Genomic DNA, 144,179 nt, shown 5'->3' on the forward strand with positions numbered 1-144,179 from the left:
TTTTTTTAATGTTTTCTTTTGTTTCTGCAAATAGATTTTTAGAGTTGTGGTCCTGTAGAAAACAATTAATTTTTCTTTATCTATTGATAAATCACGGAGGAGTTAGAAAAGTGCAACAATGTAGATTTCTTTGAATAAAAATAAACTAATGAGATCAAAGAAAAAGTCAATGGGGCCTATTAATAAACAAAAAGGAGAAATTAAGTAAAGAGGAGGACGAAATAAAGGATCCTCTTGTAATTGTCTTAAATGCACCAAACAAAAGCTTTTAAAAAAGTGAGCTAGGATAGATTCGAACCCCAACCGTTTGGGTGAAAGTGGCAGTGCCTTGCCAGTGGCACCTTGAGCCTTTTTGTTACTGAGGGTGCCACTTAAAGAATTTGTATACATTCTTTCTATATATACATGCATGCATACATACTATTGCATAGTTTCGGTTAAAGATTGCGGGTGGCGTACCACCCTGTCCCTTACACGTAGATCCGCCCCTGCTTCCAAAGACCCATGTACTAAAATTACACTAAAGCATTCAAGGACTTCTGTATAGTAAGATTTCTTCTTTTATTGAGTTTGGTAATATGTTCAAACATTCATATTTTCTTTAATTTTATTTTATAAAACATATTTTTTAAAATATTATTTAAGTTATTTATTTATTTAAAAAATTATATCCATTGAGACAAATTACACGCGCAAAGGTATATCGGTAATGACCCGACCGGTCGTTTTGAGCATTTACACTCCTTTCAACTATTTGAAGTCTTGAATAGCTTCATATGATGTATTATGACGTGTGTCAATCGTCGGTTTTGGCTTTCAGGTGTTTCAGAATTAGTTCGGAAGGATGGAGTTCATGTTTGAAACTTTACGTTGGAAGAGTTGACCAAGTTTGAATTTTTAGTGTTCGACCTTGGATCGGAGTTTTGATGATTCCGTTAGGTACGGATGGTGATTTTGGACTTGGGAGTATGCCGGAATTTCATTTGGATATTTTTAGAAGGTTTCGACGCTAATTGGCGAAATTGGAAATTTGAAGGTTTTGAATGTTCGTAGGTTTGACCGGAAGTTGACTTTGATGATATCGGGTTCGGATTTTGATTCCGAAAATTTCAGTAGCTTCGTTATGTCATTTGGGACTTGTGTGCAAAATTTGAGTCCATTCCCGATTGATTTGATATGTTTCGGTGCGAGTTTCGGAAGTTGAAAGTTCAAAGTTTATTTAAGTTTGAATTGAGGTGTGATTCGTCATTTTGATACTGTTATGTGTGATTTGAGGCCTCGAGTAGGTTCGTATTATGTTATAAGACTTTTTGGAATATTTGTACGGGGTCCCGAGTGGCTTAGATGAGTTTCGGACAGGGTTCAGATCGTTTGGAGCCTTGTTGATGTTGCTGGAATTTTTGGCTACTGGTGTCTTCGCACCTGCGCATAAGGGACCGCAGGTGCATGCTTGCGGAAGCATAGAGCTGGTCGTAAAAGCGACCTGGGGAAATCTGGCTGGGGAGGCTTTGCAGAAGCGGTTCGTCGTGCGCAGAAGCGTTATCGCATGAGCGAACTGGGGCATCGCAGAAGCGTCCACTGCTAGCCAAGGCTGTCTCGCAGATGCGCGATCTTCTTCGCAGAAGCGAAGGTTGCAGGTCCGACCTACTGTTCGCAAATGCGAAAATGCTGGTCAGCACCTATAATTTCGAAGCTTTGGTCATTTTCATCATTTTCGGATTTTTGGAGCTCGGTTAGGGTGACTTTGGAGAGGAGTTTTTCACACGACTTGGGGTAAGTGTTCTTGACTCACTTGTGATTATATTTCATGAATTAATATTCGTTTTTGGCGTTCGATTTTTGATTTTCAAGAGAAATCAGAGGAATTGTCTATAGTTTCATAAAATAATTTTTCGAGATTTGAACAGCGATTCGGAGTCGGATTTGAGTGAAATTAGTATGGTTGGACTCATGATTGAATGGATTGTCAGATTTTGTGAGTTTTCATCGAGTTCCGATACGTGGACCCCACTATTGACTTTTCGAGCGGAGTTGAAATTTTTTATAAATTATTAAATTGTAAGCATTGGAGTATATTTTGATTATTTTGCACATTGTTTGACTAGTTTCAGATCGTTTGGCTTGGAATTGAGGAGATAGGAAGACGTTCGGAGGTTGATACGCGTGGAATGGCATTTTTGGAGTATTGTTTAGTTTTTTCGGCATTGGATTCGGCTTGTTCGAGGTAAGTAACACTTCTAAATTGGAGTTGATGGTATGAACCCTGATAATACATGTTATATAATTTTTTTGGAGGTGACACACATGCTAGGTGACAGGCGTATGTGCGCGCACCATAGAAATTGTGACGTAATTGGTTTCGTGGAATTGTGTAGTCAAATAATCTTGGCATTATCCATGTACTTTTATGTGTTAAAGAAATTAGGCTGAGAATCATGTTAAAAATTATGCTTACGCCATGTGCCGATATTTTGGGACCCACAGAGGTCGTATTATTGTTGAATTACTTGTTTAAATTTACAAATATGAACTCAGTCACATCTATCATTTGCATATCATATCTCAGTCTCTGTTGCCATTCATTGATATATCATATTATCATGTCAGGCTGATTTTCATGACATTGAAAGCCCGAGAGACTGGAGAGATTAATGACTAAGTGAGGCCGAGAGCCTGATTGTGAGTTATATTCATGGGATCAGGTTGCACGCCAGTAACACCCCGAAAAATTTCGAAGTGTTTTAAGACCATTAAGAAGATTAGCGGGTGCTAATTATATTAATTTCGGTATGAACAAGACTGATAATTTGAATGATATCAATTGATGATGATAATATATGTATGAGGTACATTAATAATGGTTTATGATCTAAGAAGAGCCTTAAGGCTAAGTCAAGTTGAAAATTATATGATGAGATAAAGTTTCAAGTGAGTTCGCACAAGACCTAACTTCCAACGAGCATAACTCTCAAGATATGAAGATTTATATGGTGTATAACCTATCAAATTAAATCTCTTTGAGTCTAGTTTCCAACGCATCAACCCGTTTGTCATTTTGATATGTATACAGAAAGTTATAGTCATTTTACTGGACCTATGTCATATGCGCGTCCATATGCGTGGCCGCGCATATTTGAGAGTTTCTGCCTCAGATGTGCGGCCAGATGCGCGGCCTCACACGTAGGAGCCCATTAAATAAACCTAAGGACGGGTAGAGAGAGGGGCTAAGTCATTTCTTCAAGACTAGGGCTTCCTCTCTATCACCCATCCGGCCAAGGCTTCCAATACACACCTAAGGTGAGTTTTTAAGTGTGTTTTTATGATTATTCTACTTCTCAAACACTAGTTAAAACAAGGTTTTGTATTGGATTCCATAGGATTTCTTCAAATTCTCAAGAACACCCCAAAAGTTGACCTTCAAGATTTGGTATACAAGAGGAAATCTTTCACCCTTAAACCTACATGCTTGGATTGTTAGTGAATATATGAGCAAGAAATAAGTACTAGCACTTATAAGATGGTGATTGGAAGCCATAATTACTAAACTAGATTTTTGGGTATTGTAGAGATTTTGTAATGAGTTAATTAGTAAAATTTGGTAGATGTGAGTTCATTGATGATTATAACGATGTTAAGAAGGTAGTTATTGGACAAATGATGTTCTATTATATCTTGTTGGTGGGAATGAGGGATTGTTGGATGAAGAAACACCATTACTAGAGGTAGTAAAATGCTATATACTCTAGGTATTTGATAAAATGCCTAAATGATAAAAAATCTGGAAATTTGTTACTAATATTGGTGCACTTGTGTTTCATTGTTGTAGATTGAAATTTGTTTAGTATGTTGGACCATCGTAGTATTATTAAGGGGCCAATTTCAGATTGAGCCGCCCGGAGGTGGCTTCACTCGCGATGATCATTTAAAGCACTGACTTAGTTTCGTCGAGGTAAGTATCTTGCCTAACCTTGAGTGGGGGAATTACCCCTTAGGCATTGAGTCTTATGTGAAAATTGTGTAATTGAAAACTATGTACTTGGTTTATATGTGCATATTATATAGATTGAAATTCGCAGACGCCCTTAAGTATTAAATTAAAAAATTGTTGTAACTTAGTAAATCCCTTATTTGTCATGCCTCATTCCTTGTTTGTCAAGGTTGTTTTTATATGATAATTTGGTGTGGTTGCCACTTAATTTTTATGTGAACTCTGTGTTTGTTTGAGTTGCCATTTTTATGAAAAACACCTTAATTATTGATTTTACCTATAGATCAGTTAATAAGATGAATAAATCAATTTATTTCTTGAAGATGTGATTTAAAGGAGGTATTTTTCCTTGATGAATTACTTCTCAATTCACGTTGTTGAAAATTTGGTATTGAATTATAAAGGTCGTAAATCATATTGAGGCAAAGTGCCAAATTGTGAAATATTATTCGATTGAGTTGTTCACCCCCGAACATTTTATTAAGATGTTGTACACATTATGATCGAGTCGTGGGCTCCTTATGGTGAAAAAATAATGTATTGTTGATTTATATGAAAAGTTATAATATTTGAGCACTTGATGTGCAATTTGTGATATGTTGTAATATTTGAGCACTTGATGTGCAATTTGTGATATGTTGTCATATGTGAGCACTTGATGTGCAATTTGTAATATGTTATAATATTTGAGCACTTGATGTGCAATTTGTGATATGTTGTAATATTTGGGCACTTGAGGTGCAAGTTGTATTATGGTGTGATATTTGGGCACTTGAGGTGTGATTTGTGAAATATTGTGATATTGATACGCATGTGGTGAGATAAGGGTGACTTGAAACACATGGCTAGTAGGGGAACTACTAAAAGTCATACAGTGATATAAGGTCAAGGTGTTGAAACGCATGCGGTGAGATAAGGGTGGCTTGAAACGCGTGGCTAGTAGGGGAACTGCTAGAAGTCATGCGGTGCGATAAGGGTGGCTAAAACGCGAGATGTTATTTCGGAAAAAATAATTTCTTTAAAATTAAATGTGAAGGCTCCTGCGGTGATATAAGAAAATGATATGTTGTGAATTTATTTATGATTTGGGACTACGAGGCGGTACCTCGGGAGTGCCCTGTTGATATTTCTTTATTTATGTTCTTTGTCTTGGGTGATTTTATTTCATTTAATATATAAATTTTTGTCTTCTTCAGTGATGTACTAGTTGACTTTATTATTATGTGTTTTGTGCTCCTAGTTATATTGTGTTGGCTTTGGCTTTTTAGCACGTGAATCTGAAGAAGTATATTTCTGGTTTTTCTTACTGGTTTTCGATGATTGAGTTGATTTAAATAAAAGAAATTATTACGTTTTAAATTAAATAGTTTTACATCCAAATTAGTAGTTATCTGATGCTTTAATTTTAGTGCAAATGTTATTTTCTTCACCCAAATAATTTCTAAAATAAATTCATTTCTTTGTTGATTTCTTACTTGATTTAAAAGATTATAAACTTTATTGAAAATAAATTGATCCTGTGGATCTTATATACATTTATTATTAACACGTGAGTTGTTCGTGTGGTTGTGATAGAAATATGGGCACGAGGTGCCGTGAAAAATATGAAAGTGGGCTGAGACCCTTAATTTTTATGATTGTAAAATGAGGTGGTATATTAGAAAGATAATTGTCTTAAAGAATAATATGTAAATGATTTATATTTGAAGGACTTGATTTATGGATTGTACTTGTGTTCCTTATTCGTCTGAGCAATAATTATGATGTTCTTGTTGCCTTGATGTTATATCACTAGTTGATTTTGTTGTTATCATTGTTAATTATTTTTCAGTACTATTGTATACTGCTATATTGCACAAGTTAGTTGACTAGTGAGTGTCTTGACTGTACCTCGTCACTACTCCACTGAGGTTAGTCTTGATACTTAACGGGTACCGATTGTGGTATACTCATACTATACTTCTGCACATTTTTGTGCAGAGCCAGGTAATGTGGAGTCAGTTGACTGTTCGCTAGCAGTACAGATTTTGCTGTGGAGACTCAAGGTAAACCCGTTGCTGCGTTCGCATGCTTTGGAGTCACCTTCTGATATTGTACTTGCACTATTTTATCTCTATTTCAAAATAGTTATATTTGTAGGCTTTCTAGTAATTCAGTAGAGCTTATGACTTGTACTACCGGTTTTGGGAATTATAAATTTTATGGAGGTTTCCATTTCAAAGGTTGTTAGATGTTATTAAATAAATATTAGGCTTACCTAGTCCCTAAGACTAGGTACCATCACGTTACCCAACTGAGGAAAATTTGGGTCGTGACAACGCCGCAACATGTTTTTATTTATTTATGCCTGGATCTGACTTATTATACCGCTTGGGCTGAAGGAGCCCCTCCGGATTCTACACCCCACACAGTGAGCGTGGTGGATATTATATTGGGATGGAGTTCCCTGTGCATGGAGTTGTCATATATATATATATATATATATTCAAATTCAGGATGGAGCTCCCTGGGCATGGAGTTGCCCTATACATTTATATTTGGGATGGAGTTCCCAGGACATGAAGTTGCCTTATTTATTTATATTTGGGATGGATCTTCCGAGGGCGTGGAGTTGCCTTATTTATTTATATTTGGGATGGATCTTCCCATGGCATAGAGTTTTCTTATTTATTTATATTGAAGGATGGATTTTCCTTGGGCTGGATTGGCCCTATACAATATTGAGTGACTGAATGTTAGTTATTATATATATATATATATATATATATATATATATATAGGATGGGTCTTTCCTGGGCTGGATTGTTCATATACAGTACTGAGTAACTGTGCGCGAGTTGTCAATTATTTTTGGACTGGATGTGCCCTGTACAATGAGGTTAAGTACTCAGAGAGTGTGAGTACATGAGTTCATCACTGTGCTGCATTGCATTGGACATGCATACTTGATATGCAGGCATAGAGAAGTATTTTTCCTCATGCCATCTGATAATGAAAATTTCTTATCTATTGTTGAAAGTTTTTGAGAAAAATCACAGTTTTCAGACTTAATCATATTTTCGGTGATTTCGGCAAAAGATTTGAGTTTTACTGTCATACTTGAAAAGAAATGTTTATTTTTCCGTAACTGTGAACAAGTTGAGCATTTTTATTGTTGAGTTATTATTGGTGTTACTTTTCTTATATTGTTATGAACTGTTCCTGGTTATTGCTGTTGGACTCTGACCTTTATCCCAGCTTGTCACTACTTTCAACCTAAGGTTAGATTTGTAACTTATTGAGTACATGGGGTCGGTTGTACTCATACTACACATCTGCACCTTGCGTGCAGATTTTGGATGTTGATGTTGTTGTACATGGCGTGAGCTAGCATTGAGGATATACCTGCGATCCAGTCACAACTGCTATCACGACCTCAAATTCCCTTATAGGTCGTGACGGTGCCCAGCGCCGCTGCTAAGCAAGCCAACAGTGAACTAACCACGTGATTTCCCTTTTTAATATATTTCCAAGTAATTAAACTTTCCTCAATTAAAATATTTAAGAAACAACAGGTTTAAATAAATAAAACGAAAGCAGTTGAGTGCAATCATAACCATAGTAATAATCCAAAATCACAAGTCTACTAGTATTTGCCAAGACCTGGTGTCATAAGTGTATGACCACTAATAGATTATACAAAACTCTAGCTATTGTCCAAAATAGAAATAGACAGAATACAAATACAAAAGAGAGATTCTAGGGGCTGCAGAATAGCTCAGGAAGCAGCTCACCACTAGGCCTCGGGACAACAGGGATGCAAGCCGATAGGACCACCAGTTGCACCTACCTCAAATCCTGCATGATTCATGCAGAAGTGTAGCGTGAGTACATTAACAATATATACCCAGTAAGTATCAAATCTAACCTCGAAGAAGTAGAGACGAGGGGTGGACGTCGATACTTACTGTGGGATAATAATATAAATACTGAAATGATAAATAAGCAAGAGTTATGTGAATAATAACAATAACTCATTAACAAGCGGGGACAAATGATTCTTTCACAATTAATAAATTTTAAGTAAAATTTATGTCATTAATAGTTATAACCTCACAAGCCACAAAGTTATATCAAGTATGATTAAGTTCCAAGTATTATTAAGCACGATTTATGCCGAGGTCGTACGACCCGATCCGGAGTACGTGTACACTGCCGAGGGACAAGCAGCGCGATCCATAGATGCATCTACATACTATCGAGACGTTCGGCCCGCTCCACAAAAATAGAGAATACTCTACGAATATCTGATTTAAAGGTTATTACAAGAATTATATCTATTAGCCGTTAATTAACCCGCTAAAAACTCAATTAAAGAGGTTCGATCTTTTACAATTCTTTATCAAGTTCCAATATAATTTAGGCACTTTAATTAGCAAGTAGGGTGTAAACATCATAAGTATTTCATGATTTGGGTCCTAAACTACCCGGACATAAGCATAAATAGTAGTTACGCACGGACTCTCATCACCTCGTGCGTACGTAGCCCTCACAATTAGGAGCCAATATTAATTTAAATCTCCTATGGGGTAAATGCCCTCTTACAAGGTTAGAAAAGAGACTTACCTTATCTCAAAGCTCGCTTTCCGGCCTCAATTTTACCCTAAAGCCTCAACTCGGTGCCGAACGATCCAAAACTAGCCAAAGGTTATATAAAATAATCAATACATCTTCAAAAGTTCATGATTTAACTATTTAAATAATCACCCAACCCAAAATGGAAGGTTCCTAAAATTCATCCCCGAGCCCACGTGCCCGGATTCCGAAAATATTTGAAGAAAGTCGTTGCTCATAACCTCACGAACTCAAATATATAATGTTCACCCAATTCTATAACAAATTTCGTGGTTAAATCCCAATTTTATCAAAACCTAGGTTTTCATCTAAACCCATGATTTCATAAATTTAACATGTTAAATCTACCCATAATTTATATTTAACTCACATTGTGTAGAAATTACTTACCTCAAAGTGTTAGCTGAAAACCCCTCTCTAAGAGCTCCAAATATCGCCCAAGGAATGAAATAAATGAGCTCAAAATGCCTAAGTCTCGAATTAAATGAAGTTCTGCCTCCGGCGATTTCTGCACCCGCGATAAAATAGCCGCACCTACGGTTCCGCTTCTGTGGACAAAACCACGCATGTAAGGACCAAGGCCAGGCTGACCCCCCTTCACTTCTGCGCCCGGCTGGTTGCGCCTGTGATCCCGCTCTTGTGGCGGTAAAATTGCACCTGCGATGCTGCCCGCTTCTACGGTTGCTTCCTTCGCACCTATGCCTTCGCAGGTGCGGTCCCTAGCTCGCTTCTGCGTTCACTGGGCTTCCCTTTGTTGGTCCGCTTCTGCAACAAAAGGCTCGCTTCTGTGTGCTCGCACCTGCGGCTGGCCAAGTTCCAAACTTGGTCTGAGCTTCGTCCGATTAACACCCGGGGCCCCGAACATACCAACAAGTTTGAAATCATAAAACGAACTCGCTAGAACCCTATAAACGTGTAAAACAACATCAAAACTAAGAATCACATCCCAAACCAAATGAATCCAAATATGAACTTCAAGTTCTACTAATTACTCCGAACGCGCCGAAATATACTTAGACTACTCGGAATGACACCAAATTTTGCGTGCAAGTCTTAAACCACCAACAGAGCTATTCACGGGCTCGAAATCCCAATTGGACCACGATAACACCAAATTTTACTTCAAACCAAATTTAAAGAACATTAAAACCTTCAAAGAGCCAATTTTCACTATTAGGTGCCGAAATGCTCCCGGGTCATCCAAAACCCAATACGAATATACGTCCAAGTCCGAAATCATCATACGAACCTATTGGAACCATCAAATCCCGATACCGTGGTCATTTACTCAAAACGTTGACCAAATTCAAACTTATCCTTTTAAAGACAAACCAAGGAACCAAGGAACCAAGGAACCAAGTGTTTCGATTTCAACCCAAACCCTTCCAAATTCCAAACTAACCACCCCTGCAAGTCATAAAATAGTAAAAGCACATATGGGGAGCATTATTTAGGGAAATGAGGTTCTAGAAAGCAAAATGACCAGTCGGGCCGTTATATTCTCTACCTCTTAAACAAACGTTCGTCCTCGAATGGGTCTAGAATCATACCTGGAGTGCTGAATAAGTGTGGATATCTGCTCCGCATGTCCTCCTCGGTTTCCCAATTCACCTCCTCGACTGGTTGACCCCTCCACTGAACCTTCACTGTAGAAATCTTCTTGGACCTCAACCGGCGAACCTGTCTGTCAACAATGGCAACTGGCGCCTCCTCATAACCCAGGCTCTCATCTAGCTGAACCGTGCTGAAGTTTAACACATGCGGCCTGTCGTCATGATACCTCCGGAGCATAGACATATGGAAAACTGGATGAACTCCCGAAAGACTGAGAGGCAAGGCAAGCTCATAAGCAACCTCCCCAACTCGTCCCAATACCTCAAATGGACCTATAAACCTTGGGCTCAACTTGCCCTTCTTCCCGAACCTTTCAAGAGAAACTTCTCACCCATCATAAACGGTAAATCACGCGCTTTTTGATACACGTAACTCTTCTGTCTAGACTGTATTGTGAGAAGTTGCTCCTGAATCAACTTTACCTTTTCCAAGGCATCCTTCACCAAATCAGTTTAATATAACTTAGCCTCGCTGGGCTCAAACCATCCGATGGGAGAACGATATTACTGGCCATATAAAGCCTCAAATGGAGCCATCTCGATATTGGACTGATAATTGTTGTTGTAAGCAAACTCGGCCAACGACAAGAATCAATCCCACTGCCCTCTGAAGTCAATCACACATGCTCTGAGCATATCCTCTAAGATCTGAACTGTCCGCTCCGACTGTCTGTCGGTCTGCATATGAAAGGTTGTGCAGAGCTCCACACGGGTCCCCAACTCACTCTGCACTGCCCTACAGAAATGTGAAGTAAAGTGAGGGCCTCAATCTGATAGAATGGAAACAGGCACACCATACAACCGAACAATATCCTGAATATAAATCTGGTCCAACCTCTCTGAAGTATATGGGGTCACAACCAGAATGAAGTGTGCCGACTTGGTCAGCATGTCGACAATCACCCAAACTGCGTCAAACTTCCGCATGGTCCGCGATAACCCAACTACGAAGTCCATAGTAATGCGCTCCCATTTCGACTCGGGTATAGTCATCCGCTGGAGTAGGCCACCTGGACTATGGTTGTCATACTTAACCTACTGGCAATTTAGATACCTCGTAACATACTCAACTATGTCCTTCTTTATCTGCCGCCACCAATAATGCTGCCTCAGGTCACGATACATCTTCGTGGAACCTGGATGGATAGAGTGCCAAGAACTGTGTGGCTCCTCTAGAATCTTTTCCCTCAAGCCATCAACATTAGGGACACATAGACGACCCTGGAGTTGTAGAACACCATCCTCACCAATAAAAACCTCCTCTGAACCACCCTGTAGTACCGTCTCTCTGAGAACCAATTAGTGCGGATCATCAAACTGGCGATCCTTGATCTGCTTGAATAGTGAACAGTGGGTGACAATGCATGCAAGAACTCGGCTAGGCTCTGAAATATCCAACCTCACAAGTTTATTATCCAAGGACTGAATGTCCAAAGCTAGTGGCGTTTCTTCTGCTGAAATGAATTCCAAACTACCCATACTCTTTACCTTGTTGCTCAAGGCATCCGTAACTACATTCACATAAACACCCGGTTTATCAAATCCATAAACGCCGCCAGGGCATTTGTCAACCCGAAGGACATCAATAGAAACTCATAATGGCCAAGTCTAGTCCGGAAAGCCGTCTTTGAAACATCCGAATCCCGAATCTTCAACTGATGTACCCCGATCTCAAGTGAATCTTATAGAACACCCTGGCACCTTGCAACTGGTCAAATAAATCATCAATACGCAGGAACTGATACTTGTTCTTGACGGTAACTTTGTTCAAATGGCGGTAATCAATACACATACACATAGTCCCATCTTTCTTTTTCATAAATAACACTGGTGCACCCCAAGGCGATACACTCGGTCTGACGAACCCCTTTGCTAGCAACTCTTCAAGTTATTCCTTCAACTCTTTCAACTCTTTCGGAGCCATGCAATACAGTGGTATAGATATAGGCTGGGTACCTACAGCCAAATCAATACAGAAATTGATATCACGATCTGGTGGCATGCCTAGAAGATCATAAGGAAACACATCAAAGACCTACCAGACCACGGGCACTGAATCAATCGTTGGAGTCTCTGTAGTAGTATACCGAACATAAGCTAGATAAGCCAAATAACCCTTCTCGATCATGTGTCGAGCGTTCATAAAAGAGATAGTCCGAATAGGCACACTGACAGACGAACCCTTCCACTCCAATCTAGGCAACTCTGGCATCGCCAAGGTAACAGTCTTGGCATAGCAATCAAGGACGATATGATACAGAGACAACCAATCCATGCCCAGGATGACATCAAAGTCGGTCATATTAAGCAACAAAAGATCTGTTCTAGTCTCATAACCACATAAACTAATAATGCATGACCGGTAAATCCGATTGACAACAACAGAATTGCCCACAAGAGTGAACACAAAAATAGGGGTACCCAAGGACTAGCAAGGAACGCCTAGGAAATAAGCAAATAGAGATGAAACATATGAATATGTAGACTCTGGATCAAATAGTACTGAAGCATCCCTACCGCAGACAGAAATAATAGTTCTGATCAATGCATCTGGTCTGACTGGAAAAGCATAGAACCTAGCTGGAGCGCCACCTGACTGGACTCCACCCGACTAGCCTGTACCTGTCTGGCCTCCACCTCTAGGACAACCCCTACCCACCTGCCATCCGCCTCTGGGTGGCCGGAAGACTGGTGGGGCAGCTGGTGCTGTAATCATAGGAGGATGACCCTACTGCACTTCTTTGCCATGAATCCTGGGGAAGAACCTCCGCACATGACTAAGTTCCCCGCACTCGAATCAACCTCTTGGTACGGTGGACTACTGACCTGAAGTCTGACCCTGATGGCTTGAGTACCCACTGGAGGAACCCTGAATAACTGGTGGGCGATAGGAACTCTCTTGCATGGCACTAAAATAGGGTCGCACTGGAGCACCCTGAGGAGGCGGCGATGCTGGATATGCGGGCTTGCTGGACTGACCCCTACCCCTAGCCGGGGCACCTCTAAACTCTCCAGAATATCGAAACCACTTATTCTTTGTAGCCTTCTCTCGGCTACGCTGACGTACACCCCCGATCCTCCGATCTATGTCCACAACTAGCTCGTAAGAAGTCCACATCTCAACCTATCGGGCCATAGTGGCCGAATACCAGTGTGTAATCCTGCAACAAACCTTCACTCTTTATGTGTCGGTAGGTAGTATCATAAGTGCATGGCGAGACAACTCAGAAAACCTCGCCTTATAGTCGATCACTGACATCTAACCCTGTTGGAGCTGCTCAAACTGAAACCGTAACTCTTCCCTCTGGGAGGGCAGAATATACCTATCCAGAAAGATACGGGTGAACCTGTCCCAAGTCATGGGAGGAGACTCTGCTGGTCTGCCAAGAAGATAGGACTTCCACCACCTACGAGCCCTGCCCTCGAATTTAGAGAACCTCGCCTTATGTCGTACAGGAGGATGAAGCCTGGTCCATCTGTCCAATAACTTCTACAGGTTGCCGACCGCAACTGGTATGGGCTTAGGTATGGCTGCTCCAGCCGACTGAGCTCCACCCACGGGGGGTCTAATATACGGTAGTTGCCTGCCCTGGAGCGTGAGCGGTAGGGGTCTGTGATCCCGCTTCCGCCTGAGATGTGGCGGGGTCTGCTGGAAATAAACCAGCATGAGTCATAGAATCCATGAACCACATCATACGGCCCATGACCTCCTGGAATCCCGGTGTGAACATGAAATCCTCTACTGGATCTACTGTTGGCATAACTAGATCAACTCTAGGACGCCCTCGTCCTCTACCACGAGCTGGAACCCTCCCTCGTCCTCTGCCTTGGCCTCTAGCAACGGGGGATGGGGGGTTGCTCCTCCCTGATCTGGAGCATTAGCTGCGCGCGTTCTCACCATCTGTGAGGGAATAATACAAAATACTTAACATAACATCAACTGCACAATAGGAGATGAAGAAAGAGTAGTTTCCTAACACCCTATAGCCTCTCGAAGATAAGTACAAACGTCTCCACACCGATCCACAAGACTTTATTAGGCCTGCTCATAATTTATGAGGCCTACGTGAACCTAGTGCTCTTATACCATGTTGTCATGACCCTAAATTCCCTTATAGGCCGTGATGGCGCCCAGCGCCGCTGCTAGGCAAGCCAACAGTGAGCTAACCATGCGATTTCCCTTTTTAATAGATTTCCAAGTAATTAAACTTTCCTTAATTAAAAGATGTAAGAAATAACACGTTTAAATAAATAAAACGAAAGCATCTGAGTGTAATCATAACCATAGTAATAATCCAAAATCACAAGTCTACTAGTGTATGCCAAGACCTGGTGTCACAAGTGTATGAGCACTAAGATTATACAAAAGTCTAGCTATTGTCTGAAATAGAAATAGATAGAATACAAATACAAAAGAGAGACTCTAGGGTCTACAGAATGGCTCAGGAAGCATCCCACCACTAGGCCTCGGGATAACAGGGATGCACACTGGTAGGACCACCAGATGCACCTGCCTCAAATCCTGCACGACTAGTGCAGTAGTATAGCGTGAGTACATAAACAACATGTACCTAGTAAGTATAAAGTCTAACCTCGAAGAAGTAGTGACGAGAGCTCGACATCGACACTTACTATGGGCTAACAATATAAATACTGAAATGATATATAAGCATCGGTTATGTGAATAATAACAATAACTCATTAACAAGCGGGGACAAATGATTCTTTCACAATTAATAAATTCCAAGTAAAATGTTCTGTCATTAATAGTTATAACCTCACAAGCCACAAAATTATATCAAGTATGATTAAGCTCCAAGTATTATTAAGTACGATTTATGCCGATGTCGTACGGCCTGATCCGGAGTACATGTACACTGCCGAGGGACGAGCGGCGTGATCCATAGTGTCTCGACCCAAAATTCCCACCTTCGGGACCGTGATGGCGCCTAACATTTTACTTGCTCGGCAAGGCAATGTTAGAATAATATTAGCCATTTTAAAATAATTTTTAAAATTTAATTAATAACAAAGAAAGAAATGCGGAAATAAAGTCTGAAATAAAATGAATAATCCATAATAATAATGATGTTTGAATATCATCCCAGAACTGGTGTCACAAGTGCACGAGCTTCTAGAATAATACAAACAAGGGTCTGAATGAAATAAAACTGTCTGAAAGAAATCACACAGCTAAAATTAAGTAGAAGGGGACTTCAAAGCCGCGAACACCGTGGCACTATACCTCAAGTCTCCACTGGTAGCTAAATTCGAGCAAATCTACAGTACGCCGCTGGGACCAACTCTGAAATCTACACAAGAAGTGTAGAGTGTAGTATGAGTACAACTGACCCCATGTACTCTGTAAGCCTAACCTCGATGAAGTAGTGACGAGGCTAAGGCAAGTCGCTTACATTAACTTGTACGCAATAATAATAATAATAATAATAATAATAATAATAATAATAATAATAATAATAATAATAATAATAATAATAATAATAATAATAATAATAATAATAATAATAATAATAATAATAATAATAATAATAACAATAATAATAATAATAATAATAATAACAAGAATTGGAATAAAATAGGTAACTCATTTCAACAGTTAAATCCAACTTGGTAGTCATAGCCAATTATTATTTCAATCAATTTCCGTTACGGCGTGCAACCCGCTCCAACGATATAATTCTTCAATAAATTTCTGTTGCAACGTGCAACCCGCTCCAACGATATAATTCTTCAATAAATTTTCATTGCGGCGTGCAACCCACTCCAACAATATAAACTTAAAATATAATCTGTTGCGGCGTATAACCCGATCCCCCAATATATTCCTTTTCATTCCCGTTGCGGCGTGCAACCCGCTCTAACAATATAATTTAACAACTTTTAAATATAATAAAAATACTCCCATAAATACCACATTCAGTAAGAAATTATTAGGCAACAAAGCACACAATATTTATAAATTATTTAGGAAACAAGTAATGACAAGTAGCAATTAATTGTGAAAATCAGGAGAAAAATAGGCAATTTCATATTTAATATGCTAAATTCCAAGTAGCAATTAAGACACATAAATCAAATAAGCATATAACAATTATTGCATGAATTCAACAACAACAATAACCCAGTAAAATTCCACTAATGGGGTCTGGGGAGGGTAGTGTGTACGCAGACCCTACCCCTACCCCAAAGGAGTAGAGAGCATGTTTCCGAAAGACCCTCGACTCAAGAAAACCAAAAGACAAAAGGACAAAAGGAGACAATATTAGTATCACCACAACAATCATAGGAAATATAGGAACACCATAAAATACAGAAGAAAAATGCAAAGCAAAAGCGATAGCTAGTAAATAGGACATGCACTGAAAAGAGAAGTAGTAAAACACAACATTGTCACTAGCTATCTTAGACAAAAACCCTACCTGGCTAGTCCCACAATGGTACGAAGTAAGTCAAGACTCAACTACATCCTAACCTGCAACTCTAATACTCGACCTCCACATCTTCCTATCAAGTGTCATGTCCTCGAAAATTATTGCATGAATTCAAGAATTAATATTTGACAAGGCATATGAGAGAAACAATTATTATAATAATTAATTCGTGTCTTAAAATAATTTATGATTTTTAAATAATTATGAAAACATTAATTTGACGACGTATAGACACTTGTCACCTCGCCTATACATCGTCTAAATGAATTTCACATAACAATTAATTCAAGGGTTCTATTCCCTCAAGTCAAGGTTTACCACGACACTTACCTCGCTTCGCAACAAAATTCAAGATTCCAATAAACCTTTGCATCGCGAATTAGTGTCCGAGAGCTTCAAATCTAGTCACAAACAATTCAATATACTCAACACGAATCAGAGGAATTAATTCCATATGACATTATAACTTTTCCGAATTAAAATCCGAAATTCATCTCAAAATTTTATAGTGGGGCCCACATCTCGAATCTCGAAAAAACTTATAATGTCCGAACACCCATTCCGAGATGAGTCCAACCATATAAAAATTATTAAATTCCGATGTCAAATGGACCTTCAAATCTTAAATTTCAGTTTTGGAAAGTTTTACAAAAATTCCAACTTTCTTCCATCTAAATTCGAAATAAATGATGAATATAGACATGGATTTATGAAATATAATTATTATATGATAAAGAAAATTTACCCAGTTCGAAATCGTGAAACCCCTCTTTGAAATCTCCCAAATCTGAGACTCAAAACTCAAAAATGAGTAAAAATGGTTAACTCTCAATTTTATTTATTCTGTCCAGCATTTTCGTATCTGCGGACTCGCATTTGCTAGACAAAGCTCGCGTTTATGAAGTGAGGCTGCCAGGCGAAATTCCGCATCTGCGGACTTCAATGTCGCACTTGCGACATCGCAGAAGCGACCAAACGACCGCAAAAGCGGTCTCTTCCGCAGAAGCGCTTAGGCCTTCGCAGAAGCGGTCGCACATTTGTGCCTCATTACTTCGTAGAAGCGAAGGATCTGGCCAGTGCCCAGGTCGCAGAAGCGACCAGCTTCACGCAGAAGCGACTCCTTCTTCGCAGGTGCGAAACAGCAGAACCAGACTTGCATATTTTTACAAAAATGATCTGAAACACGTCCGAAACGCACCCGAGCCACTCGGGACCTCGTCCAATTATACCAACCAATCCCGTAATACAGACTTACTTGGGGTCTCAAATCACATCAAATAACATCAAAATTACAATTCACACCTCGATTCGGATTTATGAATTTTAAACTTTTCAATTTACAAAACTTGTGCCGAAACATGTTAAATGAATCCGGAATGACTTCAAATTTGGCACACGAGTTATAAATGACATAACAGAGCTATTCAAATTTTCAGAATCTCAATCCGATTCCGATATCAATAAAGTCAACTCCGCAGTCAAACTTTTGAAATCTTTAACCTTTATGTTTCTAGTTTTCGTTAAATGGCGATAATTTGAGTTAGGGACCTCCGAATTCAATTTCGGGCATACGCCCAAGTCCCAAATCACGATATGAACCTATCAAAACTGTCAAAATACTGATCTGAGTCTGTTTTAAAGCTCTATTTTATATTTTAATCAATTTTTCATATATAAATTTTATGGAAAATTATACGGACTGCGCACGCAAGTCAAGGAATGATGAATAGTTCTATTTGAGGTCTTAGAACACAGAATTAATTATTAAATTTAAAGATGATTGGGTCATCACACATAGATGCAACTATATACTGCTGAGGCGTTCGACCCGCTCCACAAGAATAGAGAATACTCTATGAATATCTGATTTAAAGGTTATTACAAGAATTATATACGAGGAAGCATAATTTCTATTGGCGGTTAATTAACCCCGCTAAAAACTCAATTAAAGAGGTTCAGTCTTTTACAATTCTTTATCAAGTTTCAATATAACTTAGGTACTTTAATTAGCAAGTAGAGTGTAAACATCACAAGTATCTCATGATTTGGGTCCTAAACTACCTGGACATAAAGCATAAATAGTAGCTACGCACAGACTCTCGTCACCTCGTGTGTACGTAACCCCCACAAGTAAGAGCCAATAATAATTTAAATCACTTATGGGGAAAATTCCCTCTTACAAGGTTAGACAAGAGACTTACCTTATCACAAAACTCATTTTTCGATTTCAATTTTACCCTAAAGCCTCAACTCGGTGTCGAACAATACGAAACTAGCCAAAGGTTATATAAACTAATCAATACATGTTCAAAACTTCATGATTTAACAATTTAAGTAATCACCCAACCCAAAATGAAAGGTTCCTAAAATTCATCCCCAGGCCCACGTGCCCGGATTCCTAAAATATTTGAAGAAAGTCGCGTTACCCATAATCTCACGAACTCAAATATATAATTTTTACCCAATTCTATAACAAATTTCGTGGTAAAATCCCATTTTTATCAAAAACTTAGGTTTTTATCTAAACCCATGATTTCACAAATTTTACATGTTAAATCTACCCATAATCTATATATTTAACTCACATTATGTAGAAATTACTTACCTCAAAGTGTTAGGTGAAATCCCCTCTCTAAGAGCTCCAAAACTCGCCCAAGGAATGAAATAAATAAGCTCAAAATGCCTAAGTCTCGAATTAAATGAGGTTCTGCCTCCAGCGATTTACGCACCCACGATAAAATAGCCGCACCTGCGATTCCGCTTCAGCGGACAAAACCACGCAGGTGCAGACCAAGGCCAGGCTGAGACCCCTTCGCTTCTGCGCCCAGCTGGTCGCGCCTGCGAGCCCGCTCCATCGGTGACAAAATCGCACCTGCGATGCTGCACGCTTCTCCGGTTTCTTCCTTCGCACCTGCGCCTTCTCATTCCTGGCTTGATTCTGCGGTCATTGGGGTGCCTTTTGCTGGTTCGCTTCTGCGAGCTCGCACCTGCAACTGGCCAAGCGCAGGTGCGATTACACCAGAAGCTGGGAGCTTTAGCTGTTGCTCCCAAGTTCCAAACTTGGTCCGAGCCTCGTCCGATTAACACCTGGGGCCCCGTTCGAACATACCAACAAATTTAAAATTATAAAACGAACTCGCTCGAACCCTCGGAATGCGTAAAATAACATCAAAACTAAGAATCACACCCCAAACCAAATGAATCCAAATATGAACTTCAAGTTCTTCTAATTACTCCGAACGCGCCGAAATATACTTGGACTACTGGGAATGACACCAAATTTTATGTGAAAGTCTTAAATCACCATACGGAGCTATTCCCTGGCTCGAAATCCCAATTGGACCTCGATAACACCAAATCGTACTTCAAACCAAATTTAAAAAACTTTAAAACCTTCAAAGAGCCAACTTTCACTATTAGGCGCCGAAACGCTCCCGGGTCATCCAAAACCTGATCCGAACATACGCTCAAGTCCAAAACTATTATACGAATATATTAGAACCGTCAAATCCCAATTCCGTGGCCGTTTACTCAAAAAGTTGACCAAAATCAAACTTAGCCTTTTAAAGCCAAACCAAGGAACCAAGTGTTCCGATTTCAACCCAAACCCTTCCAAATTCCGAACTAACCACCCCTGCAAGACATAAAATAGTAAAAGCACATATATGGAGTCTTGTTTAGGGGAACGGGATTCTAGAAAGCAAAACGACTGGTCGGGTCGTTACAGTTGCCTCTTGTTCTAAGTAGGTTTAGAATTTTTAAATATGTTAATGTATATTTCAAACAGATGACGTAGTTGTATTTCTTTCAAACAGATAATGTATTTGTATTTCACACCAGCTTTGTAAATTCTAATCTTAGAAACTCATGATTTGTACTACTAGTCCTTGGGGAGTGTATTATAGTCAGTTAGGATAAAGTATGTAACATGTTTATAATTAGTAGTACCAAAATTAGAAAACATTTAAGGCTAAACATTAACTACTCGTATAAGGAGTTCTTGGGCATAAAGTTTTTGAAAATTAAGAATAAATTTGTTTATGTCCCCCCCCCCCCCCCCCCCCTAATATTTAGTATCTTGAGATCAACTAAAATTTTATTTATTAAATTTATCCTCTTTATTTTGAACCAAGTCCTTACATTTAGGATTTTGATATCAATTAAAATTTAATCAAAATCAATTAAATTTTCATCTTATATAAATTATCTTTATTTATATCTATCTATATATTATATACTATATTAAAAGCATGAAGCCCCTTAACGAAATGTTGTTCGCCTTTTTTATTCTTTAAAAAATAATTTCACATTGGATAAAAGTCTAAATTAATATTTTTTCTAATATTTAAGTGAAATATATTTAAAACATTGTATTAAATATTTTCTTATTTGAACTAACTCCTAATATTTAAGTTTTATAAATTTATTTACTAAATTTCTAAACATTAAAGGTCACTATTGTAAACTACCATAAGCATATTAGGACAAGTAAGAAAATATCTTTAAATAACGACATGCTTACGTTTACAAATAATAATAATTCTTAGTAATAATATATAATATACTTTAATTTTTTATTTACATATTGTAATATATGGCCATATTAAATCACAAACCCAATTACAATATTTGACAAGTGACACATAGATAAGATACTTAAATTTGTATATTGAAATTAGCAGTAAATTGTACTCTAATTTATAAGATCATTTAAATTATAACTTTCTAAATATATTTTTAAATCAATGCTTATTTAAGTAATATAGGTAGTCAAATAATATTATTCATGCGATTTTTTTAAATTAATTTACATCGATAAGAATTCACGCGCAACGCAAAGTGCGTACTCTAAAATTAGTAAAAATAAAAGAAGCTAATATATTTAAAGTGTCCTTTCTTAAAAAGTTGTGTCCGTTCAATCTAGGGAAGGAGTCTGCCCTATTGATATTGAACGTTTACGGCCATAATCAAATTTTGATTAAAAAATTTAAATATATATTAACTCTCAATATTAATTTATAATTTGGAAAAACTAATTATGGGAAGCCCAAAATTCAAAAATTAAATTACTTAAATACCCCTTAATTAATTTAAATATTTCATTTATAAACTATTCAAATAAAAATACCAATTTATTTGAAGGGATGCAATTCTTCATGTGAGTATTAGTTACTATTGTTTAACCGTTGCTGCCTTTTAAATAAAAACAGTGAAACAGTTGGCCTTAAAGCTAATGAGAGATAGAGGAAACAGATATTCTAATCTAACTCTATACATTGCCAAATAAGCTTTATCAATGGACAATAATGGTAAAATTACGTTCGTTTCTTTACTTGTTTAACGAATAACTATATATAAGATTCAGTAATCTCCTTTATTACTCCTTTCAGTTTGTTTTTCTCTCGATTATTTAATTGATAATTAATTGTTTATAGAAAAAAATTGGTGTTAGTGTTATTTATTTGTTTTCCTGTACTATTACTTTTTCTAACAATATAATGTGATGACCCGATAGGTCATCTAGAGTTTTGGAACCTCATTCTGTATTTTGAAGCCTCTAGTAGCTTCTTTAAGCCTTTCTCGATTTGCGTGCGTAGTCCGGGTATTTTTTCGGAAGGCTTTTATATTAAAAACTAATAAAATATAAAAATTTGCCATAAAAATCCATTTGAGTTGACTTCGGTCAATGTTTTGAGCAAACGGACCCGGATCTATGTTTTGACGGTGCCGGTGGGTCAGTATCGTAATTTGGGACCTGGGCATATGCCCAGAATCAAATTCGGAGGTCCCTAACTTGAGTTATCGCTTTTTGTCAAAAATTGAAAGTTTAAAAGTTTAATGATTTTAAAGAATTGACCAATTTTTGACTTAGTTGATACCGGGTCCGTATTTTGGTTTCAGAACTCGGTATAGGTCCATTACTATATATATGACTTTGTCTGCCAAATTTGGTGAGAAACGGAGTTGGTTTGACGTGATTCGGACGTCCGGTTGTTAAAATAGAAGTTTTAAAATTTTCTTGAAAAAATTATTTTATTTGGCATCCGATTCGTAGTTCTAGGTGTTATTTTAGTATTTTGATCGGGCGAACGAGTTCGTATGACATTTTTGGACTTGTATGCATACCCCGAGGGCTCGGATGAATTTCGGATAGGCTACAGATAATTTAAAACTTAGGAAATCTGGTTTTTCTCTTAGCTTCAGCTGTCATCTGGTTTCTTTCTTCGCGATCGCGAAGATACTCTCGCGATCGCGAAGATACTCTCGCGATCGCAAAGATACTCTCGCGACCGCAAAGAGTGAACTGGGCTGGGTGGGATTTTCTTCATCGCGAACGTGGAGTGTTGGTGGTTTTACCCTCCGCGAATGCGACCAGTTTCTCGCGAACGCATAGCTTTATAGACCTGGGGGGGGGGGGAGCTCTTCTATGCGAACGCGAGCATTGGCTCGCGAACGCAGAGGCCAGGGGGAATAGCCTTCGCGAACGCGAAGGCCACTTAGGCTGCTGCTCATCGCGAACGCGGCAGGCCCTCCGCGAATGTGAAGAAGGCCTAACGCCCAGACCTTTTAATTTTTCAAAAATGGGATTTCTTCCATTTTTCATAGCCCTTCCATTAGAGCTCGGCCTAGGGGCGATTTTGAAGAGAAAACTCAACATCAATTCATAGGTTTGCATACTTTAACTCATTTTCTTCCATTTCTAACATCACCCATTAATTTCTAGCCCTAATCTTTGTTCTTCCATGATAGAAAACTAGGGATTTAGGAAGAATGAGGGGAGGGGGTTGCAAATTATGGATTTAGACCTCAATTTGAGGTCGGATTCCGAAACTAATTATATAATCGGGCTCAGGGGTGAATGGGTAAATAGATTTTGGTCCAAACCTCGGGTTTTGACCAAGCGGGCCCGGGATCAATTTTTGACTTTTTGGGGAAAGTTTGGAAATTCTAAAGTTTGGAAATGCATTGTAATTGATTCTTTTAGCTATATTTAACATTATTGAGTCAATTGTGGTTAGATACGAGTGGTTTGGAGGCGGATTCTAGGAGAAAGGCCCCGGTAGAGCTCTGAGTTGACTTGGGAGTGTGGTAATGTAGCGACCCGACCGGTTGTTTTGAGTATTACAACCCCGTTCCCCCATTTACTGCTCAATTTATGCTTTACAGTTGATATATGACTTGTCGGGGTAATTGGTTCGGGTGGTGAGGTTTTGAAATGTATTGAGACACTTAGTCTCATAATTGAAAACTTAAGTTGGAAAAGTTAACCGGATATTGACTTAGGTGTAAACGACTCCAAATTTAAATTTTGATGGTTTCGTTAGTTTAGTTGGGTGATTTTGGACTTAGGAGCGTGTCCGGATTGTAATTTGGAGGTTCGTAGTAGAATTAGGCTTATATGGCAAAAGTTGAATTTTGGAAAGTTTGACCGGGGTGGTTGACTTTTTGATATCGGGGTCGGAATCCGATTATAGAAATTTGAATAGGTCTGTTATGTCATTTATGACTTGTGTGCAAAATTTGAGGTCAATCGGACGTGATTTGATAGGTTTCGATATTGAATGTAGAAGTTAGAATTTCTTAGTTTCATTAAGCTTGAATTGGGGTATGGCTCGTGGTTCTAGCATTGTTTGATATAATTTGAAGTTTCGACTAAGTTCGTATGACATTTTAGGACTTGTTGGTATGATTTGACGGGTCCTGAGGGGCTTGGGTGTATTTTTGGATCATTGGTTGAGAGACTAGTAAAGTTAAGAAATTTGAAAACTTGACCATGGTCAATATCGGGTCAAGACTACCTCTTTTCAGTGTTTTGAGTGCGCGAGCAGGTCCGTAGCATGTTTTATGATTGAAATTCATATATGGTTTGTGTCCGGGAAGTTCCAGATGAGTTTCAGGGTAGTTTCGGATCGTTTCAGAGAAGTTTGAGTTTGCTGGTTTCTGGTGAGGTACTGTTCATTCGCAATTGCAAAAACACTGTTCACTCACAATTGCGAACAATTTGTCGCAATTGCAAACACTGTTCATGGGAGGTATTGTTCATTCGCAAATGCGAACCTGGATAGAATGTTTAAGATTTGACGAATTGGAGCTCGAGAATAGACGATGTTTGGGAGAGTTTTAAGGAAAACAACGGAGTAAGTATTCTTAACTTAATTTTGGTTAAAATACCTGAATCCATTGTTGTTTTTATCCCTAAATCAGTGAATTGGGCTGAAAATGGTAGAAAGTTTCATTGTTGGAATTTGGTAAAATTTGTCGAAATTAATGTCGAATTAATCTCGAAATTTGGTAAAATTTATATGGTTGGACTCATGGTTGGACGAGCGTTCATATTTTATAATTTTTGTCGGGTTCCGAGACGTGGGCCCCACTGTCAATATTTGGGTAAAATTTCGGATTTTTATGGAAAAATTATATTTTCATATGGAATAATTCCTATAATTTTTATGGACTGAAACGAATTAATTGTGGTTAGATACGAGGATTTTGGAGACCAATTCTCCAGGCAAGGGCATAGCGGAGTAAGAAATTACACGGTTTAAGGTAAATAATACTTCTAAACTTGATTCTGAGGGTACGAATCCCCGAATTGGTGTTATATAAATTGTTTGGAAGTGATGCACACAATAATTAACGAGCGCGTAGACGTGCACCATTGAAATTATGACTCGAATAAATTCTGTGGAGTTGAAAAATTAAAGAATCATGTTAGTATCTGAATATTTCCCCAAGTGTTACAGAAATTGAGATGAGGCTCTTATTAAAGATCATGTTTAGGCTACATGCCGATATTTTGGGACCCATGGGGTCGTGTTGCTGTTGAATTAATTGTTTTAAAAATGTACATTTCACACTCAGTTATATTCATCCATTTGGAGGATATTTATGGGATCGAGTTGCGTGCCGCAGCAGGACATGTTGGCTTTATATATATATATATATATATATATATATATATATATATATATATATATATATATATATATATATATATATTATTATGGGATCGGGGTTGCAAGCTGCAGCAGGCCTTATAGGCTTTATTATTATGGGATCGGGTTGCACGCCACAACATGCCTTGTAGGCTTTATTGTTCTGGATCGGGGCTGCCCGCCTGAAACAGGCCTTATAGGCTTTATTATTATATGGATCGGAGCTTCCCGCCTGCAGCAGGCAATATAGACTTTATATCACGCTTGGGCTAAAGGAGCCCCTCCGGAGTCTGTACACACTCCCAGTGAACGTAGATGATTATATATTCGGGATGGACTTCCTAGGGCATGGACTTGCCTTATTTATATTGTGATGAATTTTTCTTGGACATGGATCTTGTCCGTATCATTTATATTTGGGGATAGATTACCCCAGGGCTGGATTGGCCTTATACGGGATGGAATATCCCTAGGCTGGATTGGCTATAAATAGTACCGAGTGACTGAATGATTTGTGACCAGTATTATATGAGGTCTTTTCACTGAGATGACATATTTCTCATATCATGTAGTATTGATCTATTTCACTTGTATTGACTTTAAATGTTGAACTTGAAAGCATGCCTAAATTTCTGTACCATTATTTATACTGGACTATACCTGCGGAGCTCGTCACTACTTTCAGCCCAGAGGTTAGTCTTGTTACTTATTGAGTTGGTTGTACTCATACTACACTCTGCACCTCGTGTGCAGATCCAGGTGCTTTCGTACACGGCGACTGTTAGATCTCAGAGTGCTATCCGTTGGAGACTATCAAGGTAGCTACCTGGCGTCCGCTGACCTGGACTCTCTCTTTCTCTTAGTTATTATATTGTTCTATACCGTCAGACGGTGTTTTTAATCAGTCAGGCTTTATATTTATTTATATGCTCATGTACTCAGTGACACCGGATTTTAGGGAGTGTTTATATCTATATTTATGAGATTTCTTCCGCTTAATTTAAATATTATGTTTTCAAATTTAAAAGATATGGTATTTTATTGAGATTGTCGGCTTGCCTAGTATTGATATAGGCGTCATCACGACATGTGAGATTTTGGGCTGTGACAGGTAAGTGTTGAGTTTAATCTTTGATTTGAGGGAATTAGGAACCCTCGGACTATGTGCTATGTGAATTTCATGTGTTGCAGCGTATATGCGAGGTGACGAGTGCTTATACACCACCGAATTACTTGTTTCCCTGATTTCCCCTTTTCCTTAATTATCTCCTTCCCTGTCTTAACTGTTATATGCTCTAAATGTCTTCCATGCTTATTTGCTACATGTTACTCAGTGTTTTCTCCTGTTAACAATGTTAGATCTTCTCATATTTTCATGATTCGCTGTTATTTTCCTTAATTAATTTACTTGCACCTTCTAATTGTCATTTACTGGACTTGTCTTGCTGTGTAATATTACATATGTGAATTCCCATGTTGTACAAGGTTTTCGTGATGAGTCGATAGGTCATCTTATATTTTAGAACCTAATTCTGCGCTTTGAAGCCTTAAATACCTTATTTTAGCCTTTCTCGATTTACGTGCACAGTCCGAGTGTTTTTCCGAAAAGCTTTTATCTTAAAAATAGAGAAAATATGAATTGTTTGCCTTAAAATCCATTTGAGTTGACTTCGGTCAATGTTTTGAGCAAACAGGCCCGAATTCGTGTTTTGACGGTCCCGATGGGTCCATATCCTGATTTGGGCCTTGGGCATATGCCCGAAATCGAATTCGAAAATCCCTAGCCCGAGTTATCGGACTTTGTTGAATTTTAAAAGTTTGAAAGATTAAAGACTTTGAAAGTTTGACCAATGTTTGACTTTATTGATATCGGATCCATATTTTGGTTCCCAAATCCGGTATAGGTCCAATACTATATTTATGACTAGTTTGTCAAATTTGGTGAGAAACAGAGTTGGTTTGACGTGATTCGGACGTCCGGTTGTGAAAATAGAAGTTTTAAAGTTTTCTTGAAAATTTCATTTGATTTAGTGCTAAATTCGTAGTTCTAGGTGTTGTTTTTTCGTATGATATTTTTAGACTTGTGTGCACAATTGGTTTAGAGCACCGAGGGCTCGGGTGAGTTTTAGATATGCTACGGAGTGGAAATCGACTTAAAACATTGCTGGTGTGCTTCAGTTTTTGGTGCAGGCCTCAAATCTCGCAATTGCGAGGTCAGGCTTCGCATTTGCAACCTCTGATGGGTTCATATTTGTGATCAATTCTTTGCATTTGCGAAGAGTACCTGGACTAGCCTTAGTTCGTATTTGCGATCAAGAGGTCGCATTTGCAGGGAGCCAGTGTTCGCAATTACGGACACAACTTCGCATTTGCGAAGTGGCGCTAGGGCAGGTAGTTGTCGCAATTGCGATCAAATGGTCGCAATTGCGGAAGGTCAGAGTTCGCATTTGTGAATTATTATTCGCATTTGCGAAGAAAGCAGGGGTGTGATGATCTTCGCATTTGCGGGGCTCGCATTTGTGAACCCCAGATCGCAAATGCGACACCTGCAACTGACCAAAATGAGACTTAGACGGGATTTTTGGTTCATTCTTCAAATGTTCAAAACCTAAAACCTTAGAGGCGATTTTTCCAAGGCTCTTTCTTCCCCAAATCATTGGTAAGTGATTCTAACCTATTTCCTTTTAATCTTTCACTACATTTCAAAAGTTTTCAACCTAAAATCTAGAGTTTGCATGGTGGAATTGGGGGTTTTGGGTAGAAATTAGGGATTTGGTAAATTGGGGATTTAGACCTCAAATTGAGGCCGGATTCCAAAACAAATTACATAACCGGGCTCGAGGGTGAATGGGTAATCGGGATTTGGTTTGAATTTCGGGTTCGGACCAAGCGGGCCCGGGAGTTGACTTTTTCAATAATGACCTAAATTAAATCCTTTGCAATCGTGGGTAGTTCCTAAGGCTTAATTTGAATCGGTTAGTTGGTAATTTGCTAGATTCTATTGGTTCTGAGGCTCATGTGAAAGGCAAAGTTGTGATTGCATTTTGAGCGGACCTTTGGAGCGAGGTAAGTGTCGTGGTTAACCTTGACTCGAGGAATTAGTACTTGTTTGACTATGCTATATGTTTAGATGTTGGGTACAACGTATATGTGAGTTTATGAGTACTTATGTGTTGTTGTCGGGTTAAAGCATGCAGGTGGGACTTGTTCTTTGTATTTTATTGCTTACGTTGATCTTGTCATCCATGCTTAGACTACTTACTTACTAATTGATCATTCTTATCGTGTTTATGGGCTTTGTGATAATTGAGTATTGATTTTAAAGTTTAGATTGGTATTGTGGAACCATTGTTGAAGTAAGGCTTGTTCTTGTTAATTCTATCTCCCTGTTATTACTTGTTCATAGTTATGTGGTAATGGAGAGTGTTAATGCACGAAGGGTGATGTCGTGCCATGTTGGGAGTGTTAATGCACCTAGGGTGATGTCGTGCCATATTATGAGTGTTATTGCACGAAGGGTAATGCCGTGCCATATTGTGAGTGTTAATGCACGAAGGGCGATGCCGTGCCATGTTATGAGAGCTAATACACGAAGGGTGATGTCGTGCCGTATCTATTGATTTATATTGTGAAGTTGAGAGTAAAAGCACGAAGGGTGATGTCGTGCAATGTTTTTCATTGTGTTTAGTTATTTTCACTGGTTAAAAGCATGTTGAATGTTCTGGTTATCATTTCCATTGTATCTCCTATATCTTGTGCCCCTTTAGCATGTCCCCCGCCCAATAATATATGTGTAGTTGTTATTGTTGTTTTCTTGTACATATACTACTATCTGCACAGGTTTACTATGTGAGTATCTTGTCATAGCCTCGTCACTACTTCGTCGAGGTTAGGCTCGACACTTACGAGTATATGGGGTCGGTTGTATTCATACTACACTTTGCACTTCTTGTGCAGATTTTGGTACCGGCCCTAGCTGATCGTGAGGCTTAGCATCTTGGACTTGCTAATTGGAGACTCAAGGTAGATCTGCTGGCGTCCGCAAACCTTGGAGTCCCCTTCTATCTCCCTTATTTTACTGTTTCTTTTCATTCAGAACAGTTGTATTTCTTTCAGACTCTGTTGTAGAAAATCTTAGAAGTTCGTGAGTTGTGACTCCAGATCCGAATTGTATAAGATATTATGGGCATTATGTTATTTCGCATTCAGTTTTAGCTTTTATTTAGTTTAATCGATTATGTTATTGAAATTAACTAAAATTGGTTTAAAGAATTCTCTAACACTGGCTTGCCTAGCAAGTGGAATGTTAGGCGTCATTACGGTCCCGAATGTGGGAATTTTGGATCGTGACAAGTTGGTATCAGCGCACTAAGTTGCCTAGGTCTCACAATTCACGAGCAGGTTTAGTAGAGTCTGGAGGATCGGTACGGAGACGTCTTTACTTATCTTCCAGAGGCTATGAAGTTTAGGAACAAATTTCACTTCTATTCTTCTCTGTCATGTGATTTTGTTCTCTCATTGCTAATTGTACTATTTTACTCTTGTTCTCTCACAGATTGCGAGAACACGTACTGCATCTTCAGCTGAGCAGCAGCCAGAGCCCCCAGTGGCAGTTCCTACGAGTGGTAGAGGTTGAAGCCGAGGCCGTGGCAGTAGCAGAGCTCAGCCCAGAGATCGAGCAACAACACCAACACTGGAGCCTCAAGTAGAGTTTGATAAGGAGGTTCCAGCCCAGACTATTCCTGTCGGACCAGCTCAGGTCCCGGAGGGGTTCATCGCCACCCAAGTACTTCAGGATGCTTTGGTCCGTTTGGTGTGACTTATACAGAGTGTGGCCCATACTGTTACATTTCCCATGGTACCAGCCATCTCTCAGGCTGGAGCATGAGCACAGACTCCTGCTACTCACACTCCGGAGCAGATGGCTCCCCAGTGTCAGACTCCAACAGCTCATCCAGTCGGAGTAGTTCGGCCAGTTGTTGCGGCATAGGCCGGTGATGGACCAGTTATTCTTCTGAGGGCTTTTTGAAATTGGACATGTTCACCAAGCTCTTCCCAGTTCACTTTAGTGGTGCACCTTCTGATGACCCACATGATTATCTTGATCGCTGCCATGAGGTTCCGCGGAACATGGGGATAGTTGAGACCAATGGGGTCGATTTTGCTGTGTTTCAGATGACGGGTTCTGCCACGAGATGGTGGAAGGATTTTGTATTGACTAGACCAGTGGGGTCTCCTGCTCATACTTGGGACCAGTTCTCTCAGATATTTCTTGAGAAATTCCTTCCTGTCACACTAAGAGAGGATTTTCGTAGGCAGTTCGAGCGTCTCCAGCATGGCAGTATGTCCGTCACTCAGTATGAGACCCGTTTTGTAGATCTGGCACGTCATGCTATTCTTTTGCTTCTTATCGAGAGAGAGAGAGAGAGAGAGAGAGAGAGAGAGAGAGAGAGAGAGAGAGAGAGAGAGGGAGGAGGTTTATTGAAGGACTTGCTCAACCTATCGGATTGTAGATGGCTAAGGAGTCTAGGAGTGAGATTTCTTTTCAGGCGGCTGCCAATGTCGCCAGGCGAGTCGAGATGGTTCTTGCTCAGGGAGGTCAGGGGTCTAACAAGAGACCTCGGCATTCCAGTGGATTTAGCGGTGCTTCATCTGGAGGCAGGGGTACTTTTGGTAGAGGCCATCCTCCCAGGCCGTTTCATTCGGCACTCCAGGCATCCCATAGTGCTTCAGGTGGTCGTGGCCCTCATATGCCTTATTCCGACCAGCTAGCCTACAATACACCACCAGCTCCTATTAGTGCACCTCTGCTCCAGAGTTTTCAGGGTGGTCGACAGGGTCAGTTCCAGGGTCAGCAGTCACAGCAGCCGAGGTCCTGTTATACTTGTGGTGATCCGAGGCACATTACTAGATTTTGCCATCGTGCATCGAGCAGTTCACAGCATCAGGGTTGTCGTGCCATGGTCCCGACACCAGGTGCTTCACCGCCTGCTCATCCAGCTAGAGGTAGGGGTCAGGCAGCCAGAGGTAGAGGTCAGGCCGCTAGAGATGGAGGTCAACCAGCTAAGGCTCGTCCTAGAAATATAGTTCAGAGTGGTGGGCCCCAGCCCCGATGCTATGATTTTCCAGCTAGGCCTCTGGCTGAGTCATCTGACGCTGTCATCACAAGTACTGTTTCAGTTTGCTGTAGAGATGCTTCAGTTCTATTTGATCCAGGTTCTACTTACTCCTATGTGTCATCCTATTTCCCTTCATATTTGGTTTTGCCTCGTGATTCATTGAGTGCTCCTGTGTATGTGTCCACACATGTGGGAGATGCTATTGTTATAGACCGCATTTATCGTTCGTGTGTGGTCACCATTGGGAATCTTGAGACTAGTGTAGATCTTCTACTTCTCGATATGGTAGATTTTGATATTATTTTGGGTATGGATTGGTTGTCACCTTATCATGCTATATTGGATTGTCACGCTAAGACAATGACCTTAGCCTTACCGGGGTTGCCTCAATTAGAGTGGAGAGGGATTCCTGGCCATTCTACCAGTAGGGTTATCTCTTACATGAGGGCTCGACATATGGTCGAGAAGGGGTGTCTAGCTTATTTGGCTTATGTCCACGATTCTAGTGCAGAGGTTCCTTCCATGCATTCAGTACCAGTTGTCCGTGAGTTTCCATAGGTGTTTCCTGCACACCTGTCAGGGATGCCACCGACAGGGATATCGACTTCTGTATTGATTTGGCTCTGGGCACTCAGCCCATTTCTATTCTGCCACACCGCATGGCCCCGCCAGAGTTGAAAGAATTGAAGGAACAATTGTAGGATCTGCTTGATAAGGGCTTCATTAGACCTAGTGTCTCACCTTGGGGTGTCCCTATGTTGTTTGTGAAGAAGAAGGATGGATCGATGAGGATGTTCATAGATTACCGGCAGTTGAACAAAGTCACCATCAAGAACAAGTATCCATCGCAGAGGATTGATGACTTATTTGATCAGCTACAGGGTGCCAAGGTGTTTTCTAAGATCGATTTGAGGTCTGGCTACCATCAGTTGAGGATTAGGGCATCCGATGTCCCTAAGATAGCTTTTCGGACTCGGTACGGGCATTATGAGTTTCTAGTGATGTCATTTGGGCTAACAAATGCCCCAGCAACATTTATGGATTTGATGAACCGAGTGTTCAAGCCCTATCTTGATTCCTTTATGATCATGTTTATTGATGATATCTTGATCTACTTCTGCAATCGAGAGGAGCATGAGCAGTATCTTCGGATTGTAGTTCAGACTCTAAGAGATAGCCAGTTATATGCTAAGTTTTCAAAGTGCGAGTTTTGGTTGGGTTCAGTCACTTTCTTGGGTCACATTGTATCAGCAGAGGGCATTTAGGTAGACCCTAAGAAGATTGAGGCAGTTCAGAACTGGCCTAGACCCACTTCAGCCATGCAGATCTAGCATGGGGTTGGCGGGTTATTAGCGTCGGTTTGTGGAGGGGTTTTCATCTATAACAGCCCCATTGACCAGGTTGACCCAGAAGGGTGACTCGTTCAGATGGTCAGACGAGTGTGAGGCGAGCTTTCATAAGTTCAAGATTGCTCTAACTACAATGCCGGTGTTGGTGTTGCCCACAGGTTCAGGATCATATACGGTATATTATAATGCATCCCGTATTGGGCTCAGTGCAATATTGATGCAGGATGGAAGGGTGATTGTATATGCGTCGCGGCAGTTGAAGGTCCATGAGAAGAATTACCCTGTTCATGACTTAGAGCTGGCATCCATTATTCATGCGTTGAGGATTTGGAGGCACTATCTTTACGGCGTGTCGTGTGAGGTTTTCAAGGATCATCGGAGCCTACAATATTTGTTCAAGCAGAAGGAGCTCAATTTGCGGCATCGGAGGTGATTGGAGCTATTGAAAGACTATGATATCACCATCTTATATCATCTCGGGAAGGCTAATGTGGTGGCTGATGACTTGAGTAGAAAGTCAGTGAGTATGGATATCCTTGCATACATTCTAGTCGGTGAGAGACCGCTTACATTAGATGTTCAGGCTTTGGCCAATCAGTTCGTGAGATTGGATATTTCTAAGACCAGTCGTGTCCTAGCTTGTACAGTCGCTCGGTCTTCCTTGTTTGAGCACATCAGGGAGCGGCAGTATGACGACCCTCATTTGCTTGTCCTTAAGGACAAAGTGCGGCACGGTGGTGCCAAGCAAGTTACTGTTGGAGATGATGGAGTTTTGAGGATGCAGGGTTGTGTTTGTGTATCTAATGTGGATGGACTTCGTGAGTTGATTCTTGGGTAGGCTCACAGTTCCCGGTATTCTATTCATCTGAGTGCTGCCAAGATGTATCAGGGCTTGTGGCAACATCATTGGTAGAGGAGGATGAAGATGGATATAGTTGCATATGTAGCTCGGTGTCTAAATTGTCAGCAAGTAAAGTATGAGCATCAAAGACATGGTGGTTTTCTTCAGAAGTTGGAAATTCCTGAGTGGAAGTGGGAGCGTATCACTATGGATTTCGTTGTTGGACTCCCACGAACTCAGAGTAAGTTCGATGCAATTTGGGTCATTGTGGACAGGCTGACCAAGTCCGCGCACTTCATTCCTATGGCGGTTACCTATTCTTTAGAGCAGTTGGCAGAGATTTATATCTGCGAGATCGTCTGTCTTCACGGTGTGCCCATGTCTATCATTTCTGATCGAGGTACGCAATTCACCTCGCACTTTTAGAGAGCAGTACAATGTGAGTTGGGCACGCAGGTGGAGATAAGCACAACATTTCATCCTCAGACGGACGGATAGTCCGAGCACACTATTCAGATATTAGAGGATATGCTCCGCACTTATGTTATAGACTTCAGAGGTTCTTGGGATCAGTTCTTGTTACTTGTAGAGTTTTCTTACAACAACAGCTACAAGTCGAGCATTCAGATGGCTCCCTATGAGGAATTATACGGTAGACAGTGTCGGTCGCCAATTGGGTGGTTCGAGCCGGGGGAGGCTCGGTTGTTGGGTACAGATTTGGTACAAGATACCTTGGATAAGGTCAAGATTATTCAGGATCGACTTCGCACAGCTCAGTCCAAGCAGAAGATTTATGCCGACCGTAGAGTTTGTGATGTTTCATTCATGGTCGGAGAGAGAGTGTTGCTCCGGGTATCACCCATGAAGGGTGTGATGAGGTTCGGGAAAAAAGGCAAGTTGAGCCCTCGGTATATCGGGCCTTTCGAGAATCTTGAGAGAGTGGGAGATGTGGCTTACAGGCTTGCGTTGCCACTGGCTTATCAGCAGTTCATCCGGTGATACATGTGTCCATGCTACAGAAGTATCACGGTGATCCGTCCCACGTGTTAGATTTTAGCTCTGTCCAGTTGGACAAGGATTTAACTTACGAGGAGGAGCCGGTTGCTATTCTTGCCCAGCAGGTTCGTCGGTTGAGGTCGAAGAGTTATCCTTCAGTCCGAGTGCAGTGGAGTGGTCATCTAGTCGAGGCAGCTACTTGGGAGTCCGAGTCAAACATGCGGAGTAGATATCCCCACCTTTTCACCTACCCAGGTACTTTTCTGTTTGAGTTGACTTCGATCAACGTTTTGAGTAAACGAACCCGGATTTGTATTTTGATGGTCCCGGTTGGTCCGTATCGTGATTTGGGACTTGGGCATATTCCCGGAATCGAATTCAAAGCCCCTTGCCCGAGTTATCAGACTTTGTTGAAATTTGAATGTTTCAAAGCTTAATGACTTTGAAAGTTTGACCAATGTTTGACTTTATTGATATCGGGTTCGTATTTTAGTTTCGGAACCCGGTATAGTTCTAATACTTTACTTATGACTTGTCTGTCAAATTTGGTGAGAAACGAAGTTGGTTTGACGTGATCCAGACGTTCGGTTGTGATAATAGAAGTTTTAAAGTTTTCTTAAAAATTTCATTTGATTTGATGCTAAATTCGTAGTTCTATGTGTTATTTTGGCGATTTGATCACGCGAGCAAGTTCGTATGATGTTTTCAGACTTGTGTGCACAATTGGTTTAAAGCTCTGAGGGCTCGGGTGAGTTTCGGATAGGCTACGAAGTGGAATTTTACTTAGAACATTGTTGGTGTGCTTTAGTTTTTGGTGCAGGCCTTAGATCTTGCAATTGCGAGGTCAGGCTTCGTATTTGCGACCTCTGATGGGTTTGCATTTGCGAGCAATTCTTCGCATTTGCGAAAAGTGCCTGGGCCAGGCTTAGTTCGCATTTGCGAGCAAGAGGTCGCATTTGCGGGGAGCCAATGTTCGCAATTGCGGACAAAACTTGACATTTGCAAAGTGGAGCTGGGGTAGGCAGTTGTCACAATTGCAATCAAATGGTCACAATTGCGGAAGGTCAGAGTTCGCATTTGCGAAGAAAGCAGGGGTGTGATGATCTTCGCATTTACGGGGCTCTCATTTGTGAACCCCAGGTCGCAAATGCGATACCTATAACTCACCAAAATGAGACTTAGACGGGATTTTTGGTTCATTCTTCAAATTTTCAAAATCTAAAACCTTAAAGGCGATTTTTCCAAGGCTTTTTCTTCCCAAATCATTGGCAAGTGATTCTAACCTACTTCCTTTCAATCTTTCACTATATTTCGCAAGTTTTCAACCTAAAATCTAAAGTTTTCATGGTGGAATTGGGGGTTTTGGGTAGAAATTAGGGATTTGGTAAATTGTGAATTTAGACCTCAAATTGAGGTCGGATTCCAAAATAAATTACATAACCGGGCTCGGGGGTGAATGGGTAATTAGGTTTTGGTCCGAATTTCGGGTTCAGACCAAGCGAGCTTGGGAGTTGACTTTTGTTGACCTTTTCAATAATTACCTAAATTGAATCCTTTGCAATCATGGGTAGTTCCTAAGGCTTAATTTGAATCGTTTGGTTGGTAATTTGATAGATTCTATTGGTTCGAAGGCTCGTGTGAAAGGCAAAATTGTGATTGAGCTTTGAGTGGACCTTTGGAGCGAGGTAAATATCGTGGTTAACCTTGACTCGAGGGATTAGGACTTGTTTGCCTATTTGCTATATGTTTAGATGTTGGGTACATTGTATATGTGAGGTAACGAGTACTTATGCATTGTTGTCGGGTTAAAGCATGCGGGTGAAACTTGTTCTTTGTAGTTTTTTACTTACTTTGATCTTGTCATCCTTGCTTAGACTACTTACTTACTAATTGATTGTTCTTATCGTGTTTACGGGCTTTGTGATAATTGAGTACTGATTCCAAAGTTGAGATTGGTATTGTGGAATCATTGTTGAAGTAAGGCTTGTTCTTGTTGATTCTATCTCCCTGCTATTACTTGTTCATTGTTATGTGGTAATGGAAAGTGTTAATGCACGAAGGGAGATGCCGTTCCATGTTGGGAGACTTAATGCACAGAGGGTGATGTCGTGCCGTATTATGAGTGTTAATGCACTAAGGGTGATGCCGTGGCATATTATGAATATTAACGTACGAAGGGTGATGTTGTGCCATATTGTGAGTGTTAATGCACGAAGGGTGATGTCGTGCCATGTTATGACAGCTAATGCACGAAGGGTGATGTCGTGCCGTATCTAATGATTTATATTGTGAGGTTGAGAGTAAAAGCATGAAGGGTAATGTCGTGCAATTTTCTTCATTGTGTTTAGTTGTTTTCACTGGCTAAAAGCATGTTGACTGTTCTGGTTATCATTTTTGTTGTATCTCTTATATCTTGTGCCTCTTTAGCATGTCCCCCGCCCAATAATATATGTGTAGCTGTTATTGTTGTTTTCTTATACATATACTGTTATCTGCACAGGTTTACTATGTGAGTGTCTTGTCATAGCCTCGTCACTACTTCGTCGGGGTTAGACTCGATACTTACGAGTATATGGGGTCAGTTGTACTCGTACTACACTCTACACTTCTTGTGCATATTTTGGTACCGGCCCTTGCTGATCGTGAGGCTTAGCAGCTTGGACTTGCTTATTGGAGACTCAAGGTAGATCTGCTGGCGTCCACAGACCTTGCAGTCCCTTTCTATCTCCCATATTTTACTGTTTCTTTTTATTCAGAATAGTTGTATTTCTTTCAGACTCTGTTGTAGAAAATCTTAGAAGCTCGTGAGTTGTGACTCCAGATCAGAATTGTATAAGATATTATGGGCATTATGTTATTCCGCATTCAGTTTTAGCTTCTATTTAATTTAATCGATTCTGTTATTGAAATTGACTAAAATTAGTTTAAAGAATTCTCTAACACTGGCTTGCCTAGCAAGTGGAATGTTAGGCGCCATCACGGTCCCGAAGGTGGGAATTCCGGGTCGTGACAGTTTTCTTTCTGGTTCAGCTTGGTATTCATTGATCGTATAGGTTCTTGTGATTTGAATTATTGATTTAAATGTGCTCATTGAGTATTCGGTACTGATATGGTGGGATCGGGTTGCACGCCGCAACAGATGAAATAAGGGTGGATTGATATGGCAGAATAAGGGTGACTTTGTACTGATACGGTAGGATCGGGTTGCACGCCGCAACATGTGAAATAAGGGTGGATTGGTACGGTGAAATAAGGGTGAATTATGATATTGATTTTGTTATATGATGGAATCGGGTTGCGCGCCGCAACATATATATTTATTGTTTATGATTGTGATATTGCTACGGTGGAATAAGGTAGGATTGTGTTATACGATGGGATCGGGTTGTGCGCTGCAACAATCTATATGTTTCTATTTCCTTGAGCTGTGTTGGTTTTCGGTATTTTCTTATGGAACTTTAAAGATTGGTAATTCTGATTGACACTGGTTCTTTTTTGAGGACTTAGCTATTTTCTTCAGTTAATTGCCTTATTTTGTTCTGTATTTCTCCTTTCTTGTCTTTATTATATACTGCGTACAGATTATAGTGTAGGTGCCCCGTCTTAGCCTCGTCACTACTTTGTCGAGGTTAGGCTCGGCACTTACAGAGTACATGGGGTCGGTTGTACTCATACTACACTCTGCACTTCTTGTGCAGATTTAGGAGTCGGTCCCAGCGGCGCCTATTAGCGTGCTTGGATTGACCAGCTTTGCGGAGACTTGAGGTACAGCTGCTCAGCGTCCGCAACTCCTAGAGTCCTCTTCCCTTTTTATTTAGTTGTGTACTTTCTTTCAGACAACTTTATGTTTTATTCAGACCCTTATTTGTACTATTCTAGTAGCTCGTGCACTTGTGACACCGGGTCCAGGGTTATACCAGATATTTTATTGTTGTAGCAAGTGAAATATTAGGTGTCATCACGATCACGACGGTGGAAATTTCGGGTCATGACATATAATTATCATCATGATCACACATTGCTGCAAATGTAGTCCATTTCCTCTAATTTTTTAAAACCTTAGTATTACTTATTTTACTTTAGATATTGGCGATAACTAGAATTGCTTTTCCCCTCTACAATAGCAATATCTAATAATATGATAAAAGCACTTGATAAATACATTAGGTCTTCATGCAAATCCACATGAAGTAGGTGCTGGGGAATTAAGCCCTATTAATGCTCTAGATATCCATTATCCAGGCTTAATATTTGAAACAACCATGAATGATTACTATAACTTTATTTATTATTATGGCTACAAAGAGAAACAAACTTAGATTAGTAATATCAAAGAAAAATAATTTTTATTGCCCCAGAAATGTTGCTAATGACAAGCAACTCATATCAGACATAAACTATCCTTCAATCTCTAAACAGAAACTTAAGCAAAATCAAGGGTTTGTAAAGGTCAAAAGAGTTGTCACAAATATTGGTAATTCTCCAAATTTCACATATTGCTCCACCTGGTTTGATGGGAAGAAAGTATCTCAAAGTTACAAATTTGAAATTTTAACGTGGTCACATGGAACTCATAAAGCGAGATATATGGTATTTGCAGTGAGCATTGAATAGTTTGCCATTTGTATTTTGTTGAGGGGGGAGATATCATTTAAAGATATTCTGATCCCTAGCTAATTTCAAATTGAACAAAATCATGTCAATTTTCAGTTCGAATAGTGTTCTTCTAAGGTTCTAAACTCTTTATATTTTCTAGCTTTTGCTATTTATGAAACTATGAAGCATAATCTTTTATTTTCATGCACTTCTCTCCTTTTCAATGAAGATAAATACTCCTTCTGTCTTTGTCACGTCCCGAAATTCCCACCTTTGTACCGTGATGGCGCCTAACATTTCACTTGCTAGGCAAGCCAACATTAGAATAATATTATCCATTTTAAAATAATTTTTAAATTTATTAATAATAAATAATTAAATGCGGAAGTAAAGTCTGAAATGTTGTGAAAATTCATAAAATAACGGTATCTAAATACCATCCTAGAATTGATGTCACAAGTGCACGAGCTTATAGAATAATATAAATAAAGGTCTGAATAAAATAGAGCTGTCTGAAACAAATACACAGTTAAAGTAAGTAGACGGGGACTTCAGAACTGCGGACGTCGTGCAGTTATACCTCAAGTCTCCTCTGGATAGCTGAAATCCGAGCAAGTCTATGGTACGTCGTTGGGACCAACTCCGAAATCTGCACAAGAAGCGCAGAGTGTAGTATCAGTACAACCGACCCCATGTACTCGTAAGTGCCGAACCTAACCTCGACGAAGTAGTGACGAGGCTAAGGCAGGTCACTTACATTAACTTATATGCAATAATAGTAATAACCACAATAATAGAAATAAATCCGGTAACTGATTCTTATAGTCAAAGTCAACTTAGCAATCATATCCAATTATTATTTCAATCAATTCCAGTTGCAGCGTGCAACTCGCTCCCACAATATATTCATATTCAATTCTGTTGCGGCGTGCAACCCGCTCCTCCAATATATTTATTTTAATCAAGTCTGTTGCGGCGTGCAACCCGATCCACCAATATATATATATATATATATATATATCGACTTTTAAGCAAGTCTGCTGCGGCGTGCAACCCGATCCACCAATATGAACTTTTAATCAAGTCTGTTGCGGTGTGCAATCCGGTCCCCCAATATGGACTTTTAATAAATCTGTTGTGGCGTGCAACCCGATCCCCCAATATATTCATTTCAATCAATTCTGTTGCGGCGTGCAACCCACTCCTCCAATATATTTATTTACCAATTCTTATAGAAGAAATTGCCCCAATAAATACAACGATTAATATAAAATTATAATACAACAAGCATACAATAATTATGATTTAATTATGAAACAAACAATGACAAATAGCTATTTATTATGGAAATCACGAAGAAATTAGGCAGTTTAATATTTAATATGTTAAATGTCAGGTAGCAATTAATGCACATAAATCAAATAAGCATGTAGCAATTATTGCGGGAATTCAAGAACTAATATTTGACAAAGGATAGGAGAAAAATAATTTTATAACAATTAATTCGTGTATTAAAACAATTTAGGATTTTCAAATAATTGTACAAATAATTAATTTGACAACGTATAGATACTCGTCACCTCGCCTATACGTCATTCACATACTTTTCACATAACAAATAATTTAAGGGTTCTATTCCCTTAAGTCAAGGTTAAACGTGATACTTACCTCGCTTTGCAATTTCAATCAATTACTCGACCATAATTTTTCCTATTAAATTTGTCTCCAAAAGTTTCAAATCTATTCACAAACAATTCGATACACTCAATACGAATCATAGGAATTAATTCCATATTAATTTACTAAAGTTTCAAATAAAATCTGAAATTCACTTTAAAAATTGACAGTGGGGCCCACGTCTCGAATCGTGGAAAAACTTACGAATACGAACACCCATTCCGATACGAGTCCAACCATACAAAAATTATCCAATTCCGATGTCAAATGGATCTTCAAATCATAAATTTTTATTTTTGGAAAGTTTTACTTTCTTCCATCTAAATCCGAAATAAACGATGAATATAGACATGGATTTATGAAATATAATTACTTTTGGTTATAGAACACTTACCCAATTTAAAGTCGTGAAAAATGGCTTTGGAATCACCAAAATTCGAGACTCAAAACTCAAAAATGAGTAAAAATGGCTAAAACCCGATTTTATGTGTTTTGTCTAGCATTTCCGCTTTTGCGGAAATTTGACCACATATGCGGTTCCGCTTCTGCATAAAATTAACTGCAGGTGCGGTTTCCGCTTCTGCGGATAATTGACCGCATGTGCGATTACACTAGAAGGCCAAAATTTAAGATTTTTCCTTAAGTCCAAATTTTGGTCCGTTAACCATCCGGAATCCACCCGAGCCTCCCCGAGACCTCAACCAATTATACCAACAAGTTCTAAAACATCATATGAACTTAGTCGAGACCTCAAATCACATCAAACAATGCTAAAGTTACAATTCACACCTCGATTCGAACTTTTGCGTTTCAAAATTTTCAATTTACAAATCTTGTGCTGAAACATGTTAAATGAATCTGAAATGACTTCAAATTTGGCACACAAGTCATAAATGACATAACAGAGCTAGTTCAATTTTCGGTTCCGACCCCGATATCAAAAAGTCAAATCCGTGGTCAACTTTGAAAATCTTTAGCCTTTAAATTTTTAGTTTTCGTTAAATGGCCATATTTCGAGTTAGGGGCCTCCAAATTAAATTTTCGGGCATATGCCCAAGTCGCAAATCACGAGACGGACTTACCGAAACCGTCAAAATACTTATCCGGGTCCGTTTGCTCAAAATATTGACCAAAATCAACTCAGTTGAGTTCTAAGGCTTTATTTCATATTTTAGTCCATTTTTCACGTAAAAACTTTTCGGAAAATTATACGGACTGCGCACACAAGTCGAAGAATGATGAATAGTACTTTTCGAGGTCTTAGAACACAGAATTAATTATCAAATTTAAAGATGACCTTTTGGGTCATCACAATCTTACTGCCATTTTAGCTTTTTTATAGCATGTTTGGCCAAGCTTCTAAAATCAGCTTATTTTGAGAAGTGCTTTTCAAATAAAATATTTTTGGTGAGAAGTAGTTTGTGTTTGACTATTTAATTTGAAAAGTACTTTTGAGTAGTAATGAGTGTTTGGCCAAGCTTTTAAAAGTGCTTATAAGTGTATTTTTCTCAAAAGAGCTTTTCAAAAAAGTACTTTTAGAGAGAAATTATTTTTTTCTGCTTTTCAAAAATTGCTTCTGCTTCTCCTCAAAAGCACTTTTTTTTCCTTTCAAAAGTTTGGCCAAACACCTTATTGTTAGAAAATAATATTTTTGCCTCAAAAGAAGCTTCGCCAAAAAGGCTATTAGTGTCCATTAAGAAAAATAATAAATATAAAGTATAGCTTACTAAGTTACCTTTATTAAATGCTTTTTGATAATTGAGTAGAATTAAAGAGAACTATTCCCTCCGCCTAAAAATGATGAGACTTTTCGAATTTCAAAAGTCAAATGATTTGTTCTTTGATCACGGCTGTTTCATATGTCTTTTAAATATTTTGAGTTGTTAATTATTATGACTTATTGTACTTTTTATGTAGTTATATTATATCTAAAAATAATTAAAGATTATATGTATGAATTTCTGGTCAAAGTTAATAATACATCTGAAATGAATAAAAGGAACTTACACCGAATATCATCTATAAGGAAGTATTAATTAGGTGATACACTTCATTGCATGTTTGTACCTCATACAATCAAAATAAGTAAGAAAAAAACTCATTTATCTAATTAAACTTTAGTTATTCATCTTCATAGGTTTATAGCCTATTTGGGCAAGTTTCTTTTTGGCCAAAAATGCTTTTTATTGCCAAAAGTACTTTTTTCAAAGTTTAGGTGTTTGGCCAAGCTTTTAAAAGAGAAAAAAGTGCTTTTGATTTGAAGCAGTTTTTGACAAGCAAACAAAATTGCTTTTTCCCAAAAGTACTTTGAAAAAAATATACTTATAAGCACTTTTAAAAGTTTGACCAAATATTAGTTGTTGCTCAAAAGTATTTTTCAAATTAATTTGTCAAACTATTTCTCGCCAAAAGTATTTTTTTAAAAGTATTTTTTGAGAAAAACACTTTTCAAATATAGACTGTTTTTAGAAGCTTGGTCAAACAGGCTATTAAATGATATCTCATCATCTTGATCTAGACAAACAAGTCACGATATGACGTTCCATAATATTAATCATTCAATTAAACTTATAATTATTTGCTCAAAACTTTATTTTAATAATGTAGTTATTATCTTACAAAAAAGAATTCTACATAACTCGGAATACACGTATAACACACTTGTCGAGAAATTAGTTATACTAAAAGTGAGAAGACCTTAAGTGTAAATTTGAATTACTAAAATATTCATAAAATATTGAATATCATTTTCCTCATTTAAACACTATTCCTATAATGCTAATATATAATATAGTAAAAACACTTCATAATAGATATGGTACTATCAAGAATCATACAGATAGTGGAATTGAGCCTCTTTACTGCCTATCATTATTAGATTCTTTGCTAATAACGTGGATTAAAAAATATGTTAAGTGAATCTAAACTTCAATTCAAATGAAAAGACTACAGTTTTAAGTCTCTAATGTTCTTGGAGTCTATAGATACATATCCAGGCTCTTGGTATGCACATTAAACATAGCAAAAATCTTCAGAGCATCCCATGTACCATACCCAAATTGAGAATCAAGTGTTTGTATGGATCAAAGAGAGAGGAGAGGACAGAGAGAGTTGAAGCAAGGGAGAGAAAAAGTATATATATATATATATGGAAGAGCATAAGTATATGCGAAGAAGAGTATAACAGTGTAGGTGTCAGGATGCCAAAATTAGTTCTCCTAAACGGAAAATCGGTAACCGTACTGCCTCAAGCAAAAGAATTATGAAGGCTTAATCAACCGTGTTTCAAGAAAGAAGAGAGTACATAGTTGATAAGTTATGTGTCCAGTTATGCTTTGATAATTTGACAAACTTAATGATAAGAACCAGATGGGGAATCTGTTTCACACCTTCAAAGTGCTCAAGATCAACAAGTCTCAAGTCTAGACTATGATCCAACACCTAGAGTCCAAGAAACAATAGAGGTAACAGATCCACACCAGTTCCTTCGTTGACAGTACCAGTCAACTTCCCACAGCTGTAAAGTGACTACAACTGTTTCTCTGCACATACGCAACAATGTAAACAGTAGACCAGTCACTTTATGGAGAATGTCTTTGTACCAAACATGCTTACATCATTCAAGAGATGTCACTTATGCAATATTAACATGAAGGAAAGGCAAAAACAATAAGTGCACATTCCAGAATCGATCAAGCTTTCTCTCAAGTGTATTGCCTACCTGCAAGTGACATTCAAGGCGTCAAGAACAAAGAGCAACATAACGAAGGACCAGTTTCCGGCATTGAGCTATCATATGTCCTTAGTTGTGTAGCACCTTTGTCAAAGCGATTTACTTGTAATTCCTACTTAGCTTAATTAGAAGCATTGTGTAGGAAACCTTTGTAACATCATAAACCATGTGTTTGTGTCTTGGCTAGAGTTAGTTGAGTTGTAAGCTTTGTAATAGAGTTATTACAAAGGGACTTGTAATAGAGTTGTTACAAATTAGTGGGGGATTAAGAGGTTAATTCCTAGGTTACAATAGTTTGTAATCTGAAGTTTACTCAGTAGTGAAGTTAAAATCCTACAAGGGTAGGTCGTGAGTTTTAATCCCGTGAGCTGGGAGTTTTCATATAAAACTCTACTGTGTTATTTACTTACTACTGTGTGCGTGCGTTCTGTGGGAATATATAGAGAACCTGGTTCTCTATATAAGTTTGGTGGACCCTTAGATTCTATTAATTGGTATTAGAATGGATTTTTTCTATCAGGCTAACACCTAGAAAGGATCCTCATGGCTGCTCCACCAAACTTCGAAGAAGGTCAATCCACCTACAGACCACCAAGATTCAATGGCCAATACTACGGATGGTGGAAGATAAGGATGCATGATTTTATCATGGCTGAAAATTCAGAGCTCTGGGATGTCATCTACGATGGTCCCTTCATCCCTATGAAAAATATTGGGCAACCATCAGTGATTGTTCCCAAGTCTAGGAAGGAATACATCGATGTTGACCGCAAGGCTATAGAAAAGAACTTTCGAGCAAAGAAAATCCTCGTCTGTAGCATTGGACCAGATGAATACAACAGGATTTCTGCCTGTCAATCTGCAAAGGAAATCTGGGAAGCTCTCCAAATAGCACACGAAGGGACAACTCAAGTCAAGCAGTCGAAGATTGATATGCTAACCACAGAGTATGAGCTCTTCAGGATGAAGGATGATGATTCCATTCAGGACATGCACACTCGCTTCACCTATATCATCAATGAGCTTCACTCTCTGGGAGAAATCATTCCCGGGAACAAACTTATCAGGAAAATACTTAGTGTATTACCTGGTTCAAGGGAAAGCAAAGTAAATACTATCACAGAGAAAAAGAATATGCAAAAGCGGATCATTGATGAACTCATTGGCAATCTGAAAACTTGTGAAATGAAGAAGAAGAAGAAGGATAATGAGAGAAAAGAGCCTAAAAGGGAGAAAAACCTGGTCCTCAAGACAGACAAAAATGACTCAAGCGGTGACGATGCTTGTCACGACCCGAAATATCTTCGGACCGTGATGGCGCCTAATATTTCACTTGCTAGGCAAGTCAACGTTAGAATAATATTATCCAATTTTTAAAACAATTTTTAAATTTATTAATAACAAAGAATAATTGCGGAAGTAAATTCTAAAATATAGTGAATAATCCATAATTGCAGCGGTGTCTAAATACCATCCCAGAATTGGTGTCACAAGTGCACGAGCTTCTAGAATAAATACAAATAAAGGTCTGAATAAAATATAGCTGTCTGAAAATAAACACACAGCTAAAGTAAAATAGACGGGGACTTCAGAACTGCGGACGCCATGCAGTTATACCTCAAGTCTCCTCTAGTAACTGAAATCCGAGCAAGTCTATGGTACGCCGTTGGGACTAACTCCAAAATCTGCACAAGAAGTGCAGAGAGTAGTATCAGTACAACCGACCCCATGTACTGGTAAGTGCTGAGCCTAACCTCGACGAAGTGGTGACGAGGCTAAGGCAGGTCACTTACATTGCCTGTACGCAATATTAGTAACAACAATAATAATATAAATAAATCAGGTAACTCATTTATAATAATTGAAGCCAACGCTGCAGTCATAATCAATTATCATTTCCATCAATTATGTTGCAGCGTGCAACCCGCTCTCACAATATATTCACATTCAATTCTGTTGTAGCGTGCAACCCGCACTCACAATATATTCACATTCGGTTCTGTTGCGGCGTGTAACCCGCTCCTCTAATATATTTATTTTAATCAAGTCTGTTGCGCGTGCAACCTGATCCCCCAATATTTTAAACAAGTCTGTTGCGGCGTGCAACCCGATCCTCCAATATGGACTTTTAATAAGTCTGTTGCGGCGTGCAACTCGATCCTCCAATATGGACTTTTAATAAGTCTGTTGCGGCGTACAACCCGATCCTCCAATATATTCATTATAATCAATCATGTTGTGGCGTGCAACCCGCACCTCCAACATATTCATTTACCAATTCTTATAGAAGAAATTTTTTCAATAAATGTAACAATTAATATAAAATTAGAAGACAACAAGCATACAATAATTATGATTTAATCATGAAACAAACAATGACAAATCGCAAATTATTATGGAAATCAGGGAGAAAATAGGCAATTTAATATTTAATATGCTAAATATCAAATAACAATTAAAACACATAATTCAAATAGCATGTAACAATTAATGCAGGAATTCAAGAATTAATATTTGACAAATAATAGGAGAGAAATAATTATTATAATAATTAATTTATGATTTAAAATAATTTATAATTTTTCAATTAAGCAGGCAAACAATTAATTTGACGACGTATAGACACTCGTCACATTGCCTATACATCGTTCACATGCAATTCACATAACAAATAATTTAAGAGTTCTATTCCTTCAAGTCAAGGTTAACCACGACACTTACCTCGCTTTGCAAATTTCAATCAATTACTCAACGACAGCTTTTCCTTTTATATTTGTCTCCAAAAGCTTCAAATCTATTCACAAGCAATTCGATATATTCAATACGAATATAAGGAATTAATTCCATATGAATTTACTAATTTTCCGGATAAAAATCTGAAATTCATTAAAATATTCGACAGTGGAACCCACGTCTCAAATGTCGGAAAAACTTACGGAATATGAACACTCGTTCCGATACGAGTTCAATCATACAAAAATTGTCCAATTCCGATATCAAATGGACCTTCAAATCTTAAATTTTCGTTTTTGGAAAAAAATTCAATTTCTTCCATCTAAATCCGAAATAAATGATGAATATAGGCTTAGATTTATGAAATACAATCACCATATGATAAAGAACACTTACCCATTTCGAAATCATGAAAAAATCGCCCCTAAGCCGAGTTATAATTGAAGGTTTGTGAAAAATGGAAAAAACCCCATTTTGGTTCTGTTTTAAGTCACAGGGGCCAGGCCTTCTTCGCGTTCGCAAAAGGCCTGTCGCGTTCACGATCAGTAGAAGCTCGTAGCTTTCACGTTTGCGAGTCCTCCTTCGCGTTCGCGAAGGCTTTTTTCCCCCTGGCCTTCGCGTTCGCGTGCCAGTGCTCGCGTTCGCGTATAAGGACAACTGACCCCTCCCCCAGGCCTCTAAAGCTTCGCGTTCGCGTTGAGCTGGTCGTGTTCGCGAAGGGTAAAGTCCCCATAGCTTCGCATTCACGGTCCAATCTTCGCGTTCGCGAAGAAGGAAAATTCAGTCAGCTCAGTTTGCTCTTCGTGTTCGCGAGAGTACATTCGCGAACGCGATGAAGGAAATACCAGAAGCCCAAAGTTTGCAGAAAACCAGATTTTCTAAGTCCGAAATTATCCAGTAGCCTATCCGAAACTCCCCGGAGCCCACGAGGCTCCAAACCAAACATGCACACAAGTTCTAAAACATCATACAAACTTGCTCGCGCGATCAAATCGCCAAAATAACACCTAGAACTACGAATCGGACACCAAATCAAAGGAAATTTTCAAGAAAACTTTAAAACTTATATCTTCACAGCCGGATGTCCGAATCACATCAAATCAACTCCGTTTCTCACCAAATTCGGTAGACAAGTCATAAATATTATAGTGGACCTATACCGGGCTACGGAACCAAAATACGGACCCGGTGTCAATAAATCCAACATCAGTCATTTCTTAAATATCATTAAGCTTTCAAGCTTTTAATGTTTCATCGAAATTCTATATCTCGAGCTAGGGATCAACTTGCCCCTCTTTCCGAACCTCATTACACCTTTCATAGGTGAAACCCAGAGCAATATTCTTTCTCCAACCATGAATGCAATATCACGAACTTTATGGTTGGCATAACGCTTTTGCCTAGACTGAGCTGTGCAAAGTCGATCCTGAATAATCTTGACCTTATCCAAGGCATCCTGTACCAAATCGGTACCCAACAACCGAGCCTCTCCTGGTTCAAACCAACCAACTGGCGATCGGTATTGCCTTCCGTATAAGGCCTCATATGGAGCCATCTGAATGCTCGACTTGTAGTTATTATTATAAGCAAACTCCGCAAGTGGCAAGAAATGATCCCAAGAACCTCCAAAGTCCATAACACAAGCGCAGAGCATATCTTCCAATATCTGAATAGTGCGCTCTGACTATCCGTCTGTCTGTGGATGAAATGTTGTACTCAATCTGCGTACCTCGATCTGAAATAATAGACACGGGCACACCGTGAAGGCGGACAATCTCACGAATGTAAATTTCAGCTAACCTCTCTGAAGAATAGGTAACTGCCGCTGGAATGAAATGTGTTAATTTGGTCAACCTGTCCACAATGACCCAAACTATGTCAAATTTTCTCTGAGTCTGTAGGAGCCCAACAACAAAATCCATAGTGATACGCTCCCACTCCCACTCAGGAATTTTTAACTTCTGAAGCAAACCATCAGGTCTCTGATGCTCGTACTTAACTTGCTGACAATTCAGACATCGAGCTACATATGCAGCTATATCCTTTTTCATTCTCCTCCACCAATAATGTTGCCGCAAATCTTGATACATTTTGGTGGTACCTGGATGAATAGAATACCTGGAATTATGTGCTTCTTCAAGAATTAATTCACGAAGTCCATCCATATTAGGCACACAAATATGACCCTGCATTCGCAGAACCCCATCTTCCCCCACAGCAACCTGTTTGGCATCACCGCGCCGTACCGTGTCCTTAAGGAAAAGTAAATGAGGATCATCATACTGCCTCTCCCTGATGCGCTCATATAAAGAAGATCGAGCGACTGTGCAAGCTAGAACCCGACTGGGTTCTAAAACATCTAACCTCACGAACTGATTAGCCAAAGTCTGAACATCTACAGCTAATGGCCTCTCACCAACCGGAATATACGCAAGACTGCCCATACTCACAGCCTTTCTACTCAAAGCATTGGCCACCACATTGGCCTTTCCGGGGTGATACAAAATGGTGATATCATAGTCTTTCAACAACTCCAACCATCTTCTCTGCCTCAAATTAAGATCATTTTGTTTAAACAGATACAGAAGGCTACGATGATCAGTAAATACCTCACACGAGACACCGTAGAGGTAATGCCTTCAAATCTTTAGCGCATGAATAATGGCTGCCAATTCTAAGTCATGAACACGATAATTCTTCTCGTGAACTTTCAACTGTCGCGACGCATATGCAATTACCTTTCCATCTTGCATTAATACTGTACCAAGCCCAATGTGAGATACGTCACAATATACCGTATACAATCCTGAACCTGTGGGTAATACCAACATGGGCGCCGTAGTCAAAACGGTCTTGAGCTTCTGAAAGCTCATCTCACACTCGTCTGACCATCTGAATGGGACACCTTTCTGGGTCAATCTGGTCAATGGTCTTGCTATAAATGAAAACCCTTCCACGAACCGACGATAATAACCTGCTAAACCCAGGAAACTCCGGATCTCTGTAACTGAAGTAGCTCTAGGCCAATTCTGAACAGCCTCAATCTTCTTAGGATCCACCTTTATGCCTTCTGGCGATACAATATGCCCCAAAAAGGCAACTAAGTCTAACCAAAACTCACATTTTGAAAACTTGGCATAGAACTGATTATTCTTCAAAGTGTGAAACACACTTCGAAGATGCTGCTCATGCTCCTCTCGACTGGTGGAGTAAATCAATATATGATCAATGAATACAACCACAAAAAAATCCAAATAAGGCTTGAACACCCAATTCATCAAATCCATAAATGTTGCTGGGGCATTTGTCAACCCAAATGACATCACTAGGAACTCGTAATGCCCATACCGAGTCCGAAAAGCTATCTTAGTGACATCAGATGCCCTAATCTTCAACTGATGGTAACCAGATCTCAAATCAATCTTCGAAAATACCTTGGCACCCTGATGCTGATCAAACAAGTCATTAATTCTTGGCAGCGGATATTTGTTTTTGATAGTGGCCTTGTTCAACTGCCGATAGTCTATACACATCCGCATAGAGCCATCTTTCTTCTTTACAAATAATATTGGTGCACCCCAGGGCGAGACACCGGGTCTAATGAATCCCTGATCAAGCAAGTCGTGTAACTGCTCTTTCAATTCTTTCAACTCTGGCGGGGCCATACGGTATGGTGGAATAGAAATGGGCAGAGTGCCCGGAGCCAAATCAATACAGAAGTCAATATCTCTGTCGGATGGCATCCCCGGCAGATCTACAGGAAATACTTCTGGAAATTCACGAACAACTAGTACTGAGTCCATAGAAGGGACATCCACACTGGGATCGCGAATATAAGCCAAATAGGCTAGACACCCTTTCTCTACCATACACCGAGCTTTCATATAAGAAATAACCCTGCTGGCAAAATGACCAGGAGTTCCTTTTCACTCTAACTGAGGTAACCCCGGCACACCTAGGGTCACTGTCTTGGCATGACAATCTAATATAGCATGATAAGGGGACAGCCAATCCATACCCAAGATGATATCAAAATCTACCATATCAAGAAGTAGAAGATCCACACTAATCTCAAGATTACCAATAGTAACCACACACAAACGATAGACATGATCTACTATAACAGAGTCTCCCACCGGTGTAGATACATACACAGAAGCACTCAGAGAATCACAAGGCACAACCAAATATGAAGCAAAATGGGAGGACACATAGGAATAAGTAGATCCTGGATCAAATAGAACTGAAGCATCTCTATGGAAAATTGGAATAATACCTGTGATCATAATATCAGATGACTCGGCCTCAAGCCTAGCTAGAAAATCATAAAATCGGGGTTGGGCCCCACCACTCTGAACTGCATCCCTGGGACGGCCTCTGATTGGCTGGCCTCCACCTCTAACGGTCTGACCTCCACCTCTAATGGCCTGACCTCCACCTCTAATAGCCTGACCTCCACCTCTAGCTGGCTGACCCCTACCTCTGGCTGCCTCAGCAGGCGGTGAAGTAACCAGTGCCGGTATGATGGCACGAAAATCTTGCCGAGATATGTTACTCGCCAATCTAGGACAATACCTCCTGATATGACTAATGTTCCTACACTCATAACACCTATCCCGATGTCGTGGCTGCTGAAGCTGACCCAAATGGGCCGGATAACCGCGGTAATAACTCTAGAGTGGTGATGTATTGATAGGAGCTAAATGTGCACTGAATATTGGCTGCCTAGAGTAAGGCATAATAGGATTGTGACTCCCTGAAGCACCGGGAGATACATGAAGTGCTGGATGAAATGGTCTGGGCGGATGACCCCTACCGAAATTACCTCTGCCTCCAGACGAGGCACCATTGAAACCACCGAACTGACGAGGCCTCTTATCGAACCTCTTCTCTCTCTCTCCTGTGCAAGAACCATCTCGATCCTCCTTGCGACATTAGCAGTCGCCTGAAAAGAAATCTTACTTCCGGTCTCCTTGGCCATCTGAAGTCTGATAGGGTGAGTGGGTCCCTCAATAAACCTCCTCACTCTCTCTCTCTCTGTAGGTAGTTAAAGGAGAGCATGACGGGCCAAATCCACAAAATAGGACTCATACTGAGTAACAATCATACTGCCCTGCTGTAAACGCTCAAATTGCTTGCGGAATTCCTCTCTCAGTGTGATAGGGAGGAACTTCTCCAGAAATAGCTGAGAGAACTGCTCCCAGGTAAGTGCATGCGATCTGACTGGTCGGGTCAATGTATAAACTCTCCACCACCTCTTGGCGGAACTCATCATATGAAATACAGCAAAATCAACCCCATTGGTCTCAACTATACCCATGTTCTGCAGCACCTCGTGGCAACGTTCAAGATAATCCTGTGGGTCCTCAGAAGGTGTACCACTAAAGTGAACTGAAAAGAGCTTAGTAAACTTATCCAGTCTCAATAAGGCCTCAAAGGACATGGCGGGCCTATCACCGATCTGTGCCGCAATAACTGGCTGAACTACCCCAACTGGCGGGCTACTGGAGCTTGATTCTGTGGAGCCATCTGCTCCGGAGCGGGAGTAGTGGGAGTTTGTGCTCCTCCCCCAACCTGCGAGATGGCTGATGCCACTGGAAATATACCATTTTGTGTCACGCCCTCCATAAGTCTTACCAAACGGACTAGAGCGTCCCGAAGTACTGGAATGACTATTAAGCATTCTGGGACCTGAACTGGTCCAACTGGTACATTCTGAACTGGAACCTCCTCCTGAAGGTCCACCTGAGGTTCTTCAACAGGTGCAGCTACTCGAGCTCTGGACTGAGCTCTACCTCGGCCTCTGCCTCTAGCACGACCTCGGCCTCGACCTCTACCTCTGGCCATAGTTTCCACCGGGGATTCTGGTCCCTGTCCATCGGTAGAGGTATTACATATTCTCACCATCTGCGAGAGAATAAGAGTAGAATGGTTCAATCATCGATGATAGAATAAATCCGCACGATAGAAGAAAAAAGAAGTGATGTTGTCCTAAACTTCATAGCCTCTGAGAGATAAGTACAGACGTCCCCGTACCGCTCCTTCAGACTCTACTAAGCTTGCTCGTGAATCGTGAGACCTATGTAACCTAGTGCTCTGATACCAACTGTCACGACCCAAAATTCCCACCTTCGGACCGTGATGGCGCCTAACATTTCACTTGCTAGGTAAGCCAACATTAGAATAATATTATCCATTTTATAAAATAATTTTTAAATTTATTAATAACAAAGAACAATTGCGGCAGTAAATTATGAAATATAGTGAATAATCCATAATTGCAGTGGTGTCTAAATACCATCTCAGAATTGGTGTCATAAGTGCTCGAGCTTCTAGAATAAATACAAATAAAGGTCTGAATAAAATAAAGCTGTCTGGAAATAAACACACAGCTAAAGTAAAATAGACGGGGACTTCAGAACTGCAGACGCTATGCAGTTATACCTCAAGTCTCCTCTAGTAGCTGAAATCCGAGCAAGTCTATGGTATGCCGCTGGGACCAACTCAAAAATCTGCACAAGAAGTGCAGAGTGTAGTATCAGTACAACTGACCCCATGTACTGGTAAGTGCTGAGCCTAACCTCGACGAAGTAGTGACGAGGCTAAGGCGGGTCACTTACATTACCTGTACGCAATATTAGCAACAACAACAATAATAGAAATAAATCAGGTAACTCATTTATAATAATTGAAACCAATGCAGGAGTCATAATTAATTATCATTTCTATCAATTCTGTTGCAGCGTACAACCAGCTCTCACAATATATTCACATTATGTTGCAGCGTGCAACCCGCTCCTCCAATATATTCATTTTAATCAAGTCTGTTGCGGCGTGTAACCCGAATCCCCAATATATATATATATATATATATGTATATATATATATATATGTATATATATCAACTTTTAAATAAGTCTGTTGCGGCGTGCAACCTGATCCTCCAATATGGACTTTTAATAAGTCTGTTGCGGTGTGCAACCCGAACCTCCAATATATTCATTATAATCAATCCTGTTGCAGCGTGCAACCCGCTCCTCCAACTTATTCATTTACCAATTCTTATAGAAGAAATTTTTTCAATAAATGTAACAATTAATATAAAATTATAAGACAACAAGCATACAATAATTATGATTTAATCATGAAACAAACAATGACAAATAATAAATTATTATGGAAATCAGGGAGAAAATAGGCAGTTTAATATTTAATATGCTAAATGTCAAATAACAATTAAAACACATAATTCAAATAGCATGTAACAATTAATGCAGGAATTCAAGAATTAATATTTGACAAAGAATAAGAGAGAAATAATTATTATAATAATTAATTTATGATTTAAAACAATTTATGATTTTTCAAGTAAGCATGCAAACAATTAATTTGATGACGTATAGACACTCGTCACCTCGCCTATACGTCGTTCACGTGCAATTCACATAACAAATAATTTAAGGGTTCTATTCCCTCAACTCAAGGTTAACCATGACACTTACCCCGCTTTGCAAATTTCAATCAATTACTCAACTACATCTTTTTCTTTTATATTTGTCTCCAAAAGCTTCAAATCTATTCACAAACAATTCGATATATTCAATACGAATATTAGGAATTAATTCCATATGAATTTACTAATTTTCCGGATAAAAATCCAAAATTCATTAAAATATTCGATAGTGGGACCCACATATCAAATCTCGGAAAAACTTACGAAATACGAACACGCGTTCCGATACGAGTTTAACCATACAAAAATTATCCAATTCCGATATCAAATGGACATTCAAATCTTAAATTTTCTTTTTTGGAAAGTTTTACAAAAATTCCAATTTCTTCCATCTAAATCCGAAATAAATGATGAATATAGACTTAGATTTATGAAATACAATCACTATATGATAAAGAACACTTACCCAATTCGAAATCGTGAAAAACTCCTTTGAAATCGCCCCTAAGCCGAGTTATAATTGAGGGTTTGTGAAAAAATGGGAAAAATCTTGTTTTGGTTTTGTTTTAAGTCACAGGGGTCAGGCCTTCTTCGTGTTCGCGAAGGGCCTGTCGCGTTCGAGATGAGTAGCAGCCCGTGGCTTTCGCGTTCACGAGTCCTCCTTCACGTTCGCGAAGGCCTTTTCCCCCCTGGCCTTCGTGTTCGCGTGCCAGTGCTCGTGTTCGTGTATAAAGACAAATGACCACTCCCCCAGGCCTCTAAAGCTTCGCGTTCGCGTTGAGCTGGTCGTGTTCGCGAAGGGTAAGTCCCTAAAGCTTAGCGTTCGCGGTCCAATCTTCACGTTTGCGAAGAAGGAAAATTCAGTCAGATCAGTTTGCTATTTGCATTCGCGAGAGTACATTCGCGAACGCGATGAAGGAAATACAGAAGCCCAAAGTCTGTAGAAAACCAGATTTCCTAAGTTCGAAATCATCCCGTAGCCTATCCGAAACTCCCCCGAGCCCTCGGGGCTCCAAACCAAACATGCACACAAGTTCTAAAACATCATACGAACTTGCTCACGCGATCAAATCGCCAAAATAACACCTAGAACTACGAATCGAACACCAAATCAAAGGAAATTTTCAAGAAAACTTTAAAACTTATATCTTCACAACCGGACGTCCGAATCACGTTAAATCAACTCCGTTTCTCACTAAATTCGGCAGACAGGTCATAAATATTATAGTGGACCTATACCGGGCTCCGAAACTAAAATACGGACCCGATGTCAATAAATCCAACATCAATAATTTCTTAAATATAATGAAGCTTTCAAGCTTTTAATTTTTTATCAAAATTCCATATCTCGAGCTAGGGACCTCGGAATTCGATTCCGGGTATACGCCCAAGTCCCAAATCATGATACAGACCTACCAAAATTGTCAAAACACTGATCCGGGTCTGTTTGCTCAAAATGTTAACTAAAGTCAACTTAATTGAGTTTTTAAAGCTCTATTTCATATTTTAATCTATTTTCACATAAAAACTTTTCGAAACATTGTACTGATTGTGCACGCAAGTAGAGGAATGATAAATGGTACTTTTTGAGGTCTTAGAATACAGAATTACTTATTATATTTAAAGATGACATTTTGGGTCATCACAATGCTGATATGACTTACCTAACAAAGAGATTTCAGAAAATGGTTCGCAAAAATGGAGGGATTCCAAAAAGGGGTAGCTCTAGCAAGCCAAGAGGTTATGACCTATGTCATAAGTGCGGGAAGCCAGGACATTTCATCGAGGATTTCCTTCTCCTCAAACAAGATCAGTACAAGCACAACACAGACAAAGCAGCCAAGAGGAACCCGGTTCCTAACAAACGATTCAAGAGAAAAGATGTCACTAACAATGTTGTGAAACACACTCTTGCTGCATGGGGAGACTTCTCCAGCGAATATAGAGAGGATGATGAACAAGGTCACAACTCTATGATGGCAGTAAAAAGTGAAGCAGCTGAATATGACTCTATCTTTGCCCTGATGGCAAAATCTGACGATGATGAAGATGATGAGGTAAACTTTCTGGACGTTCAAAGAAATTTGTTTGTTTCTAAATACCCACCTGGTTCCTATGAAAATTCTGTCAGCAAGTCAAGGAACTAGGTGCCACATGTTGTTCCTCTCAAATTGATGAAGTTCATCTTGCATAGCAGTAATCCAGTCAGTATCTTTCAATGATTAGTTGATATTTTTGGGCTCAACTTGAGAGAGAAACGTTGAGAAGGCAACAAACACTAGAAAAATTTCATCCTTGGTTTTGAGGAACAAGGTCCAGGTAAATCTAGAATAGTCATCCACTATAACAAAAATGTACTTCTTTCCTCCTCTGCTTGGCGCCCTCATAGGTCCACACTGATCCATATGGAGGAGACCAAGTGGATTTGAGGTGCTAACATCCTTTTTGGGCTTGAAAGAAGACCTGACTTGCTTTCCTTTTACACATGCATCACACACCTTGTGGTCTTTGAAACTTGACATCTGCAGGCCACGAACCAGGTCCTTCATGACCAGTTTGTTTAGCAACGTGAAGCTTGCATGACCTAATCTTCTATGCCATAGTTCAGCGTCATCATCAACAACACATAGATAAGTGAGATTCCCATTTTGCAGGGACTCAAAATCGTCAACATAAATGTTCTTGTATCTTTTTGCCATCAGGACCACTTCTCCAGTCAAAAGATTTGTGATTGTGCAAACTTTTGACACAAACTCGACCTTGTTTCCTTTGTCGCAAATTTGGAAAACACTCAATAGGCTATATTTCAAGCCATTCACATAGTACACATTTTCAATTGAGTGAGTGAATGACTTCCTGATTCTTGCTACTCCTAGAATATATCCCCTTTTCCATTGCCTAAGGATACACTCCCTTCTTGTAGGGCTTTGAGTGAAAGGAAATCATTGATGTTTCCAGTCATGTGCTTAGAACAGTCACTATCCATGTACCATTTTTGGCTGCTTCCTTTCACTTCTCCTTGCACAAGAGAATCAAGGGTTAAACTTAGGAACCCAAACAAGTTTGGGTCCCTTGTAATGAGGAAAATGGCAAATTAGACTTCTTCTTATCCGGGAAGGCAATATACATTTTTAATGGAAGGACCAGGTTCTTTCGCAGTGGTTACCTTTTCAACAAAAACTTTATTTTTCTGTTGGGACTGAAATCTAGCTTTACATGTTTCTTTAAAATGCCCAGTGTTACCACAGTGAGTGCAAAGCAGTTATCAGGGACAGTAACGTACTTGCTATAAGGGTTGTAAGGAGTCTTTTCCCTTTGGAACCTGATTCCATGTTTGTTTCCCCTATTGTTCTTATACATGGCAGTGATAGCATCAGAGGACAAGGTCCACTTGAGTGATTTTTCTAGATCATTCTTAACTCTGCCTAGATCTTTCTGAAGTTGTCTGTTTCTCTCAAGTTCGGCACACATACTAGATTTCACTAATTTTAGCTCATTTTCAATCCTAAGGTGTGCCTCACTTGCAACTTACTTTCCCTTTTGGGTGATCTCATGCCTACCTTCCCTTTTTAGTTCCTCAATTATTTCCTTTAGGTTCACCATTACTACTAATAAGTCATCTCTCTCATGCTCTAAGCTAGCAACCTTTTCAGTTAGAGCTTCTTTATCTTTTTTTAAACAATCATTGGTCCTTTTTTAAATCGACCACAACAACCACTAGATCATCTCTCTCGTGTTCTACTTCTCCTAATTCCATAGTTAATATAGTTTTATCATTTATAAGACTATGACAAGCATCAATTAAAATATTTGCCAAAGATATAAGCTTTTTCTGAGAGTAACCTTTACCCCAGTTTCTCGAATGGAGGCCATCAGAATTCTTATTGCCTTTGCATCTCATATGGAATTCAAATTGTTCCAAATAGATGCCAAAAGTACATTTCTGAATGGCTTTCTAAAAGAAGAAGTCTTTGTCAAGCAACCACCTGGATTCGAATGTCATGAGCATCCTGAGCATGTTTTTAAACTCGACAAGGCCTTATACGGGCTGAAGCAAGCTCCTCGTACATGGTATGAAAGGTTGTCCAAATTTCTTCTAGAAAATGGCTTTACAAGAGGAAAAATTGACAACACCTTATTTCTGAAGAAACAGGGAGAACCTGCTCATTGTGCAAGTTTATGTTGACGACATCACCTTTGGTCAAACAAATGATTCTCTGTGTGAAGAGTTTGCAACGCTAATGGGAAGCGAGTTTGAAATGAGCATGATAGGAGAATTGAATTTTTTCTTGGGTTTGCAAGTCGAGCAAACTCCTAAGGGCACAATGATAAGTCAGTAGAAGTACATCAAAGAGCTTCTGAAGAGGTTTGAAATGGAAAGCTCAAAAATCATTGATACTCATATTGCTACTGCCACTCATCTGGATATGGATGAACCTGGTTCCCCTGTGAACGAGACCATGTACAAAGGTATCATTGGATCACTCTTGTATCTCACAGCAAGCAGACTAAATATGGTTTTTAGTGTAGGATTGTGTTCCAGATTTCAATCTAATCCAAAGGAATCTCATCTGAAGGTTGCCAAAAGAATCCTAAGGTATCTCAAAGGAACGCAGGACCTGGTTCTCTACTATCCCTCAGGAGACAACTTTGATTTAATCGGGTAAGATGATGCTGATTATGCTGGGTATTTGGTGGATAGTAAAAGCACTTCTGGCGTGGCATATTTTCTGGGATCATGTTTGATCTCATGGGGTACAAGAAAACAAAACTCAGTGGCTCTTTCAACTGTTGAAGCTGAATATGTGGCGGCTGCCTCTTGTTGTGCTCAATTGCTATGGATCAAGCATCAGCTGGAAGACTTTGGTGTGTTATCTGACTGTGTGTCGTTACTATGTGACAACACCAGTGCTCTCAACATGGCCAAGAATTCGGTTCAACATAAGAGAACAAAGTGCATTGATGTGCGACACCACTTCCTCAGAGACAACGTTGAAAAATGGCTCATTTGCATGAAATTTTGCAGCACAGAAGATCAAATTGTAGACATCTTCACCAAATCACTGAGAAGAGGTAAGACTGGTCCCTGATGATTGTCTATGAAAGAAATATACAGGTAAAACTGCTAAAAAGTATTTTCCGGAAAGGTCTAACTCATTTCTATATCATTACAGGTAGACATACATGGAAATTATAGAGCAAACAAGGAGCTAATGTATGGCAGTTTTGCAAAAGGATGAGGCTCACATTTACAACATCTATTAGGGAACCTGGTTCCCGTGACACGGGTTAGTGATTGTTTGTACTCTCATGCACAATTTTTTAACGACTAAAAAGGTGCCACATCATTAAAGTCAGCTTGCTCTTTTTCCTTTGGAAACCCAAGAGACATATCCGTTCTGAAATGACCCGTCTACCCAGAAAATTTAATACCCTTTCCCAACCGGTCCCTCACCTCCTTTAAAAATCCAAAGCTCTGTCACTCTCACAACTGTTCACATCAAAAGACAAAAATTCTCTTTTCTATCAAATAACCGAACACTCTCTTCTTTCATAAACTCTCACTACACTCCATAATGTCTGAGGATCTTGAAGTCACAAATGTCCCCATCATCGTCCCCACCGTGTCTTCATCTCTTGAAGCACCGGTGACAGAGTCTACGCACCCTACATCACCCAGTCCAAACCCTAAGCAAGATTCCCAACCACCCATTCCCTCTTCTCCAACCCAATCAAGTTTTGGTTCTCATCGGAGTCGTAAAACTTCGTATCCCAAGAGTTTTGTGGCTACGACCTCTCCTTCTACCTCGCCGAAAAAAATGGCTGAACAAGGAACAGTAGAGGAAGAAGAAAATCAGGAAGTTTCAAGTCTGCGTTTGGAAGAAATTTCGGAGGCACAGCAATGTGTGGTTGGTACTGGTGATGAATCAGAAATGCCTACCCCAAGTCTCGATTTGAATACTGCAGATCCTACAGGTAATATTCCTTTTGTGCCTTCTGAGTTTACTTTGGGGTTAAAAGAACAAGAGGCCATAGAGAATATGTTGTCAATAGTTGTTGAGGGATGTTTGGTTGGGGATTATGAAGGCATGTCTGAACACAATGGGTCACAGGGGAAGGTAACAGTCTACTGGAAGAGGGTAGGGAACTGGTGTCTGTCAAAAATTTGGCACTTAAAAGTACTACTGGGGAACCACTCGAGGGACCTGATCCCTCCGCCCAAGAGGAGCCCTCTGCTCCTACTTGGGATGAAACCCCATGTTCTTAAAAAAAGATCAGGTTAGTACTGATCCCGCTCCCTCTCCTCATTTCTATGCTGAGCCATTGGCCATTGTTTCTCACGAGATGAGATCTGTGTGTGAAGAAGAGGATGAAGGTAGTGAAGAAGACTATGTTAATGTGGCTATTGCAATCTTTATTTGTGCTAGGAGTAGCAGGGCAACTCCCAAAATACCCACTCCTAAAAGACCTACTACTAGGCTGCAAAGGAAGGAAGCTCTTGAGTCTACTCTGAAAAATAGTAAGAAAGAAAAGAAGAGAAGAAGGTTGATGAAGGGCGGAGAGCTAGTTCATGAAAAGGTAGTGCCTACAACACTTGTTATTAATAGCGATGACGAAATGGAGGAGGAACCCAGTCCTTTAATTCATAAGTCTTCTAAGAAATCTAGTGTTCCAAAGTCTGGGAAAGAGTCATCCGAGAGAGCGATAGAGGTTAGCAGGTGGGTGAGTCTGGAGAAAAAGTGGTTGAGGGGTCTGGTAAGAACGTGTATGAGAAAGTGTCTGAGAAACCTGCAGAGAAAGCTAAAAGTATAATAAAATCGGTGAAACGAAAGACTGGTGCAAACGAGTAACCTAGTTCCTTAAAGAAGGCCAAGGTGGGGGTGGCCAAGAATGAAAGAAAGGAAAATCTGAAAAATCAAAAAGTACGGTGGGGCAGAACATTTGCCCCTGAAATATCCTGTTAAAACACACTGAAATATCCCACCGCTCTTTTCCCATGCTCAGTAGGATAACTACGGGAAGCTGCAACAAATGTTTAGATGCAGTGACACTCTTCTTAGGCGGCGAATTTGGTTCTTTTTCGCTACTGCTAGGTACTCTTCTTTCTCTCTGACTTTGTTCCTCTTGATTTCTACCCTTACACTCCAAAATTCATCCTTATGCTAAAAGCCCTAATTTCTTTTATTCCCTTATTATGATTTTGGGTAAAAATGTGCATTTTAGTTGTGTTGCTATACGTTTACCTCTTCTCTTTGTTTGAATGGCTTTAGTATCCAATTGGTAAATTAGAAGAACTGTGTGATTATGTAATTATTTGGAAGTCTCCTCGCTCGTTAATCGATTTTGCAATCGCTATGTTTTTTTTTTAAATCAGCTGAAATTCAATTGGGTTTTGCTTTAAAATTTGATGGGTTAACGCTATTACTGATGTTGATCTTTTTTTGTTTGACACAACATTTTGGATTGGTTTGAAATTAAGGCTTGATGTAAAAGTTGTTCAAATACTTCATTTTCTTCATAAACAATTGACCAATTATTGGACTTCCTACTGATGTGCTTAATAGAATCAAAAGGTAATGTGGTTCCCATTTCTATTCTTGTGATTTTTTCCTTTACAATAACAAATCTGAATAATCCCAAAATAATCTTTGTATTTAATGTTTATTGAAGAAGCAGTCAACTAGAAAGAACGATTTTTCGTCAATTGAGTCAATTAAAAAAAAACAGAATTGAAAAGACAATTTCTTCATAGGAAAGATCAAAGTGGTGGTTAAAATTGGATTCTGAAATTGGTTTTCGCTTCTTCATTCCGACTTGAGTTTCCTTAACCCATTTTGGGGTAATAGGTGCTGGGAATTTTGGCTATTTTATGAAGGCCATTTTGGTAGTTGTGAATTATTTCTTTTGCCGGTTCATAAATTTGGTAAATTTCATTGCTTCTGATTTTTATGCTACAGAGATAGTTTTTAGAAGCTCGGACGTGCTCATATTACTGAAGTTCTGTCTGCTGACGTAACAAAGTCTTAGCTACTCTGCTCGTAATTTCATAATATCAGCCTGACATTGTTTTATGTTTAATAAAATCTTATCTTATCAATAAAAAAAAGTTTCAACTACTCTGCTTACAATAGGGTTTTAGTATGGGGCGTACGTGTCAAAATTGAATCTTGGGCGGTGAATTTTATGTATGGGGTGAAGTTTATGTACTGAGAAAAGTTTGAAAAACCGAGTGCAGTATTGAGATTGGAGTTGTAATACTAATATAAAAGGTAGAAAGTATTACTATGTTGATTTACCAGTAAAAGGAAAACTACAAATAGAAAACAGTCAATGCAATGAAGAATTAGTTTGCAACAGTGTTGTCAAAGGCGCGCTTAAGCCCTGAAGCAAGGCTCAAAAAAGGTTTAGCGCTTCGCCTCGCTTTGTGGACGCTTTAGTGTCGCATCAAAGCTCTAAGGCATACTTTTCCTTGCATTAGTGTAATCCTGAAAAGGCGACCTTAAACAATTGATATTTCACTTTATCGTGAATATTTTTTCAATTTTTTTTTCCATATATTTATCATTCATGCTTATAATGATTAGTCTTGGACTACATGCATATTTTTAATTTTTCTCCCGCTGCGCCTTTTTTCATTTAAGCGCACATTTATCTGCGCTTTGCGCTTAAAGCCCCAACGGATCTTAGCGTTTTTTTGCGTTTTTCGCCTTTGATAGCATTGGTTTGCAGCTAAGAATAGACTGCATTGTCTAAGATGAAAGTCCTAAAAAGACTTTGACTAAAGTGAGGTCATGTTTTAGGAGAAAAACACAATTGAATTGTTCTGAGAATATTGATTATTAGACCATCTAAGAGAAGGGAATATGTAGGAAAACAGATTAGTAATAGTGAGTCAGAAAACAAACTAAAAGTTTATAGTAACAAATTGAGCGACATAAGACAATAATAAATCTCTATGATAACCTTTGTATTGTCGATTTGGGATATCGTATTTTTATAACAATTTCATAGTTTTGATGAATTTGTCTTTCGTAGAATGAAACAGGCTAAAATGCAAGAAAACAATAGCTATATTAAATAATTGTAATAACATTTATTCTATAAACTATATGTATAATAATATAAGGAAATTAAATATTGAATTTTAGTTGGTTTGAGTGGTGGTTTTGTTTTTGGTTACTGTGAAACCAGTGGATTTATTCTTTCTCTTTGGTCAATTTGTTTCTTTGGATAATGCAGATGGGTGAAGAATGCTTAATCATGAATATTTAATATACCAGAGAAAGAACAAAACATGTTCTTTTATTCTTTAATCTGCCATAGGTAGTTCCTTCTTAGCCATGTGTTTTTTCCTTCCGCCGACTGTCGAGATGATTGTACATTTGCTGTTTGATATGGCTACTGTTGTGTGGTTAAAATTTTTGGTTTCTTAATTTTTTAGTGTGCTTTTGATATGAAAATACTTGCACTTTACTTTGCGCAAAGTGAAAGATAAGTTGTGTTTACTGGTTCATTCGGTTATGCCGTCGCTAAATACTTCAAATGTGACCATTCAATTGTATTCACTTGAAGAAAAGCTTTATCTTACCACGAGCTGTATATAGCATAAAATATGTTTGAGAATCTAATAAGCTGCTAAAATTGATCATTTAACTATGTATATATTACGTGGATCGACACTATTTGTGCAGTTCTTAATTTGCTTTTTTCTTTGGTAAATTTCTACCGGATCAGATGATCTGAGTTTCTGAAATTAAATCAATATTGACTTTCAACCAGTGTTTTTTAATGAATTTCTTGCTACAAGTCTATGGTTGCACTATTGTTTGTTTACTGGCTATGAATTTTATAACGTTTAAAAATTATAGGACTCTTATACCAATTGATATTAGGAAGCAACGAATTTTAATATTGATGGACTCTGAACAAACAAACAAGCGTCACTACTCTGAAAAGAAATGTGCTGATAGGAATGTTAGACGACGCGAACAGTATAAACTTAAGATGGCGAATGAAAAGAGTGCACTATCGTTATAGGACATTTACAGTGTACTCCTAATACAAAGGACTCCTGCTATACTTCCAAAACAGGTTAGTATACTAATTCTATATCGCAATCTATACAGTACGCAACTGTTTCATTGTCTAGCACAAATATTATTTTTTTGTGTGCATGAATATCTAGCATAAATTTAATATCTGTTGCGCTTACGCCTACTATGCAGAGAGTAAGGTTATGATGCTTCCATCATTTACTGCTTTTGACAAGGAAAATCCTCTTTGCACTTATGAGAAAAGTAAATTGCCTAAAGTTACCATAATTTTACACTAATATACAAGACATATTAATGTTGACTAAAAAACTACTTATCTGGTAGGTTCAACGTCGTTTGTACCTAATGAACAAAATGATACAGCTGAGATAGTGATAACTAAAGGTTTGTATTTGTGTCATCTTTAAGTAATATCATTTTGTGCTCGACTATTTCACTCCTTACAACCTCTAGAACATGCAGGTCGCAGTTGAAATAACAGAACTACTATGAATATTGAATTACGCTCAGACTATGTGCCGTTAAAAAAGGTTCCAAATTGTAAGTTTTGCTTTGCGAAAAGATTTGAATATGAATCTCCTGGATTTTGTTGTGGCACTGGTACAGTTAAGATAATTTCACATTGAATGCCCACTAAGCTACATGATCTATATTTCGAGAATAGTGAAAAATCCCAACACTTTCGGACATACATCAGAACATATAATAATCCATTTGCATTTACATCACTTAGTGTAAACTATGATACAGACTTAGCACGAAGGAATCATGGTATCTATACTTTTACAGTTCAAGGATGAATGTATGACCTAATAGATGATTTGTATCCCCGAGGGAAAAAACCGAAATCTACAGTTGTACTTTTATGATAACAACAATGAGTTAGCAAATAGAATGGCATGCTCTAACAAAGTTAATGAATCTATAGTGAGGGAACTGATGGATATGTTGAGAGTTAACCCATACTCCTTTTTTATTTGATCTTTGATAGATATTCCTGAGCTACTGAACTTCCATATTGGACTGAAATGTGATCCTGGTTTAGATCAGCGAATATATAATTTGCCAACTTCATCAGAAATTGCTGCAATATGGGTTGAGGACAATGACAGTAGTATAAATCATGCACCACATATTCAAATTTATACTCAGAGCAATAGCACACAAATAGTGAACTATTATTACGGATGTTATGACGCCTTGCAGTACCCTTTGTTGTTTCCATATGGATAGAATGGCTGGCATTGTGGTATTAAGAAAATTCCTAAACACAAAAATATTCATGGAAGTTATACTCATGAATGTCAACAGTTGTCGAGCATACAAAATCTTTGCTCTCTTGATTCATATCTTCAAATTGAAGCTCGAGCTTTAGAAAAAGGAAAAAAAAAAATAGATGCAGTTTCTGCTCGTGAATATTACTGTTATAAACTTCAAATGAGAAATGATGACAAAGATGAGTTGCTACACACTGGTAGGCTATTTCAGCAATATTCAGTTGACGAATATATAAAAATTGAAACCCAAAGATTGGATTTTGCTTCGTTCAATCAAGATTTATTTAGAATGGATATACTGCAAGGACTTCTTGATATTTTAAGACTTGGAGAACGAGATTCTTCTAACGTTAATAAGCAAAAATTCCTTTCAGCTTCTTTTATAGGTGGACCTAGAGATATGCGACAACGATATATGGATGTTATTGCATTAGTACAACTTTTCGGTAAACCAGATTTGTTTATAACTATGACTTGTAATCCAACTTGGCCGGAAATAACATTTGTGGAAGGCGCAAAATAGACCTGATTTAATTAGTCGAGTATTCAGAGCTAAAGTTGAAGAACTGAAAACAGATATAAGCAAGAGAAATATCTTTGGAAAAGTTGCTGCTTATATGTATACTGTTGAATTCCAAAAACGAGGTTTACCACATGCTCATTTCCTTATAATATTAGCTAACGAATATAAGTTATTGACATCAGAGGCTTATGATGGAATTATTAGTGTTGAATTACCAGATGCTAATTTGGATAAAAAATTACGTTCGATTGTTCTCAAACATATGATGCACGATCCATGTGGTAATCTGAATCCAACAAATTCATGTATGAAAAAAATGGTCTTTGTAAGTTTAATTATCCAAAAAAAATTGCATAACAGACATCAAAAGGAAGTGATTCTTACCGCATCTATAAAAGACGAAACACAGGAGAAGTTGTGATAGTACGCATAACTCTTGGGTTGTTCTATACAATTCCTTTTTATTTGATAAATTCAACTGTCATATGAACGTTGTGGTTTGCTATGACATAAAGGTTGTTAAATATCTTTACAAATATATTTGTGAAGGACATGACAAAATTGCATTTTACGTACATGATAATGATACAAACAAAGAAATAGATGAAATAAAGGAGTATCAATCTGTTAGATGGGTATCACCATCTGAAGCTGCATGACGTTTATTTGGTTTTTCTATTAGTGAGATGTATCCAAGCGTTTATCATCTTCAGTTGTATATTAAAGGGCAACGACTTGTTTCTTTTAAAGGCAATACAGATATTAACAAAATCATTAATAATCCAATGATTAAGAAAACAACGTTTACATAATTTTTTTCAGATGAACAGAACTAACAAAGATGCCATAAAGCTTAACTTATTATACAAAGAATTTCCTGAACACTTTGTATGGTCAACGACAGACAAAACATGGACATTGCGACAACAACGTTGCGCCGTTGGTCGTATCGTAACATGTCACCCGACTGAAGGAGAACGATATTATCTCAGACTACTGTTGCTAAATGTGAGAAGACCGAAATCACATGCAGATCTTCGAACTATAAATGGGGAACGTTATAATACTTTTAGAGAATCCGCAGAAAAAAAAAAAAGGGCACATTGTGATAACAGTTTAATTGATTGCATGCCAGAGGCAGCAAGTTACCAAATGCCATATAGTTAAAGGCGTTTATTTGCTACATTATTAGTGTATTGTTATCCAATCAATCCAAAAGAAATGTGGAAACAATTTGAAGAGTCAATGTCAGAAGATTACAGAGTGTTACCTAATGTTGAAAGAAAATATATCCAATATCAAGTTTTAAATCAGATCAATGATATTTTACACTCTATGGGTCATAATGTAAATGAATATGAGCTTATCCCAAAAACAGTTCGACCATCTATATTGGAAAAAGAAGCGAAGGAGGTATTCTTTGAAAGAACCATTAGGGTTAGTGAAGAGGATAAACTGTTACACAAAAAACTGAACACAAAATAATTGAAAGCATACAATGTGATTATTGACCGAGTATTTTTCAAGAAACCATGAGCTTTTTTTATTGATGGTCCAGGAATAACTGAAAAAACTTTCTTATATCGTGCTTTATTAGCGACTGTACGTAGTAAAGGGTACATAGCTCTAGCAACTGCTACTTCTGGCGTTGCTGCTTCAATTCTTCCAGGCGGGCGAACTGCACATTCGCGTTTCAAAATAACTATAGACATTGATAAAAATTTCAGCTATAACATTAGCAAACAAAGCTCAACTGCAAGTCTGATTCATGATGCAAAATTAATTGTATGTGATGAAGTATCTATGGCTAAAAAAAGAATGCTTGATGTTTTTGACTTGCTCTTAAAAGATCTTATGGATACAAATATTCTATTTGGGGGAAAAGTTGTTGTTTTTGGAGGTGACTTTAGACAAACTCTTCCAGTTGTTCGAAACGGGAATAAAGAATATTTTATTAGTGAAAGTTTACTATATTCTACATTTGGGACGAACTTGAAAAATTGCAACTATCTGAAAATATGAGGGCAAAAACATGTCCTGCATTTTGTGATTACTTGATGAGAATTGGAAATGGACAAGAGAGGGTAAACTTTAATAACAAAATTGAACTTCCAGATTCTATGATTATTCCTTTTATAACTGAAGAAGAATTTCTAAACCATTTATTCGCTATGACATTCTCAAATGTACACACATCCTCCTCTAATTCTTTTCTTGCAGATTCTCGCGTTGTTCTAACGACGAAGAATAATTTTGTAAATGAAATCAACGATATTCTTATAGCAAAATTTCCAGAAAAAGCTACTACATTTGTTGGTGTTGACGAAACCGTTGAGCCTAATGATCAAAGTCAATTTGAAGACCTATTACACACTTTGAATCCTGTTGGTATACCTCCTTGCAAATTAACTTTGAAAGAGAACTGCCCCATTATATTGGTGCGCAATTTGAATCCGTATGAAGGTTTATGCACTGCGATATTAAGAGACATGTTATCAGTGCTAAGATCGCGACAGACAATTTTAAAAATAAGCACGTATTTATCCCAAGAATATCATTATTATCGTCACAAAACGAAAAATTACCAGTTCAATTTAAAAGAACACAATTCCCAATAAGATTATGCTACGCTATGACTATAAATAGGGCACAAGGTCAGGCTCTGGATTTCGTCGGAATATATTTGCGAGAATCTATTTTTTAACACGGTTAACTTTATGTTGCCTTATCAAGAGCAAAACGTTCAAATTGCGTCAAAGTGCTGATCCGGCCGTCCACACGAGCCAACCGTAATGACCATTCTACATATAATATTGTTTATGATGAAATCATCCAAAGAGCGTCCTTGTAAGTCTTATGCTAACCCAAAATACAATAATTTTTCTGTTTTATTTTGTCCTTTTACTCCCCTACATTTTGTTTTATTTTTTATACGCTTACCAGTATTCACATCTATTTTTTGTTTCTTTTTGGTCAAATAGGCGATGAGGTTAAGACTGGACTTCTACTTACCTCGAGCTCCGAAACAAGGTCAGTAATGAAAGTTCACCATCATAGATTTATATTACTGCTTATAAGATCTTATTTGATCAGATATGATCGATCCACTTATTTTACCACCTGCTAATGCCTCACTATTTCAACGTTTCCCTAAAGTTACTTGGAATCCTGTGTTAGACTAGGTCATTTACCTATGCAGATCATGCTTGCCTTTTGAAAATCAAAAGAAATTACTGTCATGTCTGAAATAACCCCAACATATTTACTAATCAGCTACTGAGTTATTTATGTTGAAATTGTCAAAAGTCCCACATCGGTGGATGACAATTTTGAATGGGAATTTCACCCTATAAAAGGAGGCCTAATGTTTAGGATTTAAATACACCTCTCATTTGCCTTTTATCTTCTTAAGGCATTTGTATCTTCTCTCTTTAGTATTATTTCACTTGTAATTTTGGAGTGGAATAAAATATTGATTGTGTCCGAGGTGTGTCCGAGGAAGTAGGCAAAATTGGCCGAACCTCGTAAATTCTGGTGTTCTTTTATTGTTGTCTTATTGTCTTGTTTATTATTTAGTGGTTGTCATAATTTTTGGTATAGTAGTTGTGACTCATTCACACTATATACATTTGGCTTCCGCAACAATTGGTATCAGAGCCAAGGTACTGTCTAAGTATGCTCTGTGGTTGCAGCATAGTCTGATCTTCCACATCAGAAAAGATCTATCTTGGTAACTGAGTCAAGGTTCTGTCTGAGTATGCTCTGTGGTTGCAGCTTAGTCTGATCTTCCACACCAGAAAGGAAATAATCTTGATTTGTGTCGTCAGCTACTAAATAATATTTGTGTCAAAATGGGAGACAGTAAACAAGAAGAATCTACATCAAGTGTCAATAATACGTCATCGTTGGCATCTTCGCTTGCTTGCGGTACCATTCGATCCTACCTTGCTAGAGAGCAGAAATATCCATACACAAAGGAAACTTCTGCAAGTAAATTATGGAAAGCACTGGAGGATAAATTTTTGAAGAAAAACAGTCAAAATAAATTGTACATGAAGAAGAGACTGTTTCGCTTCACCTATGTTCCTGGTACCACAATGAATGAACATATCACCAGTTTCAATAAGTTGGTCACAGATTTGCAAAATATGGATGCAACTTTTGATGATGGTGACTTGGCCTTGATGTTGTTGGGGTCACTTCCTAATGAGTACGAGCACCTTGAAACTACTCTACTCCATGGAAATGACGAAATTTCTCTCAGAGAAGTTTGTTCGGCTTTGTACAGCTATGAACAAAGAAAGGGAGAAAAATAGAAGGGCGGAGAAGGAGAAGCACTAATTGTGAGGGGTCGTCCTCAAAATCAAACGAGGACTAAGAAGGGAAGATCCAAGTCGAGATCTAGACCCAGCAAAGATGAATGTGCCTTTTGTCGAGAAAAGGGGCACTGGAAGAAAGACTGTCCGAAGTTGAAGAATAAGGCCAGACATAACAATGGAAAGGCCATTATGGATTCAAATGTAGCTGATTGTGATGATTCAGACTTCTCATTAGTTACAACAGAGTTATCAACATCATCAGACATATGGTTGATGGACTCGGCTTGTAGCTACCATATGTGTCCCAACAAGGACTGGTTCGTGAATTTTCAAGAAGGAGAATATGGAGTCATCCACACAGCGGATAACAGCCCTCTTACCTCATATGGCATTGGTTCAATAAGATTAAGGAGCCATGATGGAATGATCAGAACATTAACAGATGTTCGATATGTACCGGGTTTGAAGAAGAATCTCATCTCTGTGGGAGCCCTAGAATCAAAAGGGTTCAAAATCATTGCAGAAAATGGAGTGATGAGAATATGCTCCGGTGCACTAGTGGTAATGAAGGCCAATCGGAAGAACAATAACATGTACTGCTATCGTGGTAGCACAGTTATTGGGACAGCAACAGTGACATCCAGTGATGACAAAGAGGCAACATCAACCAGGCTATGGCACATGCGCTTGGGACATGCTGGAGGGAAATCCTTGAAAGCTCTATCTAATCAAGGATTGTTAAAAGGCGTAAAGACTTGCAACTTGGAGTTTTGCGAGCATTGTGTCAAAGGGAAACAGACAAGGGTTAAATTTGGTACAGCGATCCATAATACTAAAGGCATTTTGGATTATGTACACTCTGATGTTTGGGGTGCTTCCAAAACACCTTCATTGGGTGGGAAGCACTATTTTGTAACCTTTGTTGATGATTTTTCCCGAAGAGTGTGGGTGTATACAATGAAGAGGAAAGATGAAGTGTTGGGAATTTTTCTCAAATGGAAAACGATGGTGGAGAATCAAACAGGCAGGAGGATCAAGTGTATTCGCACAGACAATGGAGGTGAATACAAAAATGATCATTTCAATAAGGTCTGTGAAAATGATGGCATCGTCCGACACTTCACTGTCAGAAATACACCACAACAGAATGGAGTGGCAGAACGTATGAACCGGACTTTACTGGAGAAGGTACGGTGTATGTTGTCCAATGCTGGCTTGGGCAAAGAATTTTGGGCTGAGGCAATTACATATGCATGCCACCTCATTAATCGTCTACCATCTGCTGCTATTGATGGCAAGACACCATTTGAAAAATGGTATGGAAAACCTGCTGTAGATTATGACTCTTTGCACGTGTTTGGCTCAATTGCATACTATCATGTGAAAGAGTCAAAATTGGATCCGAGAGCAAAGAAGGCTATATTTATGGGGATTACTTCTGGAGTCAAAGGATACCGCTTATGGTGTCCAGAGACAAGGAATATTATATTCAGCAGAGATGTTACCTTTGATGAATCTGCCATAACAGATAAGGTGACAGTTGAAGATGTCAAACAAACTGGTGGTGCATCAAAGCAGGTGGAGTTTGAGGGAAAATTTATTTTTCCTACACAAGAAGCAGAGGAGGAAACTCATGAAGATTACCCTCTGGAAGAAGAGCCAGTAGAAAGGGAGATTCCAACTCAGGAACCTCGACAACAACTTGAATCAATAGCAACCAGCAAGCCAAAAAGGACAATAACGAAACATGTTCGTCTCATAGAGATAGTTGCTTGTGCAACCTCAATTGTAGCTGATGGTGTTCTTACCACTTATAAAGACGCAATCCAAAGTTCAGAAGAAGATAAGTGGAGGATTGCCATGAATGAAGAAATGCAGTCCCTTCATCAGAATCATACATGGAAATTGGCCAATCTCCCGAAGGGAAAGAAAGCAATTGGGTGCAAATGGGTATTTGCAAAGAAAGAAGGATTTCCTAACCAAGAAGATGTTCGCTACAAAGCAAGATTGGTGGCCAAAGGATATGCTCAAAAGGAGGGAATTGATTACAATGAAGTATTTTCTCCAGTTGTAAAACATTCCTCCATTAGAATTATGTTGGCTTTGGTAGCACAGTTGGATTTGGAACTAGTTCAGATGGATGTAAAAACTGCATTTTTACATGGAAACTTGGAGGAGGAAATCTACATGACTCAGCCAGAAGGATTCAAAGTTGCTGGAAAAGAAAATATGGTATGCAAACTTGAAAAATCGTTGTACGGATTGAAACAATCTTCTAGACAATGGTACAAGCGATTTGACAAGTTTATGTTGCGGCAAGGGTACAAGAGAAGCAAATACGATCATTGTGTGTATTTGCGCAAACTTAATGATGGTTCCTTTGTATATCTTCTCCTATATGTTGATGATATGTTGATAACTTCCAAGAATTCGGAAGAAATTGATAAGTTGAAGATTCAACTGAAGGAGGAGTTCGAGATGAAGGATATGGGTGAGGCAAAGAAAATTCTTGGCATGGAGATAATAAGAGATAGACATTCAAAGAAACTCTGTTTATCTCAGAAAGAATATTTGAAGAGAGTACTACAGCGTTTTGGCATAGATAAGAAGACTAAGCCAATTAGTACGCCACTTGCTCCCCATTTTAAGCTAAGTACTACTATGTCGCCAAAGGATGAAACTGAACAGGAGTATATGTCAAGGGTACCATACGCAAATGCTGTTGGTAGCTTGATGTATGCAATGGTTTGTACGAGACCTGACATTTCACAAGCCGTTGGGGTTATTAGCAGATATATGCATAATCCAGGAAAGGAGCATTGACAAGCTGTGAAATGGATTCTACGGTATATTCATAGTACTGTAGATGTTGGGTTAGTTTTTGAGCAGGAAGGCAATCGGTCTGTAGTTGGATATTGTGACTCAGATTTTGCGGGTGATCTGGACAAACGAAGGTCAACTACTGGTTATGTGTTTACTTTTGCAAAGGCACCAGTTAGTTGGAAGTCTACTTTGCAGTCAACAGTTGCTTTGTCTACAACAGAGGCAGAGTACATGGCTATTACAGAGGCTGTGAAGGAGGCAATTTGGCTTCAGGGGTTGCTAAAGGAGTTTGGTATTGAACAAAAAAATATTATAATTTTTTGTGATAGTCAAAGTGCTATTCAATTAGCGAAGAACCAAGTTTATCATGCAAGGACAAAGCACATTGATGTTCGGTATCATTTCGTACGAGAAATCATAGAAGAAGGTGGAATCACGGTGAAGAAAATTCATACTACGGAGAACCCTGCTGATATGCTGACAAAAGTAGTGACTGCGGTCAAGTTTCAACATTGTTTGGATTTGATCAACATTGTTGAACACTAAAGATTGAAGATGAAGACACAACCAAAATTTGTTATTGAGAGAAAATTGAAGATGTGGAATTTTGCCAAGGTGGAGATTTGTTGAAATTGTCAAAAGTCCCACATCGGTGGATGACAATTTTGAATGGGAATTTCACCCTATAAAAGGAGGCCTAATGTTTAGGATTTAAATACACCTCTCATTTGCCTTTTATCTTCTTAAGGCATTTGTATCTTCTCTCTTTAGTATTATTTCACTTGTAATTTTGGAGTGGAATAAAATATTGATTGTGTCCGAGGTGTGTCCGAGGAAGTAGGCAAAATTGGCCGAACCTCGTAAATTCTGGTGTTCTTTTATTGTTGTCTTATTGTCTTGTTTATTATTTAGTGGTTGTCATAATTTTTGGTATAGTAGTTGTGACTCATTCACACTATATACATTTGACTTCCGCAACAATTTAAGGTTGCGTCAATGTTTTCCATTTTGGTTACTTGCGACGAACATAACTACAAAAACGGAAAAGAGCGAACTAATTATCTGAAGTGTGCCAATAAGAACCTCCCAACTGACTGAATGACATGTACTGGAATAAAATCAGCCAAGCTGGACTTCAAAGCGGTCTCTCCAATCAAGCTATCTCTTTCTTCTTCTTCTTCTTTGCTCTCTAATTTTACTGGTGCTATCTAAAGTAATGACACGAAAATACTCATCGGCAAATATTCATATACTATTTGTGTATTATCTTCTCTACTTAAAACTAATGTATTTCACTAAGTTTAGAACAAAGATTGCACAAGAGTTAGTTTACGAGTGTGAAATCTATGTGATAGAATAACAGACCCACATTCAATAAAAAAATTACTTCTATTAATGAGTAAATTGAAGAAATTTTCCAACTGTATTGAAAAATTCCTTGAAAAGCAAATATAATGGTTACATTGCACTAAGAGTATATTACTGAAGTGTTATGTGCAATTTACAAGGGGAAAATATATTTGTACATATGATTATGCAATTTAAAAGAGAGAGAAAAGGTAAAATGAGAAATAATAATAACACTGAATTCATCGTTGTTTTATGAAAGAATTATCTTTTGCCAAATGTATGTTCCTCTCTTCCCCTGTTAGATTGTCTACCCATTTTTGCTGTATACTTTTTTTTAACATTTTGTTGTCTGTGGAATTCTAAACATGCTAAATGTCACATGCTTTATACACCAGGTAAATTGGATCAGAAGCTTGTGCAACTAGGCTCTTCTTACTCATGTAGCCATTCCGTATCCAGGTTACACTGTATGTAGAATGTAAAATTTTTAATATGTCCGTTCCAGTTTATGTGAACCTATTTCCTTTTTAGTCCGTTCCAAAAAGAATGACCCCTTTCTAAATTTGGAAACAATTTTGCTTAAACTTACAATTTTACCCTTAACGAGAAGCTTTTATAACCACACAAATACTCTGGGCCCCTTTTTAAATTGTTTAGGACCACAAATTCCAAAAATATTCATTTTTTTCTAAATTCCGTGCCTAGTCAAACAAGTTCACATAAATTGGGACGGAGTACTTAACTCAATGTCTTCTGTACTATTCACATAGAAGTTGATCACTTGTGAGGTACGTACCTTTATCCAAATTAATAATTGCTGATACTTTTGCAAAAACAGATCCACATTTTCAACACCTTTACACTCCTGCTGTTATCTATACTTTAAAGTGGATATCAATAGTTTATTAATCCAGAATTAAACTTCTGTGCTCAACTGTTCATCCATCTGAAGTTATTCTTTTTCTGGACCTGAGAATAACCAAACATGTTCTCTCTCGCTTCATTGCTCTAAGCAATCACTTACAATAACACTGGCTTAAAGAATGACTTTTCAATGTTGACCTCTTAGTTAAGTTGCTCCACCTTTTTTTCCAGTAAATTTTCCCAAAAGATTTATTTTTGCATTATCTTCCAAGCCTGTCCTTTGTTGACTTGTTGTTTCTTATTTTCTTTTAATTTTCTTCGTAAACACCTTTTGAAAGTAACTCATTTAAGATATAACATTGTTCACGTTAAAGCCCGGGCTAACCCACTAGTATATGCTCCTTCCGTTCCAATTTATGTGAATTTTTTTGATTGGGCACGGAGTTTAAGAAAAAATGAATATTTTTGTAATTTGTGGTTCTAAACAATTCAAAAAGGGGCCAGAGTATTTATGTGATTATAAAAGCTTCTCATTAAGGTAGAATTGTAAGTTTAAGCAAAATTGTTTTCAAATTTAGAAAGGAATCATTCTTTTTGGAACATACAAAAAAAAAAATAAGTTCACAGAACGAATATAGTATATATATATATATAGAAGCTGATTATATAGAATATTGAGGCAGGAAAACAGAAAAATTGCACATGCCATTACTTAGACTGTTACTTAGACATGGCACGTATGCGTTTGGCAATTTCAGTGAAAGAAGGCCGACCGCAGGATCCGGAGCCCAACACTGTTCCATAAGCATTCTCCCCTCCGCGTCGCAGAAGCGCAGCACAGGGTGGTCTCAAGGTGTTGGTGATTTCTTTTTCCCCATTATTTTATATCAAGACAACGCTTTATTTCTTCAAATTTAGGATCCAAATTGGTTCAGATATTTTCTGAAAGATCTTTACTGAAGGAGCAAGCTGGTCTACTACTTGAGGAGCTCTGAGCAGTGTCAGAGATGTGCAGAGGATAGTGGACAAGACAAAATTGCTGCATTCTACTGCAAAAGCAGGTAATGTAGAGTTTCTAGTTTTGCTTATTCGCGACCACCCTGATCTCATATGGAAAGTCCACCATAGAGATCGGACCATTTTCCATGTTGCTGTTTTACATAGAGAGGAATTTGTAATTTTCAAGCTCGAGGAGCCGGGATCCAACTCCCCTCCATTTCCTAATCTCTTCATTTCTCAAAGTTGCTACTCGGGCTCATGGTTAAAAATTAATGGATGAGATTTAATTGAATAAAATAAAGCTCTAACCATAGTTAAAGTATTTAATTCCTCTTTTATTCATTCCCAAATAATATCTTTTGCAATCCCACAATTATAGCTAATTAGCTACACATTATCTTCTCTTTTTCTTGTAGTAATTTTCTTTCTGTGAGTTAATTTTTTTTTCAATTCTACAAAATCTTCCATTTTACTCGACGCCAAGAAACGCACAAAAAAGTATTTAACTTCTAAGGAATCGAATTAATGGATAAAGAAGAACCTGGCGAGAATTGGTCAAGTATTTCAAGAAAAAGGAAGTTCCCACGACTTGCTGCCTTGTTCTCTGTTTCTCTACTTGTTGTATTTTTCTGTTGATTTTAACTTAACAATGATCTTCAAGGATTGGATTTTCATGGCAAAAATCTGAAAGATTTTCTCTGGTGCCATGATTTTCGGTGAGAGCAGATGTATTTTGGCGCGAAGAGAGGAATTATAGGAAGTTCTACCGCTAGGAGAGGCAAAAGATATTATTTGGGATGAATAAAAGAAGTAATTAAATACTTTAACTAAAGTTAGGGCTTTATTGTATTCAGTTAAATCATATCCATTGATTTTTAACCATGACAAGTGTCTCCCATCCAAGTAGGAACTTGGAGAAATGGAGAAATTAGAAAATGGAGGGGAGTTGGATCCGAGGAGCCGATGATCCAAACGATTATGAAATTGGGAGAGAAGGGGGGCGCCGGATTATCCAGCCCAACAAGAAGAGAATTTGTATGGGATGATCCTACACTGATAGTGTCGTCCTAAAATGACACAATATTTTTTTTTTGTGTGTATATATATATATATAATTTATATCGAATATAAGTAATTTCGGCTACGGGCTAAAAGTAATCTTTGCTTTTTTGTCCAAAAAATATCTTTGCTCCGTCAGTATATATACATAATAACTTAAATCCTAGTAAGGAGAAAAATGCTGCACTACAAGTTGATTTTGATGCGCTAACTTTTCTTTTTTTTTTAATTCCCTCCCTCCAAGAGCTCCCCTTGCTCTTGGGGTGACTCGAACTCACAACCTGTTGGTTGGAAGTGGAGGGTGCTCACCACTTGAGCAACCCACTCTTGTCCGCTAACTGTTTTTCAATTTAAATTAAAAAGGTTATCTAATTGCATTGTTATAACCCGCAAGGCTGGCCAATAGTGGCGAAGCCAGGAAATTTAATAAGGGTGTTCAAAGTCTATTTTTAACCAATAACAACTAATATTTTACCTTATACGTAGTATAATTTTTCGGCGAAGGGTGGTCAGTTGACCACCCTTGGGCCAATATAGCTTTGCCCCTGGTGGCCAAGTTGGTTGAGCAGGAGATCCTCCAAATGGGAGGTCACAGGTTCTTGAAACCCCTGCATGCTTTCTCGGTCGAGCTCGTCATACGGGGCTTGCCTAATGCGGTTTACCTTTCCAGGATAGTTTGCAAACTATTGCACTAGAGCGGGGTTTACCCAAAACGCACAGCAGCTACGGACTCCCTAGTTTACAAATAAAAAGAAAAGAAAAAAAAGAGAAAGTTGGATTGCTACAACCAGTAAAATAGATAAGTGGATGTTTCAGAATGTATTCTAGTCAGTAATTACTGAATAACAAAGGAGAATCTTTTTGTGACAAAACATCAAACTAGCACAAGATTGTTTAAATTTCTTAGGAGTAAAGATGTAGGAGGTCTCTTGAATTGCGTCGGCAGGAGATGTTATCGTATTCAACCAAAATAATTACATTAGTGTAACATAAGGTGGACCCATACATAGCTTTTCAGATAGTGATAGTAGTTCTGTGATTAAAAGTGAGTATCGATTGAGAACTAATTTAACTTGTCATGCGGTATACATATATATCAAAGTAGAGGTGGATCCATATAATTGAACCTATTATACTTTAAACGTCAGGGGTTCATATCTACTATTTATTGCAATTCGAGTGATGTTTTATACATAAATAAATATATGTTCCAAATCGAAATTATGGGTTCAATTGAATCATAGGTATAGTTGTACATCCGCCTCTGTATCAAAGTTGCTCCAGCATTACTAAACGTGCTTTGTTATTTTCAGGCGATGGGCGATTATGTCATCTGAATCAAATTTTTTACCAAGCTGCTTTGAAAGATGATTGGAGAATGGTTAAACCTTTTTTAGAAGTGGATCCAAGTTTGGCTCATGTTAAGATAGCAAAAGGGGGTGAAACAATTCTTCACATAAGCACCCGACTTGTGCGAGAGCTAGTGAAACTGATGGAAGTAGGTGACTTGGAAGTGAGAAATGATGATGAAAGTACTGCCTTTTGTCTTGCAGCTACGTCAGGGGTTGTGGAAGTTGCTGGAGCAATGTGGGAAAGGCATGCCAACCTACCTAACATCTGTAATAAATCTGGAACACCAATCCTTAAGGCAGCTGTGCTCGGCAACAAAGATATGGACATATGGTATCATTTCTTTTCGATGTCACACGTCTTGAGGATCTACACGAGAAAGATCTCTTTGTGCTTCTTGAAGAAACAATCCAGAATGACATGTACGGTACGATAGAGATAATATAGTCAGCCAGCTAATCACTTTTCACTGTACTTATGCTTGCCTTTTGAAAAAGCTGTTCGAGTAGAACTATTAAGATCTGTATTGATATTGAAGTTACTTCCTTTACTTTGGTTTTCATGGCTTGCAGATATTGCAACAAAAATATTTGACAAGTACAGATTTCTTGCCACTACAATAGAAGGAAATCGGTCAGTCTTTAATGCGTTAGCTAAAAAAAGTCTTTAGCAATCAGTAGCAGAAATCTAGAAGGGAAATGGGACAGATTCATTCGTATGCTCAGGCTAAAAACTGGATTTATACGAGCAAGAGGAATGCTTATTACTGCAGTTTCCAGGATACCGTTCATTTCATGTAAGATCTGCTGACGTTAAGTTAAATTCTTATTGTTTTCTGCCGGAATTCTAGACTACTTTCCCGTAAGAATCAACTACGTACTTTGCTAGAATAGGAAGCAACTTGTTGCCAAAGTGGTTAATTAGCATTTTAAGTGAAAACAATTTTAATTCACATATGACATGGGGAGTAAATGACAGTAGAGATACAATTGTATACTACTTGCAAGTCCTAAGTGATGATGTCGTCTCTTGCTCATATTGGGCCGAACAATTGCCCCAAGAAGGACAAAGATGTAGGCAGATCCTCAGAGTATCCAAATTGGTCAGTGATCTCATCCTTGGGGCTGAAATCATGATGCTGTTGTGCTAGAAATTCACATTCTATGCATGTAATGAATGGGAGAGTGAATCCCTACCTGTTGTAAATGTTTTGAGAAAGAGAATTTTGTCAATGGATTGGTGGAGAGCATTTTCATCCCCTGCATCATTTTCACTGGTAAATTCAGGAGGATTCATTCTTTTAAGAAAATTTTCTTGCAACTATGATAAATTCAGAAAATCTGGATTATGACTGGGTTAGATTATAAGAAAGTTTGGTATGACTAGGTTTTGCTGTTGCCATCTTGTTTACCTATTTTTGACGATGTTCCGGTCTTATTGGAAATGAAATCGTTGAATTCGTATATGCACGCATTGTGAAAGGCAACAACCACAAGGTCTATGAGAAGATATAAATAGCAATCGCATCCTACATTTGGCTGGAAAGTTGGGGCAGCCAATCCGTCGCTGCAAAACAGGTTGGATAACTCACTAAAGTGGGAAACACTTCCTTATTTATTTAAACTTAATTTCCCATATTCACCCTTTATTTACCTTTTCCACACAACTTTTCATTTTCTTGTGTAATATATGCATGACTCATTCCTATTTCATAATCCAAGGAAGGATTCCATCTTCTTCTTTTTAGGTTATCATCATTCAAATTATGACTGTTTAGTGCAGGAAGAAGAGTGCCTCCATCATTTCTCCGGGTTTCTGGAGCAGCTCTTCCACTGCAAAGAGAGTTATTGTGGTTTAAGGTGAGAGATGTCCAAAGCAGAGTTGGCTGTCAGAAACGACAATATCATTTGTGTCTCTGGTCTCAGCGCCACTTTATTTTTCAGTTTAAACACATTCTTCTTTCATTTTGAAAAAACTATTTCATGCAACAAGGGATTCTTAGCTTTTGCTTAACATAAAGAAGAGTTCATGGCTTTTAAATTCTCAAAGTTGTAATCATCTGACTGGTTATGGTTAGGAAGTGGAGAAGATTGTACCACCTTCACTCCACAGGATGAGAAACAACGATGGGAAAACTCCGAGGCAATTTTTCACAGAGGAGCACCAACTTTTACTCAAAGAAGGTGAAAGGTTGATGAAAGACACTGTGAATTCTTGTATGATTGTTGCAACTTTGATTGCCACAATGGTGTTTGCTGCTGGCTTCACTGTGCCAGGCGGTAATAACGACGATGAAGGTACGCCGATAATGCTACAATTGAAGGGATTTACAGTTTTTGTCATATCAGATGCAGTGGCACTATTCAGCTCAATTGTTTCCATCATTATGTTCTTGTCCATTCTGATGTCTCGCTATGCTGAAGACGATTTTCTTGTGTCATTGCCTGCCAAGTTACTGTTTGGACTCTCGACACTCTTTGCCTCGATAGTTAGCATGCTCGTGGCTTTTGCAGCAACCTTCTTCTTGATCTATAATAATCATAGGGCTTGGGGGCCAAAGCTCATTGCTGCTTGTTCTGGTGTTCCTGTAGCTTTGTTTGGGTGTTTACAGTATAAGCTGTGGTTTGATGTGGCAAAGTCAATAATCAGGTCCAAGTTTCTTTTTAAACCGGGAAAGTACAGTCTCTATTAACAACAGATCCTTCGACTTAAAGTGGATTAGTCAATGTCATTGGGATGGCTTAATGTAGTATTGGAACTCCGATGATCTCAAAAATCCTTCAACAATCAACTCTGATAACAAATGTCCTCTAATAATGGAGAGGGTCTATCCTTACATATTGATGGATCTTTTGCATTTGTTGAGTAAAGAAGAAGACATGTAATTGTTTTTCTTTTTAAATATTGTTAGCCTAACATTGTTCTATGATTTATTACAGTAAATCAATTAGTATATCTTTAATGACTGTTGAAGGAACTAACAGGGCATGCTAGATCTGTTGGGATTAAAGATTGGTGAATGAGAAATGGAGGGAAGAAAGTGGAGGGAAGGTGAGCTCCCTTTTGCTTTGGAAAGAGCAAGTGTCCCTCCTTGGTGGTGGAAAGAAAAGTGAATGAGCTTATATTGAGAAAGCACTTCTCTTGATGTTAAATGGGTTGGAAAGAAAGTAAGTCTTGCGCCGTCGTCGCTCGGCTTCGGCTTCGGTTTCGGTTGTTTATCGTTAATTACAGTATTGTTTACTGTTCAGTTTTTTGCCATTAATTGAACTCTTCTGTTGTTGACTCTGAGAACTCTTCTGTTGTTTACTTGTATAATGTCTACAGTGCTACGAATACTTCTAAAGAATTATGGGACGCACTTGAGAAGTACAAGACTGAAGATGCATGCTTGAAGAAATTTGTGGTTGCCAAGTTTCTATACTATAAAATGATAGACAGCAAAGCCGTTGGAATCCAAGTTCAAGAGCTTCAACTTTTTTTCACGACCTTATTGTTGAAGGTATGGTTGTGAATGAAGCATTTCGAGTGGCTGCAAAGATTGATAAATTGCCTCATTCGTGGAGAGATTTTAAAAACTATCTTAAGCACAAGCGCAAAGAAATGAAGTTGGAAGATCTTGTGTTTCGTCTCAAGATTGAGGAAGACAACAAAACAGCCGAGAAAAAGTCTCGTGGAAATTCAACGATTATGGGAGCTAATATTGTTGAGGAGACTGCTCCAAAAAGTAAGAAGAGGAAGAGGTCTTTTGGACAGACTAAGGAGCAGAACAAAAAGAAATTCAAGGGCAACTGCTACAATTGTGGAAAAGCTAGTCACAAAACCCCTGATTCTCGTCTCCCGAAAAAGGATAAGAAAAAGGGACATGCCAACATAGTGGAGAATGATGACATTGATTATCTGTGTGTAATGCTTTTGGAATGCAACCTAGTTGGAAATCCGAAGGAGTGGTGGATTGAATCTGGAGCCACTCAACATGTTTGTGCTATCAAAGAAGCATTTGCGACTTACTCTACTGCTGGTCCCGAAGAAGAGCTTTCCATGGAAAATACTACAATAGCTAAGATTGAAGGTTATGGGAAGATATTCTTGAAGATGATTTCCGGCAAGGTGTTAACGCTCAACATCATTCTTCATGTTCCTACTATTAGGAAGAATTTAGTTTCTACTTCTTTATTTGTTAAGAATGGATTCAAATGTGTATTTGTATCTGACAAAGTTGTTGTAAGCAAGAATGAAATGTATGTTGGAAAGGGCTACCTCACAGAGGGTATTTTCAAACTCAATGTAATGGTTGTTGACAGTATAAATAAAATTTCAACTTCTTATTTATTGGAGTTAAATGATTTATGGCATATCCGTTTAGGACATGTCAATTACAAAATATTACGGAAGTTAATTAATTTAGAAGTATTACCTAGATTCGAGTGTAATAAATCAAAATATTAAATATGTGTTGAATCTAAGTTTGTAAAACATCCTTATAAGTTTGTTAAAAGGAATTCAAATCCTTTAGACTTAATTCATACTGACATTTGTGATATGAAGTCGACACCATCTCGAGGTGGGAAAAATTATTTTATAACTTTTATTGACGATTGTACTCGATATTGTTATATTTATTTGCTTAATAGTAAGGAGGAAGTAATTGAAGCATTTAAGCAATACAAGAATGAAGTGGAGAATCAATTGAATAAAAAGACCAAAATGATTAGAAGTGATAGAGGTGGAGAATATGAATCCCCGTTTGCATAAATATGTTCGAAATATGAATTTATCCATCAAACTACTGCCCCTACACACCTTAATCCTATGGAATTGCGGAAAGGAAAAATCGGACATTAAAGAATATGATGAATTATTTATTAATAAGTTTCGAAATTTCTTGGAAGATATTCCATTTTGGCCCAAACCTTTAGTACCTATATGTATACATTGTGATGGTCAAGCGACAATAGGCAGGGAACGTTATGTATAACGAAAAATTTTGTCATATACGACGGAGATACAATACCGTTAGACAACTCTCTAGTGGTGTTATCATGATTGACTACGTAAAGTCCAGAGATACCGTGTTGGATCCACTTACAAAAGGCCTATCTAGAAAGGCAGTTGAAAGATAGTCGAAGGGAATGGGGTTATGGCCTAGAACAAGTCATCATGGCGGTAACTCTACCTAGCAGACTAGAGATCCCAAGAGCTAGGTTCAAAGAGATCAAACAAAGTTATGAATGACGGTTCAACATTGTCAAATAACTCAACCCATTCACGTGATGAAGACAATGTTCAGAAATCAAGGTAAAACATTAAGGCTTTTTGATGAGTCAGTAAAGCTTAAAGTTTTTTAACGATTTGCTAAGTCTGGCAGGATATGACCAGATAGTATGTCTATAGGATTACACGCTTAGAAATCACCTATGTGAGTGTAAAGTGTAAAGCCGCTTCAAGGGGAATGAAAGTAACTGCCCATTCTTTAAGCACTCATGAAACTTGGCGGTGTTCATGGCTGAAACGAACACAACCATGAGAACCATAGATGGTTAAGGGTTGATCGTGTGACTTATGTTGTCTATGTATACAACAAAGTTCGACGATTCAAAGATATCAAATCTACCGATTGACCGAGTATATCCGATATAAGTTCACTACGAAAAGTTCAAAGGGAAACCTGATTATCCAGATGCAATTAATCCTTGCATATAAATCACACACTCGTCAGTGCATTCCTTTATTTTATAGCCATTCCCCATTCATGTTGGGGGTTGTTGGGATTTAAGATTGGTGAATCAGAAATGTAGGGAAGAAAGCGGAGGGAAAGTGAACTCCCTTTTACTTTGGAAAGAGCAAGTGTCCCTCATTGGTGGTGGAAAGAAAATGAATGTGCTTATATTGAGAAAGCACTCCTCTTGGTGTTAAATGAGTTGGAAAGAAAGTAAGCCTCGCGTCGTCGCGCTCGCTCGGCTTCGGCTTCGGCTTTGAATTAGGATTTGGATTTGGTCAAAGATCGATTAATTAATTAATTTAAATAATTAATGAAAAATTTAACCCGGAATAACCTAGGACCCGCAACGCGACCCGTTTCTTTCCCGGATTATTTTAAATCCGTTTTCCCGGAATGTTTCAAACGGAAAATATTCTCACCTGTTCCAACAGCCATGGCTGTTTCTGAAAGGTTGCAAACCTTTTCAGAAACAGTGCCAGAAAATGGCTATAAATAAGCCTTGATCCCAGAATCTTTCCTTACGAAATCTTATGATCTTCTTCTTCTTCCTCTTCTTCTTCACAAAATTTTCAGTGTGTTTTACAACCATTGAGTGGTTCGAAGTTCATAAGAGTTTTTGGTACCAATACAGTGTTGAGTTAAATCATTCTATCCTGGGAGGATAATATTCCAACACCTCGGATAATTGAGGGAAATACTTTCCTTAAGGATACACTGTACATTCAGTGGGCTCGATTTATTCCGAAATTATTTTTTCAGATATTATTTCGACATTCTGTTGTTGTTAACTTTCTGTTTCTGTTTTTTGTTTCAGGAAGTTTACTGTTTCGTTATTTATTATAATAGTACAGATTGTATAACAAGATCTTCAAAATGATGGATTGTTTGAGAACAATTAAGAATCTTCCGGAACTTTGGTGGAAATGATGTTCACATAGCCAAGCATACTAGTAGGATAGTGGGTGGGTTTTTGACCAACCAATGTAAGTTCAGCTCACAACTACACCGAATTTCAAAGGCTTGGTTGACAAATCATTGACTTGCATTTGAAGGATCAAGCACTCGGCTAATATTTTTTTTTTCCCTACCTCTACTTAATCCTGTTGGGTAAATGGTGACAAATTGTTGTAGACTGCTATGGTGGAATTTGTCTAAACAAACAGATGTAAATGCATAATAGTGTGTTGCGTGCCTCTGCCTCTGCATATTTTGAGTCAAAACAACTCAGATAATGATAATTAAAGGTCTGTGCTTCTTGGTATAATCTGGTAGATGATGATTCAATGCAGTAACTGTTAGTGTGGTGCACAATCAAAAGTCAAATAGATTGTTAGTTTTGTAATCAGTTCAGTATTCAGTATATATGAGGCATTACCCAAAATGGTCTAAGATTAATTTCTCTCAAAATAATCAGCCTGCTATTTCCAGCCCCTATACCCTATATCCGTTCAAACATTTTTAGGCGGAATACATATACCGCTCCTTAAACTTGTCAACTATTTTCACTTAGCTACACCTATTAGCTACTCCAGTTACACATAATATGTGTCTATCAAACACCAAAAACTGGTCACCAAAAATGATATAGTGCGTGTATTCCACACACGTTGACATGGCAGAAATTAACGAATGAAAAAAAGCCACATGTCTTCTGTCTTAAATTAATTAATAAGAAAAATATTTCCAACCAAAACAAAAAAGAACAGTTTTGGTTAAAAAACAAAAGCCCCCTCCCCCCCTTCGTCCATCTTTCCTCCGCCACCCTACCCACCCTAATGATAGCAGCGCGGGCCGAGTGGCAGAGGATCGGTGGTATGTGATTTTTTCTGTTTCGGAACTAACCTACATTAGAAGTAGCAGCCATGGTTATGGCTTGAAGTATGAAGATGAAGGAGAAAGGTAACTCACAAGAAGACACACTTTAATGACTTTTTATCTTTAATTTCATAAGAACAAAATCTTATTATCTTCTTTCAATGAAAGATAGTTTTTTGATAAAACTTGATGAATCTTTCTTAATTTTGGTTGATTTAAATTGCCGGATAGTGATTTGGTCTGTTTTATTAGCAAATTTATCTTATTTTTCTTGTAAATTTGTTTATCATTTGCTTTCAGAATACTTCTTCATAACACAAAAACCGTTCCTCTATCAGCAACATCTAGTTGCTTTTCACCAGTAGACTCAGCTACAAGTTCTAAGAGTTTAACTTTACACCCTTTGACAATGTAAAACCACACAATATGTCAAATTACATCGATAGTATAAAAATTATTATAGTATTATTGTCATTAAAAGTTAAATCGATTTACAGATCGATGTGGGAAAGAAGTAGGAAAATAATTCATCCATGATAAAAGTGTGCAAAAAATATTACGCAAAACTTAATTCCAATGAAGGCCTATGCGACAGTAACAGAGAAAAGGGAGTACTTAAATTTCAAACACAAACATAAATGTTCAGCACCCAAAAAACAAAAGGGAGAGAAAACTGCTACCTCTGGTTCATTTCTTCCTTCTTTTTTCCCCCATTTCTCCCCCAAATTATCCAGAGAGGATTAAGAATTTACTCTTTCCTAATTGTTACTTTCAGAAATAAATTTTTTAGCACTAGATGAAGTGAAAAAATGCCCTCTTCCTCTAGTGCGTATTTATGAAAGTAACAACTGGGAAAGAGTAAACTCTTAATCCTCTCTGGATATTGAAATGGCGGAAAAAAAGAGGGAAGTGTTTAAAGAACCATGAAAATGTAGCAACGATACACCAGCTTCAGTAGACTAGTTCCTGTTCTTAGGAGTATCTTTGTTTCTTCCCTTGACGGACCTGATCTTTTGTTTTTTGGATATTACACATTCCCATATTGGGAAATCTTCCTCCTCTTCTTCATATTTGTCCTATTGAATTGTTTCAGTTATTTCCCCGTCCTTTGGCTTTTCTTCAGGTGGGAGATTACTTGTCACTATTTTCGTGTACGTCAACTTTAGTTCAGGACCTTTGTCTTGGCTTGGTATTAACCCTGCGTTAGGCAAAGAGCTTGGATTAGGCTGCTTCATGACACTGATCGGTTGCTGATCAGTTAAGTTACGTGTTAAATTACCAGTCATTTGTTTGCCAATCGGACGAACAACCTGTCGACTTTGGTAAGCTGATCTACCAATTAAAGACTCATCCTGATTGCTCCCAGGTGCATCAGCAATGTTTTCGCTTTGTGATTGCGTTAGCAGTGGATTGTTGCTTTTGTTTTGTGGTGGCTGGATGGGAAATGACCCAAATGATACATTCTTACCATTCCCTAAACCATCTCTACTTTGGCTAACTGACATACCAGAGTACACATGGCTTGCATCATATTCGATTCCGTCCAAACAAGTCTCTGCGGGGACATTGGTTTCTACTTCAACAGCAAATTTAGCAGCTGCAATCCCTACTGCTACACTTTGCATGACATCTAAACCAGCAGAGAGAGAAGCTATAGTCCCGCCAACCAAGCAATCTCCAGCGCCTGTAAGCCTCACTACTGATGCAGAAAGTGCAGGGAAATGGACAGCATAAAAATCTGAGTACAGCCCATATCTTGAAGCACCATAAAACCGACCACTTGAGCATTCTGCATCAACAGCTTCCCGCAACTGTTTACTCGACGAAGGAAGCCGGTTTCCCTTAAAATCAAGTTTCTGAAGAAGAACGGACTTAGCTTTGGAGCATAAGAATACCCCATCTTGTCCAACTGTAACAACAATCACCTTCACACCATTGTCTAGCAAACACGAAATGGCAGGTTTAAGCATTTCGAACAAAGATTCGACGGTACTACAAAGATCTCTCTGAACTGGAGAAAATCTGTCTCTGCCGCGGCGGGATAAGGCATTTGCCATGGCAATAAGTTCATCTTCATTGGCTGAGACAAATCTTACATAGTGGACCACTGAAGCAATTCTTCTAGATCTGGCCACTGATACAGGGTCAAACCAGACCGGAGTAGTGAACTGAGCGGCCATTCGACAAGATGCCTCAAGAGAATGAGAACTCAAGTTCGCATCCACCATCAGTATTGGAGCTGACCTTATTTTGCTTTTGAACTTTTCAATCCACTTGGGAGTGAGAAACTTGTCAATTGAGTCAACACAAGCCACAGCAGCTACTAGTCCACCTTTTCCATCAAAGACATTGCAACTGACAGCAGTCTCAATATCTTGCAGTCTCAGAATACCTTGTACGGATAACCGAGTAGATTCCCAGTGTTCGTATAGCGACTTTCCTGGAACGTCAAGTCCAACAGCGCTTATCAGGAATGGTTTTGCTTTAAGCTTTGACATGCAATCAGCAACATTCCTTGCCACACCACCCAATACTTTGGTAATCTTCCCAGGAGAGGCCGATGGCCTTGTATGATTAGCTGCAGGCATAGAATAATTAGGAACTGCATTTGTATCCAACACCATAACTCCGATCACTACAGGAACAGCCTCTGTTGTTTGCTGAGGGGGTACTGGCTGATCAGTTGGTATCTGCGTCAATGGCGGCAGACTACTCATATTGCTCGGCAGTGGCACGACTGGCTTTGTCACTATTCGCTTCCTAAACACTCGCACTGCTGGCTTTGTCACTGTCAGCTTGCGTGGAAGCGGTGAAGGGGTAGGTGGTGGCTTGGGCTCGTAACTGGATTCGCTCGAAATGTGATTTGCCAAAGGGCGAAAATTTAGCTTTCCCATTATAAGTATTAATTTGTCAAAATCTCGATCTGCCAATAGTAGACTTGCTATCTGCGATCTTCTACTATCTCCCTGCATGTATTCCTTTTCACTTGTCAATCCTTGATAAAATTATAAATAATCATGACGTATTCAAATAATTTAAAGAAAGGATTCTTCTTTAGAATAAGGATCCTCCAAATCTCTTAATGTTCGAGATTGAAACATATTGATGTGCTAAGGATTGTATCATGAGAACTGACAGATGATTCATCAACTACAATTACATTTCAATCCTAAACAAATTGGAATTGAACATATGAATTTTCATTGTGTATTTTTTTCCATTTAATTTCATGTCAGGGTAATATTATACTACAAAATAAAAATAAAAATAAGACTTGTACTTACAAATTCTTACACATGATTGGGAATGGAATACATTCTTCATCTTTTGATCAATGGAAGAAAATAATCCTCCGAGTTAAACGAGTCAAAATAGAAATTCAATTCGTGGAAACTTTTTTCCCTATTTGGTCTCTTAAGACAGGAAGAGAGTGATAAGCATAGCATATATTGAGAATTTTCGACTTTGAAGAACAGAACATCTTAAAAAAGACACTTAGGGTGTGTTTGGTGCGAAAGAAAATGTTTTCATGGAAAATGAGTAGTTTTAACACTTATTTTTTCTTGTTTGGTTGGTGCGTGAAAAAATTTTCAGAAAAAGATTTTTCAGTGTTTGGTTAGAGAGTATAAATATTTTTAAAAAAATATATTTTTATGCTACTCTCCTCAACCCACCTTCCCAAAATCTCCAACAATAGCATATTCAATTTGCACTTATGTTTCAGACTTTGTTGTATCCTGATAGAGAATTGCTTGTAATCCCTAAAGTATATAAAGGCAATAACTCTTGAAATATGTGCAAAACCTTTAATTCTCTGTTACTTAGTTTTTCTAACAATTCTCTATGATTTCTCCTTTTTTTTTTCTTTGGTTGTGTAGATGACCACTAGAAAATCTTGGGGAAAAGTAGCTTTCTGAGGAATATCCTTAAGCTGCCGCTATCATTAATTAACAGACATTTTCTTAAATTCTACTCATTAGGGTACATTTCTTCTCGACATACTCTTTTAAAATACTTCCTCGGGATGATAGGACATTTAAGCTTTTAGGATGAGTTTTTTCTTTTTAATTTTGTTTTTCAAGACCAGACATGGAATCCTAATTGGATATAGTATAAGATATTGTATACAGTCAAAATCGGGCTTGCCCAATTTCGTATGGTTAATCAAGATCAGGGCGGCAGACCGAGGTTCGATCCCAAGTTATATTGGATCGTTACATGAATAGATATTGCTTAACTCGTGATTCAGGGATTGAGATCGAGACCAGCTAAGGTCGAGACCGAGAAGGATAGAGATCTAGTGAGATCGAAAGAAGCGTGCTAAGTCGAATAACAGAAAGCCGAAGAATCCGTGATCGGGCGAGGATTGTGACGGAGATCTCGGCATGTATCAAGATAAGACCGGTTGATTAGGCAATCAGGAGATTTCCTTCTGTATTTAGAATTATACCACATGTGGAATTCCTCTACTATATAAAGAGGGTTCCAATCATCTTGTAAGGGGACTGACGCATATCAAAGCAGTTTATAACATTTTCTTAAGCATTCTTATTCTATTGTCCAGTTCTTGCTTTTCAATAATATATTCATCAGTTGGTTCGAGGGCGACCTAACTTGAGGGCCAAGGTAGCACGTTACGTTATTTTGCTTTGCTTTACAGTTAATTTCTAACTTCAATTCTCATGTTTCTTAGTTTGTGCCAAGTAAAATCACATATCCTTAAAACCACTTACAAATTTAATTATTATCCGACGTTAAGGGTAAACAGTTTGGCGCCCACCGTGGGGCTAAGGATAATAGTGATTGTCTAGTGCTAATTTTCATAACACACATTGCTTTACACTTGTTTTTGTAAGCATTTTTGATTCCAGGATCAGCATGTCGAACTCTCAATCAGTACCCACACACATCGACAACGACCTTGGTTTTCATGGCGAAAACGACAATGTAGCCTCCCCAGGAAACGAAGTGCTTCCAGTTGACCTCAAGGGAGTACCAGTTGCAGATCCCATCGACGTCAGTTCCCATGTTGCCCTGAATGCAAATCTGGGCATCGACCCCGAAAATAGCGTCCGCAGAGACGTTCGATCAGCCGGTCAGAACGCACAGGGCGGCAAAGAAGGCGGAATTAGCCTTCGAATAATATTCGAAATGTTGCAGGCTCAACAAGCTACAATAGCACAACTTCAGAATCAGAACCACGCACCAAGTAGGGTCGAACCCGAGCCATCACAGGAAATCGTTCACAGGGCCAAACCAGTGCCGGGGAGGACAAATGTGAATTGAGTCAGGGACCGACCCTGCTATCTTGAAAACTATGCATGGGAAGGGACCTTGTCTTTCAATGACAAGGATGCAGAGGGGATCTTACAACCCCACAATGAGGCACTGGTAATATATGTCCTTATGAATAAAATTCAAGTTAAACATGTTTTGATTGATCCAGGTAGGTCGGCCAACATTATTCGATCGAGGGTCGTAGAACAGCTCGGCCTACAAGATCAAATTATGCCCGCATCCCAAGTACTTAACGACTTCAACATGGCAAGCGAAACCACCAAAGGTGAAATTACTTTGCCAGTAAACGTGGTCGGGACCATCCAAAAAACAAAGTTTTATGTGATCGATGGTGATATGAGGTACAATTCCATGCTCGGAAGGCCTTGGATCCATAACATGAGGGAAGTACCCTCGACCTTTCACCAAGTTCTGAAGTTCCCGACATCGAAGGGAGTCAAAACAGTGTACGGGGAGAAACCCGCCGCCAAGGAAATGTTTGTAGTCAATGAAGTGATACCGGTATCGACGCTCTCATCAATGAATGGATCGAAGGGAAAGCAGGAGGTCAAATAGTAACCATAGATACCAGCCTAGACCCAATTGCAAGAGCAAGGGATCGACGAGGATGACGACTACTGGATCCCTCGATCCTTCATAATTCCCGATGACTCTGATGCCACCAATTCAACAGTCGAAGAGATGGAACAAGTCACACTGGCCAAGCATACTGGCCAAGCATCAGCACGAACGAAAGGTATACCTGGGCACGGGGCTAACCCCCGAGCTCAGGAAAAAACATATTCATTTCCTTAAAGCTAACATGGATTGCTTTGCTTGGTCCCACCTCGATATGACAGGGATCCCACCAGAAATTACCATTCACAAACTATGCCTGGACCCTAAATTCCGCCCGGTGAAGCAAAAAAGAAAGCCCCAGTCCGAGGTCAAACATGCCTTCATCAAGGACTAGGTAACCAAACTTCTCAAAATAGGATCCATTCGGGAAGTAAAGTACCCCGAATGGTTAGCAAACGTAGCAGTAGTCCCTAAGAAGGGAAACAAACTTAGAATGTGTATAGATTATAAAGACCTAAATAAAAGCATGCCCCAAGAATTCTTTTCCTTTGCCTAATATCGATCGTATGATCGATGCCACGACTGATGACTCTCAGTTTTCTCGATGCCTACTCCGGGTACAACCAGATACAGATGAACCCGGAGGATCAGGAAAAGACCTCGTTTATCAATAAGTACGACCTATTGTTATAATGTAATGTCATTCGGTCTAAACAATGCTGGTGCAACTTATCAACAACTAGTAAACCAAATATTCGAAGAACAAATAGAAAAATCAATGGAAGTTTATATTGATGACATGTTAACTAAGTTCATGCGAGCAGAGGACCATTTAAAGCATTTGCAAGATACTTTCGATAAACTAAGGAAGTACAATATGAAGCTCAACCCCGAAAAGTGTGCATTCGGGGTTGGCTCGGGCAAGTTTTTTGGTTTTATGGTGTCCAACAAGGGAATCGAGATCAACCCCGATAAAATTAAAGCTATCGAGGATATCACGGTAGTAGATAATGTAAAGGTCGTGCAGAGGCTGACGGGGCAGATAGCCGCCTTTGGACGATTCATTTCGAGAGCCTCACATAGAAGCCATCGATTCTTCTTGCTGCTTAAGAAAAAGAGCAATTTTGCATGGACTCCGGAATGCCAGCAGGCCTTGAAGGAACTAAAGCAGTATTTATCGAGCCTGCCGCTGCTTCACACCCCGAAAGTGGATGAACAACTTTACCTGTACTTGGCAGTCTCAGAGATAGCGATAAGTGGAGTCCTGGCTTGAGAAGAACAAGGTACACAATTCCTTGTCTATTATGTTAGTCGAACCTTAGGTGAGGCAGAAACTAGATATCCACACTTAGAAAAAATAGTGCTTGCTTTAATAAGCGCCTCTAGGAAACTAAAACCATATTTCCAATGTCATCCAATATATGTTGTAACAACTTATCCTCTTCGAAATATTTTGCACAAACCCGAACTTTCGGGTCGATTGGCCAAATGGGCCGTAAACATCAGTGGGTACGATATTGAGTATCGACCCGAAACCGTCATCAAGTCTCAAATATTGGCAGACTTCGTGGCTGACTTTACACCGGCCCTCGTACCCGAGGTTGAAAAAGAATTATTGATAAAATTGGGTACATCTTCGGGAGTCTGGATCGTCTTTACGGAAGGTGCTTCAAACGCGAAGGGGTCTGGACTAGGCATCTTACTAAAATCACCCACAAGTAATGTAGTTAGACAGTCTATCAGAACTACAAAATTGACTAACAATGAGGCCGAGTATGAGGCCATGATTGCCGGTCTTGAACTAGCTAGAAGCTTGGGAGCGAGGTCATAGAGACTAAGTGTGATTCCCTCGTCATGGTAAACCAAGTTAACGGGACTTTTGAAGTCCGAGAAGACCGAATGTAGAGGTACTTAGATAAACTACAGGTAACTCTACATTGATTTAAGGAATGGACCTTGCAACATGTACCTCGAGAACAGAACAACGAGGTCAACGCTCTTGCAGACTTAGGTTCGTCGGTCGAGGACGACGAACTCAACTCGGGGACTGTCGTACAACTCATGAGATCAGTAATCGAAGAAGGTCACGCCGAGATAAACTTCACAAGTTTAACCTGGGATTGGAGAAACAAGTATATAGAGTACTTAAAGAACGGGAAGCTTCCATAAGATTCAAAGGAGTCGAGAACTCTGCGCACAAAGGCAGCACGGTTCACTTTGTCCGAAGACTGAACCCTGTTTAGAAGGACTTTCGATGGACCGTTGGCAATATGTTTGGGACCGGGAGATACCGACTACATCCTACTAGAAATTCACGAGGGCACTTGTAGAAATCATTCCGGTGTCGTTTCGCTGGTCCACAAAGTAATCAGAGCAGGGTATTATTAGACCGATATGGGGAAGGATGCAAGGGAGTTCGTTCAAAAATGCGACAAATGTCAAAGGCATGCGCTCATGAATCATCAACTCGGGGAATTACTCTACTCAGTCCTGTCCCTATGGCCCTTCATGAAATGGGGAATGGACATCGTTGGCCCTCTCCCGTCGGCCCCAGGTAAAGTTCAGTTTATTTTGTTTATGACTGATTATTTCTCTAAATGGGTTGAAGTACATGCTTTCGAGAAAGTCAGAGAAAAGGAAGTCATAGACTTCATTTGGGACCATATCATATGTCGATTCAGGATGCCCTCCGAGATTGTATATGATAATGGAAAACAATTCATCGACAACAAAGTAACTAAATTTCTCGAGGATCACAAGATCAAAAGGATCCTATCAACACCTTATCATCCCAATGGAAATGAACAAACTGAATCGACCAACAAAACCATCATCCAAAATCTTAAAAGGAGATTGACCGACGCCAAAGGAAAATGGAGAGAAATACTACCCGAGATTCTATGGGCATACCGCACAACATCGAAATCCAGTACCGGAGCAACACCATTCTCGTTAGTTTATGATGCCGAATCTCTAATCCCGTTCGAGGTCGGAGAACCTAGCTTCATGTTTCGATATGCAACAGAGGAATCAAATAACGAGACCATGAATACGAGCTTAGAATTGTTGGACGAAAGACGCGAAGCCGCTCTCGTCTGATTGGCCACCCAAAAACAACGGATCGAAAGGTACTATAGTCGAATAGCCAATCTTAGATATTTTAACATCGGGGACTTGGTGCTAAGAAAAATCACCCTCAACACCCAAAATCCGAATGAAGGGAAACTAGGTCCGAACTGGGAAGGACCATACCAGGTTCTCGAAATTATCGGAAAAAGATCCTACAAGCTCAACATGATGAACGACGAACAACTGCAAAGCAATTGGAACGTATCGCACCTAAAACGATACTACTGCTAAGGTACGGCCCTTCCATTTTCATTTATATTCTAAACTAACCCTTACAGGTGTTCGACCAGAAACATCGATGGATTCTTCGACACAAAGCCTTTAGGTCTGAAAGCACGCGTTGGACTCTTTTTCCCTTAGACCGATTTTGTCCCAAATGGGTTTTCCAACGAGGTTTTTAATGAGGCAACCATTGATCGTGCTAACTTAGAACAATTCAACAGTATCTGAGGTTTCTTTACAATCAACCTCGAATATTGGAGGGCATTGCCCTCGAATGTCAACTTTGATGCAAAGAAGGTACTTCATGGCAGCAGTGTCTCGATAGGAAAAACTTTTAAGGGCTAAACCGTCAAACGAACCATGCCCGCGTAGTTTGCTCGAATCCTGGCACAGAACATGTACGCATGTGTAATCATTTATAAAGAGAAGTATTTTTGTTTACCGATATCTCATGCCTTAGAAAATATTTTCTACTTTACAATTTCATGCTCTCGATCTATTATATAAACAGGCTTAAGGGCTGACCATAACTCGGATAATTACTCCCAGCTCGGGGACTGCCGTCAGAAAAATAAACGAGATCGAATTATTAAAACTCCGAGATCATAAGACCTTTTAGGCAACCCTCGATTTTTATAGGTCACGTCCACCCCACTCAGGGACTGACACTTCGGGCTAGCTCGAAGTAAAACGGGAAAGTAAGTCTAAGGGGCAAATTCCGAACTAAAAAGGCTACGCCGAATTAACACGGTTCGGAGATGTCCGAATTCCGTAATAAAACAAGCCTTCGAATTCTTTCATAAACCGGTTAAAAAGGCTAGCCCCGGTAAAATCATAAAAGGCTTCCATAATATCAAGCCTCGAAAACTCTAATAAGTACAAGATTGTTCGAACTCTCGAATAATTCCTTATTTCATGCTAAGGCATTACAAGTTTTGCAAATACAAATGATAAAAAAACTTTTTCAAGCTGAAAAGGGGAGAAAGCCATAAATAATCTTTTTACAAAAGCCTAAGGGTTGTTTTGGCTTCGAGTTCGAGAGACCATCTTCGCTCAAATAAAAAAAACTTAAGGGTTACCTTACTTCGAGTTCGAGCAAGTACTCACTCGATCGTAAAGCCTAAGGGCTATACTAGTTTGGTTTCAACCAAACTGTCTAAACCTCGTACCTTAGAATACAACTTCATACTTTTATAAGGTAGAAAGGAATAAAGTTTTTATATATATGTCAAAAATCATTTACAAGGGCAGCATGGCCCGATCAAATTTCTCTACAAAAAGACCAAAATGGTCTTAAAAGAAACACAAAAAATACTAATCCTAAAGGACTTAGTCTTCTCCGGGAGCAGCATTGAGGCCTTCTCCGCATTCAGATCCGCTCATACTCGCAGAATCATCATCATCAAGAAAGGCCAACACTCTGGCTTCAGCTTCAAGCTCCTTAGCATTCTCGATCTCGGCTGTAAGATCGAAGCCACGAGCATGGACCTCCTCGAGAGTCTCCCTTCGAGACTGGTATTTGGCATGCTCGGCAATCCAGTTCGCTTGAGCCTGAGTAGCTTCGGCAACCTCCTTTGCTCGAACCTGAGAAGCTTCAGCGTCAGACCGGTAGATGGCCACCATTGCATCAGCATTAGCCTTGGCCGTTTCGACCTCCGATTTGGCCGCTGCAAGTTCTGTGACCAACCTCTCTCGATCGGAAGTTGCTGAACCCAACCGAGACTGAACTCTTCAATTTTCTTGGCTTGCACCAAGTCTTTCTCTTTCAAGCTTCGGAGTTGGGTCTCAGCCGAGGCTAGTTGAGCTCGGGTAGCCTCCTTTACTAAGGCAAGGTGGTCCATGTTCTTCTTCCACACCTCGGCCTCCGCTTTCACCGCGTCCACTTCCTCACGAAGCTGCCTGTTTACATCGAGCTTTCGCTGGACATGTGGGACTGAACTGCTAGCCACCACGCCCGAGTCGGTTTCATTAACTTCAAAAATTCTCTTTACCTGCTCGGCCAAATCAGCTTGTTCTTTCTGAGCTGCTTCTAGCTCAGCCCGAAGTCCTTTTGCTTCCCTTTCTTTACTGCTCACGGAGAAGCTTGAAGGCATTTCTCTCCTCAGTAAGCCCTCGAATTTCGACTTCGTACCGGCTCAGCTCCCCTCGGGATCGTAAGAAAGCCTCGTGATGAAGCACAAAAGCCTACAAGAATAGAAAGAAGGAATTACACAAAGGGGGAAGAGTACAAGTATGAAAATTGACAAAGAAAATATGAAGTTACGCGACTTAGGGCCTATTGGGCTTCGTTGAAAAGACTAGGCTCTCCCACCTCGCCCGAACTCTTCTTCGAAATCTCCAAGCCACTTAGACTGGTGACACCTTCTACCCCAATAAAATAACCATGGAAAATATCTTCCTCTCCATGGGATCCTTCCCCGTAACAAGTCTCTACGGCTTGAGCGTCGCGTATCATCGACTCGAAAAATAAAGTAAACGAGGGGGAATCCCCGATCTCTATTGCCCCAAGTGGGTCTTTTGGGGCACCGCCTCCGTCTTGGGGAGCTAGAGCTCTGTTTCTGCACCAGCATCCACCACCTCTTCAATTGTCTCTTTTCCACGAGGCAAAGAATCTTCGGTTCCTCTCGACTCGGGGACTTAGGACGAAGTCTCCTCCTTGACCTCATCGAGCCTAGACGGAGCAATATCAACTCCCACCGATTCTGAAGTTCTCCGAATTTCGGTGCTAGCTCGCGCATGAGCCACCAGCCCAGAATCATCCTCTTTCTCTTCTTCTTCTTCTTCTTCTTCTTCTTCTTCTTCTTCTTCTTCCCTTAGACTTTGGACTGACTCCATAGTCAATGGGATTATGTTCCCATTGGGTTTACGGGCTGTTCTCTTCTTGGGTTCTTGACCCTCGGAGTTCAAGGCCCTTTTTCTCTTATTCTCCTTTGCCGGTTTTGAGATAGGTGGTGAAACTTTTTCACCACCGGGCGAGGGTCTCATAGTCACGTCCTTTACGAGATCTACAAAAGGAGAAAGTAAGTAAATTCATGTTTTGAAAAAATGATTGAACGATAGACAATTCGGTAAGTCAGGAAGAAGGCTTACCATGAGTACGAGCCTCCCACCGACCCTTTGACAAATCGCGCCATGCGCGCTCGGCGTGTGTTGACGTTGAGACCAGGCTCCTAACCTAGTTCTCGAGGTGGGGAACCACACTCGGCATCCAAGCAACGGCTTCATCGAGAAAAACACTGATAAGAAAGGAGGAAGAAGTAAAAACAACAAACAGAAGTTAAAGACGGAATCATACTTACGTTTCATATTCTATTTCTAAGAAAATGGCATGCTCTCAGTCAGGATTAGGTCTGTGGTCTTAACCCGAACGAACTGACCCATCCAGTCCCGATCTTTGTCTTCATCTATACTCGAGATGAGTGACTTGGTGGCCTGGTGTTGAAGCTTTATCAGCCCACCTCGATAAAGTCGATGGCTATACAATCTTATGAGGTGGTCAAGGGTGAAAGGAAGCCCGTCGATTTTGCTCACGATGAAATGGAGCAGTATCACGACCCTCCAGAAAGAGGGGTGAATTTGGCCGAGGGTCACCTGGTATTTCTTGCAGAAGTCTACGATGACCGGATCGAGGGGACTCAGTGTGAAAGGATAAGTGTAAACACTTAGGTACCTTTCCACATAGGTGGTAATCGCTTCTTCTGGTGTTGGTATCACAACCTCTTTGTCTCCCCAGTTGCAATCTTCCTTCGCCTGGTCAAGGAAGCTTTTGGGTATCGAGCACATATATCTCGATATCGGCTCACATCGACCAGGGACCGATGAAGGTTTCTTGACCTTAAAATCAGAATCAATACCACACACCCCGGGAATAAGTTCTTCAGGGCGTGGTTCCACCACTGGTTTCTCGCCGGCCGGCCGAGATGAGGAAGCAACCTCTTTCTGCAAAAATATTTTAGATATTTTGGCCATTTAGTTTTTGTAGGCAAAGAAGAATGGAGACTAAAATATTCGGTGTTTTAGGAAGAACAAGCAAAGAAACTCAAAGACCCGAAGATATGAAGCTTTAAGAAGGCAAAGAACTATGGAAATTGGAATGAAAAAGATTTGAAAGTAAAAGTTTGGAATAATGAAGGAGGGCTATTTATCAAATTCACAACGAAGGTTCAAAACTGGTAGCGGTCGACCATTAACTGACACGCATTAAATACTTGAGAAACTGTACCGACGAGACGTTTCAGTCACTTCTGATGTTTATGTCACGATGATTATGTCATGATCGAAGGCTCAAATCGTTTCTTGTCATTACTCTCAAAAAAACGAGGGGACTCTCTGTATACAGTCAAAATCGGGCTTGTCCGATTTCGTATGGTTAATCAAGATCGGGGCGGCAGACCGAGGTTCGATCCCAAGTTATATTGGATCGTTACATGAATAGATATTGCCTAGCTCATGATTCAGGGATCGAGATCGAGACCAGCTAAGGTCAAGACCGAGAAGGATAGAGATCTAGCGAGATCGAAAAAAGCCGGCTAAGTCGAATAACAGAAAGCCGAAGAATCCGTGACCGGACGAGGATTGTGGCGGAGATCTCCGCATGTATCAAGATAAGACCGGTTGATTAGCCAATTAGTAGATTTTCTTCTGTATTTAAAATTATACCATATGTGAAATTACTCTATTATATAAATGGGGTTCCAATCATCTTGTAAGGCGACTGACGCATATCAAAGCAGTTTATAACATTTTCGTAAGCATTCTTATTCTGTTGTCGAGTTCTTGCTTTTCAATAATATATTCATTTGGTTCGAGGGCGACCTAGCTTGAGGGCCAAGGTAGCACGTTACGTTGTTTTGCTTTGCTTTATAGTTAGCATTCTTATTCTGTTATCGAGTTCTTGCTTTTCACTAATATATTCATTTGGTTCGAGGGCGACCTAGCTTGAGGGCCAAGGTAGCACGCTATGTTGTTTTGCTTTGCTTTATAGTTAATTTCTAACTTCAATTCTCATGTTTCTCAGTTTGTGCCAAGTAAAATCACATATCATTAAAATCACTTAAAAATTTAATTGTTATCCGATTTTAAGGGTAAACAGATATGAAACTAAAAGAAAAAAAGATTGTATGAAAATGCTTATACCTAGCTGGTATTCTCTTACTACAAATAGGAGACCGTACTTCTTAATTAAAGAAGAGCGGAAGATTTACATCCTACCAGTCGCTTAATGACTATTGTACAATCAATTTCGCTGAAGAGTTCCGTGCGTAAAGAAGAAAAAAATAATAAAGGATGAAGAAGAGAAGAATGACATACTGACTGATGCTAGCTTCTCGATCGGCAGCTGGAGAAAGGTGGATAATCGGGTTGATACTTTTAGCTCCAAATTCTCTAGTGTGTGTGTGAGAGAGAGGTAGAGAGTGCGTTTGAATTTCTTTACCTCAAACAACGAGTCTAGTAATGACTAATTAACTACTATACCTTCTGTACATGATTACTCATTGAGGAAACCTGATAGTATTGCAATTGAAGGTTCACCCACCCTTCTGTTTCTTTATTTTATAGACCGTTTGACCGAGCCATAAAAATTCGCTTATTTTGAAATGCGTTTTTTCATACTCAAAAATACTTTTGCCGCAAAATAATTTATATTTAGTTAAATAATTTGAAAATTACTTTTGAGCATCAATTACTATTTGGTTAAATTTTTAAAAATTATTTTTAAGTGTATTTTTCTTAAAAGTGCTTTTTAAAAAAATATTTTCGAAACTGCTTCTTCAAAACTGTTTCTGTTTTTCTTCAAAAGTAATTTTTTTTTTCTTTCAAAAGTTTGGCCAAATAGTTTAACATTAAAAAAAATATTTCTTTTGAAAATAAAGTGTTTATAGAATTGAAAAAAACTTGGCCAAACATACTATTAATCTTAATGCTGACGCACCACCTCCTTTGAGTTTCAATAAGTTTCTAAATATTACGCAGGCATTGCTTATGTCTAAGCGTGAGGTCATGTCTTACGGATGGAGATTTGGATTTATCTAGATGAAAGCATGTAATTAATTCGAGAAGCTACTATCTGCATATGAAGGATATCACCTCGAGGAAAGCATGTGAATTCCAGATCAAATGTCTTTCCTGGTGAGAGAAACAACCACGTTTCCTTTGAGACTTAGATATTGAAAAATTATGCAAGACCCTTAACGTCCTTTATTCAAGTGGAGGGGAAGTGTGAAAATATTATAAATACTTCTAATTTAAAAGGAATTTAAAAAAAAAAGATATTAAAAAATTATCTAAACCACTCTTTGCAATATAGTAACTTAGTTTTTAGTTTTATATTTGAATATGAATACATATTTGAATATTAAAATAATTTAGATATAAATACTAAATAAAACAATTTATATCTTCTCATATTTGAATGTTTATAATTAATTTTATTAATGTAAAAGTTAAGATAAAATAAAAGAAATAAAATATCATATCCACAAATTATTAGGATGTAGGAGGTGGTTGGCGGGGGTATTTGCCTGTACGCCTGTGGCAATGGCTGATCATTGTCGGAACTAGAATTTTCATTAACGAGAGTCAAAATATAAAGAAGCAAACTTACCCAGAAGTTAAGGGGTGTCATTATATAGTATATATACATATTATTTTAAAAACTTATCGAGCTATACAGTGTAATTTTCCGACGAAGGAGTGTCGATTAATATCCCTTTGGTGCATGTGGCTCCGCCACTGTGACTGACAGCAAGAGTGACAATGCTGATCGTTGGCAATAATGGTGTTAGTTGTGTGGTTGTGATAGTGGAGGTGATTGGTGGTAATAACCAGCGTTGAAGGATTTGATAGTAGTAATTAATGACTAGGTGTTGGTGATGGTACGTTGTCATTGATGGTAGTAGTTATGGTGAGAGTAGTGTTGGTATCCGTAAAGTATACAAGATACTACTAATACATAAAGTTAATACATGCGTTATTTTATCTAGTGTATTCTACCAAACGACCCCTAAGAGTGACAATGCTGATCGTTGGTAATAATGGTGTTGGTGGTGTGGTTGTGACAACGGAGGTAGTTGGTGGTAATAACTAATAACTAGCATTAAAGGATTTGATTGTGGTAATTAATGACATGTGTTGGTGATGGTACGTTGGCATTGATTGTGGTAGTTGTAGTGGCAGTAATGTTGGTGTCCGTAAAGTATACAAGTCTTTGTTGGTGTGAAAATATTATAAATACTCCTAATTTGTAAGGGATTTAAAAAAAAAAGATATTAAAAAATTATCTAAACCACTCTTTGCAATATAGTAACTTAGTTTTTAGTTTTATGTTTGAATATGAATACATATTTGAATATTAAAATAATTTAGATATAAATACTAAATAAAACAATTTATATCTTCTCATATTTGAATGTTTATAATTAATTTTATTAATGTAAAAGTTAAGATAAAATAAAAGAAATAAAATATCATATCCACAAATTATTAGGATGTAGGAGGTGGTTGGCGGGGGTATTTGCCTGTACGCCTGTGGCAATGGCTGACCATTGTCGGAACTAGAATTTTCATTAACGAGAGTCAAAATATAAAGAAGCAAACTTACCCAGAAGTTAAGGGGTGTCATTATATAGTATATATACATATTATTTTAAAAACTTATCGAGCTATACAGTGTAATTTTCCGACGAAGGAGTGTCGATTAATATCCCTTTGGTACATGTGGCTCCGCCACTGTGACTGACAGCAAGAGTGACAATGCTGATCGTTGGCAATAATGGTGTTAGTTGTGTGGTTGTGATAGTGGAGGTGATTGGTGGTAATAACCAGCGTTGAAGGATTTGATAGTAGTAATTAATGACTAGGTGTTGGTGATGGTACGTTGTCATTGATGGTGGTAGTTATGGTGATAGTAGTGTTGGTGTCCTAAAGTATACAAGATACTATTAATACATAAAGTTAATACATGCGTTATTTTATCTAGTACATTCTACCGAGCGACGATAATGCTGATCGTTGGCAATAATGGTGTTGGTGGTGTGGTTGTGACAGCGGAGGTAGTTGGTGGTAATAACTAATAACTAACATTGAAGGATTTGATTGTGGTAATTAATGACATGTGTTGGTGATGGTACGTTGGCATTGATGGTGGTAGTTGTGGTGACAGTAATGTTGGTGTCCGTAAAGTATACAAATCTTTGTTGTTTAATTTATTTGGTCAAGTTTTCTTAAATTAATTAACATGGAAATAAAATATTCAAATTATTAGGGGAGACAAAAGCTTAGGGTCACTTTACCGAAATTTAAGGAATGCCAAGGTTTTGCTAATTTAACAAAACTTACCGTAGCAATTTTTTGCTGACTTCAAATTCTATGATATTAGGTAGCATCAAAATACTCTTTCAATGAGGAATTAAATTATTTATATTAATGACGTGCGCTCTCAATACAATTGACCTAACACATGGCGTTTAATAATCTATATCTATCTATACTATAGTACGAAGATTTTTAGCGAAATTTCGTTTGTCTTTTTTACCCTTTTAAAATAAATTTATATTAGACAAAATAGTTATTTAATAATTTTTTTAATATCTAAGATTTTAAAATCAACTAAAAATTTAACCTCTCTACTTATTTGAACTACTGAGCTCCTAATATTTAGGGATTTAAAATTGTCAAAATCATGAAAAAATATTCTATAATTGCCGGACATTAATTAAAACTCTAATTAATATGCCTAGTCCTATTTGAAGTGCATTCGTTCAACTAAAGAAAAAAAATGTTCATTCTATGTTGCCCTCAGCAGCAATACAAACTCAACCACAAATTGAGTATAATTAGGACAGTTCAATACTTTGCATTATGCAACGAAGAAATCACAGGCAGAATTGATTGGTCGAAAACCATTGATAAATATGTTTTTTGAAAGTATCAACATTTTGTACAAAGGAATAATGTTTTGACCACAAAGTGTAAGAACTTTGATTCAACTAATTAATTTAGTATGACGAATGGTTAAACCTAGTTAATGATGATAACTTCAGATCTATAATCGATTAACATAAATAACGCAAGAGTAGTGCTGAGAGAAGATTAAATGTGATGTACATTTAATGTTTCAAGATCATTAATGATGAAGGAATATCAATCAATAAATAACGATAAATGACATTAAAGTAAATAAATGGAATGATTCACCCAATATTGAATGAGGTGGACGATTTTTCTTTCTGACAATAATGAATGATAGACAAATACTAGAATGTTGGGACCTTTCTTGGATCTAATGAAAAAAGTGTAGTGATCGTCTCTTATCCAGAGAGAAAGTCTGCTTTTCAAGGAGTGTTCTTATCAAAGAATATTACACACTTTTTTCCTATCTCTTTTTCTATTTATATGGGACATTCCTCAATCAACTTTAAAAATACAGACACTGAGAATATTCAATTGAATATTCTCCTGAATATTCTATTACAAAAACTAACCGTTAACACTGCCCTTGATACTCGACCTCGACCGTTATTGACTACCCGGCTACGAGCCCCGTTATTTCTAATTGACCTCGATCATATCGCTTCATGTTAAATCCCATTAAGGCAGATTTTTTACCCATATAAATACAAACACGATAATGACGTATTTAGGTAATTGATCGCGTGTAAATAAAGTATTATAAAAAAGCACGAAATCCTTTAGCGAAATACCGTCCGCCTTTTTATATTTTTAAAATAGGCTTTACACTAGACAAAATAGTCATTTGATTATTTTTCTAATAATTAAGAATAATAAGTTAATTATTTTTCTTACTTTCGGGAATAGCCATTTAGTTATTTTTCAAATATTTTGGACTTTAATTTTTCATTCCTACCAATTCTAGAATTTCTTCTTTAGATTTAGGTAAAAAAAAAAGAGCATTTTAAACTCCTTTTCGATTTAGGAATCTTTATATGGAAAAGACACATTGAATGGAAGAAGTAAATTGTGAGGAATAAAGGAATAGATATTTGACCAATTTTCAACACTTTTTTCTATAGAAAATCAACAGTTTTTTTTTTCTTTTTATACCCTTATTGAGATTTATTTATTAGCAAATTGAAATGCTTTGCACAACTTACGCCTCCAATAGTAAAAAATGATATCCTTCTCCTTCTTTAGGAATCAAATTTTGGCTCTATTTCAATAGCCGTGTAATGAAGTATCTTGTAATGACCCAATCGATCATTTTGACTATTAGAATTATTTTTCCCTAGATAAGACTTCCCATACGTGCTTTTACTAATTTATGACTTGCGGGGATAGTTGGTTCAGGATTTGAAAGTGTTCGGGTTGAAATCAGAACACTTAGTTCTTTAGTTTGGCTTTAAAAGGCCAAGTTTGACTTCGGTCAATATTTTTAGAAAACGACCCCATAATCGGGATTGAACAATTCCAATAGGTTCGTATGATGATTTTGGACTTTGGCATATGTTCGAATCGGGTTTTGGACAACCTGAAAGCGTTTCAACGCTTAATAGTGAAAACTAGCTATTTGAAGGTAAAATGTTCTTTAAATATGGTTTGGAGTAGGTTTTGGAGTAATCGAGATCCGTTTGAAATTCTGAGCCTAGGAATATCTCCGTATGGTGATTTAAGACTTGCACGCAAAATTTGGTGTCATTTCGAGTAGTATAAGTATATTTCGGCGTGTTCGAACTAAGTTTGAAGAATTTAAAATTTTTAAGTTGAATCAATTTGGTTTGAGGTATGATTCTTAGTTTTGATGTTATTTTACACGTTCTGAGGGTTCGAGTGAGTACATTTTATGATTTCAAACTTGTTGGTATGTTCGGGCGGGGCCCCGGGGGCCTCAGGTGTTAACCGGACGAGGCTCGGACCAAGTTTGGATTTTTGAAGAGCAGTTGTTGCACCAGGCTTCTGCTGCAACCGCATCTGCGCATAGGCAACAGCAGGTGCGAGCTCGCAGAAGCGAGTCCCAAGCCGCAGAAGCGAAGAAAGGGGGAGGCTGGCACACGCCGCAAAAGCGGAATTTTTGGCGCACTTGCGAGTGCGCAGGTGCGAAGCTTGGCATGCAGAAGCGGAAAGGGCGCAGATGCGAAGGCCCAAGTCGCAGAAGCAGACTCGGGGAAGCGGTCCTGAGGCCGTAGATGCAGAGCTTGGCCAGGCGAGGGAAACTCGCACCTGCGAGGCTTTTTCTGCAGGTGCGGCTAGCCCTTCGCAAGTGCGAAAATGCTGCTGGGCAGAATGGTTTAAAGGGAACGTGGCTGAGTCATTTTTAGCCCGTATTTCCTCCATTTTGGGGCGATTTTGGAGCTTTTTGAGAGGAGATTTCAACTAGCAACTTGAAGGTAGGTTAATTCTACACACTTTGAGTTAAATACATAGATTATGTCACGACCCAAAATTTCACCTATCGTAATAGCGCCTATCTCAATACTAGGCAAGCCGACAATCTAAATAAACCACCATATCTTTTAAAATTTAAAAACATAATAATTAAATTCAGCGGAAGAAATCTCAAAAATACAAATATAACACTCCCAAAACCCGGTGTCATTGAGTACATGAGCATCAAATATGAATACAATGTCTGACTGATAAAAACAACCATTGTCTGAAAGTATAGAACAATACAATAACTGAAGGAAAGAGAGATAAGGTCAGCGGACGCCAAGCATCTACCTTGATAGTCTCCAACTGATAGTACTCTGAAATCTAACAGTCTCCGTGTCTGAATTCACCTGGATATGCACACGAGGTCCAGAGTGTAGTATGAGTACAACCAACTCAATAAGTAACAAGACAAACCTCTGGGATAAAAGTAATGATGATCTCCATAGGTACAGTCCAGTATAAATAATGGTACAGAAATGTAGGAATGCTTTCAAGTTCAACAGTTAAACTCAGTACAAGTGAAATAGATCAATACTGCATGATATGAGGAATATGACATCTCAGTGGAAAGACCTCATGTAATACTGGCCACAAATCATTCTGTCACTCGGTACTGTTTATGGCCAATCCGGCCCATGGATATTCCATCTCGTATATATATATATATATATATATATATATATATATATATATATATATATATATATATATATATATATATACCATATAAGGCCATTCCTCTGTGCCAACCGCATGTGCGGAAAAAGCCCACGCATCTGTGCCCTTGCTCGCATCTGTGCTTTCCAAGCTCGCTTCTGCGAGCTCGCACCTGCGATGGAATTTCCGCAGGTGCGATTGCATCAGATGGCAGAAACTTCAACTTTTCCTTCTAAGTCCGAATTTGATCCGTTAACCATCTGAAACACACCCGAGGCCCCCAGGACCTCAACCAAATATACCAACAAATCCAAAAATATCATACGAACTTACTCGAGTCTTCAAATCATATCAAACAACACTAAAAACACGAATCTCACATAGATTCAAACCTAATGAACTTAGAAACTTCCAATTTCTACAAACGACGCCGGAACCTATCAAATCACATTCGATTGACCTGAAATTTTGCACACAAGTCATAAATGACATAACAGAGGTATGAAAATTTTTAAAACTGGATTCCGACCCCGATTTCAAAAAGTCAACCTCCCGGTCAAACTTCCCAAAAATTCAACTTTCGCCATTTCAAGCATAATTCCAATACGGACCTCCAAATAATTTTTCGTACACACTTCTAAGTCCAAAATCACCATACGGAGCTATTGGAATCATCAAAACTCTATTCCGGGGTCATTTACATATAAGTCAATATCCGATCAATTATTTCAACTTAAGCTTCCAACATAAAATTTATTCTTCCAAGCTAACTCCGAAATACCTTAAACCCAAAACCGATAATTCACACAAGTCATAATACCTCGTAGGAAGTTATTCAAGACTTCAAATAGTAGAAAGGAGCGTAAATGCTCAAAATGACCGGTCGGGTCGTTACAGATTATATCCTGTAAATCTTGAAAATCAAGGGTTTAGATGAAAAACCTAGATTTGTATAAAAATTAGATTTTAACCACGAAAATGGTTATGGAATTAGATGTATATTGTATATTTGAGTTCTTGAGATTATGGGTAACGTTTGCCTTCGAAAGTTTTCGAAATCCGGGCACGTGGGCCCGGATGAATTTTAGAAATTTTACCATTTTGGGTTGAGTAATTAATTTAATAGCCTAATTTCGAATTATTGAGCATGTATTAATTATTTTGTATAAAATTTGGATAGTTTTAGAATTTTTAGCATTTAATTGAGACTTTAATGCGATGTTGTGATCGGGAAGTGGGCTTTGAGACAAGGTAAGTCTCTTGACTAAATTTGTAAGAGGAAAATTACCCCATAAGTGATTTAAATTAATAATTGTTATTAATTGTGGGAGGCTATGTACGCACGAGGTGATGATAGTCCGTACGTAGCTACTAATTATGCTATGTCCGGGTAGATTAAGACTCAAATCATGAAATACTTGTGACAAATTGCATCCTCTATTTAATTAAAATATTGGAATTATATTGTGAATTGTTAGAGGAAATAGTAAAAGAACAAAATTTCTTATACTTGAATCTTTGTGTAAATTATTTAATTATTAATAGAACTTGTACATCATTATGTATTAGCTTTATAACAACTTCTCATTCCGGAGGTTCATAAGAAAATGTCATCCTTTCTTGTGGAGCGGGCCGAACGCCTCGGCAATATAGATGCATCTATGGGTCGTGCCGCACATCCCTCGGCAGTGTACACGACACTCTGGATCGGGCCGAATGATCTCGGCAGACATCGTGCCTAATAATAATAATTACACGATACCTTGATATTTCATTGCAGTTTGTGAAGTTAATTAATAAATTGAAAATTATTGCAATCGAAGGAATTAATTATTTCTGTTGGTTAAAGAAAATTATTGTTATTCATATAAATCATGTTGATTTAAATATTTCTATTTTTATTTTATTTATTATTATTGACCCTTAGTGAGTATCAAAGTCGACATCTTGTCACTACTTCTTCGAGATTAGGCTTGATACTTACTTGGTACACGTTGTGTACGTACTCATGCTACACTTGCTGCACTTTTTTATGCAGGATCTGAGACAGGAGTTTTTGATGGTCTTACCGGAGCGCATCCAGGATACCCCGTGGCCTAGTACTGAGCTGCCTTTCTGAGTTGTCCTGCAGTAGCTAGTGTCTTTCCTTGTATTTGTATTCTGTCTATATATTTCAGACTGTATTTAGAAATTTTGTATAATCTACTAGATACTCATATACTTGTGACACCAGGTCATGTGTGCCCTTTCCCTTTTTAATAATATAAGGTAAGCTTTATAGCTCCAACCTAGTCAAGGGGCTTTGATGCCCTTTGTATAGGTTGGGTTGCTGGATACGGGATCCTCGTAGTAGGCTGGACCAAGATCCAGCCGAGAGAGGGCAGTCTTTAGAAACAACAGGTTGGGAAAGCAAGAGAACGCTTCGCGTTTTCTTATCTTCTTCCCGCCCTAGGAGTAGCACAAAAAGAGGGATTAGCATTATTGACCCAATGATAAAGCACTAACACCTTCCTCGTTGGGGCTCCGCGCACTGGGAAAAGGCTGACGCGACGGGAAACCGGCCACTAGTTACAAAGCTCCAATAAGGTATCGAGAGGGCTATCACAGTCAGGTGCGAATTGATTACCCCTATTTGTAAACTACCCCTCTTCCTATTTAGGGAGTTGAGGCGAAAAATGGCTTGATGAACCGTTCGCCACGCACCGGCCACATTCACTTGCTTATCGTAGAGGCTGTAAGTACACAGTGCCCCACAAGTAGGCTGCTTTTTCCGGAACGCAGTCCGAGATAACCGTAACCGTGTATATATAGAAATATATCTTCGATGCTGTCATTTCGAAATGTCCGCTTCAACCGCTGTTTCACCTCCCAAAGAGCAAAGTTGGCTTGATGAGCGCAGATGAGGAAGCGGGAGCAAGAAAACCAATAATCTCTTTCTTGTCCTTCTACTTAAGGTTAAGGGGCAAAGAGAAGCGCTTTTGCTACTGAGAAAGCGAACGGTCAGCGCGAAGGTTCAAGACTTAGCCGAGCGTTAGCGAAGCTAGATTCTCATAGCGAGGCGCTTCGAGTTAGCGAAGCGCTGTAGTAGCGCCGAAGCCCTATGTGCTATAATGCTGAGCCAAGGACGCTCCGCCTTCTCTATAGAAGCAGTCAACTGAGTTCTGAACGAATTAGCTCCTTGGTAATGGCTTAATCTATAGATAGAAAGCCCTATGATGGGAAACTACCACGTTAGGTTTGGAGAGAGATGGGACCGGTTATATAATAGGGGAAGCAGATGCAAGCTTTTTCTTTCAATAGCCGGCCAAATGACTACAGGATCATCGGTCTACTCTACCTCAATTCACCATTTCGAACCTTATACAGAAGGTTTTTCCGTACCAGCTCCTTCTACCTATACCGCAGTTGAAGCACCTAAAGGAGAATTTGGTGTCTTTCTGGTCAGTAATGGAAGCAATCGTCCCTACCGTCGTAAAATAAGAGCACCTGGCTTTGCCCATTCACAAGGACTCGATTCTATGTCCAAACATCACATGCCAGCAGATGTGGTCACCATCATAGGTACTCAAGATATTGTGTCTGGAGAGGTGGATAGATAGGACTACTAGTTGCTCGATCAGGACCCTAGCTTTATTGCGAGCCAAAAACCCAATTTATACGCCCCCTTTCTTTATTTAAGGAGATTCTATCCAATTATCAGCCCCGATGCGGAAAGGAGTAAAGAAAGAAGAGTTGAAGACGGCTTAACAGTAAGAGAGAACCCCCTCATCTCGTGGCTAGGAACATCTATGTAGATGGGATTGGATTCATAGTGCCAGTTAGGGGTAGGTATAAACCTTCATTCATCTTCTTCGATCTTCCTTGGAATATCCATCATCTTGGTCTCGACCTTGTTGAGCTCTCCCTGATCGAAAGTTCCTATTTTGCTGCCTCTTCGATCGTCTCCGACTCCCTAAAAAATAAGAGTACTTGGTGACCTAGATGGTCAGGGTCTTTCCTTACCTTAGCTGAGCCTTATGTCCCTTCAACATTCCTATTCATCTTGCCTTGTCTTGGGCACCGCAGTGGACTGATTATCCTATATATAATATCTACTCTAAAGATTAAGAGGATAGAGGGTCTCCCTTCCATAGATTCGATTGGGATTGATTCTCAGGATCGAGCCCTTATCAGAGGCGTGCCTACCGACACCTGTCAAAGTCTTCGGCTTGCACGACGTCTCCTTCCATTTGCTCCAAGCTATGAAAGAAAAGAATGGGCGCAACACTTTATTCTCTTCTACCGCTCTTTGTTTACTTCTGGCCTTCCCGAACTCCTACACGGGCGGAGTCAGATCTTGGAGTAAGCTCCTTTCCATGGGCAATCTACTCAAGAGTTTAGGCCCCTAATTCGGTCTATGTCTGGGCTGCTGCCGTACTCAAAGGCGAGGGGCTCCAAAAGCGGATGCGATCGGCCTCAGAGGAGAGGGGCTCCAAAAGTGGATGCGATCGGCCTCAGAGGAGAGGGGAGGCAACTTGGGATTCTAGGCAAAGTGCTTTTTTTGTATATAGGCCTTCGTATAGGATAGGATTTTCATTCCTCCCGCCAAAGCTAGAAAAGAAAGGAGCTCTCTCTTTTTTCCAGCCTTCTTTTTATTTTAAAGGCATATAGTGCGTTCTCGCTTTCAGGGGGAATTCAAGTCAAAATCTAGTACAAGGAGGAAGCGAAAGGCTAGCTACCAGGTACGAAACAGAGTATGACTATAATAAATCATAGAGCAGTGGGGAGCATGCCCATCCCATTAGATATCATTTGAGCTTCCCCTTTCCTAAGATCCTGGACGTGGTACTGACGCATGAACTTGGTTACTGGTTTGACCGCTTTGTTGGCAAGTCAAGTAAGGAAAGGTCTGTTCATTTGTCCAGAAATATGTTTTCGGCCTATCTATCGATTGAACCAGGGGCTGGGCTCTTGTTGACAGACATAAGAAGTGGGATTAAGAATAGGGGAAGAGCAGCTCTACTCATACTTCTGCTTATGGAAAGACATAAGAAGGACCCTATAAAACATGCAAGATCTCTTAGTAAGCCCTTGTTGGCATATCAGGTGCCATTGAACACAGTCCAGGGAAAGCATCTATCTATAGTGATAGTGATCCATCGCCTTGACTTGAGTCTCCACCACATCTATTTCCTGCCCTCTTGTAGCGGTTGGTTAGGCTAGGCCGGTTAGAACCTCTCCGCAGTTCTCGATTCTGATTTATGGTCGTAGTTGCCTTTTATTTTGTTGTGGTTTTTCTTAAAGTCGAAAAGAAATTCTGTTTTGTTCCACGAGGTATTATTTGCCATTATTTGTGCAATTAAATGGTGACTTATTACTTGATTCATTTCCATTTTTATTTTATTTTATTATACTGTAAAATATTTTACCATGCCATTGATTATTATTTTCCAGTAGGGCCTGACCTGACCTCATCACTACTCTACCGAGGTTAGGCTTGGCACTTACTGGGTACCACTGTGGTATACTCATACTACGCTTCTGCACATCTTTTTGTGCAGATCCAGGTACTTCTTACCAGCCCAGACATCAGTGAGTACCTGTGCACGGAGACTTCGAGGTATATCTGCCAGCGTCCGCAGACTCCGGAGTCCCCTTCTATTATTGTTGTGTTGTTTTCCCTATTTTCTTAGACTCTGTCATATAGAGACAGTGAGGATAAATTCTTAGAATCTTGTGACTTATTTCTACCGGATTTTGGGAGTTGAAATTGTGTGAATTATACTTTATTTATTTCAGATATTTATTATTATTTCGCATTGATAGGCTTACCTAGTCTTAAAGACTAGGTGCCAACCCGACATCCTAGGGAGGGAATTTGGGGTCGTGACAAGTTGGTATTAGAGCACTAGGTTCATAGGTGTTATGAGTCACAAGCAGGTTTAGTAGAGTCTTGCGGATCGGTTCGGAGACGTCTGTACTTATCTTCGAGAGGCTATGGAACTGTTAGGAAATATTCACTTCTTTGATTCCTTATCATGCACCTTTGTTGATTTCAAAGTTCTAAACAATTGTCTTTCTATTCTCTCTCAGATGGTGAGGACACGCACAACTGGATCTGATGATTAGACACCCGCGCCCCCTGTTAGAGCCGCAAGAGGCCGGGGACGGGGCAGAGGCCGAGTCAGAAGCCGAGGAAGACCACGTGGTGCATCCAAAGCACCTGCATGAGCTACTGCACTAGAGCCACCAGTAGCTCTAGTTGGAGAGCAGGCACCTGAGACGCTTGTTACTACTCCTGCACTTCAGGAGACTCTTGCCTAGTTTTTGAGCATGTTTGGCACTTTAGCTCATGCATGATTAATTCCACTTGCTCCTGCCACATCTAAGGCCGGGGGAGGAGCACAGACTCCCACCGCCCGTACTCCAAAACCACGGGCCCAAGTTGACCATGCCCCAAAGGTTATATCAGTGCAACTAGTTGTCCCACTTCGGCCTGAGATTAGGACAGCAGTCTCAGAGGGGGAGCAGCTTAGGCTTGAAAGGTACAAGAAGTACCACCATCCCACTTTCAGCATCTTAGCTTCAGAGGATGCTCAGGGTTTTATGGAGGAATGTCACCGTATCCTTCGTACTATGGGTATTGTGGATTCCATTGGGGTTTCTTTCACGACATTCCAGTTTAGAGGAGCAGCCTACCAGTGGTGGCTGGTATATGAGTTGGATAGTCCGGCTGAGGCAACTTCACTTACTTCGACTCAATTTTCAGATATGTTCTTAAGGGAGTATGTTCCTCAGAGTCTTAGAGATGCATGGCGCGCAGTGTTTGAGCAGCTGCACCAAGGTTCTATGACCGTGTCAGAATATACGGTCCGATTCGGTGATTTGGCTAGGCATGCACCAGCCTTAGTTGCTACTGTTCGAGAGCAGATTCACTGATTTATTGAGGGTCTCCACCCTAGTATCAGATACAGTATGGCCCGAGATCTAGAGATGGATATCACATACCAACAGGTGGTGTCAATTGCTAGGAGATTGGAAGGTATGCAGACTCAGGAGAGGGAAGAGAGAGAAGCTAAGAAACCTCGAGATTCTGGCACATATAATAATTCTCGTGCCCCAGTTACAGCCCGTCATGGTAGAGGTTATGTGAGCCGTCCTATTCATCCAGCACTTCTAGCTTCCAGTGGTATTCCAGCTACTCTAGACTTCAGGTTCTATATTATGCACCACCAGTGTCTTCTGTACCTCCTGTACGGGTTACTTTCAGTGCGCAGTCTAGTCGATCAGGCCCGAGCCAGTCCTAGTAGCCACGTCCTCCGAGAGCTTGTTTTGAGTGCGGTGACACTCATCATATCATGAGGGATTGCCCCAGACTTAGGAGGGGTGCACCACTACGGATTTCTCAGGCCCTACCTATTCCACAGGGTCCTCAGGCTTCTCAGGCCATGATAACTGCACCAGTTGCCACTCCACGTGCATAACCAGCCAGAGGTGGAGGTCGGACACGTAGAGGTCGACCTAGAGGGGGAGGCCAAGCTAGATATTATGCCCTTCCTACTAGGACAGATGCCGTTGCATCCGATTCTGTTATCATAGGTATTATTCCGGTCTGTCATAGAGATGCATTAGTCTTATTTGATCCAGGCTCCACTTATTCTTATGTGTCATCTTATTTTGTCCCGTATTTGGGTGTATCACGTGATTCTTTGAGTTCTTCTATTTATGTATTTACACCCGTAGGTGAATCTATTATTGTGGACCGTGTGTATAGGTCGTGTTTAATTGTTATCAGTGGTTTTATGACTAGGGACGATTTATTATCGCTCAGTATGGTGGATTTATATATTATTTTGGGCATGGACTGGTTGTCGCCCTATCATGCAATTCTTGATTGTTACGCCAAGATGGTGATGTTGGCTATGCAAGGTCTACCGCGGCTAGAGTGGAGAGGTACCTCAGATCATATTCCTTACAGGGTTATTTCATTTCTTAAAGCTCAACGAATGGTTGAGAAGGGGTGTAATGCGTAGCTAGCCTATGTAAGAGATGTTAGTATTGATACTCCTACCGTGGAGTCAGTTCCTATAATAAGGGATTTTCCCGATGTATTTCCAGCAGATCTTCCAGGTATGCCACCTGACAGTGATATTGATTTCGACATTGATTTGTTACCGGGCACTCAGCCCATTTCTATTCCACCATACCGTATGGCCCCAGCAGAGTTGAAAAAATTAAAAGAACAGTTACAGGAATTGCTGGATAAGGGCTTTATTCGGCCCAGTATATCACCTTGTGGTGCTCCTGTCTTATTTGTAAAGAAGAAAGATGGTTATATGCGGATGTGTATTGATTACCGCCAGCTGAACAAGGTTGCAGTGAAGAACAGGTATCCATTGCCACATATTGATGACCTATTTGATCATCTTTTGGGTGCCAGAGTGTTTTCTAAGATCGACTTGCGTTCAGGCTATCATCAGTTGAAGATTCGGGAGCCAGATATCTCGAAGACTGTTTTCAGGACTTGGTACGATCATTACAAGTTCCTTGTGATGTATTTTGGGCTGACCAATGCCCCAGCAGCATTTATGCACTTAATGAATAATGTATTTAAGCCCTATCTTGATTCTTTCGTCATTGTGTTTATTGACAACATTCTGGTGTATTCTCGAAGTCGGGAAGATCATGAACATCACCTAAGGACTGTGCTTCAGATTTTGAGAGAAAAGAAGTTATATGCAAAATTTTCAAAGTGTGAATTCTGGCTTGACTTAGTGGGATTTTTGGGTCATATAGTTTCGTGCAAGGGAATCAAGGTAGATCCGAAGAAGATTGAAGCAGTACAGAGTTGGTTCAGACCGTCCTCAGTTACGAAAATCTAGAGTTTCCTTGGTTTGGCAGGGTATTATCGCCGATTTGTAAAGGGTTTCTCTTCTATTGCTGCATCTATGACCAAATTGACCCAGAAGGGTACTCCGTTCAGGTGGACCGAGGAATGTGAGGAGAGCTTTCAAAAGCTCAAGACAGCTTTGACTACAGCCCCAGTATTGGTATTACCTACATGTACATGGTCTTATACTGTGTATTGTGACGCGTCGCATATTGGTCTCAGCGCAGTGTTGATGCAAGATGGTAGGGTGATTGCTTACACGTCCAGAAATTTTAAGGTGCATGAGAAGAATTATCATGTACATGACCTGGAGTTAGCAACTATTGTTCATGCGTTAAAAATTTGGCGGCATTATTTGTACGGTGTCTATTGTGAGGTCTACATCGATAACCGGAGTCTACAACATCTGTTTAAACAGAAGGATCTTAATTTGCGGCAGCGGAGATGGTTGGAGTTGCTTAAGGATTATGATATCACCATTCTTTATCATTCTGGGAAGGCCAATGTAGTGTCCGATGCCTTGAGTCGTAAGGCGGGGAGTTTGGGCAGCTTAGGATATTTACCGGTAGCGGAGAGGCCTTTAGCCTTGGATGCTCAGGCCTTAGCCAACCAGTTTGTCAGGTTCGATGTTTTCGAGCCGAGTCGAGTTTTGGCTTGTGTGGTTCATCAGTCTTCTCTTTATGATCATATCAAGGAGCGTCAGTATGATGGCCCTCATTTTCTTGTCCTTAAGGATACAGTTCAGCACGGTAATGCCAATGAAGTCACTACTGGAGATGACAGTGTACTATGGATGCAGGGCAGGCTATGTGTACCTAATGTAGATGGCTTGCATGAGTTGATTCTCCAGGAGGCTCATAGTTCGCGGTACTCCATTTAGATGTATTAGGACTTGAGATAGCACTATTGGTGGAGGCGGATGAAGAAAGACATAGTGGAGTATGTATCTCGGTGTCTAAATTGTCAACAGGTGAAATATGAGCATCAACGACCGGGTGGATTACTTCAGAAGTTAGAGATTCCAGAATGGAAATGGGAGCGGATCACTATGGATTTCGTTGTTGGGCTCCCACGGACTCAGCGGATGTTTGATGGAGTTTGGGTAATTATAGATAGGCTGACCAAATCAACTCATTTCATTCCTGTGATTACTACTTACTCTTCAGAGCAGTTGGCTCAGGTATATATTTGCGAGATTGTCAGACTTTACGGTGTACCAGTATCTATCATCTCTGACCGGGGTACACAGTTTACCTCACAGTTTTGGAGGGCAGTACAACGTGAGTTGGTTACTCGGGTAGAGTTGAGTACAACATTTCACCCTCAGACGGACGGGCAGTCCGACGCACTATTCAGATGCTGGAGGATATGCTTTGTGCGTATGTGATAGATTTTGGGGGTGTTTGGGATCAGTTCTTACCATTTGCAGAGTTTGCTTACAACAACGGTTACCAGTCAAGCATTTAGATGGCTCCGTATGAGGCCTTGTATGGTACGCGGTGCCGGTCTCCAGTGGGTTGGTTCGAACTGGGCGGGGCTAGACTATTGGGTACAGACTTAGTTTAGGATGCCTTGGAAAAGGTTAAGTAGATTCAGGATCGATTCGTACAGCCCAATCTAGACAGAAGAGTTATGTGGATCGGAAGGTTAGTGATGTTGCATTCATGGTTGGTGAGCGGGTATTGCTCCGAGTTTCGCCTATGAAGGGTGTGATGAGGTTCGGGAAGAAGGGCAAGTTGAGCCCTAGGTATATTCGGCCTTTTGTGATTCTTGAGAGAGTTAGAGAGGTGGCTTACAGACTTGCACTACCACCTAGTCTTTATGCGGTTCATCCAGTATTCCATGTTTCCATGCTTCGGAAATATCATGGCGGTCTGTCTCATGTGTTAGACTTCAGTTCAGTTCAGTTGGACATGGATCTATCTTATGTTAGAGAACTAGTGGCCATTTTGGATAGGCAGGTTCGAAAGCTGAGGTCAAAGAACATTGCTTCCGTGAAGGTTCAGTGGAAGGGTCATCCAGTCGAAGAGGTGACTTGGGAGACCGAGCATGATATGCGCAGCTGTTATCCACACTTATTCACCAGCTCAGGTATTTCTTCTAACTCCGTTCGAGGATGAACGTTTGTTTTAGAGGTGGAGAATATGATGACCCAAAATGTCATCTTTAAGTTTAATTATTAATCATGTGTTCTAAGACCTTGAAAAGCACTATTTATCATTACTCGATTTGCGTGCGCAGTCCATAAAATTTTCCGGAATGTTTTTATGCGAAAGCACTGACAAGATTACAAAAACAGAGGGGATCCGATATTTTTGTCATTTGGACATTTTCAACACGGTTTTGAGCTATTTTTCAGAGAGAATTCACGGGAAAACTTGAGGTAAGTCACATGTGATCATTGTTAGTCAATTATATTGGATTATCATTGAATATTTCGAATAGATTACATATTTTTGAGGTGAAATTAGAGGATTTGGGCCTAGGGATTTCAAAATGAGAATTTGAGATTTGGAGACAGTTGATGTCAGATTTTTGTAAAAATGGTATGGTTGGACTCGTAGTTGAATTGGCGTTCATATTTCGTAACTTTCGCCGGATTCCGAGACGTAGGCCTCACGGGCCATTTTTGAGTTAATTTCGGATTTTATTGAAAAATATAGTATTTTCTTATAGAATTGATTCTATAATTTTTGTTGACTGTATCGAATTAATTATGACTAGATACGATTCGATCGAAATCGAAAAATCGAGGAAAAAGCATACTACTTGGTTAAATTGGAGCAAGTCGAAGTAAGTGACTTGTCTAACCTTGTGTGGGGGAAATTTTTCCTAGAATTGATATTAATGTGATTATTGAAATGTTTTGAAAGTCGTGTACATGAGGTGACGAATGTGTACACGGGCTAAATATGAAAGGTTATATTTTTAAATTGTGTAGATCATTGTTGCGCATTTATTAAATTATTTTATCTTGTTATATTCTTCATCATTGATATGAGATATATACCTTAAATTTGTTTAACCTTTTCCTGTTAATTGTTTTACATGTTTAGTTGAAACTTGGTTTCTTTTATTCTGTGCATTATTTGAATTTGATTTTCCTTAAATTAAATATTACTAATATGAAGTATTTGATATTTTTAAATTTGGTATTGAAGCAACGCATTAAAGATTTTGAAATATTATTTTGCTAAATTATTTATTTCCGAATATTTTTGTACTCATTGTTATGGAGCCGTGAGCTCTTTATTGTGGAAAAATATTATTGATGATTTATGTTGGCATGAGCCGTGAGCTCTTTATTATTGAAAAATATTGTTGTTGATTTATTTTGAAAAATTGAAATATTGGGCACTTGAGGTGCAAATTGTGATATATTATGATATTGATACGCATGCGGTGGTATAAGGTCTGGGTATTGAAACGCATGCGGTGAGATAAGGGTGGCTTGATACATGTGGCGAGTAGGGGTGACTACTAGAAGTCATGCGGTGTGATAAGGGTGGCTAAAACGCGGGATGCTATTTCGGAAAAAATATTTTCTTTAAATAAATTGTGAAGGCTCCAGCGGTGATATAAGGAAATGTGATATTGTGAATTTATTTATGATTTGGGACTACGAGGCGGTACCTCGGGCATGCCCTTGTTGATATTGATTTATGGTCGTAGTTGCCTTTTATTTTGTTGTGGTTTTTCTTAAAGTCGAAAAGAAATTCTGTTTTGTTCCACGAGGTATTATTTGCCATTATTTGTGCAATTAAATGGTGACTTATTACTTGATTCATTTCCATTTTTATTTTATTTTATTATACTGTAAAATATTTTACCATGCCATTGATTATTATTTTCCAGTAGGGCCTGACCTGACCTCATCACTACTCTACCGAGGTTAGGCTTGGCACTTACTGGGTACCACTGTGGTATACTCATACTACGCTTCTGCACATCTTTTTGTGCAGATCCAGGTACTTCTTACCAGCCCAGACATCAGTGAGTACCTGTGCACGGAGACTTCGAGGTATATCTGCCAGCGTCCGCAGACTCCGGAGTCCCCTTCTATTATTGTTGTGTTGTTTTCCCTATTTTCTTAGACTCTGTCATATAGAGACAGTGAGGATAAATTCTTAGAATCTTGTGACTTATTTCTATCGAATTTTGGGAGTTGAAATTGTGTGAATTATACTTTATTTATTTCAGATATTTATTATTATTTCGCATTGATAGGCTTACCTAGTCTTAAAGACTAGGTGCCAACCCGACATCCTAGGGAGGGAATTTGGGGTCGTGACAAGTTGGTATTAGAGCACTAGGTTCATAGGTGTTATGAGTCACAAGCAGGTTTAGTAGAGTCTTGCGGATCGGTTCGGAGACGTCTGTACTTATCTTCGAGAGGCTATGGAACTGTTAGGAAATATTCACTTCTTTGATTCCTTATCATGCACCTTTGTTGATTTCAAAGTTCTAAACAATTGTCTTTCTATTCTCTCTCAGATGGTGAGGACACGCACAACTGGATCTGATGATTAGACACCCGCGCCCCCTGTTAGAGCCGCAAGAGGCCGGGGACGGGGCAGAGGCCGAGTCAGAAGCCGAGGAAGACCACGTGGTGCATCCAGAGCACCTGCATGAGCTACTGCACTAGAGCCACCAGTAGCTCTAGTTGGAGAGCAGGCACCTGAGACGCTTGTTACTACTCCTGCACTTCAGGAGACTCTTGCCTAGTTTTTGAGCATGTTTGGCACTTTAGCTCATGCATGATTAATTCCACTTGCTCCTGCCACATCTAAGGCCGGGGGAGGAGCACAGACTCCCACCGCCCGTACTCCAAAACCACGGGCCCAAGTTGACCATGCCCCAAAGGTTATATCAGTGCAACTAGTTGTCCCACTTCGGCCTGAGATTAGGACAGCAGTCTCAGAGGGGGAGCAGCTTAGGCTTGAAAGGTACAAGAAGTACCACCATCCCACTTTCAGCGTCTTAGCTTCAGAGGATGCTCAGGGTTTTATGGAGGAATGTCACCGTATCCTTCGTACTATGGGTATTGTGGATTCCATTGGGGTTTCTTTCACGGCATTCCAGTTTAGAGGAGCAGCCTACCAGTGGTGGCTGGTATATGAGTTCGATAGTCCGGCTGAGGCAACTTCACTTACTTCGACTCAATTTTCAGATATGTTCTTAAGGGAGTATGTTCCTCAGAGTCTTAGAGATGCATGGCGCGCAGTGTTTGAGCAGCTGCACCAAGGTTCTATGACCGTGTCAGAATATACGGTCCGATTCGGTGATTTGGCTAGGCATGCACCAGCCTTAGTTGCTACTGTTCGAGAGCAGATTCACTGATTTATTGAGGGTCTCCACCCTAGTATCAGATACAGTATGGCCCGAGATCTAGAGATGGATATCACATACCAACAGGTGGTGTCAATTGCTAGGAGATTGGAAGGTATGCAGACTCAGGAGAGGGAAGAGAGAGAAGCTAAGAAACCTCGAGATTCTGGCACATATAATAATTCTCGTGCCCCAGTTACAGCCCGTCATGGTAGAGGTTATGTGAGCCGTCCTATTCATCCAGCACTTCTAGCTTCCAGTGGTATTCCAGCTACTCTAGACTTCAGGTTCTATATTATGCACCACCAGTGTCTTCTATACCTCCTGTACGGGTTACTTTCAGTGCGCAGTCTAGTCGATCAGGCCCGAGCCAGTCCTAGTAGCCACGTCCTCCGAGAGCTTGTTTTGAGTGCGGTGACACTCATCATATCATGAGGGATTGCCCCAGACTTAGGAGGGGTGCACCACTACGGATTTCTCAGGCCCTACCTATTCCACAGGGTCCTCAGGCTTCTCAGGCCATGATAACTGCACCAGTTGCCACTCCACGTGCATAACCAGCCAGAGGTGGAGGTCGGACACGTAGAGGTCGACCTAGAGGGGGAGGCCAAGCTAGATATTATGCCCTTCCTACTAGGACAGATGCCGTTGCATCCGATTCTGTTATCATAGGTATTATTCCGGTCTGTCATAGAGATGCATTAGTCTTATTTGATCCAGGCTCCACTTATTCTTATGTGTCATCTTATTTTGTCCCGTATTTGGGTGTATCACGTGATTCTTTGAGTTCTTCTATTTATGTATCTACACCCGTAGGTGAATCTATTATTGTGGACCGTGTGTATAGGTCGTGTTTAATTGTTATCAGTGGTTTTATGACTAGGGACGATTTATTATCGCTCAGTATGGTGGATTTATATATTATTTTGGGCACAGACTGGTTGTCGCCCTATCATGCAATTCTTGATTGTTACGCCAAGACGGTGATGTTGGCTATGCAAGGTCTACCGCGGCTAGAGTGGAGAGGTACCTCAGATCATATTCCTTACAGGGTTATTTCATTTCTTAAAGCTCAACGAATGGTTGATAAGGGGTGTAATGCGTAGCTAGCCTATGTAAGAGATGTTAGTATTGATACTCCTACCGTGGAGTCAGTTCCTATAATAAGGGATTTTCCCGATGTATTTCCAGTAGATCTTCCAGGTATGCCACCTGACAGTGATATTGATTTCGACATTGATTTGTTACCGGGTACTCAGCCCATTTCTATTCCACCATACCGTATGGCCCCAGCAGAGTTGAAAAAATTAAAAGAACAGTTACAGGAATTGCTGGATAAGGGCTTTATTCGGCCCAGTATATCACCTTGTGGTGCTCCTGTCTTATTTGTAAAGAAGAAAGATGGTTATATGCGGATGTGTATTGATTACCGCCAGCTGAACAAGGTTGCAGTGAAGAACAGGTATCCATTGCCACATATTGATGACCTATTTGATCATCTTTTGGGTGCCAGAGTGTTTTCTAAGATCGACTTGCGTTCAGGCTATCATCAGTTGAAGATTCGAGAGCCAGATATCTCGAAGACTGTTTTCAGGACTTGGTACGGTCATTACAAGTTCCTTGTGATGTATTTTGGGCTGACCAATGCCCCAGCAGCATTTATGCACTTAATGAATAATGTATTTAAGCCCTATCTTGATTCTTTCGTCATTGTGTTTATTGACAACATTCTGGTGTATTCTCGAAGTCGGGAAGATCATGAACATCACCTAAGGACTGTGCTTCAGATTTTGAGAGAAAAGAAGTTATATGCAAAATTTTCAAAGTGTGAATTCTGGCTTGACTTAGTGGGATTTTTGGGTCATATAGTTTCGTGCAAGGGAATCAAGGTAGATCTGAAGAAGATTGAAGCAGTACAGAGTTGGTTCAGACCGTCCTCAGTTACGAAAATCTAGAGTTTCCTTGGTTTGGCAGGGTATTATCGCCGATTTGTAAAGGGTTTCTCTTCTATTGCTGCATCTATGACCAAATTGACCCAGAAGGGTACTCCGTTCAGGTGGACCGAGGAATGTGAGGAGAGCTTTCAAAAGCTCAAGACAGCTTTGACTACAGCCCCAGTATTGGTATTACCTACATGTACATGGTCTTATACTGTGTATTGTGACGCGTCGCATATTGGTCTCAGCGCAGTGTTGATGCAAGATGGTAGGGTGATTGCTTACACGTCCAGAAATTTTAAGGTGCATGAGAAGAATTATCATGTACATGACCTGGAGTTAGCAACTATTGTTCATGCGTTAAAAATTTGGCGGCATTATTTGTACGGTGTCTATTGTGAGGTCTACATCGATAACCGGAGTCTACAACATCTGTTTAAACAGAAGGATCTTAATTTGCGGCAGCGGAGATGGTTGGAGTTGCTTAAGGATTATGATATCACCATTCTTTATCATTCTGGGAAGGCCAATGTAGTGTCCGATGCCTTGAGTCGTAAGGCGGGGAGTTTGGGCAGCTTAGGATATTTACCGGTAGCGGAGAGGCCTTTAGCCTTGGATGCTCAGGCCTTAGCCAACCAGTTTGTCAGGTTCGATGTTTTCGAGCCGAGTCGAGTTTTGGCTTGTGTGGTTCATCAGTCTTCTCTTTATGATCATATCAAGGAGCGTCAGTATGATGGCCCTCATTTTCTTGTCCTTAAGGATACAGTTCAGCACGGTAATGCCAATGAAGTCACTACTGGAGATGACAGTGTACTATGGATGCAGGGCAGGCTATGTGTACCTAATGTAGATGGCTTGCATGAGTTGATTCTCCAGGAGGCTCATAGTTCGCGGTACTCCATTTAGATGTATTAGGACTTGAGATAGCACTATTGGTGGAGGCGGATGAAGAAAGACATAGTGGAGTATGTATCTCGGTGTCTAAATTGTCAACAGGTGAAATATGAGCATCAACGACCGGGTGGATTACTTCAGAAGTTAGAGATTCCAGAATGGAAATGGGAGCGGATCACTATGGATTTCGTTGTTGGGCTCCCACGGACTCAGCGGATGTTTGATGGAGTTTGGGTAATTATAGATAGGCTGACCAAATCAACTCATTTCATTCCTGTGATTACTACTTACTCTTCAGAGCAGTTGGCTCAGGTATATATTTGCGAGATTGTCAGACTTTACGGTGTACCAGTATCTATCATCTCTGTCCGGGGTACACAGTTTACCTCACAGTTTTGGAGGGCAGTACAACGTGAGTTGGTTACTCGGGTAGAGTTGAGTACAACATTTCACCCTCAGACGGACGGGCAGTCCGACGCACTATTCAGATGCTGGAGGATATGCTTTGTGCGTATGTGATAGATTTTGGGGGTGTTTGGGATCAGTTCTTACCATTTGCAGAGTTTGCTTACAACAACGGTTACCAGTCAAGCATTCAGATGGCTCCGTATGAGGCCTTGTATGGTACGCGGTGCCGGTCTCCAGTGGGTTGGTTCGAACCGGGCGGGGCTAGACTATTGGGTACAGACTTAGTTCAGGATGCCTTGGAAAAGGTTAAGTAGATTCAGGATCGATTCGTACAGCCCAATCTAGACAGAAGAGTTATGTGGATCGGAAGGTTAGTGATGTTGCATTCATGGTTGGTGAGCGGGTATTGCTCCGAGTTTCGCCTATGAAGGGTGTGATGAGGTTCGGGAAGAAGGGCAAGTTGAGCCCTAGGTATATTCGGCCTTTTGAGATTCTTGAGAGAGTTGGAGAGGTGGCTTACAGACTTGCACTACCACCTAGTCTTTATGTGGTTCATCCAGTATTCCATGTTTCCATGCTTCGGAAATATCACGGCGGTCTGTCTCATGTGTTAGACTTCAGTTCATTTCAGTTGGACATGGATCTATCTTATGTTAGAGAACTAGTGGCCATTTTGGATAGGCAGGTTTGAAAGCTGAGGTCAAAGAACATTGCTTCCGTGAAGGTTCAGTGGAAGGGTCATCCAGTCGAAGAGGTGACTTGGGAGACCGAGCATGATATGCGCAGCTGTTATCCACACTTATTCACCAGCTCAGGTATTTCTTCTAACTCCGTTCGAGGACGAACGTTTGTTTTAGAGGTGGAGAATATGATGACCCAAAATGTCATCTTTAAGTTTAATTATTAATCATGTGTTCTAAGACCTTGAAAAGCACTATTTATCATTACTCGATTTGCGTGCGCAGTCCATAAAATTTTCCGGAATGTTTTTATGCGAAAGCACTGACAAGATTACAAAAACAGAGGGGATCCGATATTTTTGTCATTTGGACATTTTCAACATGGTTTTGAGCTATTTTTCAGAGAGAATTCACGGGAAAACTTGAGGTAAGTCACATGTGATCATTGTTAGTCAATTATATTGGATTATCATTGAATATTTCGAATAGATTACATGTTTTTGAGGTGAAATTAGAGGATTTGGGCCTAGGGATTTCAAAATGAGAATTTGAGATTTGGAGACAGTTGATGTCAGATTTTTGTAAAAATGGTATGGTTGGACTCGTAGTTGAATTGGCGTTCATATTTCGTAACTTTCGCCGGATTCCGAGACGTAGGCCTCACGGGCCATTTTTGAGTTAATTTCGGATTTTATTGAAAAATATAGTATTTTCTTATAGAATTGATTCTATAATTTTTGTTGACTGTGTCGAATTAATTATGACTAGATACGAGTCGATCGGAATCAGAAAATCGAGGAAAAAGCATACTACTTGGTTAAATTGGAGCAAGTCGAGGTAAGTGACTTGTCTAACCTTGTGGGAGGGAAATTTCCCCTAGAATTGATATTAATGTGATTATTAAAATGTGTTAAAAGTCGTGTACATGAGGTGATGAGTGTGTACACGGGCTAAAAGTGAAAGATTATATTTTTAAATTGTGTATATCATTGTTGCGCATTTATTAAATTATTTTATCTTGTTTTATTCTTCATCATTGATCTGGGATATATACCTTAAATTTGTTTGACCTTTTCCTGTTAATTGTTTTACCTGTTTAGTTAAAACTTGGTTTCTTTTATTCTGTGCATTATTTGAAATTGATTTTCCTTAAATTAAATATTATTAATATGAAGTATTTGACATTTTAAAATTTTGTATTGAAGCAACGCATTAAAGATTTTGAAATATTATTTTGCTAAATTATTTAATTCCGAATAATTTTGTAAGATTTTTGTTCTCATTGTGATGGATCTGTGAGCTCTTTATTGTGAAAAAATATTATTGATGATTTATGTTGGCATGAGCCGTGAGCTCTTTATTGTGGAAAAATATTATTGATGATTTATTTTGGCATGAGCCGTGAGCTCTTTATTATTGAAAAATTTTGTTGATTTATTTTGGAAAATTAAAATATTGGGCACTTGAGGTGCATATTGTGATATTGATACGCATGCGGTGGTATAAGGTCTGGGTATTGAAATGCATGTGGTGAGATAAAGGTGGCTTGATACGCGTGGCTAGTAGGGGTGACTACTAGAAGTCATACGGTATTATAATGGTGGCTAAAATGCGGGATGCTATTTCGGAAAAAATATTTTCTTTAAATAAATTGTGAAGGCTCCTGCGGTGATATAAGGAAATGAGATATTGTGAATTTGTTTATGATTTGGGACTAAGAGGAGGTACCTCGGGAGTGCCCTTGTTGATATTGATTTATGGTCGTAGTTGCCTTTGATTTTGTTATGATTTTTCTTAAAGTCGAAAAGAAATTCTGTTTTGTTTCACGAGGTATTATTTGCCATTATTTGTGCAATTAAATGGTGACTTATTACTAGATTCATTTCCATTGTCATTTTATTTTATTATACTGTAAAATATTTTACCATGCCATTGATTATTATTTTCCAGTAGGGCCTGACATGACCTCATCACTACTCTACCGAGGTTAGGCTTGGCACTTACTGGGTACCGCTGTGGTGTACTCATACTACGCTTCTGCACATCTTTTTGTGCAGATCCAGGTACTTCTTACCAGCCCAGACATCAGTGAGTACCTGTGCACGGAGACTTCGAGGTATATCTGCCAGCGTCCGCAGACTCCGGAGTCCCCTTCTATTATTATTGTGTTGTTTTCCCTATTTTCTTAGACTCTGTCATATAGAGACAGTGAGGATAAATTCTTAGAAGCTTGTGACTTATTTCTACCGGGTTTTGGGAGTTGAAATTGTGTGAATTGTACTTTATTTATTTCGGATATTTATTATTATTCCACATTGATAAGATTACCTAGTCTTAAAGACTAGGTGCCAACACGATATCCTACGGAGGGAATTTGGGGTCGTGACAGAGACGTGGGTCCCACGAGCAATTTTTGGAGTTAAAATTTGAATTTATATGGAAACATTGTATTTTCAAATGGAATTAATTCCAATAAATCTTATTGACTGAAACGAATTATTTGTGACTAGATTCGAGGCATTCGAAGGTCGATTTGCGAGGCAAAGGCATAGAAGAGTAAAGAATTTAACGTTTTGACGTAAGTAACAGTTATAAATCTAGCCCTGAGGGTATGAAACCTTGTATTTTATGTCATGTGACTATTTTGGAGGTAACGCACATGCTAGGTGACGGGCGTGTGGGCGTGCACCGAGGGGATTGTGACTTGGTCCGTCTCGTAGAAACTGTAAAGTTGAATAACTTGTGGAAACTGTAAAGTTGAATAACTTGTTGATAACTATGTGCTCTCTATGTGTTTTGGAAATTTGACAATAAGTCATGTTAGAAACCATGTTTAGGTTATATGTTGGTACTGTTGGGACCCACAGAGGTCGTGTACATGTTGAACTATCTGCTTAATTGTTGTTTTGTACTCATTCACACTTTACTTGATTATTTTATCCCAGTCTCTATTATTCATTATTGATGTATCATATCATTGTTGTTTGGGTTGATTTCATGATTGTTGAGAGCCCGAGAGACTGAAGAGATTTATGATTGAGTGAGGTCGAGGGCCTGATTGTGAAATATTATACTATAGCACGTGAGTTGTCCGTGCGGATCCTTATATTATACTATGGAACGTGAGTTGTTCGTGCATCATGTGAGTTATCCATGTGGATCCAGATATTTATACTATGGCACGTGAGTTATCCGTGCAACACGTGAGTTGTCCATGCAAATTATAGCGCTTGGGTTGTAGGAGACCCTCCGGAGTCTATACACCCCCAGTGAGCGTGGGTACCCATTGAGTATGAGTGCTGAGGGCTGGGAGCCGAGTGGTTAAGCTGTTGTGGCGAGTTGAGTGACTGTTGCCCTGAGAGGGTGTACTTACTTTTCATTTGTTGTTGCACTTAGTTACTATTCGTCATTGTTGTGAAATTTTCTAAAAGGTTTTATATCCAGATTACATGAACTTGAACTGTATAAAACGAATTTGACTTAAACTGCTGGATTTGAAAGCATGTCTAATCTCTGCTGGAATTACTGAAAATGAACTGTAGCGGTGTAGCTCGTCACTATCTTCAGTTCCTTATTTATTATTATTACTTGTTGAGTTGGTTGTACTCATACTACACCCTGCACTTCGTGTGCAGATCCAGGTGTTCCCGGACATAACAGGTGTTGATTCTTTCACACAGTTGATTTTTGAAGATTCTGAGGTAGCTGTCGTATTTCGCAGACCTTGCCTCTTCTTCCCTATCTCCTTATTTACTGTATTTGGTCTCAGAATATTATGGACCGTATTTTCCAAACTTATATTCATATTAGAAGCTCATGTACTCAGTGACACCAGGTTTTGGGAGTGATTGTATCAGTATTTGCAAGATTTGTGGATTGTATTTAAATATTATATTTTTAAACTTATATTTTCAAACTTAAAAGATATTGTAGTTTATTGAGGTTGTCGGCTTGCCTAGCTTCACGATAGGCGCCATCACGACAGGTTAGAATTTTAGATCGTGACAAGTTGGTATCAGAGCCTAGGTTGCATAGGTCTCACGAGTCATGAGCAGGTTTAGTAGAGTCTTGCGGATCGGTACAAAGATGTTTGTACTTATTTTTGAGATGCTGCAGAACCCTTAGGAAAAAATTCACTTTCTTGTATTCTGTCATGCTAATTTGTTGATTCCGGAAACTAAATTTTTTTTTTCTATTCTCTCACAGATAGTGAGGACACGTACTACCGGATCGGATGGTCATCCACTAGTGCCACCAATTAGGGCCGTGAGAGGTCGGGGCTGTGGTAGAGGACGGGGCCAAGGTAGAGGTCGAGGTATAGCTTATGCAGCAGTTGGAGCAGCACATGTAGTACCAACAGTTGCTCCAGCTCAGGAGCAAATTCCAGATACAGTTGAGACGGCGGGACCAGCTCAGGCACCAGCTACACCTATTGTGATTCTAGGCCTTCAGGAGGCACTGGCCCATATATTGACAGTTTGTACTAGTCTTGCTCAAGTGGTTTCGGTTCAGGCCGCACCTGCCACTTCTCAGGCCGGGGGAGGTACTTATACCCCTGTTGCCTGTACTCCAGACCAGGTAGTACAAGGACTTCAGATACCGGGGGCACTACCAGCCCAGCTGGCTGCAGCTTCTTAGGCCCCGGTAGTTCCTGTTATGGAAGAGGATGAACAGAGGAGACTCGACTGATTTGAGAGGCTTCGACCTCCACCATTTAGCGGTACTGAGTCAAAGGATGCTTAGGGTTTTCTGGATAGGTGTTAACGGATGCTTTGGACAACGGGTAGTCTGGAGACCAGTGGGGTCTCGTTCACTACTTTTTAGTTTTTCGGGGCTACCTTCAGATGGTGGGAGTCTTATGAGAGGCGCAGGACAGTTGGTGCAGTACCACTTACATGGCAGGAGTTCTCCGTTCTCTTTTTAGAGAAGTTTGTGCCATAATTTTGCACAGAGGAGCTGCGCAGACAGTTTGAGCACTTACGTCAAGATGGTATATCTGTGACGCAATACGGGATGAGATTTTCTGAGTTGGCTCGTCACGTAGTCTGGTTGGTTCCCACTGATAGGGAGAGGATCAGGAGGTTCATTGATGGCCTCACCTATCAGCTGCGGTTACTTATGACTAGGGTGAGGGTATCTGGTGCTACTTTTGATGAGGTAGTTGACATTGCTCGGCAGGTAAAGATGGTTCATGGCCAGGAACGTGGTGAGAGGGAGGCTAAGAGGCCCCGTGGTCCAGGTGATTACAGCGGTGTTCCTTCAGGGGTTCAGTTTTACCGCGGTAAGGGTCGTTCTTACAGACACGCTCAGACGGGTCGTCCAGCTCATCGTGGTGCATCAGCTAGCCACAGTTCTTACAGTGCTTACTCAGGTTAGTCTTCATTCAGTGCACTACCAGCGCAAAGTTCTCATCATGCCTCTTCTGCTCAGGCTTCTACAGGTAATTCCTCGGATTATCAGGAGCAGCAGTTCCGTCAGAGGAGGGGTTGTTTCGAGTGCAGAGAATTTGGTCATTTCAAGAGAGAGTGTCCTAGGATGTTGAGTGGGGCTCCACAGCAGAGTCCTCGACTGACGGCACCAGCACTAGCAGTTCCACCACCCGCCCAGCAAGCTCGAGGTGGGGGTCATGCAGCTAGGGGTCGCCCAAGAGAGAGAGGCTGATCAGGTGGCGGTCATGCTCGATTCTATGCTTTTCCTTCCAGGCCAGATTTTGTTGCTTCAGATGTAGTGATCACATGTATTATTTCAGTGTGCCACATGGAGGCTTCTATATTATTTGACCCTGGTTCCACTTATTCGTATGTATCATCGTATTTTTCTCATTATCTGGATATGCCCTGTGAGTACTTACTTTCACCTGTTTGTGTATCTACACCGGTAGGCGATATTATTACTGTGGACCGTGTATATCGGTCGTGTGGGGTATCTATTAGGGGACTGAAGACTAGAGTTGATCTATTATTACTCGGTATGGTTGATTTCGATGTAATCCTGGGTATGGATTGGTTGTCTGCATGTCATGCTATTCTGGACTGTCATGCAAAAACCGTGACGTTGATGATGCCGGGGTTGCCAAAGGTTGAATGGAGAGGTACTCTAGATTTTGTTCCTAGTAGGGTAATTTCTTATTTGAAGGCCCAACATATGGTTGGAAAGGGATGTTTGTCATATTTGGCCTTTGTGAGAGATGTTGATGCAGATACTCCTATTATTGATTCAGTACCGGTCGTGCAAGACTTTCTAGATGTATTTCCTACAGACTTGCTGGGTATGTCACCCGGCAAGGATATTGATTTCGGTATTGACTTGGTGCAGGGCACTCAGCCCATTTCTATTCTTCCGTATCATATGGAACCACCTGAGTTTAAAGAATTGAAAGAGCAACTTCATGAACTCCTTAAAAGGGGGTTTATTAGGCCTAGTGTGTCACCTTGGGGTACATCGGTTCTGTTTATGAAAAAGAGAGATGGTACTATGCGGATGTGCATCGATTATAGGCAGTTGAACAAAGTTACAATCAAGAATAAATATCCCTTGCCGCGTATTGATGACTTATTTGACCAGCTTCAGGAAGCGAGGGTGTTCTCCAAAATTGATTTGAGATCTAGGTATCACCAATTGAAAATTCAGGATTCAAATATTCTAAAGACGACATTCAGAACTCGTTATGGCCACTATGAATTTCTTGTGATGTCTTTTGGGCTAACCAATGCCCCAACAACATTTATGCATTTGATGAATAGTGTATTCCAGCCATATCTTGATTTATTTATCATAGTATTTCTTGATGATATCCTAGTGTACACACGTAGCCAGGAGGAGCATGCTCAACACTTGGGTATTGTATTACAGAGGCTGAGAGAGGAGAAACTTTATGCCAAATTCTCTAAGTGTGAGTTATGGCTTAGTTCGGTGGCATTCTTGGGACATATAGTGTCCAGTGAAGGAATTAAGATGGATCTGAAGAAAATAGAGGCAATTTAGAGTTGTCTCAAGTCATCTTCAGTTACTGAGATTCGGAGTTTTCTCGGTTTGGCCGATTATTATCATCGCTTCGTGGAGGTATTCTCGTCTATTGCATCGCCTATGACTAAATTGACCTAGAAAGGTGCTCCGTTCAAGTGGTCGGATTAATGTGAAGAGAGCTTTCAGAAGCTCAAAATAGCTTTGACTACAGCTCCAGTATTGGTGTTTCTTACAGATTCAGAGTCTTATACTGTGTATTGTGATGCATCGCATATTGGTCTCGGCGCAGTGCTGATGCAAAACGGTAGGGTGATTGCTTATGCGTCCAGGTAGTTAAAGGTACATGAGAAGAATTACCCGGTACACGATCTTGAGTTAGCAGCTATTGTTCATGCCTTGAAAATTTGGCGGCATTACTTGTATGGTGTCCAGTGTGAGGTATATACCGATCATCGGAGTCTACAATATTTGTTCAAATAGAAGGATCTTAATTTGCGGCAGCGAAGGTGGTTGGAGTTTCTTAAGGATTATGACATTACCCTTCTTTACCATCCCGGAAAGGCTAATGTGGTGGCCGATGCCTTGAGTCGTAAGGCGGAGAGAATTGGGCACACAGGTTCAGTTGAGTACATCATTTCACCCTCAGATAAATGAACAATCCGAGCGCACTATTATGATATTAGAAGATATGCTACGCGCTTGTGTCATTGATTTTGGGGATTCTTGGGATCAATTTCTGCCACTCGCGGAGTTTGCTTACAATAACAGCTACCAGTCGAGCATTCAGATGCCTCAGTGTGAGGCTTTGTATGGGAGACAGTGCCGGTCCCTGGTGGGTTGGTTTGAGCCGGGTGAGACTAGGCTATTGGGTACTGACTTGGTTCAGGATGCTTTAGAGAAGGTCAAAGTGATTCAGGAACGGCTGCGCACGGTACAGTTTAGACAGAAGAGTTATGCTGACAGGAAGGTTTGTGATATTGTTTACATGGTTGGGGAGAAGGCTCTGCTCAAGATTTCACCCATGAAGGGTGTGTTGAGGTTTGGGAAGAAGGGAAAGTTGAGCCCTCAGTATATTGGGCTTTTTGAGATACTTAACAAAATTGGAGAGGTGGCTTTTGAACTTGCCTTGCCACCTAGTCTATCAGGTGTTCATCCAGTGTTCCATGTATCTATGCTCCGAAAGTATGTCGGGGATCTGTCTCATATTCTGGATTTCAGTACAGTACAGCTGAACGGTAATTTGACTTATGATGTAGAGCCGGTGGCTATTTTAGACCGGCTGGTTCGAAGCTGAGGTTAAAGAACATAGCAGCAGTGAAGGTACAGTGGAGAGGCCAGTCAGTCGGAGAAGCTACTTGGGAGATTGAGCAGGAGATGCAGAAAAAATATCCACATGTATTTGAGACTCCAAGTATGATTCTAAACTCGTTTGAGGATGAACGTTTGTTTAAGAGGGGGAGAATGTAACGACCCGGCCGATCGTTTTGAGTATTATAACCTCGTTCTCCCATTTACTGCTCAATTTATACTTTACAGTTGTTTTACAACTTACCGGGTTAGTTGATTCGGGTATGGAAGGAATTCGGAATAAAACGAGACACTTAGTCTCATAATTGAAAATTTAAGTTAGAAAAGTTGATCGGATGCGGGCTTATGTGTAAACGACATTAGATTCGAATTCTGATAATTTCAATAGCTCTGTATGGTGATTTTGGAATTAGGAGTGTGTCCAGAAAATTATTTGGAGCTCCGTAATGGAATTAAGCTTAAAATGGCGAAAGTTGAATTTTTGGAAAGTTTGACCGGGGGGTTAACTTTTTGATATCGGGGTCGAAATACGATTCTAAAAATTGGAATACCTCCGTTATGTAATTTAAGATTTGTGTGCAAAGGTTGAGGTCAATCGGACGTGATTTGATAGGTTCCGGCATCGTTTGTAGAAACTTGAAATTTCAAAGTTCATTAGACTTGAATTGGGGTATGATTCATGGTTTTAGCGTTGTTTGAGGTGATTTGAAAGTTCCACTAAGTTCGTATGATATTTTAGGACTTGTTTGTATATTTGGCTGAGGTCCCGGGGGCCTCGGGTGAGTTTTGGATGGCTAACGGATTAAATTCTGTCTTAGAAGAAAAAGCTGAAGTTTTTGCCATCCGATGCAATTGCACCTGTGGAAATTCCATCGCAAGTGCGAGCTCGCAGAAGCAAGCCTGGCAAGTGCAGATGCGGGCAGAGGGCTGTGAGGCATTGGTCGCAGGTGCAAGGGAAATTGCGCACCTGCGTGAGCGCAGATGCAGAAGGATGCGCGCAGAAGCGACTTGCACAAAGGCGCGCAGATGCGTGCGAAGGCGTAGATGCAGGGGATTTTTTCGTGCATTCGGTTGTCACAAAAGCGGCCAAGTTTCCACAGGTGCGAAAACCCCTGGGCAGTACAAAAATAGAGGGGTTCCGAGCTTTTTCCATTTTTGGGCATTTCAACCTCGGGTTGGGCGATTTTTGAGCAAGGTTTTCATGGAAAAACTTGAGGTAAGTCCCTTGTGATCATTTCTACTCCATAATATTGAATTATCATCGAATAATCGGACTAGATTACATGTTTTTGAGGTGTAAATTGGGGGTTTGAACTTAGGGATTTGAAAATAAGACTTGAAGATTTGGAGGTCGGATTGAGGTCGGATTTTGGTAAAATTAGTATGGATAGACTCGTGGTGGAATGGACTTTCGGATTTCGTAACTTTTTTCGGGTTCCGAGACATGGGCCCCACATGCGATTTTTGGAGATAAAATTAAGATTTTTATGAAAAATTATATTTTCATATTGAATTAGTTCCAATAAATTTTATTGACAGAAACGAATTATTTGTGACTAGATTCGAGGCATTCGGAGGCCGATTTACGAGGCAAAGGCATAGAAAAGTAAAGTATTTCACATTTTGAGGTAAGTAACAATTATAAATCTGGTCCTGAGGGTATGAAATGCCGTATTTTGTGTCATGTGACTATTTTGGAGGTGACGCACATGCTGGGTGACGGGCGTGTGGGCGTGCACCGAGGGGATTGTGACTTGGTCTGTCCCATGGAAACTGTAAAGTTGAATAACTTGTTGATAACTATGTGCTCTCTATGTGTTGTGGAAATTTGACTATAAGTCATGTTAGAAACTATGTTTAGGTTATATGTAGGTACTGCTGGGACCCACAGAGGTAGTGTATGTCACGATCCAAAATACTTTAAAAGTAGTGATGGCGCCTAACACCGCTGTCAGGCCAACCAACCATAATTAATTAACTTAGTTACCCATTTTTGTATTTTTGAAATCAAAATTTCTTTAATTAAATAGTAAAGATAGAACTCATAGAGTAAGTGATAAATATGTTAGCAACTAAATTTCTAAACAATTCATAACCACTCCCAAAATCTGGTATCACAAGTGCATGAGCATTTACTAGGGAGTTAAAATACAATACAACATTTGTCCAGAATATAAATTAGACAGGAAAAATATAAATAACTCTGAAGCAGACTATGTTGGATGCAGATCGTAATATAGAATGCAACTCACCTAAGTCCCCGCATTTTAACCACACCTCTGCGCCCACAAGGCCACTAGACATATATGTACATGCACAATAAAAATGTGCAGCAAGTGTAGCATGAGTACGTAAACAACGTGTACCCAATAAGTATCAAGCCTAACCTCGAAGAAGTAGTGACGAGAGGTCGACTTTGACACTCACTAAGGGTCAATAATATTATAATAGAATATTTTTAATCGACATGATTTATAGAAACAACAATAATTTCCTTAACAACCAGAGATAATTAATTCTTTAAATGCGATAATTTCCAATTTATTAATTAACTTCACAAGCTGCAATTAAAATATCAAGGTATCGTGTAATTATTATTATTAGGCACGATTTCTGTCGAGGTCGTACGACCCGATCCAGAGTGTCGTGTACACTGCCGAGGGACGTGCGGCACGATCCATAGATGCATCTATACTGCCGAGGCGTTCGGCTCGCTCCACAAGAAAGGAGGACATTTTCTTATGTACCTCCGGAATGAGAGTATATTTATTATAGGATTAATATGAGAGGATGCACAATTTCTTTTAATAATTAATTAATTTATACAAAAATTAAGTATATGAGATTTCAATATTTTACCATCTTCCCCTAACAATTCACAACATAGTTCAAATAATTTAATTAAATAAAGGATACAATTTACACACGTAATTCATGATTTGAGTCCTAAACTACCCGGACTTTAGCATAGATAGTATCTACGTACGGACTCTCGTCACCTCGTGCGTATGTAGCCCCCACAATTAACAACAATTATTAATTTAATTACCTATGGGGTAAATTCCCGTCACAAGATTAGACAAGAGACTTACCTTGTCTCGAAGTCTACTTCCCGATCAAAATGTCGTGTAAAAGTCCCAATTCGGTGCCGAAAATCCGAAACTATCCAAATGTTATATAAAATAATTAATACATGCTCAATAATTTGAAATTAGACTATTAAATAAATTACCCAACCCAAAATGGTAATATTCCTAAAATTCACCCCGGGCTCACATGCTCGGATTACGGAAATTTTCGAAAGAAATCGTTATCCATAATCTCAAGAACTCAAATATACAATTTCCATCCAATTCCATAACCATTTTCGTGGTAAAAATTCAAAAATACCAATTTCTAGGTTTTTCTTCAAAACCCCAAATTTCTACAAATTTTCATATCTAAATCCATGTATAAACCTTGTATTTAACTCACAACTAGTAGGAATCACTTACCTCATGATTGATGGTGAAAATTATGCTCCAAAATCGCTCCTAGGTCTGCTCCAACGAGAGAGAAGAGGTGAAATGAGCCAAAACCCCGATTTGGCTAACTTATGTATTCTGCCCAGGAGACCTTCGCACCTGCGCTCACTGGACTGCTTCTGCGGTTCCGCAGGTGCGCATGAAATTCCGCTTCTGCGGAGGTCCCCCAACTGCCCATCCCGCTTCTGCGCCAAATGGCTCGCACCTGCGGACTTCGCTTCTGCGTCAAATGGTCCGCGCCTGTGGACTTCGCTTCTGCGACCCCCTGGCCGCTTTTTCGGCTTCACACCTACGGCCATAACCTCGCAGGTGCGGTTACACCAGAAGACAGATGCTTCAGCACTCTTCCAAGCCCAAACTCGATTCATTTACCATCCGGAACCCACCCGAGGCCCTCGGGACCTCAATCAAATATACCAACACGTCCCAAAACACATTACGAAATTAGTCGAGGTCTCAAATCATGCCAAACAACATCGAAACTACGCATCACCCTCTAATTCAAACTTAATGAACTTTAAAACTTCAAACTTCTACAATCGATGCCAAAACCTATCAAACCACGTCTGATTGACCTCAAATTTTGCACACAATCCACATTCAACATTACAGACCTACTCCAACTTTCAGAATCGGAATCCGACCCCGATATCAAAAAGTTCACTCCCGGTCAAACTTCTTAAAATCATCCAAAATTTCCAACTTTCGCTAACTAACGCCGAAATGACCTACAGACCTCCCAACCCACATCCGGACGGGCTCCCAATACCATAATCACCATACGGAGCTATTCCCAAACTCGGAATCCCAAACGGACATTGATAACCTTGAAATGCTCTTCAACTAAAATTTATGAAATCCTTCCAAAAATGCCAACTTCCATAGTAGGCGCCGAGACGCTCTCGGGTTATCCGAAACCCGATCCGATCTTACGCCCAAGTCCAAATTCATCATACAAACCTATTGGAACCGTAAAATCCCGATTCCGTGGTCGTTTTCTAAAAATGTTGACCGAAGTTAAACTTGCTCTTTTTAAAACCAACTAAATAACCAAGTGCTCCGATTTCAGCCCGAACACTTCCAAGTCTCGAACCAACCATCCCTTCAAGTCATAAATTAGTAAAAGCACATACGGGGAGTCTTATTTAGGAGAACGGGGTTCTAACAGTCAAAACGACCGGTTGGGTCGTTACATTTTCTCCCACTTAAATATACATTCGTCCTCGAACGTACTAAGAGTCAAAACGACCGGTTGGGTCGTTACATTTTCTCCCACTTAAATATACATTCGTCCTCGAACGTACTAAGGACTATTTGGCCAAAATCATTGTTTAACACCCCGTGCACCTACTCGTGCTACCACACCCAGTTGAACACATTAGCTCGAGTCAATCTGAAGATCCTCCCCTTTATTTAGGCAAATACACCTTAGAGCCTAATTCTAACATCCAGAATTCTCCACCAGGACTGTTTCCAACCTACGAACACCGTATCAATCACTACACGATGCACCAATACAGGATTGCATACCTTTGTTGAATTTAGACCACGCACTGCATAATTCACATGACCATAATGACATCCCCTGATAACAATAACCGAAATTCCACGAATCTGATGCCCACAACACACCTCATGGCACATATAAGCCCTACTCCAAACTCGAAATACTGCCACGACGAAAGAGATGCGTAGAAACTCATAACCACTTGTCGAATTAACAAATCATGGAGTTTTCCCCTCATGACAAGGACCATTACCTCATTATGAACTGGATAGTATAAGCTACACAGGCAATAAGCCACCTCAAACACTGACCAAGATCTCGTATAACACCAACAATGTGCCAACTGGCTACATACTCGAATGTGATACATAAGGGAAGAAAATGAACTTTGGAAAGAGCTACTCAACTCGCGTAACTAATTTAACAACTGAAAACATGTCATGAATCTTTCTCAAAAAATTCGAACAAAACACACAGGAATAGCTATAGGAAAATGTGCTCAACACCCGCGGCGTGCCACCCGATCCAACCATGTTACCCGTGGCGGCGTGCCACCCGATCCACACTTAATAATCTAAGGAAAACACACCTCGAATCGTAACGCTTATACTCGCGAATATCTGAATATCAATCATAAGCACGCCAAGTGCATAATACGAATCCTGGGGGGACGGGTAGCATCATATACTATAAAACTCAAGCACAACTAAGGTGCGATATATGATCTGCATCTCGAGAGCCATCCTACTTACATAATACCACCATTGTGTGGGACCTCAACACATTGTACAACAAATCAAGCCGTCTGACAGCCCACACGACACTATAAAGTATCACATGAAATAGCTGGCGATGAAATTAACATCACATCCCCGAATATTCTTCCATAATGAATGTTATGCTGCATGAACACACCCAGGCTGGTGTAGAGTACACATCCACATTCGGACCCATCAACGGACCTCAAACCGATTTTTTTTAATCATATCATGCTTGGGTAAATGATCTCTCAAGGATCCACAATGACCCTTTTCCTATGACATGCAAGAACAACCATCTAATTCGAAACAAACTTTCACAATTCTCAACCAACTGAATAGAGCGCCCTTCACGCATAATTTCTCAAATTAGCAATAGTACCACAATCTCCATACTTGGTCTCAATCCCTGATCGATTAAGTGACTATAAGTCATACTCATACAATCTTCCCGTGGAATATGCTCCCACGACCTTCCGCAAAGATAACAAGTATGCATATCCATACCACCGGCCATACTAATACTGTAAAGATAATCAAGGATCCACAAATCAATACACAAAGCCTCTTACACGTAGCACCGATCTCAGGTGACGGTGAAGACAATACCAACTTGCTTTAAACCTCTAAATCATTTTCTGCTCGTCTGAGCTTGTGACGTTCTTGTCAGTACCGAACCGCAACCTCGATCCTCAACTTCCAATTCCATACCTCTCACGACACTTATCATGCCGCTACGCGATAATACACGTATTCACCATAACCCTTGAACTACAAGTAGAATTAAACACTTTACTGGCTAGAAACCTTCCACTTAGAATCATTTCAGAAGGGCCAATGCAACACGCAACTGAATTCCCCCAAATAGTAGAAAACACACAACCTCAAACTGTGATCTCAACCGTCATAACTCTTCCGGACTCCATTTACACAATAAATCCATTTGAATCAACTACCTCCAAATAAATCAAATTACGGCGGACGTCAATCCTCGCAGGTACCGCTACGACCATATGTATAACTTAACACGCTGAAGGAACTGATCATCGCCGCTATCATGCCAATTCAACCATTGCTAACTGCTCTGACTTCTTCTAATCTAGTCTAGACTTTCCTTAGAATAACATTAGCTCCATTCAAATTATATCGAACTCAATCCGCACTCGTCCCGAGTGACCCCATTCCACGAGCCCACATTGTCTCAAAACCCACAAACCATCTCGTACCCTCCTTGCGCGCACATTTACATCTTCAACTGGTACACCCATTGTGATAAATCCTCTATGAATACGAAGTCATTTTCTTCCATTTCTCCAATGCTACACCACAACTCGAAGATAACGTAGAACACTCCAAGCCACTTTCATAACCTGCTGCAAAAGCTCGATACTTAACCATACTACGGACTCGAGATCTTTAGGCACCGCACATAACTTTTTGAATCAACTAAGACCGTTATTTAGAGTCACTCACTCTAACTTGGTCTCAACTATAATCAAACTCCAAAGCCTGCCAGCACATGAACACATTCTCAAAGAAGCACCCGGTTGGATCACTTTCCTTGTACATCACCTCCACACAGAGCATAAACCCCGAGTCTTCTTAAAACTGAACATGAACTGATAGAGCCCAAATATAGCACACATTCCTCCAATCATTTTCTCAAACTACCACTGATGTTTTCTTTCCTTAGTCGTAATAACCCACCAATATGCCGATAACCAGAAACCTCACAAGTAGTCAACCATGAAATTTATCGTAGATGATGGGGCTCTCCCACTTAGCTTGAAGCTACCATTATATAACTCTGGAACCCACCAAGACTCCTTATCCCCCATTGACATAATCTCGCATAATCGACCCACCAAATTCCCCAAAATCCTTATGTTAAATTTCATGAACATTCTGAAACCCTAGTCACATTCACATATTCGACCTCTTACTGGATAGCCAGTAGAATTCTTCGTGAAAGCTCCATCAACACCACATAACCTCTAACCTGCTCACCGGAGATATTCCATCCATGGAAATTCCATGCCGACATCCTCCAACAACGTTCCACCGAGTACTATTACGACAAAACCAATAAACCATCCTGAGCCCGTGTTCGTTCTCCAGCTGTACAAGTCTGTTCACTCCCTGTTGACCTCAACTAAAGGTGTGATGATGCATCCCAACCCAAAGTCATGTTGCATTCCTCTTCATATTAGGCAAACTCATTTCTGTCACATCTAATCTTCCCCCAGCATAACATCAACCCTCCAAATTAAGCCTGTAAACCTAGTCACTATCCAGCATGAATCCCAAATCACTCCAAACTCTCCTTAAGACGTGTGGTTATCCTACCACGTAACCCATATGCTGCCTTTCCACTCTCTCACTTTGGTCAAACCCTCTCATTTAAGCAACTACTCGACTTCTATTTTTCTTACACTTGTCCTTCTAGAAGTTTAACCATTGCAAGACACCTTCCATATGTCCATTCTCATCCTTCACTGCGCAGTTGTTGCCTTAACTCGAAATCCATCTCTGTAGCACTTGAACCAATAGATTGTTACCAACTTTAAACTTTTTCGAGGATTGTCTTTCTCGAGCCATCAATACTAGGAACATCGCTTTGGTCCCGAACCACTACACGTCGTGATCCCTTACAGCCGCTCCCCAGCATCATTTCACAATACCCTTCCCCAAGGTGAAATCAATGAAGATCTTAACATCGACAAACTTAACACATTCAATCACGGGCGACGTTACCATATCACATATGAGAATTCCATCACGCTTGAAAATAACAAGTCTCGTTACTCCATTAACCCGAACCTGAACATTCTTGGTCTGATTTCCTTTCCTCAGCTGGAAATAAAACATTGAACCTTTGAATCATGTACGAGAAAACCCTTCTTTTAACTCGTTTACTGCCCCGATACATAGACAAACATCCTACCATTACATAAACACTGTACGATAGCAACACACGAATCCTCATAACAATCAATGCCAAAATTTTAAACCTTGGGTAGTACTGATACTGAACTGAAACAACAGAACGACCTTCCGCAAGGCGACGACAATAGCCCAATCAACTACGCATGGAGAAACATCCAGTACCACATCTGTAGTACCATTACGATTCCTCAATTCTCGATTTATAACAAGTGCTTCACGTCGTATAACATCGAGTAGGAAAGAAACAAAGGCATAAGCCAAAAAGGAATCGAATCGCACAATGAGGAATCAAGAAGGAAATTGCTCCTAACTGCCCTGTAGCCTCTTGAAAATAAGCACAGACGTCTCTGTACCGATCCGCAAGACTATACTAGACTCGTTCATGACTCGTGAGACCTAAGTGAACCTAGAGCTCTAATACCATGTTGTCACGACCCAAAATTCTTTAAAAGTCGTGATAGCGCCTAACACCGCTGTCAGGCCAGCCAACCATAATTAATTAACTTAATTACCCATTTTAGTATTTATGAAATCAAAATTTCTTCAATT

The 144,179-nt window shown here is 39.5% G+C and overlaps 6 protein-coding genes and 1 long non-coding RNA gene across 11 annotated transcripts; 6 read left to right on the top strand and 1 right to left on the bottom strand.

Moving 5' to 3' along the window:
• The first annotated feature begins 30,640 nt into the window (after nt 1-30,640).
• Nucleotides 30,641-35,929, top strand: LOC138904818 (uncharacterized). The gene is made up of 4 exons (XM_070193318.1): nt 30,641-30,985; nt 31,441-32,007; nt 34,872-35,033; nt 35,729-35,929. Exons 1-4 carry the CDS (start codon nt 30,641-30,643, stop codon nt 35,927-35,929), a joined length of 1,275 nt encoding a protein of 424 aa, XP_070049419.1.
• Nucleotides 35,930-45,457: 9,528 nt separating this feature from the next.
• On the top strand, nt 45,458-57,247 carry LOC138904819 (uncharacterized). The gene is made up of 2 exons (XM_070193319.1): nt 45,458-46,156; nt 56,699-57,247. The coding sequence occupies exons 1-2, from the start codon at nt 45,458-45,460 to the stop codon at nt 57,245-57,247; spliced, it is 1,248 nt and encodes a 415-aa protein (XP_070049420.1).
• Nucleotides 57,248-61,544: 4,297 nt separating this feature from the next.
• Nucleotides 61,545-84,046, top strand: LOC104106550 (ankyrin repeat-containing protein NPR4-like). 4 transcript variants are annotated; one of them, XR_011413883.1, is made up of 11 exons: nt 61,545-62,194; nt 64,970-69,802; nt 69,937-69,985; nt 75,843-75,914; nt 77,070-77,372; nt 79,683-80,146; nt 80,292-80,515; nt 81,497-81,578; nt 81,797-82,600; nt 82,704-82,886; nt 83,044-84,046. XR_011413883.1 is itself a non-coding variant. In XM_070195346.1 (9 exons), exons 7-9 carry the CDS (start codon nt 80,418-80,420, stop codon nt 82,409-82,411), a joined length of 795 nt encoding a protein of 264 aa, XP_070051447.1. In that variant the 5' UTR covers nt 61,545-62,194; nt 64,970-69,802; nt 69,937-69,985; nt 75,843-75,914; nt 77,070-77,372; nt 79,683-80,146; nt 80,292-80,417; the 3' UTR covers nt 82,412-82,681. The 4 variants fall into 4 exon arrangements, 1 of the variants encoding a protein (XP_070051447.1); XR_011413884.1 differs by having other exon boundaries at nt 79,683-80,141; XR_011413885.1 differs by having other exon boundaries at nt 61,551-62,194; nt 81,797-82,016.
• On the top strand, nt 68,974-70,137 carry LOC138904820 (uncharacterized). Its single transcript, XM_070193320.1, has 2 exons — nt 68,974-69,418; nt 70,049-70,137. Exons 1-2 carry the CDS (start codon nt 68,974-68,976, stop codon nt 70,135-70,137), a joined length of 534 nt encoding a protein of 177 aa, XP_070049421.1.
• On the top strand, nt 79,748-80,389 carry LOC138904821 (uncharacterized). Its single transcript, XM_070193321.1, has 2 exons — nt 79,748-80,141; nt 80,292-80,389. Exons 1-2 carry the CDS (start codon nt 79,748-79,750, stop codon nt 80,387-80,389), a joined length of 492 nt encoding a protein of 163 aa, XP_070049422.1.
• Nucleotides 84,047-86,942: 2,896 nt separating the features above from the next.
• LOC117279266 (uncharacterized) lies at nt 86,943-88,842 on the top strand. The gene is made up of 2 exons (XR_004509680.2): nt 86,943-87,337; nt 88,377-88,842. It is a non-coding gene; the product is annotated as an uncharacterized lncRNA (long non-coding RNA).
• Nucleotides 87,700-101,990, bottom strand: LOC104106549 (pseudouridine kinase-like). Of its 2 annotated transcripts, XM_009615119.4 has the most exons (3): nt 101,771-101,990; nt 88,533-90,231; nt 87,700-88,451 (listed from the first exon to the last, which is right to left on the bottom strand). In XM_009615119.4, exons 2-3 carry the CDS (start codon nt 90,223-90,225, stop codon nt 88,330-88,332), a joined length of 1,815 nt encoding a protein of 604 aa, XP_009613414.1. In that variant the 5' UTR covers nt 90,226-90,231; nt 101,771-101,990; the 3' UTR covers nt 87,700-88,329. The 2 variants fall into 2 exon arrangements, with proteins under 2 accessions (XP_009613414.1, XP_009613410.1); XM_009615115.4 differs by having other exon boundaries at nt 87,700-90,231; nt 101,771-101,989.
• Nucleotides 101,991-144,179: the final 42,189 nt, after the last annotated feature.

The sequence above is a fragment of the Nicotiana tomentosiformis genome, chromosome 2, assembly GCF_000390325.3.
Source record: "Nicotiana tomentosiformis chromosome 2, ASM39032v3, whole genome shotgun sequence".
In the NCBI taxonomy this organism is placed as follows: domain Eukaryota; kingdom Viridiplantae; phylum Streptophyta; class Magnoliopsida; order Solanales; family Solanaceae; genus Nicotiana; species Nicotiana tomentosiformis.

Bases quoted from the DNA above. Each gene is read 5' to 3' on its own strand.
- LOC138904819 (XM_070193319.1), top strand. From the start codon at position 45,458: ATGGCTGCTCCACCAAACTTCGAAGAAGGTCAATCCACCTACAGACCA. The intron at 46,157-56,698 runs GTCCTCAAGACA...TTGAGGTCTTAG, and splicing joins CTAAAAGGGAGAAAAACCTG to AATACAGAATTACTTATTAT.
- LOC104106550 (XM_070195346.1), top strand. From the start codon at position 80,418: ATGGGACAGATTCATTCGTATGCTCAGGCTAAAAACTGGATTTATACG. The intron at 80,516-81,496 runs GTAAGATCTGCT...ATGACTGTTTAG, and splicing joins CAGGATACCGTTCATTTCAT to TGCAGGAAGAAGAGTGCCTC. The intron at 81,579-81,796 runs GTGAGAGATGTC...GGTTATGGTTAG, and splicing joins GAGAGTTATTGTGGTTTAAG to GAAGTGGAGAAGATTGTACC.
- LOC138904820 (XM_070193320.1), top strand. From the start codon at position 68,974: ATGAGGGCAAAAACATGTCCTGCATTTTGTGATTACTTGATGAGAATT. The intron at 69,419-70,048 runs GTTTATGCACTG...TTATTTGATCAG, and splicing joins CAATTTGAATCCGTATGAAG to ATATGATCGATCCACTTATT.
- LOC104106549 (XM_009615115.4), bottom strand. From the start codon at position 90,225: ATGCAGGGAGATAGTAGAAGATCGCAGATAGCAAGTCTACTATTGGCA.
- LOC138904818 (XM_070193318.1), top strand. From the start codon at position 30,641: ATGTTCACCAAGCTCTTCCCAGTTCACTTTAGTGGTGCACCTTCTGAT. The intron at 32,008-34,871 runs GTAGATTTTGAT...TGTGGCTTACAG, and splicing joins ATCTTCTACTTCTCGATATG to GCTTGCGTTGCCACTGGCTT. The intron at 35,034-35,728 runs GTTCGTCGGTTG...TTTTTGGTGCAG, and splicing joins TTGCTATTCTTGCCCAGCAG to GCCTTAGATCTTGCAATTGC.
- LOC138904821 (XM_070193321.1), top strand. From the start codon at position 79,748: ATGGTTAAACCTTTTTTAGAAGTGGATCCAAGTTTGGCTCATGTTAAG. The intron at 80,142-80,291 runs GTACGGTACGAT...CATGGCTTGCAG, and splicing joins GAAACAATCCAGAATGACAT to ATATTGCAACAAAAATATTT.